This window comes from Homalodisca vitripennis, chromosome 5, assembly GCF_021130785.1.
Source record: "Homalodisca vitripennis isolate AUS2020 chromosome 5, UT_GWSS_2.1, whole genome shotgun sequence".
NCBI classification, from domain to species: domain Eukaryota; kingdom Metazoa; phylum Arthropoda; class Insecta; order Hemiptera; family Cicadellidae; genus Homalodisca; species Homalodisca vitripennis.
Genome location: NC_060211.1, coordinates 21,000,026 through 21,144,204, shown reverse-complemented (window position 1 = coordinate 21,144,204; position 144,179 = coordinate 21,000,026). Strand labels below are relative to the sequence as shown.

Below are 144,179 nucleotides of genomic sequence, written 5' to 3'. Positions count from 1 at the left end.
ATGAAATTCAAATCTTTTATACTCAATCGTGCATAAGAGGAATGATATTTCCAAAAATACTATATTGCAAGAAAATAGCGTCTCTCAATGGCTGGTTATTACGATACATATTGTGAAAACCATTGGCCCAGGTACACCACTGTATCACCACACTCCTCCAGAACAATCTCCGGATACCAAGACTAACTTATCGGTTACCTCGACCATAAGATCAACCCAAGTTATGGCCAAGAGTGTACGCAGAAAATGGGCGCAGAGCACGAATACAAAATTTCAACCACTTCTTAATAGGACTATAACAAAATCGTGATAAAGCAAGAATAAAAACAATCAATCAATGAGAATTCTAACTTCCATCAATGGTGGGGGAAGGAAATGTTACTGAGGTATAAGCGGATTGCTCTCTGAGAACCAAGCAGAATAGTAAAGCTACTACTTGACCTGGCTGGCCATATCTCCTTCTCTCTCGTCTCACTGAAGCCCAATAGTCAATTGACGTTTATTTACATTTGTAAACAGAAAAACTCTTTAAGGGTTTAATTTATTAATGTTATCCATAGACATTTTGGTCACTGTTTCAGTGTATAATACAACACAGGAAAAAGGTGAAATTAGTCTGTCATTTATTTCATGTTATATTTAAAGACTAAGATTAAATTATTAATACTCAAGATTATTTTGTCATAAAATATATCAAATGTTATATTTTCGAGGTAGATAGTAACGAATTCTGTTGAGGCAAACCGTATCTGAAAGAAATATTAATAAGAAGTATTTTAATAAAAATGTTCTGTAGCTTTGGTGAGAATGGTTAATTCAATGCGAAATTCTTTGTTTGAAGGTAATTTTTGACGATGGAAGGATTGTGAAGGAAACAGGGGTTTTCCCGGACATTTGCCATCGTTCAGTGAAACAATAAATCAGTAACACTACGTTTCGAGATCTGCAATCTGATCTCTTCTTCAGGTAAAGAACTAACCTAATACGTAATATTACAAACTAGGTTAAAATAAACAAATCTTACCCAAAGCGTTTGTGGCACGCCTAAGTCAGGAATCACAACTTACATGTTGTTTGTCAACTTCACTAACTCTATAAACATGCACTTAATAAAAAACTATACAAAAACACTAATCATTAAAACTGAAACTACGGAATACAGGTCACAATGCGTCTTCATTCATCTACTAACCACCTACGACTAACTAAAGGGGGATATTTCCGCCATCTTGTTTTAGTCTCCCGTCACGATTACCATTGGCTAGTCCCTGATTTAGTGTTACTGATTTATTGTTTCACTGAACGATGGGCAAATGTCGGGAAATCCTGTTTCCTTCAATGCGAATGTTCTTTTTAGCTCAATTTCACATCTAGCCTAGTGGAGCGTTCTGAAATTTGACAGTATGGAGAATGAATATAGAGTCAACGTCCTATGAAGAGTCCAAAATAAATTGGCAACGAAGAATCTCAAAACGAACTCTGCATTTGCTTCAAACATCATAGAAACCTAGATTACAAATACAAGTGTACTCTACATGAAGGAACAACTTTTATTCTTTAGACGACGTGGACTAGAGATTCAGGAGCCAAGTCCGTGGCAACGTTAGATTTCAGGACGCCGCACCACAAGGATGTGAAATAGAGCTGAACTCAACTTACACATTTAAACCTTGTTATATTATAAATTTATTGTAAAATAAAACACGGTGTACATAATATATACGTTATATCGTTTTGTTTAATAATTACATAATAACTGCCAAACACTGTGTTTTACGTTTCTATAACACTTTTCATCAAACTAATAATGTAGTTAAATAGGTTAAATTCTACTGTAAATAAAAATACAATTAGTTGACATTTTTATGAGCATAACATTAACAAACGAATGTATGTATTTTATTATACACATTTAATCACTAAAATATCTGTTAAAAATGCCAATTAATCTTTTTATTTTAATCTGTATGTTTTTATAAGCTCAGACAAAACCATGGTAACATGGTAATTACGTCTATGCATGGTTTTTGATTCCGCAGTCCAACTGTTGTTTTAATGCTGTAAAAAAATATTTCTAACTTTTCATTGTTGATGTTGATTTAAATTAAGCATTTATTCAATGAAAAGTTTAATAAAACTAACATAAATTTGATGAAACCTCCTAGGAATTATGTGATTTCTAGTCAAATATTTCCTTGTGATTCTATGACTCACAAATTTACTGCAATGATATCAAAATACGAATTGGTCGCAGTAATTTATTAAGATACACTAAACAAAAATTCAAAAAAAAAACATGTCATTTGTTTAAATTTTGTTTACTGACGGTGGAAGGTTTGAAGGGATAACAGGATTTTAGGGCATTTACCACTGTTATAAGTGTTATGCTATACATTTATTTGTTATGTTTTGTTTTTTGTTATTTTGTATTTACAGTGTTAAACTTGTTGTAACATATAACGATGAAAAATTTCCGAAAAATCATGATCGTTACAAACCATGTTTTAGATATGATTTTTTGTTTAGATAGGTATACAATCAACTAATTAGTATTTCTAAACAAAGCCCTTAGCGTGAAACTCAGGCAAAAACAGAACCATTAAAATATAGGAGCTAATTTTTTAATGATAATTATTCATGAATATTTTATATCTTTATTAAATAGTCATCATCTTTCTGTTCGTGAAGTATATCTCAACTTTTAGCATTTTCTGCAATCGTTTTATCTCAGAATCTTTAAGTATTCAAACCTTTTTGTTTATTATGAATAAAATATTAATTATAAAAAAGAAATCAATGGGATATTTATAATCAATTCTATTCTATTCTGCAGGCAGGGGATTTTATATTCAAAAATTTTCCTGCAAAACTCTGCCAAGCATCTTATTCCAAGCTCGTGAAAAGGATAAGGATTTTTATAAATATCTCGGTTATCTTTATTGACCAGATATATATATGTCATTTGGTTCCATATAGCGGCCATTTAAACTTTAAAAAAATTCACAACTCCGTTATTTATGAACCTAGAGAATAGAATTAAAAATCGTTTTTAAAATACTTATATAGCGATTCCAAAACATATCTGTACTGGACATTTGTTTTATTTAATACTGTTTTCAAGATATGGATAACATTTTATATTTCAGTTTTTACCAAAAACATACCTCTTTCTTTCAACTGATCAAGAAACGACTATTTTAATTTATTGTTAGTGATAATTAAAATCTATTGAACTATCATCACCTATTGTTGACTATAACTATAATTGTCATATTTCAAGAAGTATAATTCGATAAATTTTCAAATTGTATTATTAAATTAATTTAGAAACAGATAAAATAAATGATTTAATTATATCCAGTCAAAGCATAAGTCAGTTTGGTTGAAACCGAAAATGGCCCGACACATGGAATAATTTGGAAGTTTTTCTCCCTTTTCATGAGTTGATTGGACGGCGCAACCAATCTCTGGCCTAATGGGGACGTGCTCCCCCAAAGTGCAAACCAATTTAAACACAATCACGCCTGGTCGGTCACAGAGCTTTTCTACTTATCTCCAAATAAATACTGGGTTAGTACAATGGATCTTTGTGTTAGCTCTTTTACTCGTTAAAATATGAAAAACAGTTTTTAAGTAAGGCTAGTGGCTACACCAGAGTACTCACGTGACCTCTTGAATCACTAAGTTCACGCGTTTAAGTGACTTTCGACCTTGAAATTTTAGTATTTTCTATGACACAAAAGTTTTTGTGTTTGAGTTATATGCCATCAAAGTTATATTTTGGCATTTTTTGTAGGAACAAACTTTCAATGCTTATATAAAGAGAAACTTTTTATTAAAATCGCCTTTATACGACAGTTAAAACTATTTGAAAATTTGATATCATTATATACTAGATGTGCATATTATGATAACATTTATGTTTTAAATGAGATAAAAATTGATTTGGATTACAGACAGGATTTGAACCTGCATTATCTCTAACTTAGATCCGAAGTTTTATTTCTTTAAACAATATGGATTACTCTCAACCAAGTGATATTCTTAATACTTTTATTATATGATGATAAGAAGTTCATCAACCAAGCGTGACTTCCAAACAATCTAAAAGCTTAGATACTACCAAACAAGTATACTTGAACGAACATAAAATAGAAGTATCTTCATTGGTTATTATTAAGCGTTTGACTTCCAAACAATTTTCTTATATAAATTCCACCCTTAGATAGGTTAGAAATTTCATTAGTCTCAATGTGACTGTCAATTACTTTGACTGTATTCGCATTTATAAAAATTATTAACTATATATAAATCAATCTCGATTGGTTTATTATTTTAATTTCTTTTTCCTCATAATTAATAAGTATAGTATTGTCAATTTTCTATAATATAAATGGGCTCCACCTACCATGGTTTCGGGTAAAATTTGATGAGTCTTATCAGAGGTATTATGCTGTCATAACTCTTGACTTATTCTGCATTTAATCATCGACGTTTGAAAAAATGTACATTACATTTATTCTTTCACATTCAACCCCATTCTCGATTATCATACTATTCTCCATTTTTTAAATGATTTTAATACACGTATAGTATTGTAGTGTATTTACTAGTTAAGGCCTCCAGTTCTGCCATGGTTTTCGGTTTAAAATTTGATGAGTATTGTCAGCACTATTCCTTATGCCCTATTTTCATCGCCTTAAACTCTCAATACGTTAATTATTTAATCATAGGCTTTGAGAAAAGACATTTACATTGTCTTCGGGTTTACATTCAACCCCGCCCATTCATCGATTATCATACTATTCTCCAAAACCTACTCTGAAGTGAATACACGTTTTTTGATATCGTGTTACCTTCTAGTTTTGTCTGCCATGGTTTTGGTAGGCTTAGTTGAGTATTGTCAGCACTATTCCTTACGCTCATAGGTTCATCGCCTTAACTCTCAAAACGTTAACTCTTTAACCACAGGCTTTGAGAAAGGCATTACATTTTCTTCGAGTTCCAAACCCCGCCCCCAATTATCGATTATCATACTATTCTCCAAACCTAATTCTGAAGTGATACTACGTTTTTTATATCGTGTTACCTGGAATCTGAGCTTCCGATTATCAGCCTTCTATATATTCTTAAAACAAATTGTCTATGTTTTTTAGCTTATTAGGCCGATATCAAAGAGCTCCGTTATTTTAAAAATATTAAAAGCAAATAGGTGTACTTTTTATACCTCCTTAAAAATACAGAGATCCCATTTCTCTTTTTTCAGATAATACTTACATTTTTTCAGTTATCATATAAAATGTATTATTCACTTGTAAGAATTATTAATATGAGTACACGTTTTAACGTATTATTTTAATCTTGCACATAAAAGAATTAAATGGATTCGTGTACCATATAAACACGCCCTCCAAACGTCATCTATATAATAGGGGTATCATGCACAAGGATTATCACATTGCATTGTAATTGGTTGTTAGTTGCCAGTTAGCGCGATACACACTAAGATGTATATTACTAATTATGGAGGTATAATTGAGATTGAGTGAGAGTGATCTCTGATGAGGTTTGTTAAGTCAATTATTTATAGCCATATTCGCGTCAGGTAACGATGGGAGCGAATCGCTTTATTCAGCTTAGCGTAACATTTTACTTTTTACCTTTGCGTCAGTTGGTAGGTCTGAGTGTTTACAATTGGAAAGGAGCTTTTGAAAAACTTCGAGTAATTGTAGGGGGAGCTTCGGTTTGGCTCCATGGAAGCATTCCTTCATGAGCTCCATTGCATTATTTTTAACGTATATTAACTCGAATATTACTTTGTATTACTGTATTGCGACTTCAGGGGCGCACGAAAAGGCTTTTAAAGTTATCGTTTCAGCCTATACAGGTTTTTTCACTACATTCTGCAAGCACACTATGACTGAAATGGAATGATGGTTGTGTTTGGGAACAAGCAAATTCTTTTGTTTATTGTTTGTTTTTTACTATGTAATATGTGGATGAAACATGATTTTCCGGAAGCTTGCCTTCGGTCAGGGATAACAATACAAGTACCACTACGTTTCGATACCTACAATCTGATATCTTCCTCAGATGAATAATGTACCTAGCAGATCAGGTAAACTACCAAAATTAGTTAATAATTCATTTATGTGGCTAATTGTGTTATGTATAACAGAGATCGTTATTGCATCCAGTTACAGATAGGATTTTTCACCTAAGGTCCTTATCTGTTATACCAATCTAGGTCATTTACTTTACTAAACAGAGCAAATTTTATGTATGAATGTGAGTGTTTAGTATGTTATATATATTCTTATCTGAATCACTTATGTGATTAAACCTCATCTGCAATTCAAGCCGACCTATCTTTTTTCTATGAATCCACAGCCATCCACAGACTTGACTATTTGGTACTTTATCATTGAGATTTTTTTTATTTGTAAATAAATATTATTTTTTTTATTTATATTTGAATTTGAATGTGTTAAGTTAGTTTATTCGCCTGGGAAAAAAAAGATCAGGTTGCAAATCTGGAAACGTATTGTTACTGATTTTTTGTATCACTAAACTGCGGCAAATGTCCAGAAGCAATTTTTGTCTATCAAACCCGAGGGTCACGCTTTAAACAAGTCTCCTTTTCTATTTTCCTATAGATGTATTTTATTTTTTTGTCTAAGGTGTATGAACCATTTGTGTGAACGCTCTTTATTAAAGTCATTTAAAAAGTGTGATAGAAAGCATTTCTTCTCCAATGGCAGCGGTCCTTCTAAAACATAAAATATGATTCCGTAAGTCGTGGAAGCCGACGATGTTTAAGTAAAAAACAAACTATAAGGACGATTACCGCTGAGACAACTAACTTCCATACATAGACGGCCTAAACTGTTTGCTTTGAAACACAAGTCAATGCTACATTTTTTTTATTGTTCACATGGCCAACTCCACATAAATATTATGTAACTGTTTTTGTGTATTGACTCATTGTTCCTCTGCTTCAATCTGTACACAGCCTGCGAACCTATATTCTGTAATCTATAAAACTACAAAGAAACATAAGTTGAAGTAGAATGACAAACTTCATATGAGATTTTAATTTTAAAAATACACGATCAAGAAAAGTTTCGAATTTTTTTGTTTTTTATGTTGTTCATGAATTGTTTAATGTATCTTGTACAGGACAAATGGACCATTTATTACAAGCAATAATAAAGTTTGCAGGAAGTGGAGCAGGAATTGTCACGGTCGTAAACGTAGGCTAATTGCAGTTGTTCAGTGCAAGATTCGCGGTATATTGAGTACTCGTACTTCACATGTCACTTAAGTAACAAATATTTCCGATTGGATTCTGTTTATTTTTTAAATTCATTAGAAGTCTATATAAAAAATAATCTCTGAATGACTTGCTAAGCGCTAATCTTGAGAGTAAATTCGATAATTATTTTTTAAATACATTCGTTGAGATCCGAGGTAGGTTTATACTCGTACGTAAGGAAAATTGGGGAAGTTTCTCGAAATATGTTGGAATTCAGAAACAAACATAATATTCCTCAAACATTCCTATTCCTATTTTAACTGACTCTACCATTTTACCACAGTTTTTAACTTTTACCATTTTAGCTACAGTTTTCAAATGAGCTGAAACCTTTAAAATATTAGAATATATTCAGTTTACAGTATTTTATCAATGTTGTAATGCAGATAGCTAAGACAAAGTTACTATCTAATTTTTACGTTAGACTGATCCTGTGACTAATTTAAACCATTGATGTGTTTGAAAATAAGTTTTAAACTTTATTATAAAACCTACTTTAAAGAACAAAGCTGTGAATGTTTGAACATTAAATACTTGACACTGGGCAACTTTCTTTAGATTCTATATGGCACTTCTATGACATAAGAAAACAGAGGAATGCACACTCACATGCCTCAACGAGCCATTCTCCAGATTACAGTCGGAAAAGCAGCAATAATTCCAACACGCAATCCCATTATAAACTCCCCAAACAACAGTGGCGTAGCAAAGGGGGGGCAGCGGGGCGGGCCCCAAAAAAGGTGACAATCACCCGGTCTCTCAACTTTAAGAACAATGTACAAAAAATAAATCGCTACCATAAAAATTTCTTTTTCTGGGATTCCTCCACAAGCACTAGCTCACTTTTATGTATAATTCGGGGATTCCCGCAAAAGAACCTGATGCTGTCGTGGGGCATTCCCCGTCCCATACTCGCGATCTTTGACGTTTTAGTTGCAACATTTCTCATTTGTTTCGTGAAGTGTGTTGTGTCTGGTTGGCGTGAATTTTTAAACATGTATTATATTCTATAAATAATAAAAAGAAAAATATATATTATATCCATGACCTTTATATATAAAATGTATTGCTTTTTACTTTACTTTCGATGGGGTGACAACCACCAACTTCCGCACCGGGTGCCACCCAAGGTAGTTACGCCACTGCAAAACAACATGTTACATGAGCTTAGGAAGAAGTTTACAATCTTTCCTTTGCATTGAAAGTAGATTACAAGCGCCGGAAGTAGACGTTTTTTAACCGATATAGTCTTCTCACTGTATGTATATATTTTCTTTATCAGGAAAACAAAACGAAATCAACTTTAAGACAAAAATATTCAAACCGAAAGCAGATTACCGAAATTTTACGCTTTTTACCGATTTTGTATACCGAGACCTACATATTACGTATATTATACTTTTTTAATCGGGGCAACAAGTAAAATTCAATCGTGACGTTGGTAGTTCATTCGAACCAGAAATGATCCTACACACGGAAAAATTCAAGTAAGAGTGAGCCATAATTTCGCCTAAACTTTCATACTCTTTTAAACCTTTTGTTATCATCATGCAACTGATTGTGTATCTGCACACTGTAACTGCAATCAATATGTGTCTGAGGTTGAAATAAACGATGTAAATGAGCTTCTTCTTCGTCGTCGACTTTCTTAGGATCTCTTCAGACGAACATGGATTCCAGGAATCAAGTCTGAGACAGCGTCAGATACCAGACTGCAATAAAAGCAAGGCGAACTGGAAACTCAAAATTCAATCTTCAGGTTATGATTATCGCATGAATATTCATTTTATATTATTTATCACAAAATTTGTTTTACAGAATTTCCACGCGACAGTATACTAATTCGTTATTAATAGAGTTAGTGTTTTAGTACACACATTTATAATCAGCGGATGTATACAATTAAACTTATAAGATACAAGACACAAATTCAAAACTGTTATATGATTGAGAATTTGAGTTGAAGCTTCTCAGAATGATCAGAAGTGTCGTTTTAAGTCATCCGAAACTTATAATTTCTTCGCTTCACATCGCCGCGCATTTAATAACTGTGAGCCAAAAAAAGACAAGTTCCATTGCTTGTTACGGAATTCACCATTATATACACGGTAATATTTGCATTTATATAGATTAAAATACTTGTAAATATAATCATTTAATCTACAAATTTGGCTGAAAGTCCTTTATATACCAGAATATATCTCTTTAAAATTTATTTTAATTAATCTTTTTATAATTCAAAATTCTAAAAACAATAATTTATTTATTGAAAAAAAATACTTCTTATTGCGAAGCACTGCCAGTGCCATCGCTATCAAAATATAATGGAGAACAAATTCCTCTCGTGGTGGAAGCTGTTTACATATTACACGGGGAAAGGCGTGGAAGCGTCGCGCCCAGTTGAAACGCAAACTTGATTTCGGCTGTAATATTTACCTTACAATGAGAAGCCTTTGTGTACACTGGTTGCGTAAAACCTCTTTATAGCATTTTTTTATTCAATTTATTGCCTTTTTAATACTGTTTAACAATTTGAAGAATCGTTTATTGTTTAATCAAAATGTTTTTCAAGCTAGACGTTGCAAAGTTGTAAAAAACACGAAATATGAAGAAGATTTATTTTTGGTAATTAACTACTTATAGGTTTTTCTGTAAAAAAAAAGCTTGCAAAATCCATGCAGTATGTGGCGGATTACTTTTGTGATCTGAGTAAATTACAAACAACATGTTATGAAGTTCTGGAATCATGCACTGTACGTTTTAAGTTTAGGAAATTAATAGTTAATATGTTTTTGCAAAGGCTTGAAATTTATAACTTTTTAAATAATGGAACGTTAAAGATGACTGTATAATTTGAACAATTAACATATGAATTTAAGCCTTTTTTGAAAAAACCCAACGTGAAAGAATATCTAATCTTCAGACGGATATCTCTGAAAGTTTATAATATTTTCATCAGTAGACATAACATAGCTATGGTAGAAAGAGTTGATTCAATTGAATTTTGAGTTTAACTCCAGTTTACTTTCAACGTCATGTAAATTAAATTCAATTCAATTTCGTCAATAAATGATGATTTTTTGCCTTTGTGATGTTTTGGAAACGAATCCAGGCCTTCAGCTACGAATTCAGTACGAAACGGAAAACGTATGTAACTGTTACAGATTAAAACTATTAAATTTATATTGGAGAGATATAAAATGCCCACTGCATTCGGACCATAAAATTAATACAAATAGTTTGGTTCGTTGTGTCTATCATACGATGTAAAAACTAGTCACTGTTTGTGAATGTTAAGTTTAGCTCCAGTTCTTCCTCCTCTTAGTACAGCGTCCGAATTCTGGCGCTGTCACAGACTTGACTCCTAGATTCTGGAGTCATGTTTGTCTGAAGAGATCCAAAATAATCGGGGTTGGAGAAGCTCGAAAATTTGAGTTCGTAAAAAGCTTCACTCATAAAAATTCAGTGTTTTAAATATTTTAATGCCTGTTAAGATCATTAAAATGAAGCCAATCTTGCTCGTTATTATGACCAATTCAAGTAGATCTATTTAACCCGATCCAGTTTTATGGGAAAGCAGTACAATATTACACTTTCCGTAATGTTTATTCAGAGGTTTTAAAATTTCTATTGAAGTATATAATTATAAAGAATTTAAATTTTGCAAGCAAGCTTTAAATTGTTAAAAATAATTTATAACGCAAGTAAACAAAAGTGTTTCAGATTACGATGTTTTAGACACGATATCTAAGCATAGTGGAGCAATCGAGTTTTTCTACACATAATGTATTTCTTCACCTATATTACACTATATTCTATATTAGTCCAGATGTGCCTAATGTCGAAAAAAAGTAAAAAGTTTATTTTGAGCTTCTTCGTCGCCGACTTTTTAATTCGATCTCTTCAGACGAATATGACTCAAGATTGCAGAAGTCAAGTCTGTGTTAGCGTCAGATTCCAGAAGCTGCATATAATAACTTGGATTGTTGATATTAATATTCCAGAGTATTAATATTTAAATCATCAATAATACATCCAAGACGATATAAAATATTTTTTTTATTAGTAAAGACCCTAGTGAATATTAAGTACAATGTATTACTAAATTTGTTAACTATTAAATATTATCTGGTTTGTCTAAAATAAAAATCACAGTTCTAAATAAAAACAATGGATTTATTTTTAACTGGAAAATTAATAAGTTTCAGAATTTTTATCACTCTATTTTCCACAAAGAATTGACAAACCGTTTAGTAAATTTAAAAATTCCTTTGGCAAGAAATAAAAATATTAATCAAATATATCAAAATAAAAATCAGAGCTCTCTTCTAAAATAAAATAATAAAGTTTTAAAATAAAAATGAAATACCACTTGGAAATAACTAAAATAAAAATGTTCACCTCTAAGTTCACTCAAAATTCAAAATAAAAATTTAAACTTCTCTTTACACTATTTGAACCATAACTTTCAAGTCTCTGCAATTCAGATTACAACTCTCTCTCTAACAATTATTAAAGTTCAATTAAGTTTCTGTTAATAATTCACAATAAAACAGTTTCAGTTAAATATTAATAAATTACTACTTTTCCCAATCTCAATTAAATTTTATTAACAAAGTTCAATTTTAATTCACTTCTCTTGCAAGCATGAACCAAATGTAACTTGTATGATTCTATTATGCTCTATTGTTGTCTTTGAATATAATTTTTTCCTATAAAAAAGACAACAGAATTAATTTAAAAATTAGATCAGGATGACTATTTCAATAAAACGTACAATAAATTTGGTGCTTACCTCAAAATCACTCGCGCGGAAAATTTTAAGAAATACGGCGTACTGCAATTAACTTTACTCACGAAAAAAACCAAAAGAAGGGGCGAAAATTATGAGCGGGCGCTTAAATACTTCCCTTTCAATCAACTTTGCAGGACATCTCTCATTGGTCCAGCTGTATCAAACCAGGAGAACAATACTCGCAACAAGACAAGTTCTAATCAATTCAAGGCAGTCAACCTGCCTTCCTAACAATTTAAAACTACCAGTACTAACTTGCCAAAGGATTACATGTTCGTTTTTAACCCTGACATTTCACAATCTAATCTAAAATTAAGTCCCAATATTATTTCGATCCCAAAATTTTTATTTAATTTAAGTTTTAATAAAAAAAATAAATCAATGTAGCTTTAAAAACGCTACACTGCACCAAGAGAAAGGTGAACTGGAGCTAAATTAAACATTCATATTGAATCAACGCCTCCTACCATACCAACATTATGTGTGGAAATACTCGATTTTGACGCAAAAGTAAGCGGACAGTTTAATTGAAACCACATGAGTAGGTGGGTATATGTATGTGGGCAAGATAACACATACGTATATGTACGGATATAAATAACACGAAAAATAACCAAATCCCATCCAGAAATATTAAACTACTTAAGCCTGGATATAGCTCGATGATACAAATCATTCTTTTTTCAGTTCAGAATTATTTGGACGTTTTCCCTTTTCATGAATTGATTGAATATCAAACCAATCTCGAGCATAGTATAGAGATTCGATAAGCCTTTTAAAATAAACGTTTATGAATCACAACTTTTTGAAGTTTTCATGCCATGTATAACTCATATCAATATGTGAAAAACTACGGTATACTAGCTTATAGCAAAATAATAAATGTTAGCTTTTACATACACTTTACGATTATGTTCAGTAAGGTATGGGTTATTGATTAACTATTATATATGAAACTAAATTCATTTAACAAAATAATTCTAACAAATTCAAGTCAAATTGAGATTCTGTTATTTTTGTGACAAATGTTACTTTCAGATAATTGTCTGATCATCTTATCAGAAATTTAAATAATAAAATGAAGGAAAGCACATGCAAGTAAAGGTCGAATTTACAATTTATGAGCCACTTAACCCAGTTCCAAGTGGTATCACACGGTTATTTTATGATCTTTACTGCTAGTCAACATTTTCACACTGCATACTGTTTTATTTGATGCTAGGGTTCGTCAGAATAAAGATTGGAAACTCCAGAAAACAATTTGAATGCAATCTATTACTTTTGATTCTTGCTGCAAAAACATTAGTATGTTGTTACCAAACCGACACTATTTTACTACCAATAATATGAGTAAGTTACTTGTGAAAACTGATAAACTATGTTATAGAGATTGCACTAAAATACCTTTCAGCAACATTTTATGTAGCAATATGACAATATCAAACATTTTATGGAAATATTAAATTAGAGTGGGGGGAGACATCAATGATTCCCCCAAACCACGGGGAGGAGAGCTTATTGCATTCCAAGGAATCCAGTCTTTGCTCCTGTCAAGGAAAAGTTAGACACACTCAAAACTTTACTTTATCTTACCCATGTTCAAATAGTATTTCCACTGTTTCTTGAAATATACGCGACGACACATCTTTACATTATTTATTGATAACGTTTCACATTATTAATACAATTATTATCTTTCTATACTAATGATTAACAATGCAACTGATTAATCAATCGTAGGCTGATTAGTTTCAATAGTAGGCTATATTTATTACACTTTATTTATCTTTAATACACTTTAATACACTCGTATACTCGCACGAGTTCAAATCAAACGTAAAGAACCTTAAAAATGGATATCTGTTCTCTATAACAACTTAATTATAGATATTAATAAAGTTTTAAAAACATATGCCAATATCAATATATTTACAAATTCCAAAATTAAACTAAAGAATATATTAGGAAATCCCAAGAATAAACTAAATGAAGGAAACAATCTGTAGTTTATCAAATTAGTTGTAACAATTGTTATTTAAAGTACATTGACCAATCAAACAGAAAGTTAAAAAAGAGAGTTAAGGAATATAGAGCATGTTTAAAATGCCAACAAGAAGAAAGTTCGGACATGGAAAAACATGCACTTCAAACTGGATATTCTATTCAAGGAAATCCATACATATATATTATACTAGCTGTTTCCCGCGGATCCGCATCCTTCCGTAAACTTTGCCCGCGTATGAGCACTTCTGGTTCAAGTGAATTATATTTCCAACACCGATGTAGAGTTTACCTTGTTGCCACGATCAAAAATCTGTCAAAAGTGTATGTCTATAGCCATTTTACACGTAAATATACTTTATTATAAAGTGGTCTAACACTCAAGCTTTAAGTTCAACCAGATATTTATTTTCAAGACAAATATACATCAAAAGTTAGCTCCTTCAAATAGTGTTTGGCTATTTAATATACGTAACTGTCTAGTAATTGCAGTTTATAATGGGCAGGCGCTTTGATAACTTTTATATTTTGCAGCGCCACCTGATAGTGAGTTACATCAATGGGCGTAAAAACATTCTACGTGAAAAAATACACATGCACACACATTTTCATAATGATCGGTCAAATAGTTTCTGAGTCTATAAAGGACAAACACAAATGTTTGTCGGTTTATGTGTGTATATATATATATATATATATATATATATATATATATATATATATATATACACTATATATATATATATATATATTACGCGGTTGCAGTAGTTGTGCCGCTATGAACTTTGTCTCGTGTGCGATTGACAAACGGATTCCTTCAAACTTCTGTCACACCCCGACACCAGTGACTGTTCCAGTGACGCGAGAGAGGTGTGTAAGCGGTTCATCTATCCGTGGACCTCGCTTCGACGTCCTGGAGGCTCAGAACCAGCTGGAAGTGCTGTCCCTGGAAGCCAGGCACGAAGCTAGACCAGCGTATGTGAGTGAGCATCACTCCTAAAAACCTTTCTTATTGTTATTATTAACCTTACCCATCAATTTGTGTGTTTAGCTCTGCAACTCTTTTCTTGTTACTCTATAATCTACAAACAATTCAACGGGTAACCTATTTAAACATATATGGTCAAGAAACATAACATTAACTATGCTTAAAATCACACTAACCTAACCTCTATCAATGTAACTGAATTAATTTCACAAAACCTGATCTTTATTTGAGTAGTTAGTTTTAGTAAACATTTTATTTTAAAAATACTAATTTAATAATTAGTTTTTGAAGAACATTGAGATAAATAACAATCGAGCTAACTAACCATTTTTGCATTGTTGTATAAAAGATCTAAATTATTGAAATCCTTAAGTAATTATCTATTTAAAATGTATTTTTTTACTATTTTTACAATGCCTTTATTTTACTAAGCTATTATGTAAAACCTTTGCTGTACACCGACCGAAAAACGTGAACGGTAACGATATGGCCACTTCAATTCCAAAAATACATTATTACCTGTATATTATACATAGTATATTATATATTATACACGCATAGCAACCTACCCATATGTAACCTATCCTAACGTCACTTAACCTAACCTAATCTAATTTAAGATATCCTATCTTAGTTTCCATTATGTGCCATTACTCTATCACTTTGTACTCGTATATGCTATCACTTAAAGAAAAATGGTTACTGTTAAACATATTATTTTAACAAAATGTATTACATAACATATAATGTAATGTAATAAAGTTACATTAAATGTTATTACAAACATATAAATTATAAGCGCAGACCTGACTTGCAACTCAGCACTTCGATAGTGACGCTGAACTTCACGCTGGCGTTAATCAGTGGTTAAAATCTCAGGCGGCAGATTTCTATAAAGCTTTAATCGAAAAGTTTGTGTTACGTTATGATAAACGTCTCAATTTTAACGAGGATTACGTTGAAAAATAGCCTTAGAGTGTAGCTTTTAAATGCATATCGTAAAATGTTCCTATTTCAGTTGGTTAATTTTTTATTTCAAAACGTCAGTTACTTTCTGGATAGCCCTCGTGTATGCTATCACTTAAAGTAAAACGGCTACTGTTAAAAGTATTATTGTAACAAAATTTAGTTTACATTAGCGCATTTATAAAGCATTGAAGATCAAACAATAAGCTAAGTACGTTTTTTTACAGTTTTGTACAAAATATAAATGACTGGTGTTCTTAAGTAAATTTTAAGCGTTATAAAATACTAACTAAACAGTTGTGCTGCGATATGCTGCCATACTTATTACACAATTACTCGTATATAGACGCCATAATAATGTAAGAAATTACCGATTATGCTCTAGAACGATTTTACCTTCGGTTTATCTACACGTTATAAATCTTCTGACTGGATCCAATAACTTCACAGTGAACGGCACCGATTCTATCGCCTTTGTGTACAAGCCGTTATTCTGCAAAATATATTCTGAGTGTGATCGCTTTACCTTATCTACTCTATCTCCCGATTTATTTTGGGGCGTTTTGAGTAACCGTATTGAGTAATTTTGAGTATTCAATAGGTTTTGGTTCTCAAGTGATGGTCGAATTACAATTACAAAATCCCTAATCTACACAAAAATGTGTGTTATAATATATATATATATATATATATATATATATATATATATATATATATATTATCATACGTTTAGGAGGTTTCCGAAAGCAAGTAAACGTTCAGCATGACAATAACCATCCTTAAGTAGATTAAAAGGTTTGGTACTTTTTGGTCACCAAAACTCTTCCTGTGGGACGAATGTGGTGTAGAATGAGTGTGGTAGCCCTGTGTAGTCTAGGAATAATAATAAATTAGACATTCTCATGAATCAATGACCTGCAGTAGCCAGGGAAACCAAAAATAATCTGTTTTGATATTAGGCTCCGGAACTACTAAGGTATAAGTGTGAGTGGATTGACTTATTGTTGACACCTGCCAAATCCGTCACCTTCTTGACATTAGTATGGTTAGTTAAGACGCTTGAGTTGTACAGTTATGATAAGCTCGGAACGGTATAAGCTCAAGAAGGTAATTGAGAAAGCTCGGAACAGATAAATAAGCTCGGTACGGTACGTGCATCCTAGCCAGATAAGAACGCCGTTCTTAGCCTCATCGCCTCTAACATCCCGAATAAGTAGATGGCCTCCCTACAAGTAGCTGGATTATTGTATCGTGCCACAAGTGTCAACCAGAAATTGACAAATATATTTTTGTAAAATCAGACCTCCTAAAGTAGGCCAAAACTGTTTAGGTGACAGTATTGGTGATCATTTTTATCGCGGATTGAAGGAATTGATAATTAAGTTATTCAATGTTGTGGAACAAGCTTATGTTTACAAAGAAAATTCTTTAAGTACTTTATTTTCTCGTATTTACTGCGCCCTGGCGTTTACCCGCGGGCTCCCTCCAATTTCCTGTCGAATAATAGGGACGTCATAAGCATATACTGGTACACAAAAAACTCTAGAGTTAAAGTAATGGCAACTGAAAAATATTACAATCTCCTAATCCATAACCGGATAGTTTGACTTGGACAACATTAATTTGGGGCCTCGAATTGAGAGAACAAAACAAATTTTATATATAGCCTGCCAACCAAATACTAATTAGAATTTTTGTGTATTCCGTGTAAATACACGGAATTAAATATTGAATGGCCACAAGACACCGAAACAAATTTTCCATTAGCCACTGCTTAGAATATTTGTAAGGTTTGACAAAGTATAATAAAAAGCAATAAAGATTGATCTTTAATTTAGATCGATTTGTAGTCTAGATTTTTTAATTAGCTGATTTTGAATTTCAAAATTCTTTCATTTTCAATTATTATACTCATAATTTGGTTAAAAATTATTCCTTGTAGGATTAATAAATTTTCGAAATGAATTTGTTTATGCTAAATCATATGTGCAGATAGTGTTCCCTCCGAATTTTTATGAAAAATTTCCATAACTATGACTCGTACTGTACTGAAATTCTCACTCTTAAAAGAGTGATTTTTGGCAATGTAATTTGCGTGACAAATTAAAACACACACAGGTGTAGAACTGTAAAGCCAAAAAGCGTTTGCTTCCACACTTGTATTCCACTTAGTGGTAGAGTGAAAAATCCCAACTCCGTCTGTGTCTTGCTCCTCAAATACATCAAATTCTTCCAAGATGATATGTAGACAAGAATATTGGAACATATACACTAACGCACAAAGGTGAACCTGATGAAAAAAGTCCTAATTTACTAATAATATTTACTATTTGTTTATTTCCCTAAGTATGGCTACTCTGCAAGTCACCCGGCTTGCTGTTATTGTTTGAATCCTTGGTAATCGTTTTACGAATGTAAGTTTTTCGAATATTTCTAAACCTGATACTCTCGCTTCCCAGTCCTCGTACGTCATATAATCCAATTTCCTTGGTTTTTTCTAGGCATTATATCAATATTTATATATCAAACCAGTATCGTATGCCTCATCAGTGAAAAAATTGAGCATTACCCCTTCTACGATTTTATCATAAAAATTTGAGTATATTGTCTGGTGTATTGCTTTGTGTTTCAAAGCTATAACCACGAGTACACTATCCTCGCTTGTGTCGTAAAATTGTAGTAGTGGAGCGAATGGTTCGTTGAACCACATTCGTGTCCGATCCCTCCGTTTTTTCTCTTCAGCTACTGTATCGGATGTGTTTATATGCCGTTTTACAACGCAAAAGGAACTAAATTTCTTGTACTTTATAATATCAATTGTGTTAATTAAGTAAAACCCAGAATAAACTAATTGCTTTGAATCCGCCTGTTCTGCTATCTATAATAAAATTAAATAATAATATTCTCATTATAATACGCATCACACAATACTGATAGTTATTCATGAAATTAATGAGACTCTGTGACTATATCAACTATCAAAAATATTGTCTATCTTAACAGTAAATACATTTTCTTTCACTTACTATCAAACAAATTTATCTACAAACAATTTATCTATCAACAAGTGTATCTACAAATTTTTGACAAAGTCTGTCCACTATCTTTAACGTGATTGTGTATCGAACATTCAAACATCTCCGCAAACTTTCGCATTTAATAAAATTGTTAGTCGTAGGCAGCCAGGCTTCTCACCTGAGAAAGTCCTCAGACTCTCAGACGGAGAGGTGATTGGTGTGAAATATTCCAGATGCGATATTAGCAAAAATGAAAATCAGAATGGTACATAGAGCTGGAAAACATTTTAACTTTGTGTGAAAGATGAGGAATTATATATCACGTATTGCTCGAAAATCGTTAACCAGAAACTCAAAATCTCACAGTAAAAATCTCATTTGAAATGTTGTAAAGAGTTTGGATACATCCTGGTCAGATCTATGAAGAGTATAGATGCAAAGTGACGTGGACATAAAAACTCAGGAAGTAAATTCTGATTTCTAATATTCATAAGAAATTCCGAAATTCTGGACATGTCTGGAGACGGATCAACCAGGTATAGTTAAAACCGCAGATTGAAAATCGCAACGTCAAGAACTTCAGTATCTGGATTGTGGTACGCTATGAAACATTTATAAAATGTTTATAACCACAAATACATTGTTCCCAATCTGTCTGCAAACTCATTGACTTCACAAATGATGTGATACAATGACTATATAATTGCCGTACACAGTAAAAGCAATTTATTAAGTGTAATAATTAGCGCTTGCAAATGACCGAGATTAATAATTCAATCCCCAAGGAGTTTAAGTACTTCAACAGAATCCATCCATGAATAATTTATCTATAATGCTTCTGTTAACCACTGAAAGCCTTCAATATGCAGATGACACTGCTTTTGTATATTCAAACTATAGTAAGAATGAATTAGACAGTAACAAGGGTGTATTGCAAGTCTATTAATTCTATAATAGCCATAATATATACTTCACTTTCAATATTTGAGATCGTTGATGGAAAATAGTTACTGTATAGGACTCACAACGCAACTGTAAATAGGAAACTAAGGGTGAGATAAACCACATTAACTCAATCCTATAATTAATTGTCGTAACTCGACGACAAAGGAGCAACTGATGGAGTAAGCAGAGACAATCGGCTTTCCTTGGCGTCGAACCAATTTAAACTCAATCAACGCCGTTGTCTCTTTAAAGGCTTTGTGCAATGTTTATCAAAGTAAGCTCTAGATGAACTAATAAATAAATGTTTTGCTCCTTGTTTTTGCCTTTGACAAAACTCGGTGGCTGTGAAATTAACCGTCCGTCGAGGATCTCTGGTTTTTGTCCCGTTCGTCATTTCATGTTTTATAAAATGAGGTGTACGTTATAAAGGGACTATCGTTGATGGCACAAAATATATAGTGTTTAACCTTCTGTTTTTCCGTCGAGTCATTATTTTCCTATTTATATTAGCCTGTACAGACAGGCAGGTTGATTAAGTGGTTCAAGTTAAACATAAATATTTAAAAATAAGTAGGTACTAACCAGTTATAGATAAACTGCTCGCAAAGAAACCTGCGCAGAAGCATATATCTGAGCGGCAAGTGGTGGTGAGTGGGACAATACTCTCCTTATGTATATATTTTATCAGTTGTGTGGATCATCTCGCTCGCGCCATTTTGTTTACACTACAACTACTTACCTATTCTATAAGTATATAGTATTTTGTGTGTAGGCATATGCAAGCGTAAAATATTTATTGAACAGACTATTGTAGCCATTGACGTATCCATGGAGCTTGCACTTTGGTGTGAGGTTAGCCGCGCAGTGGCAATGGTCAGGTCAGGGGATAGAGCAAGCGGGCGAGTACCGAGCAGTGGTGGGGATACTGGGAGAGGGTGGCATCACAGCGGCGAAGGGGTATATTACCCCCACTCTGCATGGACTAAAATCGCCCAGTGTCTTATTGTCAAAAGATTAAATCTATCTAACTCCTTTTACTAGGCTGCATGTGTTACTAAGCCACATGTTAAGATTTCATATCATTGTACTCAGTTCGCTTTACAAATCTATTTATTTCACCATCATGGTTATGCTTAAGAGCAATGTAAAAATGCTCGCTAATGCTCAGGCAAATTCTATGGAGTAACATGAACTGTCTTTGAATAGAAATAAAGTTGCAAGTAAAATTTCAAGTTCATAGATTTTTTTTCTCGAAATACCGTCCGGACAGACAGACAGAAATCAAATATTTCAAGTTCCATGCGTGATAGGCTTCGCTGACACTCAGGGAATAACTCATTTTTGTATAACCTATCACGGCTACAAATTCTAATGATCACAATTTTAAAAGGGGGTTTAAGGTGTCCCCTCCTCAAAGGTATACTGATTAAATTTTTAAAATCTGTTAAAATCCAATATGATTTTAAACTTTTAGCATCATTCACACAATACACTTTTGTTAAACACAAACACTTCATATAAAATTCAAACAAAATGAATTATCGTTACTATTCCTGATACAATTTTGTACAATTTTATTTCTTATTATATTATATTGATACTAGCACATATCCGCAGCTTCGTCCGCAATTTATATTCAACATTCCATGTTTTTGTTTGAATTATTTAAACAATTTTAGATCAATGTAGAGAAACTCAAAAGTTGAAGTAGTTTTCTTAATGGAAGCACTTATAATGTAATATGATACGGCCCTATGATGTTTTTAAAGTGGAATTAATTATATATTGGGCACCAGGTGCCCATTTTACAGTGTTCCTAACTAAGAGGGCCAGACCCCCCCCCCACACTTATAAAACCCCCCCCCCAAACTTTTATTAAAAGTTTGAGTAATTCTTATTTCAAGTTTTGCACTTCTAGCTAAAATTAATTTTACTTCCAACCCAAGATTGGAGTTTGCTATTTTGCCCTGAGAAACAATATAAATAGACTTATATATAATTTTTTAATGAGGTTGGATTCAAAACAGTATAGTTTTCTAAATTGTATTGATTAGATATTGTTATTAAAAACTAAAATCGACATCAATAATACTAACACATTTCAATACTTACATTATGACAGTTACCATCCATATTTAAAGATAATACACGATACAGTAAAGTTCTTGCTCCCCAATCTATTTTCGCTATATCCTGTGCTATTTCCTCGGTCCAGTCTAGGAATTAGATCAGTATTTATATACCTAATCAGTATCGTATACCTTATCAGTGAGAAATGGTTGCAATGTCACCTCGAGATTTTCTGTTATAAAAATTGCATTTAGGGTCTCGTGTACTGCTTTGTGACTCAGAATAAATAAATTGTTTTGCCTAAGATGTTGAAATAAGAAGTTCTGTTACTTTTGTTATGTTTTCGCTCTATAAATGTAAATAAATTAAAAATATTGGTTAAACTAATCAAACATACGGTTGTGTTGTCATAATACAATATTGACACATAAAAGTTGAATAAATTTATCTGGCTCTTTGAATTCTCATTAAAATTTAGAGGCCAAGATAGGACTTTTTGCTGCTTCAAAGACCAGTGGGGCGTGGCCCGGAAGGGTTTACGAAATAATAATAGGTTCATCCTAGAAGTCCGAAGAATGTCCATGTAAAATTTCAGTACAATCGGTTGAATAGTTTATACGTGAAAGCAAAACAAACACACACACTTTCACGTATAAATGTGAAATTGTGAGTGTGTGTGTGTGTGTGTGTGTGTGTGTGTGTGTGTGTGTGTGTGTGTGTGTGTGTGTGTGTGTGTGTGTGTTCTTATAATATTATAAAATATTATAAGAATGTAGGGGGATGTTTGGTTTGTTAATTTACACTCTAGCTAAGCATATTATGTTCATTAAATTTATCTTATTTCAATTTTTTTTGTTATTTTACTCACAATTTTTTTTAAGAGAGACGTTACATATTTTTATTAGATTTCTACGGTTTTTTTTTAAGTTGAATTAGATTATGAAACATGAGCATAGAGTTTAAGGCAAGAGGAAGAATGGAATGTACATTATATCTGAAGTACTCGTATCTCGAGTACGTGACGATGAATGAAAATCAGTCTTGTGCAGTGCTGTGTAAAGCCTCTGCTGTGTAAGGTGGGCTACAATACAGAACCTACACGAGCTCAATAACAGTTATCACAGTTGGATTATCACGCTCTAATAAACCCTACAATTACGCTAAGTGTCAGCAATCAAATTTCAACTAATTAACTTGTGGCGTGTCGAAAACACTCTCCAGTCCGCCAATTTTATCAAATTGGTGAATGTAAAATTAGATTCCACTGGTAATATATCAGTTTCACTGCACAATAGTATTTGGTGAACTCTCGTGTCTAAGTGAAAAAATGTAAAATCTTTCAAATTGTAGGAATGACTTTTATTTCAGTCACTAAATTAGTAAGGGGTCACATAATTATCTCTCAATTTTCTCAATTCTAAACACCAATATTTTTAAAATGTTGAAGAAGGAGCTTGTATTGACTAATTAAACTTAAATTACATTTAAAACACACTCAACACTTAAAACTTTTATTTTATGAGGCCTTTCGATAATTAAATAATAAGGGTATCTTCGTCATTTTATTAAAAAGTAAATACAAAGTAATTTTCATTTCATTTGTATTTACTGTTTGTGATGAGTCTGACGAAGATAGCCTTGCTGTCGAAAGGCCTCACAAAAGTAAAAAGATTGTAAGTATATTGGTTTGTGTGTTTTTTAAATGTAATTAAACCAATACTCTTGACTTTTCTTCATTTACTCAAAGACTGTTTTCACAGATATATACACGTACATTTACTCAATTACATGTACTGATAAGTGTTTTACAAACTCATCACTACAACTCATGAAACAAGGATTAACTAGTGATAAAACAAAATTTTAAAATTTAATTGATACTTTTTATTTCTTTTGGGGTATTTAATAAGTATAGTAGTTTTGTTTTAATTTTTGTCGTAATTTTTACTCACATATATTTCATTTTTATTAAGCCCTTTTCAATGTATTAAACAAGTTTTAAAAAAATCTCTGTAATTCAAGCATATCCTTAAAACAGATTTTTACTCCACAAATAATGTTTTTCAAATTAATTTAAAAAGTCTTGAAGTAAATGTAAAAATCAAATTGGTACTAATAAAGAGAATTTTAATTTTAATTTTGTATATTAATAAAATATAACTTACTACATACAAGAATTATCTTAGTCTAAAACTTTTGTTTCCGTTTCACTTAATCCAAGTTTTAAGAAATGTCTAACCTGGTTTGTCTCTGAAAATAAATCAAATGTTTATTGCGAGATCTACGAGTGTATAAATGTGTTAAACACCAAACCACACCATTGGTTTTTATCAAACTCTCGTAAAGTCACGTGTGGACCATCTAATTCATATTGCTTACGTCAGCACTGTAAACCTTCAGGACATCGCTCGATCCTTCCTCGCCAATCTTTATAAACTTAACTAATTTCCATCACACACCCGATGCTGCTATCACCTTACTGCTCTGCTGAATCTCACCCAATCTACAGGCTAGGCCCATAACACTTATCACACTTCTGAAGAAAGGTTAATTAGGTATACCTGTTTATAGCCTTTTGGGACATAAGTCGCAATAATTGTGACTTCAAAGATTTAAATACTTTTATTACACTATTTTAATATAAATATGCTATTTTTCATTACGATGATTTGTTTACTAAGATATATTTTAAATATACACAGTATATGTATAGTTTTTTAAAATGTTCTACTCAATGTGAATTTTGAGATTAGCTCCAGTTCACCTTCCTCCTCTTAGTGCAAAGTCTGAATTCTGACGCTGTCATAGACCTGGAATATGGAGTATGAAGAAATCCGAAGAAAATTGCGTCGAAGAAGCTCCAAAATCTGGTTTCATAAAAAGCTCCATTCATAAATATCCAGTGCTTGAAATTTGCTATTGACCGCTAAGTTTGTCAAAATTGCGCCAATCTTGCTCGTTATCAAATAGGTTATTGAGCTCCCGATCCCAGTGTTATGGGGAAAGCAGTACAGAATTTCACTGCACTTTCCATAATTTTTCCTCACAAGATTTCAAATTTGAATTGAAAGATATAGTTATAAAAATTTAAAAACTGTATACAATCCCTTAAATGCCTTACTAGTTCTATTTCGATTTTAGCAAGGCCTTCAATACAATAATTCATAACATTCTATTTAAAAAGCTTAAAAATTTAGGTTTCTCTGAAAGTGCTCTAGCATGGATAAAATCATATCTGAGGGACAGAAAGCAGTGTGTGTGTGCAATGACAACTCAATATCTGATTTCAGAACTGTGACCTGCGGAGTTCCGCAAGGATCAATTCTTGACCCAATACTTTTTATTTTGTACATAAATGACATTAACACTGTATTGCGACATTGCAAATTTCACTGTTATGCTGACGACTTACAAATCTACTCACACTTTAACATTATCGACATTAAACTAGACTGTGAAGTGGATGAATGAAGACATACACACAACTTTTTCAATGGGCTTTAAAAAATGTACTTAAACTTAACACCGGATAAAACCCAACCCATGATTGTCTGTCATCAATGACTTGCCAACTCCATTTACTTACAAAATACACCGACAATAACTGATGAAAAAACTTTTACCATACGTTGAAAGGGCAAAAAGTCTAGGACTAATTATAAGCAACACACTTGGATGGACCGATGCAGTGGTGTTCACCTGTAACAGGGTGTTCGCTGCTGTGCACACACTGAAACGAATGAAAGGACTTCTACCATTTCACATTAAACTTCTGTTGATCAAATCACTTGTGTTTCCCTACTTTAACTACTGCAACTCTGTAATCAATGACATGACTGTAGCCCTTAGCACTAAACTGCAAAGAGCACAAAATTACTGCATTCGGTTTTTGTTTAATTTACGTCGAAGGGATCATGTTACGCCATATTTTATTCAATCATCAATTCTAAAATTAGCTGATTCAAGGTCTATTCGAATTTTGTCATTGTTGTACTCTATTATTAATACGGATTCACCAAAATATTTATCTGAAAACTTTCAGTTTGTGGCGGGGAGTGGCGCAAGAGAAACTCGGTATGGTGCACTAAGTTTCAGAATTCCAATACACAGAACCAAAACCTATAACCGATCCTTCACCGTTACCGCTTGTATATTATGGAACTCCTTGCCAGATCCTTTCAAACAAATTGAGAGTCGGGAACGGTTTGTGGCGGAGCTGAGACGAAGATACCTGGACCGGATGATCGTGGCGGGCGGCGGGGCTACTCTTTGAATCGTGACTGTGTGAATGGAAGAGTGAATGGAATACCGTAAGTGTAAGTTTTAGTTAATAACCCTTAATTTACATTATTAAGATTAATTTGTTTTATGAGGTTAAATGTAAGAAAGGACCATATGGCCCTAATTTCGCCTTAATAAAGAAGTGTTTCTTTCTTTCTTTCAAATTTATAATATAATTTTTAATGTAAGCGAATAAAAATACCACTAAATTTTTTAAGTGTGGGTTTTCAAAACACACAATAGTCATTAGATCCTCTAAACAAGTGATCATGTAAGAGGGTCACATATTTCAGAGCATTAAAAAAGAGATACGAGAATCGAAGGTTAAGAGATTTGCAGTGAAAATATGGATTCCAAACACCAACTAACTAAATGTATTTTAAAGAAGTATTATTAGTACCAAAACCGTTTTTAACCAAATCCAACTAGATTATAGTCGTATATAAGGAAGCAGCTCAGGGGGTTCAAACCAACCCCTCCCCACAATTTTGAAAAACATAAATTAAAATTGCACCCAGAAGACTGTTTTAAGCTAGAACATGAATTCTTAAAGCTCAAAACAATTCCAGATCCACTATTTTTGGAAGGTATTTTATACTTCCTAAATTAGGCTACCCAGTGAGTCAGCATCCCCCTCTCCTCAAAATAATTGAAATATGTGCCATTGAGTTATATTGCTGTATTTATGCATTTAGAATTAGCGCTAAATTTGATAAAAGGTAATTATGTCTACTGTAATAATAATAGTATTAAAAATAATCTAATCGTGATCAAACAATTCAACCCCAAATTAATGTAGTAGAAAGTAACAAGAGCACTGCTGGTACTTAGTAAATTAACTGCAAGCGTAATAATGCATGAAAGTGTCTAGTTTATTGAGCTTGTTGTGTTACAGCTGTTTTACATATTCAACTACTTAGAGTTGGTGTAAATTAATTGTATCCTAAGTCGTGAGAAGTGAGATTTAATCTCGAAGTTTGGCTTAGAGTTTAAACCGGTGTTAATCTTACCCTGATTGTTATTATGGTTCGGGAGCCAAGTGCTAATTTGCATTGCATAATCACACAACATGGCTTTTCCCCTAAGAAAGATACAGATCGACAGATTTTAAAAATTCTTAAAAATATGGAACGATAAAATTCCTTAGGTCATATTTTTCTTAAATTTACGAATTTAAAATCTACCTTCAGGCACATAAATATCACAATGAGACAACTAGATGCAAATATTGAAATCACCACTTTAAAGTATGTATGGTTAATGGCACTGATGTAACTTATTTCTGGATCTGAAGGTTGGTTTTAAGAGAGACAAATTAAGAAAAGTATGTCCGGAGAAAAGAATTATCATTTTATATTTCCTATTTAAAACAAACGGTCAGACACTTAAATAAATGGTAAATACAGACCTATTATCTATGTGAAAGTGGCTTTCAATATTTTATCTAGTTGTTTTTCAGTGATATAGTTATTTTATTAATTTTTGTTGCTACTATTTACAAAATGATGACAACATTCCATTTTATCGTTCTTTGCAAGGCTTATTTCGTATATGAAGTGCTCAAACTAAATACGCAATTTTTCTTTTGCCTTGCGAAAAACAGTCATACTGGGAACATTGTTTAGAAAATTGTCAGATATGTTTACTTATATTTATTAATAAATAACAGACATGACTAGTTATTGCAGACTGAAGGAGTTAAATTATTGAACGCTGCTATCAGTTTTATGTCTATCAGACTCTCTGTGGCGATACTGAGGCAAAGAGTACCGTTGGTGGTGGTCGACCTGATGAGTTGGATATTGTTGGCGTATATTGTTGTCATATTTGCGATAGGGGTACTTTTGGTAATCTTGCTGGTCTAGTGTGGTACTCTTCAGCTCTTGCTGTGCCTCTTCTTGCATCTGCTGATGTTGTGAGTACTGGTGGTGACTCTGTGGTTCAACCGAGGTGCTCTGGAGTTCTTGATGTGAAGGGTACATCTCCTGGTGCATCTGTTGATAATTTTGCTGTTCGATTGAGTTGAACTGATGTTCTTGATATGAAGGGTATACCTCCTGGTGCATTTGTTCATTTTGTATGTATTGTTGTTGACTCTGCTGGGTTTCTATGTTGCCCTCATGACCTTGATTTTCAGAGAACACCTCCTGTGCCGGATAATGTGGATGATCTTGACCGGCCTGATGATCTGAAAGTAATGTATTCTTATATTGTGCATCATCTTGAATAGGTAACTCGTCGTGTTGCATCTCTTCGTGATACACATCGTTTGGATACACAGGTTCTTGATGTGCGGACTCTTGTTGGACTGGTCTTTCGTGCACCGTGTGCTCACGATGAACCACAGCCACGAATCCACTATTCTTTCCCGAAGTGTAGTGCACTACACGTCTAGCACCGCCTGGCTCTATTAACTCGTAACTTCCGTGGACAGTGTCACCGTCTCGTTCCTCATGATGGCTTTTGAAGTCTCCAGTATGGCTGTCATGGACGGCGTACTCGTATTTGTATTTGGGATGGGGGTCATGATAGTCCAGGGTACGGGTGTGGACGTGGGTGGGCTGTGCCTGGACGTGGTTCTGTACTATTTGGCTCTCTTGAGTCTGCGGCTGGACGTGTGTCTGGCCGAAGGTCCTGAAGAGTGTCAGGCGATGGTCGATTGGCTGATTATTCCCACTGTGTTTGTGTTGACCGGCGTTTCCACCACTGGAATGGTTCTCCTCGCTCTGTTTTGATCTAGGGACAATCGCTACTCTCTGGCCATAGCGAGTCTCTGGGCTCTGGGATGGCTTGGGGACGTTCTGGTACATCGTGTATCCATGGGTGAAGGCAACGATGGCCAGCAGCACAGAAGCCGTCAACTGGAAGCAACATTATGTTTTAGGTGAAGAAAGGCATTATCATAAACGGGAACGGAATGAAAAATACACTTAAAGGAAAAAATATTAAAGCTGGCACTCATAATTACTTTAATATTCACCCTACTTCCAAAATTGGGACCATTTGACGAATTATCACACTCTAAACAATTTTCGCAACAGTGATGGTCATTTTACATCATATATTGAAGTTTAAATTGATGTCTCAGAGATTCGTAGCCTTGTCCACTTCAGAGTTAGCGAAGCCTGAACAAAGGCTTGAGTCCACAAAGGGCTGAACAAATTTCATTTCTATCTGTCTGTCCACGTAATGTCTGGAACACGAAATTATCTATAGATAAGAAAACAGGATTTTTTCCGGACATTTGCCATCGTACAGTGGTACAAAAAATCTTTAACCAATAAGTCAACCATCAGTCGACATTAGGCGGCTTTGGTTGAAATTTTTTTAAATGAACTAAAAAACCAAAAGTACGTATTTATCAGATTAGATATTTGTATCATGTGGAGTCACAGTATGGTTTTAAGAAGTTCGTCTAGCATGAACCAATAATAAAAAAGGCCCACTCCTGTTCACCCCTTTTTTGCCACCATCTTGTTTCTTCCGTGATGATTACCATTTACTATTGACCTCTGGTCAGTCGTAGGTGGTTGGTCGGCAAATGCAGACCTATTATTACATGTATTCTGTAGTTTAGTTTTAATTATTAGTGTTGTGTTTTGTTTTTTGCATGTTTTAGAGTTAGTGAAGTTGACACACATTGTGGTGGCTGTGATTCCTGACTTATGCGTGTCACAACGCTCTGGTATGTTTTTTTTTCTTTTTTACCTAGTTTGTAATTATATATTAGGTTACTTATTTACCTCAAGAAGATATTAGATTGCAGATCTCGAAACGTAGTTTTATTAACTTTTTTGTATCACTAAACGATGGCAAATGTCCGGAAAAATCCTATTTCTTTCACAATCCTTCCATCGTCAAAAACAAACTTCAAATAAAGAATTGACCGATAAACTTGTAACTTTGCGTAAAGCTCATTTCTATGCGAGGAACATCGAATTCCATATGGTACATGTCACTGTATGGAATTTGGCTGAACATTAATAGATATTTTTACATTAATATCAAGATTGCAAGAAAAATGGCAGAATAAATCAATCTGTAAACAGACTTGAATACACTCGTGTGACATTGTGATATTTGGTGGATTGGTTGGTGAGACATTCGTTATATTCCATAGGGTATTTCGATACTCCTTAGGATCAGTGTATTTTCATATACAAGATAGAGTTCTATGAATCTGAATATCCCTCGATGTGATTTGGCTGAGCATTAGCAAAGCCAATCAGGGTAATATCTCAAAACAAAATTTAGTTACAAACTTTAATTTTGTACATTTTGTCAGCTACCACTAGTCTATCTAATGTGTGTATGTTTTCTACTGGATATCTCAAAAACGAATTGAGCTATGAATTTGAATTTTTGCACGTAACCTGAGCAACACGTGTTGTGGTGTACTCCTACCTTATTATCATAAGTATCTGGGATGTAAAACCGAATCTCTACTGTTTATGATTTCATGTTTATCAGAATTGTTATAAGATTGTTTAGTGCTATCAGTGCCCCGCAATCACATCTACTGAAGGAAATTTTTGTGGTTACACCATCGAGTATCTGTCTAGCAGCTCTTCTCATATAACTTTTGATGTCATGGTTATTTCCAGTGCATGTGTACTTTTTGTGAGGCAAAACACACAAGCAGAAACAGATATCATGAAGCGATAAGAGCCTCTCAGAGATTAGTTATAGCGCCGTTTGTTAGATTTGTCTTAATTTTCCAACACTTTTTTCTTAACATTTCAAAATGTAAAGAACGCATTTCACGTATACTTATAATTCATTCTTGGATGAAATGTAATAGTGACAGTGATATGGAACACAACCTGAAGTCAATTTATTGCGGAGGACTAATTTCCTATTCGCCTTACAAGTGCCTCTAAGTGTTTTGATTGTGTACCAGCCTTTTTCAAGTTTCCGTTAGATAACGTTTACTTATATTTGATCGCAAGCTGTATTACATTATAAATCAACAAACCTTTTTTAAAAACTAATAAAACGATTGTTTATAGCTCTTAAAATATCTATTTTAAAACTCACACAATATAATAAAAACAAAACAGCTTCTTTGTTATATGCTCAGCAACACTAAAGAATAAAGTTTAAAGAATAAGTTTTTTAATGACACCTAAACGCCATTCTCGTGAAAAAGCACGAACATTTAAGGAACTATGAACCTGTTAAGAATTGGATTACTATGAACATATAGGATTTCTAACAACTCACAGCTATAAGCAAAATCAAAAATCATAGTTCACGAAACGATTTAAATCGAAGAAATTATAATTGGCATGTTAGTTCATACTAAATTATAAACAACCATATGGACTTACTATTTACTAAACTATTGAATTACTCCTAAGATACTCATCTAGGAAACTTACCAAAACATAAAATTATATTATATTTTTTTTATTATACCTTTAAAAATTAGTGAAGGATGTCAAGGACTTATAAATTATTTCATCAAAATAGCTCAAAACTGATTAACTTCCGCCGTTTTAAAACGGATAAAAGGATGTTATTAATAATTTATTTACACAATGTCTACCAAACCGTAATACAATTCTGAAGTTTTATTAGTCTATCTTATCTGGTTCAAAAGATATAATTTTTTTATAAAAACACATACAGACAGATAGGCGGAAAACTAACGGTTTTAAGACATACCTTCATATGCACTTTATTGCTCATTTTTATGTATTGAACAAAATCCCCAAGTATTGGAACACTTTTACTGAACACCCTGTATATATAAACATTGGAACGAGGGTGTTTAGGGTCTAGGCGTCGATGAAGTTAAATATAAATATTGAGGGCTTTAGAAAGTTTTACCACGAGGACGGTTGCAATAGGCCGATTTTGTAATGAAATCTATCTACAAGAATCACAACTCAAGCTAGTTCTACATTGTTGTCTACTCGACGGGAGAAGGAGAGGCACCACTTCTTCCTCCGATGACATCTTCTCAAATGCAAGTAAACAGTGAAATAGACTTCTCCTCTTGTAATCCATATGAAAACATGATGTCGCACATTGATACGACTGTAGTCATGTCTATATCACATACCTATGTCACACTATACGACAGTGAGTCGGACTAGTCGCTTTGTGTGTCTACGGGTAATAAGAACGCACTGAGAATTCTTACGGGTACTGTCTTCTTACGGGTGCTTTCTTAAATAGAATGGTTTATATTCAGAACATCGGCTTTATCCAAGTTTTGAACTGCTATTAAAAGTAAGCGAAATTAAATAATTCTATCTAATGGAATCTATTAATCGTAACATTATTAATAATAATTGTAATAATATTATTATAAATAAAAGAAAAACTCACTTTTTAAGGACAAACAAAGCATATTTTTTAGATATTACCAGAATATTTTTAAATATAATATTTTGCTACACCAGACGACACTGGACTGAGAATTTTAAACCATTGCAAACAAAATTGAATAACTAAATACAATCTTTGTGTTTTTATTTCTGAGAAATGTATCTAACAATAACCCTTAATGAGCTTTTAAAAGTCTTTACGATCTTATTACTCTTATCGATAAATAGTAATTATTCGTCCTAAATGTTACACGGAAACAAAAACATTCAAAAATCTATTACAGCTTAACAACACCATAACGTTCTATAACAATTCAAAACAGCAAAATACGTATAGCTATGGTAGGAAGGGTTGATTCAATATGAATGTTGATTTTAGCTCCAGTTCACCTTCTTTTTATCGCAGTGTCTGGTATCTGACGCTGTCTCAGACTTGACTCCTAGAATCTGGAGTCATGTTAGTCTGAAGGGATCCAAAGAAATTTGGCGACGAAGAAGCCCTATTTATAGGCGTCTCTGATATTGAAACGATGTAAAGGTTCGTCGCCGACTTTTTTGGATCTCTTCAGACAAACTTGACTCCAGATTCCAGGAGTCAAGTTGAGACAGCGTTAGATACCAGACGTTGCAATAAAAGGAAGGTGAACTGAGGCTAAATTCAACATGCAAACACAATAAAGATTTTATCACAAATCAATTTATGCCTTTAATATTCCAAAAAAACTGCCAATCCACAGTTTAAAACATTTTAAACTGTTTAATTAAAATGCAAATTTCTTTATAGCTTGATATATTAATAATATATTATATAAATATTTACACTACAATGTCATAGTAAAAAAAAATGTATTTATTTAAATAATAATCCAATTTCAATAAGTCTAGGATTCTACGCACTCTTAGATTACAAATAACGATAACATTTTAATGTTATAACAAAGTGATTACAGCAATATTCTAAAATGTGTCGTTATAATTAAATAATACTGTCAACAGTTAGAATTATCATGACTTTTAATACTATGCTACTGACCTGAGTGTACATGATTGTAATCCCAAGGAACATGTAGTTGTGTTGCTCTCCAAGGTATATATACCCACTCGCACTCCTTCAGCTTTCCCCGCGGTCGCTCCTTTACTCATCCATGTCTCTGTGCATCCTTCCATCATCCTTCCTAATTGGAATTAATTACACTTGCAAACCAATTAAAATTGTTGAAAATCAGTGTCGAGCATGTTTGATTCCATTTCCATACAGGTTTATTATCAAAACTAAGTTTGATGTTGCTCTAAAGTCATTCACCAACAAGTCTGTGTGATTTTCTTATTTGATTTGTTCACTAATTTCGATCTCATATATCGCAATCGATCTTTTTTATAAAATAAATATAAATATGTCATATTGAAATTGTAGAACTGGTTGATACTTTTGTTTTATTAGCTCAAAGACCGTATTAATCTATTATGAAACAAAAGATATTTAAATAAACCAATGCAACATAGAATCGAAGGAACCGATAGAACTTGATGAAAAGCAAGGTAGCGCAGTGATATATAGACGGACAGACTATTCTTTTACTTTTGACCTTAAAATCAATAGAGCTCTTCTTAGAAACACGAGGAACCTATATACCAAGTCTCTAGGTCTGTTCTATCAAGAGTTATCGCCCATAAGGACGGAGTTTCCTTTGAATTGTTTATAACACAGTCGATAGGGTTCTTCCATGAACGAAAACAAACCTATGTCTCAAGTTCCAAGTCTCTAGGACCTTTATATCTAGTGGTTATCGTACGATGCGTTGAGCAGATGGATAGACACAGAAAGACAAACACCCTTGACCTTACGACCTTAAATCAATAAAGTTTTTCCTTGAACCAAGGGGGATCCGTTTTGTATAAAGTTCAAAACTATGACCTTTCTATCAAAAGGTTATCGTACGATGCGTTGAGCAGACGGATGGACACAGAAAAACAAACACCCCTTGACCTTACGACCCTAAATCAATAAAGTTTTTCCTTGAACCAAGGGGGATCCATGTATAAAGTTAAAAACTATGACCTTTCTATCAAAAGGTTATCGTACGATGCGTTGAGCAGATGGATAGACACAGAAAAACAAACACCCCTTGACCTTAAGACCTTAAATCAATAAAGTTTTTCCTTGGACCAAGGGCGATCCATGTATAAAGTTTCAAAAACTATGACCTTTCTATCAAAAGGTTATCGTACGATGCGTTGAGCAGATGGATAGACACAGAAAACAAACACCCCTTGACCTTACGACCTTAAATCAATAAAGTTTTTCCTTGAACCTAGGGGGATCCATGTATAAAGTTTCAAAACTATGACCTTTCTATCAAAAGGTTATCGTACGATGCGTTGAGCAGATGGATAGACACAGAAAAACAAACACCCCTTGACCTTAAGACCTTAAATCAATAAAGTTTTTCCTTGGACCAAGGGCGATCCATGTATAAAGTTTCAAAACTATGACCTTTCTATCAAAAGGTTATCGTACGATGCGTTGAGCAGATGGATAGACACAGAAAAAACAAACACCCCTTGACCTTAAGACCTTAAATCAATAAAGTTTTTCCTTGGACCAAGGGCGATCCATGTATAAAGTTTCAAAACTATGACCTTTCTATCAAAAGGTTATCGTACGATGCGTTGAGCAGATGGATAGACACAGAAAACAAACACCCCTTGACCTTACGACCTTAAATCAATAAAGTTTTTCCTTGAACCTAGGGGGATCCATGTATAAAGTTTCAAAACTATGACCTTTCTATCAAAAGGTTATCGTACGATGCGTTGAGCAGATGGATAGACATAGAAAAACAAACACCCCTTGACCTTAAGACCTTAAATCAATAAAGTTTTTCCTTGGACCAAGGGCGATCCATGTATAAAGTTTCAAAACTATGACCTTTCTATCAAAAGGTTATCGTACGATGCGTTGAGCAGATGGATAGACACAGAAAAACAAACACCCCTTGACCTTACGACCTTAAATCAATAAAGTTTTTCCTTGAACCTAGGGGGATCCGTGTAGTTTCAAGACTACGACCTTTCTATACAGAGTTATCGCACAAATGGATGAACTAGATCTTAAAAATACGTATGACTAATTTATGAATGTTTTTAAATTTTAATAATACTTCCACTTCATATTCGAAGTTCATCACTGTGAAATTGATTATCTTATTAAATGTATTATTTAAAACTTTAAACCAAATGGAAAAATAAAAGATTTAATATATTGGCATTACAATCGTGTACATTGTAATCTAGTGACACTCACAGACGCGAGTTTTAAGGAACGCCAACACGCGCATTATCGGTACACGCGCAGATCTCCAAGTGTCACGTAAAAAATGAGATTCGTTTCATGGATACGAATACTATAACTGATATGATGAGGTGAGTATTCACCTCATGAAATGACGTTCTGAGTTGAAAAAGTAATAACAATTATTACGATCAGCATATAACTGGATTTTTATGTAGATCAGAAAATATATATCAGACCTTCAACATACAATACATCTGAGAACACCTTAAGAAGCTATAAACAGGATTTCCTTCACCAAACCATAATTAAATCTATCTAATTATAAGATTTGAATTATGTAATACTTTAAAAAACTTAAATCAAGTAGCTACTCTAAAAGAGGTGGATTATCTAATTCCTATGCAAAACTGAGGATCTGGTCTCTTCACCCAACTGCATTACCGCCACTGCGAGAAACATCTCTTCAATGGCGTGGAGAGATTTTCGCCAGACCTAAATAAATAAAAATGTACACTTACAGTTTCCCAGAATTAAAATGACTAGTTAGTGTTATTTCCCAGTCCAGATGAGCAAACAAGAAATTGTTTTTATTTGACAGACTAAGCAGTAGGCCTACCAGTCCAAACAAGAGGAACATTGCTTTTAGAGAAAGGCTCAGTTCAACCAGATATTTAAACAATCTCGGAAGCATTCACACGCTTCTTCTTTATCAAAAGATAAACAAAAAGGTGTAAATGAAATAATTTCCTAACTTCGGATACAGCGAGTGACGTAATGATAACCTAATATTATGTCACTAGGAAAGTTACAGGAAAGTGTCGTCTATGAAACTGTCTCTAATGCTACATTTACGAGAACAGTCTAAAAATATATTTGTATTAGCTTAGGGAATTATGATAATAGGGGAAAGTTTGTATGGATTAATATCTTTGCTTTCTATTCAATTTTTAAAGATCTCAATTCAATACGAATACTAGTTAAAATTCTATTCTTATTTATATTATTGTCTTTTTAATATTTTCAAATTAAAAAAGAAACCACGAAACCTAAATTGTAAGGTGAAGAGTCACTAATATTTGGAACGTAAGTTTAAATCAATTTGTTGAGATCTGCTCATTACTCTATACATGCGATGAAATTAATCACCCACTCTTGATATAGATAGATACATTTCTAGGGTTGTATCGAAGTTGGCTTGAACTTTGCTTCTCTTCGCTTACAATATTTACTATTAAGTTAAAAAAAATTCCAAGCAATACTCTGCTTCCTGAGTTTGATCAAATTATATTCCACTGAAACATATACTCTAAAACAAACCCATGAAATTGGGTTTGTTTGGATTGTTCAGTACTACCAGGTAGTTTTAAACAACAGTTATTCTGTACAGGCAATCTATTTTAATTTTTGGCTGGTGTACCAAAAGGCCTTTATGATGTTGATCTTAAAGTATTAGAAAGTCCAAATAAAAGTACCAGAAATATTTTCGTTAAAAATTCTAATGACAGTAATGTTTCGCTAAACGGGTGAGACAGAATGTTATTAAATTAGTTGTAGAACAGCTTTATAAACTTTACATCGTGTAATTAAATGTCATGAAATATGTATAATAATTTACATGGGTTTGATATTTATTATACTGAATTACAATGGCGAGTACAGTAATATATTTAGCCTTTTAGGGCTAATGATATTAACAGTCTGATATATGATACTGAAACATTACCTGAAATTAATAGCTGGCTCACATAGAACAAAGTACGGTATAGATAAACAAACCCCAACCTTGAACACTTCCTTTCTGACATCTATTTTGTATGTATCTTAATTCTTATACTTTTTATATTTTACTACCTTCACACGCTTTTCTTAAGTTTTGTCCGTATATGAGCACTTCTGGTTCAGTGAATTATATTTCCAATGCCGATGTAGAGTTTGTATTGTTGCCAAGATCAAGGAAATCTGTCAAAAGTGAATGTTTATAGCCACTGTATACGTACATGTACTTTATTATAAAGTGGTATTACACTAGAGCTTTAAGTTCAACCAGAAATTGATTTTAAAGACAAATATACTTCAAAACATGCCGCCTTCAAATAGTGTTTGGCTATTTAATATACGTAACTGTCTCATAATTGCAGTTTATAATGGGCAGGCGCTTTGATAACTTTTATATTTTGCAGCGCAGCCTGGTGGTGAGTTACATCAATAGACATAGCATATAACCTTCTACGTGGAAAAATACATATACTGTACATACAAATTTTTATACTTATCGGTCAAATAGTTTCTGAGTCTACAAAAGACATACATACAAACAAAAATCTATTTACATAATATAAAATTATAAATAAATTTATATGTATTTATAAATAAATATATAAGTAGATGTTTGTTTGTCTGTATGTCCTATATAGACTAAGAAACTATTTGACCGATCAGTATAAAAATTTCTATGTATTATATGTTTATATTTCTAGTATACAAATATACATGAACGTATATACTAGAAATACAACTGACAGACTACGGCGAGTTCAATCATTTTATTTTTAAACCCCCAAAAGAAGATATTTCATATAATGAAACAAAATTATCTAGTAAACTTACTGTCTAGCACAAAACTTTGGAGAAACCCCGGTTTGAAAACAATATGACTTAAATGAAAAATTACCGTAACGAAAAGGAATGTTTGAACTCGGACAGTTGAGGAGTAAGTTGGAGTGTTCTCAAGACGTGCTTCCTTGACAACATCCTTCCGGCCGCAGACGCCGCCGTCAACAAACTTGACAAATGAAATGGTTTGCAAGTGACCTCATACGCTTCGTACAAATAGCTCTTTCTATATTCTTCACTTTGGCTCACTCAGGCTCAATTGATTATATCTTAAAACTATTCAAAAATAGGAAGCTCTTATTGTCATTGATGATTTATGCAATGGTATTTTTGATTATGATTACAATATTTTTCTTAACCATTTAAGACATGATTGTAGAGCCACTTCCCACACTCTTCCACATTATTTCCAGCACTCAGAAGATTTCTACAACATTCAATTTTTCATTAATTCAATATGCAGTGAAGAATCGGAATGAGAACGCTATATCTAATTATTGTCTGTATAAAGTGGAATAATAAATCGCATACATCGTTAAATACAAAGTTCTTTATAAAAACTAGATCTTTATTTAACAAAAAATTAAATATGTAATTTTATGTTATAGGAGAGTGCTCCAAAAAGACAACTTATACTCATATGCTTTGCTGTGGAGGGTGTAGTACGAGTGTCTCTGGTGTCGAAATGATGTAGAGTTCGTTTTAAGCTTTTTCGTCGTCGTCATTTTTGGATCTCTTCAGACGTATATGACTCCAGATTCCGGGAGCCAAGTGTGTGACAAGTCAGATTTCAAACCCTGCACTAAGTAACGTATCCGCTCGTCAATCTCAATTTTTACGCACCTAGAAATGTGAGCGATGTCGCTCGTATCGTAGTTGCTCGTCAATCTCCATGGTATCTTACGCACCTAGAAACGTGAGCGATGTCGCTCGAATCGTAGCCGCTTGTCAATCTCCATGGTATCTTACGCACCTAGAAACTAAGCGATGTCGCTGGTAACGTATCCGCTCGTCAATCTCCATGGTATCTTACGCACCTAGAAACGTAAGCGATGTCGCTGGTATCGTATCTGCTCGTCAATCTCCATGGTATCTTACGCACCTAGAAACGTGAGCGATGTCGCTCGTATCGTAGCTGCTCGTCAATCTCCATGGTATCTTACGCACTAGAAACGTGAGCGATGTCGCTCGTGTCGTACCTGCTCGTCAATCTCCAAGGTATCTTACGCACTAGAAACGTGAGCGATGTCGCTCGTATCGTAGCTGCTCGTCAATCTCCATGGTATCTTACGCACTAGAAACGTGAGCGATGTCGCTCGTATCGTAGCTGCTCGTCAATCTCCATGGTATCTTACGCACCTAGAAACGTGAGCGATGTCGCTCGTATCGTAGCTGCTCGTCAATCTCCATGGTATCTTACGCACTAGAAACGTGAGCGATGTCGCTCGTATCGTAGTTGCTCGTCAATCTCCATGGTATCTTACGCACTAGAAACGTGAGCGATGTCGCTCGTATCGTAGTTGCTCGTCAATCTCCATGGTATCTTACGCACCTAGAAACTAAGCGATGTCGCTGGTAACGTATCCGCTCGTCAATCTCCATGGTATCTTACGCACTAGAAACGTGAGCGATGTCGCTCGTATCGTAGTTGCTCGTCAATCTCCATGGTATCTTACGCACTAGAAACGTGAGCGATGTCGCTCGTATCGTAGTTGCTCGTCAATCTCCATGGTATCTTACGCACCTAGACACGTAAGCGATGTCGCTCGTAACGTAGCTGCTCGTCAATCTCCATGGTATCTTACGCACCTAGAAACGTGAGCGACATCGCTCGTATCGTAACCGATGTCAAATTCTGCAAGGAATCTTACGCACTAGAAATGTGAGCATATCTTGTAAACAGCAAATTATCTTGTAAGCAACAAAATCAAAGAGAGGCTACACATGAAGGTGCATCTTTTGTTAATTTAGCAGGCAGTGATGTATCCGCAAGGTAAAAATATTTCAATAACACGATGAATAATAGCATTCGTTATAAAATAATTTCCACTCCCATTACGGAGCAATATTCTGGTATGTGTGATAGCATGGTCGATTACGATATGTAAATTAAGCAATTAACATGTGTTCAACAATGGTGATGAATATGGAGCACCAATAAAAACATCCAAATATTCACGTACATGAATCACGTCTCTCCTAGGTTTAAGTTTCACCCAGAGAATATTTCCTGGTTATTTTGTTAGCTAAATTAAATTGTATCCTTTACATACATCAGGTCAAACCTTTACAGTGTTAAAAATAATTTCCATCCGATAGCCCTTGGCATTTGCTAAGTTTCTGGAGAAAATAGTTTAGGAACAACTTTCTTCAGATAAACAATATACTTTCTCAGTGTTAGTATTGATTTAGAGACCATAAGAGTATGTCGGGTGCATTATTTTACTTAAATAAAGAATTAAATAATGCAATTTTAGATAACAAAAATAATCTATGCAAATATTTTTAGACATCAAAAAGCTTTTCATATTGTCAATAGAATTAAATTAATTAATAAATTAGAATAGTTAAGGGTAAGGTAATGCCCTAACACGGCCCTTGCTTTGTTTCAAAGTTATTTTTATTTTTTAGAAAGATGTTTCAATATGCAAGTAGTGATTGATGCATGCAACTAATGAAGTCTAGGTGTAGTTCAAGGGAGTACCATTGGGTCAACTCTGTTCTTAATATATGTTAACAATATTTCCAAACAAATATTGTATGGAATAAACATTAGTTGCAGACGACACCCTATTTTTCTCAAAGGAAATACGTGGGTAGATGTGAGACGAGTAGCAAGTGATTTAATGTTATTGAACAATTGTTTGATAAAAATGTATTTTCTTTAAACACAACGAAACTCAAATTTATACCAATCTCTTTAAACATCAGTCAGATTTATGTTTTCACAATCTGATCTCACGCACTTGTGGAAACCACTGCAACAGTGCGATCTCCACACCAAGCTATTCCTGTGCTAGACTGGTTCGCTATTGCTAAATTACACTTAAATTTATTATTATTTTCCAACACTAAAATTTCCATGTTTCTCCTTTCTAATAACTGCCTGATCGCCATAATAAAATATGACAGAAATTGTAGTTCACCAAATAACTCCTCAGAATTACCAAGCAAATTTCATAAATGTACTTTTACCAGTCAGATTACAACTAATCTCCTCCTTATATAAGTTTATTTTAATGACGCCCAAACATTTCCTACAGTTGCACTTTGAGGTTATAATTTATCTTCTTTTCAACAATTACTTGTAACTGTTACAGCTCTGGCCTCGTAAAAAGTACAAAAAAAGACTCCTAACCAATGAACATGATGAATCCAAATTTAGAAAATGAACATAGTATGAACAAAATGTATGTGGACAATTTTACAAAATGTGTTTAGGTATTAGTTTAATCCAACCTTTAGATGGGCATTTTGGTTTTATTTTTCCTGACTGAACACTATTTTGTAATCTTCATTGTTTTCACTTTGTAATGGTTTCTATTAACTTTTAAATTATTGGTAGAGAATAGTCATTGAAAAAGGGTTTAGTGTTTGTGTTGTACAGTTATCAAATTCAACAATTATTTGTGTATTTCATCTAAAATGGCATAGCTAGTTTGGTTTTCAATAAACAAAGATATTTTTTTTTTTTTTTTACAAAATAATTGACATAATTTTGCAATGTGTACTTCAATTATATCCACTGCTGTTAAAGCCAATGTACTGGGATCCTAATTCCAAAATGTAGGCTACATTGAAGAAGTTTGTGTTAATGTTATTTTCATTTTTACTTCAAAATTTGTTTCCTACAATGCAAACCTCAGTTTTCAACTAAAATTGGAACATTTCAATTTAATTAATGTGTTTAACTAACTTTGTAGTAATTTTTACAGTATAGTTTTGCTTCACAAAAATTGTATATAATTGGATAGTTTAAAATATTGTTAAATGTTTTATATGATATACTGTTATTATTTAACTGATTGATGAGTTCTATATAAGTTCATATTTATTAGAATCAATCTCCATAACTGGTATTCAACTAAAGGCAGTAGCAAAGTGAGCAAAAGACCAAACTTAACCTGTGTCCTCTCTTCTTCTCTGTTCTCCGTGTCTCATATAAATATGCTGAATTTTCTACACTCTTTATTTTGTAATCTTGTATAATTTTGACGCCAATGTGAATTCACAAATCAAATATTATCCAGCATTTCAAGTTTTTACAACCAACATATTTCACTATGATATTAAAAACGCAGTCTCACCTATAAAACTAGCTCTGGCTGAGACTAGCAAACGTCTAATAAATTGTCAGCTGTGGAAAGAAATAAAAAATGCTCATTTTACAAAGAAAAAACATTGTCTTTATTAATTTGGTAGGAAACATTCTATAAAGTATACAACTCAATAACTAATAAATATAACAATAAAAAGTTCAAAGTATTCAATAAAGGCACAATTTTTAAAATTACATTATAACATGTCATAATGGAGTTTTACATGAACATCAATGTTAAAGAACATTTTAATACATAAAGCCCCGGAGTATCACAATTTTTATATTTTATAAACAAATTTATTTTTCATAGGAAGCAATCAGATTAGGAAAATGAACACATTCAGTTTTACATCTAACTGTCGGAATAACAACATTGGCCGGAGTAACAACATTGGCCGGAATAACAACATTGGCTGGAATAACAACATTGGCCGGAATAACACAATGCTTGTTTTCTTGATATGAACGAATACTCAGGGACTCTCCCTTAGTTTATAAGGTCAATGCAATCAGTGTTAAAAGACACTAATTTATGTTACAACTCCAGACTAGTTTGGTGAATTGTATAAAAAACCATTTTTTAAATTAAAAATTTACTTTGTAGAACTAATGTATAAACATCAACGTAAAATATTCTCTAACTACATAATAAAAACTGTCTATACAGCTATTGTAGTACAAATAAATAACAGTATCAAACAAACATAAACAAAAACATTTATAACAGAATAAACTATTTAAATTAAACGATCAAAACATCTGTGGAATAAGACTTAAATAATAGCTTAAAAAAAACTTAAAACTTAAACCATGGCAACAGCATAATAATAACAAAATATATTCGAACAAACAAATAATAAGAGTATTACAACATGTAATATAACTTAAACTACGATAATAAGATCAAGGAATAACCATTGCCTTTTACTGTATTTACTTTAATTAGTAGTTGCACATAACATCTGTTTATTTATTTATTATAAATTATAAGTATGAGTTATATGCCCACAATGTACTTGTGAAAGTCTCAAAGTCTCATATATAAACCAGATTATTTCTGCAGTTGGGTTTATTGAAAAAACTGGCTTCTAGCACAAATGAGGATGTAACTGAGTAGATGAACAATTTCGTCTTTCTATGGCACTATTTTGCTCACCAGCACAATCCAAGCGTTTAAATTAATTTTTTTTTCAGCAGTTATTTTCCAGTTTTAACAAACATGTCAGGTTTAACAGTTGTTATTTTTAATAGGGATGGAGAAGTGAGACAGTGATAAAGATAAGAAGGGACTGTTTTCATATGTACAAAAAATGTATGGAACCTTGTCAAAAATAATAAGAAACCGTTTGTTCCATACCATCCACTAAATGTTTTTTGAGAAGTACCATCAAGGTATATAAAATCCAGACTACAGATTATTATTTCTCATCCCTTACTTCCTGGTGCATTCTTATATGTTTTTAGTTGCTGAAAAAGTAACATGACTGCATTACAAATCTCCTCAATTTGGGTCTTCTTTCTGTAAATGTCTGTATAACTCTTATTCCAGAAGGAACCCAGATTTCTGAGCCTCATATTACTCCATATATGTATAGCCTGTCCCCAATATATCACGGCTGCTTTCAAAAAGACATTCGACAAACAATAATTTTTGTTGCTGATGTTCTCTGAACCTAGTTTTAAATTACCAACAAGCGAATTTGTATTACGGTCATCATTCAATACAATTACAATTATTATCTGATAGTATCCTACTATAATAGACCTTATTCTATTACAAATTACCTATGATCTCCAATTGACGTAATAAAATATAACACAATGTCTTTTGGGATTTAGCAATTTCTGTGGAACTCGTCTTTCTTAAACTTCAGAAACCACAATTTTGAATTGTACAAAGCTTACCAAGATTGAGAAAATCCTCGATGAGACTTCCCAGTCTAAGAGATTTTATTATATTTTATTAAGAGATTTTATTTTATCTTTTACTTTGTTAAAACTTGACATTAACAAACTGTATGATTCCAAATGATGGAACCTCTGTCTTGGATATGCTGAGGTGGAGAGCAAAATTATGTTACAGAAACAAATCTATAACTTTCTCTTTCTCAAATGTTACGAATCCTCAACAAAACTACTGTGTTCTAAAGCTGCACAAATAAAACTTCTAGTTATCAAACTTCATAATTTGTCAAAACTTCCTGACCCTAATTACGCTAATTTGGATGATCATTCCCTGTATAATAGTCATGATCATGCTTACTCTCTATCAATTGTGGTCTTGCCATAATTGGCTATACATAACACCATTTCTTTAACAATACCCATTGCCTGCTTAGTCGGAGGAAAGAATTTTCTGCCTTCATTTGTGACCACTATCTTAAAATTTCAAATTATGAATATATATTAATATTTTAGAAGGCCGATTCATAAACAGTTGTTGGTGTCAGAGTATTACAACATTTAAACATTTTTCATGAAAATTTGATATATACTATTTTTAAATTGAACTAAAGCTTTTCAAATCTAAGTGTACATTCATTTTGTATGCACAGTTCAAATTAGTGGTGTATTACAAAATTAATATATGTTTAATTATTTGTTTAATAAGTTTTGGTACTTTCCATGGAGCAATTTTTCTAAATTAAGATTTCTTAAACATAACTATTAATTTTTATAACAAGTCTTCCGTACCATTAGTTGTTTTCACAAAACATGAAATATAGGCAAATACTGTTATAAAATAAACAAAATATTATGAGTTTCTTTGCATATTATGATGGACAGTACAATTTTCTCAACATTTATAATAAACTGCTAATACAATAGTATCAAGATAATTTCAGATCTGTTTGAAAGTAAACTCATAACACCTCAACAAGTACCGATACTATGCACAATTATTTAACATTTCAACAGTGGGTTATTATAACTTACATAATAAATATATAGTCTATATATTGAATGGTATTTTGACAGCATATTTAAATAAAATAATAAATCAAAGCTACAGCTCAGGGTGCTGGTATAACACTAAAACAAAAAACATACACGTACTGTGTTATTTACCAGTTGAAGAGTAAAATCCAATGCTCTAAACCAACAAAGAGCTAACTTACTTTACAATCAAAGACAAAAGCAAAGTATAGACCACATTTTTTTAAATGTGGATGAATTGTAAAATGCTAACTATTGGTTAATCAATTTTTTAATGTATATTTGGAATAATAAGGTTAAATACATTATAACAAACTTTGGTAAAGGCATTAAACTTAATTTGATACTTCTCATGAAAACTGGTAAATTAAGTAAGCAAATTCAGCGTCGTCTTTTACTTTTTACTTTTTGCTCAACAAAGCAAGATGTGCCCGGTTTGCTAGTGTGCACGTCCAAGTACGACTGACGTGAGAAGACCCTGCAGCAAGCGGAACACTGATAGCGGCTGATGTGGACCTTGTTGTTGTGTCGCAGCAAGGACGTCTGGAACTTGAATGTCTTCCCACACACCTTACAAACCTGCATCTTGTGTGCTTCGCCCTGCAGCCTTCCTGGCGACTCATAAGGCACACCGTCCTCTCTCTGGAGTAGATCCGGCCTGAGCTCGGGTTCACTTACCTTACAACTATCAAGAGTGATGATATCTTTTGTGTCTTGTTCGAACCCGTACATGTGGTTGGCATTGTTCAATATGGTATAATTTACACTAATATCAGGTGGGTAACTCATGGGTTCTGAATTGTACAGGGGGAAATGCTCTGGAGCATACTGCATAGTGTAGAGCGAGGACATAGAAGGCAGAGGCTGATGAGGCACAGGCAGACCATCCACTACACCCTCATCCTCCACGACTGTAGAACATGTCACACTCAGACCAACAGCTGGAATCAAGGAATATCTTCAGACTATGTGTTCTAACTTTTCTTATGGATAACATACTAAAATTTTCTTTGCAACTAAAACTATTTCTCTCTCTCTGAGAAAATGATTTAAAACACACTGTAGTGAATTGCTCTCTGTCTAGTCTTAAGCCAGGTGTGGCCAGGCTGATTAAAAGCCTAAAAGAATGGGTGGAGCAACAACAAGGAGAGGTAAATTTCTTCCTCACCCAGTTTCTCTCGGGTCATGATAATTTTATAAGGCATACTTGTTTAAGATAGGTAAGTCTGAAAGCTCGGAATGTCCCTATGGGAATCCAGAGCACAACAACGCCAACCATATGTTCTTCTTCTACAGACAATAGGAAAACGAAAGAAGGAGACTCGCGATTGCCATAGGCCAACTCTCACCAAACACCATTATTCGGAAAATGGTCTCTGACAGCCAGACTTAGAATAGTATCTCTGCTTATGTAGAGAGGGTGCTAAAAACCAAGAAATTCAAAAAAAGGTAATACAGCTCCGGTGTTTCGCAACCGATGGCCTGATACTGTAAGAGCCCTTTGTTGGCTGAAGTTGGCACCCTCTTGAAATAATGCAGAAAGCAGTCCTGAGAGGGTGTGATGTCTGGGTTGGTGGTGTTTTAGTGGTTGCAAGTCTCACTCACCAGTGAATTTCACTGATAGTGATGACATTAACATTTCTCTATTAATAAAAAAAATCTTAACCCAAAAATGTTTCTGAGATCAACTTCAATTACTATAGTGATTCTACTATAATTTAAAAAACCTGTTACAAAATATGTAGACACTTTTACGCTAGTAACTATTGTGTTAAATTAATTACAAAACTAATATTTTGTAACTACAGTAATGGAGTAAACATAGACGGGGATATTGTACATCTTATAACGCTACAAATTAAGACTGAGCAGAAAGAGCATAGTGAATGGGATTTGTAACAAAAGGGATGTTGTGAAGCATTGCCTCTTTGTTCCGCTAACAATATTAATTAATGATTTGCTGTCAAGTAGCCCACTTAGTTCTATCTACCTCTGAAAACACTCAACAAGGCATAATTAAATTATCTTGACAATTAAAAATCATGTCCATACTTAAGATAATCAGACACGCACATTATATATATTATTTGTGTTATATATTGTTATTATTAAAAATAGTATAAGAAACAGATTCATAATAATAATAATGAGCTAAAATTGTAAAATAACTGTAAAATTATTTAGAGCATTGTCCATTTTAACACATTCAAGGGAGCACTGAATGTTCAACAAGAAGAATTCAACAAGCAGACTATAGATTTATGTTATAAAAGTTAGTTGATTCCAATTGCAGTCAATTTTTGTAAAGGTGCTCCTTTAGAAAAACTGCACGAGTAAGAATTAGAACCTGTAAATAAGGAACAGTTATTTTGTCATTTTTAAAATCTTCAACAAAATCTAGAAAATATTACATTGAATAAAATGAAACTTTCTTAAGATTAATTCAATTAGGCAAAGAATAGGCACACAATGATTAAGTAGTATATATATCCAGTTTTAAATACTACTTACTATCTGTTAAAAAAAGATACTTTTTAGCTGATAAGCCTGTGATCACATTCTATCAAAATGCCTTTGAATTGGCTCATCTTAAATTCTTAAGTGCACAAAGAATAAAGATATGAGACATATGAATGACTAAAAAGTTTAAATCGTACTTACACAAATCTGCTTCATCTTGGCTATACTTTAAATCCATGTTGTCCTTGTCATCATGAATGTAGTTTATGTTCAAAGTACTTCAAATTATCCATTAATTGTCTCCTATTACTGAAATCAAAGTAAAAAGGAAATAAGACACTGTTTAAACTCAGTATGTACCTATATACATGATATACAGGGTAACTTTCTACTATTTTCATCTTGGAAATAATAAATCTGAACACAATCTTTAAATGAGAAACATTTCCTTGTTTTTACTAACACTTATAACTACGTATTTAAAACTTTCATAAGCTGCAGCCATTTTCCAATATGGCAGTCAACTACAGTATGTTTATTCTTAAGCACTATTACGCACTATTTGAATCTCATCTCAGGTACGGAATTGTGACCTGGGGCGGAACATCTGCCACCAACCTGCAAAGAATCCTAAAACTTCAAAAAAGGGCAATAAGATGTCTAGCAGGCCTAAACTACCTCGAAAGCTGTCGTGATGCCTTCAAGGAACTCAAGATCCTGACGGTCCCAGTGCTCTACATGCAAGAGGCAATCATGCATGCTGTTCTCACCAATCAAACCCGACAAAGAGACATACACAACCAAAATACACGCCATGCTTCAGATTTTGCTCTGCCGCCTCACCATCTAACACTCTTTACAAGCAAGCCTTCCTATAAGGGAGCCTTGCTCTACAATCAACTACCAGTCCACCTCAGAGAAAAAACAGAACGCCACCTCAAGAAACATCTCACAGTCTGGCTCCAGGAGCGACCTTTCTACTCTATTCAAGAATTTTTAAATCCTGTAACTCTCAACTATTAACATTCTTTAACTATCTCATGTATTGACGCATTGTACTGTTCTCTATGAATATGTGAAATAAAGAAATTGTCTATTGTCTATCGTCTAAGAAACACCCTGTTATTTCTGATAGAACAAGTAATTTTAATATTTTTTCTGTGCAAACTATGTCGCACTCAAGGTCACTTGCAGTCTTAAGAACAGACAACTCTTAACATGCAGTCTTAAGAGCAGATGACTCTTAACAAGCTGCTTATTGTGTAATGTACGCATGTTTTAAGATATTATTAAAGATTAGTTTTGTAAATCTTGTTTTAAATTAATGAAAGTCTCTGAAACATTGCCAAAATAGGGTGAAATTCATCTACAAAATGAGAGACGCAAAAAGACTAACCAAGCAGCATCCATAACAAGAATTAAACATTTTTTAAGCAATGATATTAAATATGTAGAAGTACATTTTGCAGCAAAAGAAGCAACTTTTGTCTACAATGTTGCAATGCATGTGTGCTTGGCTTTAGAATTTCTGATTGTACTGCCAAACTTATTAAAAATCTTTTTTGAGTCAAAATTTACAGGAGATTGGACTAAAACCGAAAGTCATTGTAAATGTAATTCCTCCATACATATTTTACAAATTACTAACAGACTTAAAAACTGTAACTTTGTTACTTTAATGATTGACAATTTGAACAGAAAGTCAAACTGATTCCTGTTGTAATTTTCTATTTAAAAAATAAGATATTAAAAATACATCTTTAAAAATAAATTTTTCAAAAATTACTTTAGTAATGGAAAAATAGTTTGCCTTTGTGCTGACAACATAATTTGTAATTTTTGTGATGTCATAAGTTAAAGACGGAGGGATTTTTTTGCAAACGGCTTTGTAAAGACCAATCCTTGAACACTGGATGTTCAGCTCTCATTTTGCACAACACTCTTCAGAATGTGCTCGATGTCTTGTCCATTCATGTTGAGGTGATCATTGTAAAAGTACACACAGAGTACAAAAGAGTCCTTTTACAAAGGAATAAAATGTTTTAGCCAACTTCCTGCAGTGTAAGAAGAGCTATTTCAGGCCTAAAAGACTTAGTTTTGACAACTGAAAACAATCCTGCGTTACTACTTTCATTTTTTAAAGACTCAGAGAATGAAGTTTATTTGAAATCTGTAAATGAAAGTTTTCAAATGTTCAAAATGTTGATTCTAAAATTTGAGCCTGAACACATAACTGCTACAGGAGCTAGTTTAGGTAACTAAATGTAGTTTATGAAGTTTGTTGTCAAACTGAAAGATAGATATGATATCAACTTTGTTTCAGTTGCAGCAAAGCAGTTGCTCAGCAAGTTTAAAAATGACAAAGTAGACTTTTTATCAAGCCAGAACAAGCTACGTTGCTTACTACAACTGATTCGGGTACATAATAGCTTCGACAAAACGATTTACTCGGTTAGTACAAATGATTAAACCTTACGCATCCTACCTTGGATGAGATGGAAGAGAGCGCTACAACCATACAAAGCATGGCACCAGATACTATAAAGGATCAACTATTTAACAAGTGATCCTTCAAATCCTACAAAACCTTCAACCCAAATGGTTTTTCTTTCCAAAAGTAGAGCTTCCAACAATTCAAAGAAAATGGATAGAACGTCTTCTTTTCTAACATTTTTTTATATAGTGGAATTTTCTATATGCCTGTTAGGTACATCAGCTTATGCAGTGAACATCTTTATGGTGCTATACTCATTTTCAAATAAATACAAAATCTGATTTCATAATTTATACTTTTTTGAAAAGTTTATAATTCCGAATTATAAACACTAGATATGAAATTAATATCATTAACAAGTTTTAAAAGGTTAAGGTTAAATATAGAATATGTAGGGTTCATTGATTTTTTTAAGTGTTTTTTATATTGTCTTTCTTGTGTATGTATATATTTTGACAATTATCCCACCCTTGAATTACAATTATATCATCAGATCGGAAGCTGTTATATTCCATTGTTGTAATAACTCCTTGGACATTCTTTTAGCCAATAGAGCAAAATCACCTCTACCGCTTTGTTGTTTTTGTAACACTGGCCTCCAAGCGTGTCCTTTGAGAGATTCAAAAAAATAAAAGTGACAAGGTTACAAGCATGAGCTAGCCTATAGGGTGGGTATTCCAGTCCAGTGTCCCCCACCCTAATGCAACCAATTTTGGCCTCATAGCATGCATTGTCATGCACAAGAATGAGACTTCTGGCCAACTGCAGCTTCCTTTTCCTTTGAAATGATAATTTTGAAGCTCTCAATACTTCTCAATCATTTAGCATTTATTTTGTGTTAATCATGGAGATAATCAATCTAAAAACACCTTGCCAATCAAAAAAGACTTTTGCCATTACCTACCCAGCAGACAACCGGATCTTTTCCTTAACAGGTGCCCTGTCGCTGTTTTTTTCTCCAGTGCATAGGCCTACTTACATTTTTTTACTTATAAGAGTGTGAAATGATACACCCAAATATCATCACAGGCAACAATGTGATTCCATCACAGGCAACAATGTGATTCAAAAAGGCCTCACCTTATTGCTGTAATCGAATTGAAGAGCTACTGCGAAACCTCTAATTGATGTCGCTTGCGATCTTCTGATAACAGATGTGGAACCCACCTAATGGACGCTTTGTGATATCCACAGTCATCTATCATGTACATTGGACACTCCTGTACTGTAGCTGATAGGCCCTATTGAGTTTCTCAACGATTTAAATGAGAGTTATGCAGATTTCCTCACTCAGATTTTGGACTACCTCATTGTACCTATACTGGAACTGTACTGTAATTTGAAATATCTATAAAGTAATTTGGTTCTATATTTTGATTTCAGTAGTTCGATCATGAATATCGATGGTAGATTGGGGTAGGGTATGATAAGCGGACTCGGGGTACTTTGGGATTATACCGACCACACCCAAACATGAATCGTTATTTGACATTTTGCTGCTACTGATTACTAGATTAGTGTAGAACAATATTTCGTCAATATAAAACAGGAATTGTCTTATCGCAAACCCCTCCCCATCCTCAGACAGGGGTCAAAGTCTAGCGGTCTAGTAGATAACGTAATTGCAGTCTCGCCGCCCGTTTAGCTGGTGCGTCGCTTTGTTGTACTTCCGTGTTTTACCCCCACATTTCTCCAAACACAAAAATTCAACAAAAACAAACATTACCAAACAAAAACTAAACTCTTTATTGAAAAAAACACACAAAAGTTTGTTTTTATTCTTGATCACATTCTGCAACCCAAAATGCAAGTGCCTCCGGCCATGAGCGCGGGCTTCGGCAGGTCGGTGCTGCCCCGCGCTGATGTCAACGAAAGAAAAACATCCCTCGAGATAGTACCTATCAGTAAAATATCAAATTCTAGAGGGGCTGATCAGAAATATAAATTGAATTGTAACTTAATTGGTAAGGCAATTATGTACCGTGCAAAAAACTTAAATAATCATGTGATGCCACGCGCGCAGCCTGCCGTAATCGGGATTCTCGAGAAAGATAAGATAACAGCGACAACAATACCAATCACAATACCTGGAAATGCTTGTTGATTGATGGAATGTTAGTTCTGTTACTCAACTACATCGTTTTATAACGTTATAAGTTCATTGAAAAAAGTTTAAGCGTTGGGGGCATATAACGGAATCTGACCCCATTAACAATTGATAATCGTTGTAAGTTTGTAATTTTGTAATTAAAGAGTTGTTTTTTTCGGTATTTATTTACAATACCGTGACCATGAAAAATGGACTTTTTTTCATGGGTTGGGCATTTATAGCCAAGTATTATTATCACAGGTGCATATAAACTGGGGGGAAAGTATATTATTGTATTATATTGATGCCTTTCGAAAATTATTGCGTTAAAAATGGAAAATAACCGACAAAATTTTGTCGAACAACACTTGGAGGGTTAAGGATCAGGGGCATCACGTGATCTGGGATTCGACTTTTGCAAGCTCGAGTTAATTTTTTTTTCTAAAAGAGCAAGCAGTGCGCAGCACTGCGCAGCGGGCAGGCATCGTTGACAGAATTAACGTACTTGTCAGCATCATTTCAGTAAAATTGCCAGAGATACTGTCAAAAACAGAGTTTTCAAAAAATCGTAACTCCTTTGATTTTCGTTGTCGACGAATTTTTTCTTCACTATTGTTTTCAGGAAAAATTTTAGTTTTCAGGGGAAAAAAATGAACATACCTTTCCATGGTCACGTTATTGTAAATTGATACCGTTTTTTCTTTCTATTATGTTTGTTTCTATAAATTTATATTTTTGTATTCTTCATACTGGTGTGGTCGGTATAATCCCAAAGTACCGGACTCGGTTTTTTATATTGAAATTGGCAAACGATATTACTTAATCATAACCATCGATGTAACCAATAATAATAATAATAATAATAATATTTATTTGCCATAAGAATCACAAAAGATCATTGACAATGTCATTTAGCTGCTAAGTAAGCTTAGTCATGAGTCCATCACATATTCAAACATGGTCAATCAGTATTTTATAATCAATCAAACACAATATTAAAAAGGATTACAAATATTATATGTTAACTACAACCTAAAAATATTTACATAACTAATACAATGTAAGATTACACCTTGTGAAAATCCAAATCATAAAATTCCCTGCATAAATCAACATAATGATTTTAACATAATAACCCTCCATTTAACTGATACTATCCAATATAAATACCAAACAGTACCCATCAAATACTCCGTCAACAACAGCCTCTCTCCGCATCAGCTAAGTATACATCCTTCAAGCAAAGACCAGCAAAACATGATTAACAAAAATGGTGATTTGTAACAGGCCTCGTGCAAAGTTCTAAAAGTCTATTGGATCAATGACAAAAAAGTCATCTAGTTTATAAAGGGGATGTTCTAATAGCCAGTTATAAAACTTGTTTTTAAATTGCAGGATTGGATATTTATCCATAAGTACCTTTAATTTATTGTAAATTTTCATAGATATAATGGTATGGCTACTTTGGCATTTACTCAGTCTAGAAAACGCTATGAGGGCTCTATCCTTATTCCTTGTATTATAGTTATGAATATCATAATTATATTTATAACTACTTTTATTTTTAATTGCATATAGGGTTAAGTCATAAATATAGAGATTAATTACTGTTTGTATTTTCATTTTAATAAATAAGGGTTGACAATGTTCATATTCTTGTGAATTTGTTAAAGCCCTTAAGGCTCTTTTTTGGAGTATTAATATTTCTCCTATTCTGCTACAATTTCCCCAGAGTATGAGCCCATAAACGCATTATTGACTGAAAATATGCAAAATATGCTGTTCTGTTATACGATTCCGGGATTTTATTAGTGAGACTCCTCAAGAGATAAATGATTCTATTTAGTCTTGGATTAATCGAGTCAATGTGTTGGCTCCATGTTAAATGGTTATCAATAAACACTCCCAAAAACTTGACTGCATTAAGGTAATCAGGATTCTCAGGGATATTATTTTTTAAACTAAATATAATTTTTTGGGTTTTATCTTGATTTAGAAGAAATCCATTGGCATTGAACCATGTGGTGGCATCCTGAAGAGCGTTTTCAGTTAATTCTTCCAAAGCATTAATGTCTGCAGTGGAATTCACCAGAGTTGTGTCGTCAGCATATAATATAGTTCTGGCTTTTATAAAATCAGGGAGGTCATTTATTGATATTAAAAAGAGGAGAGGTCCTAGGACTGATCCCTGAGGTACACCGAAGTTGACTTTTAGTTCTTGGGACCAAATACCATCAATTAGAACTTTTTGACTTCTATTTTGTAAGTATGATTCAAAAAACTTAAAGGGGGAGTTTTCAACACCATAAAACTTAAGTTTATTTAAGAGGTAGTCATGATTGACACAATCAAAGGCCTTGCTCAGGTCACAGAGTGTGGCCTGAGCATAGGCCTTGTTTTCAAATGCCTGAAAGGCTTCTTGTACTAATTTATCTATTGCATCTACAGTTGACATCCCCCTTCTAAAACCGAATTGTGTTACATTAAGGTAGTTATTTACTTCAAGATGCATACTAAGCTGGTCATATACTATTATTTCAACAATTTTGGATATTATTGGTAGTATTGATACAGGGCGGTAACTTTGTGGTGTACTTACTGGCCCTTTTTTGTATATTGGACATATCCGAGATATTTTGAACTGGTAAGGAAATACACCTTCTTCCAATAATTTGTTTATGCAGAATGCTAGAGGAACGGAAACTGTCTGAATTATCTTTTTTAAAACGCTGTTAGATCGATACTGATTAATTATTTTAAACTATTAACTTAAACAGATTAATCATTTTGAACTATAAACTTACATAATCTATATCAACAGCTGTAAACACTTTAAAAATAATACACATAGGGTAATATTTCAGTTTTACATTTAAGTAATTTTGATTATTAAAAATGGCAGTCAATTTTAGAAAACTACACGACATTGCTTTGAAAGATGATAGGACATGTTCTTCGTGGCTTCATGTTGGACTCATTCCGAAAAACCCATTATGTGAAATTTGAGGGAAAGAAACAACTGTAACTATGAGAGGAGCAAATATGGTCGTCTTCAGTTTTCCTAATTTTGGTTATAATAATTTGTTTGATCACTGTAAATATTAAATTCATATTTTAATTTAAAACATATGATTGTTATTGAGGACTATAGGTACTTTTATATCGATTGATAGTCTAGGATTTGAGATGCGAATATTAGGTATCGATGACTACATTCTTCGATATAAAAAACCGGGTCCGCTTATCGTATCCTACCCGTAGATTGTAGTGGTGGTGGTTGCTTATGATAATGCAGCCAATCAGAATAAATTGAGAAATTGAATTGAAAATTTAGAATTGAGAATAGTAATCTCCTGATAATTTATTTAATAAAAAAACAATAAAGACAAGATGGAATGGCATTCCTATTAAAATTAATTTAATCTAAATGTTAGAGCTCCTAAAATTGATAACATAATAAAATCTACTTTGTTTCTATCTCTACTTTTGAGTTGAATATTAATCCAAATAAGTATAATAGTCTACTTTTAGAAATTGTAAATTGTTACTCACCTGGACAATAAATATAATAAAGTTTACATTTAACTAACCTATAACGCATTAATAAGGAACTTTGAATATTATTAGCGAAGCTATTTGCTGTCATTTTTACGCAATGTAAATAACAAGGGCGATTTACACCTAACAAATTGAATGTATCGTTTTACAATATTAAATTTTGTATAGGTACAAAGTTAAAATAACAAACAACAATTCAATTTCAAAGAACTTAACAGCATGTAAGTTAATTCAAAAATAAAAAATTCTTAAATTTTTCCACAACAGACACCTAACCTAATGTTTAGTTTGTCTCGACAATAGAGCGTTCTACAATCTGCATCTGTTGTTCAATTTTTTCACATAGAGTAAAAAACATTAAACAAAGTTTCATCTAAAAAACTGATAAAGTAGAGTACAGAATGACATAGAGTGGAAAGTCCGTGTCGGTTCTACCGTAATTGTACTAGTGTTAATAGCTAGTAAAATGAATGTTATAATACAGTCCATAGTTAGATTAGGTAGTAAGTTGGAGATTAACTAACATCACAACACTACTAACCTTTGAAAACTAATCCTAACCTGTCACTAAGCAAACTGTGTCGTGAAATAGTACAAACATTCACTAATCTCCTAAATCTATTTCTATCTAGGTAAAACCTATTATTATTTCTTACCACTTATAATATTTCTAACTCAACTATAAATTGAATATTACAAAAAATAAAAACTAAATTCTTAAAAGGCGCACAACTACTTTTGATCAAACATAACTTGAAATAAAATAGTTGGGATTTTTATTTCAGGTGATTGCATTTTTAAGTCTCTGCAGCAGATGTTGAAACATCATTTTCATCGCTAAAACGAATCAACATTTACATGCAAAACTGCACTGTCTAATAAATGGTTTGATAGTATTGACATTCTTTTAATTCGAACCCAGACCAATTACAAATGTGAAATGGACAATAGTGGTTCCAAACTTTTTCTAGCCATTGTAGATTCCTGGAACATTTGGATAGAATTTTAAACTAATACGGTACTGGATGCATATACTGAGTACATCCACAAGGGGAAACGGTCAAAACACTGAAGGTGAATGTTTTCACCTCGCCAGGAGTCAAACATGTGATATCTCTGTTAAAGATATATAATCCTATTACTACATATAATTGTTGGATCTTACATCAAATTTTGTTTCTTCGCATATCTATAATATTTACATTTACATCATTACAATAAAAACAAAGATCGTTCTGATATAAAATAAAACAATTTAAAAGTTAAATTATAACTACTCTTAATCTATATTGCTTCCAAATATCACGTTAGGGAATGCGCATGCTCACCACACGCCTTCAACTGGTTGCAATTAATTACCTAAGTGTTTTCTTGAGTTTTGTAGGAGAAACAGTGCAAATCTATCACTTTCAAGTATAATAATTTTGTTTCATAAACAGCAAATCACATTAAATTCAATTTAAAGTACTGAAGATATTTAAAACACTGTATATGTTCAAATCCTGGCGGATCGAGTTATTTTTGGTTCATCAATCCTTGTTTAAATTAAATTATTGCTGCTTATACAAATGTAATATATACATCATCGGGAAAGCCGATGGCCGAACTGTCTAAGATGTCAGACTTGGATCCGAGTTAGAGATAGCGCGGTTCAAATCATGTTGTAACCGTAGCACTTATTCATTACCATACAGTGGCGGATTAAGAAGGGAAGGACCGTCCCTCCTCCCTTAATCCCGTAACATCGCGACAGGACGGTCACCCGATCGGGAATTTAACGCACCGGGGAACACTGGGAATAAGCCGGAAATCACATTGTAGTACCGGGAAAAATCAGGACATTTTTATATCTCAAAGAGTTTATATCAAGAAATAATTTAAACAGCTTCTTGACTCGGAGTTGATTAACCCCATACATGAAAATAGACGATGTGTGGGTGATTACCGAATTGTTTACAGTATGGCGACAGTGTATGGTTGCTGCATTGGTGGTACGATTGGCGATGTGTTCGCAAACCCCCCATGAGGGCTGAGACCGGTTAATTTAAAGTTGTTCCATTATTGTAGGTGAGTTTATCTGAGTTAGACCTACACCTATGTCCCATGACATTTCAGAGTACATGAATATAATCCAGTGAACAAGCTGTGACCTGAGCCAAATTATTCTTGAATATTTAAGTACTTAGGAGAAAGAGGTATTGTTAATATAGAAATAAACATCTAGTTGTGTTGTGATGACATGATTTTATTCTTGTGGTATAAGATATATCTGAAGGAAAACAAAATGTAACATTCAAGAGACAATAATTCATTCAATTAATAACTTTGCACGTACTAGTTGTTACTGGGGCCTCCTTATTTCATATATTACTAATTAACTGCACTCCACAGACCAGCCGCACATGGATCAAAATATTTTGACTCACAGTTTGTCGTTGATAACGAGTAATAATGAAAACGTGCAAGGTGTCTCAAAGTAGTAAAAACACGACTTGAGCCACTTCGCAGAATTTCAAACAAGGTTCATGACAACAGGCTTTCTACCGTCCTAAGTGGGTCACTTTTGGTGTGATGGTCTTTCTGTATTATGTACTCCCTTTTCTAATCCATTCACCTATTACTTCAAGGTGATATAAATTGATTCTGCTCATTTTGCTGTACTTAAAAAAGTTCAATCATTCGTGAGTTCCGGGATAAAATCAAAAATATTTCTCTACAAAATTTGAGAATAAATTAAGTCACAAAAAAAGTTTCTTCCTGTTATATTTTCTTTCTTTGTATCAACTTAGTACAGTGCACAAAACTATGTTTCTATGTACTATGCTGTAATAACTAATCTTATAGTCCACCAGTCGAGAGCCAATATGCATTGCACAATCTGGTTTTTCTTCAAATCGATAGATACATTTTTCCTAAGAATGAAAAAGGTCATTAGACACAGTAGTTTGGGTGGAAATGGTATGGAGTCAAAATGGTTAGAAATATGAAATGATAATTTTTCTCAGACTATACTTTATTAACATACAGGGTGTATATTATGTCTGGAAACACCCAAATATATCCTTTAATAATTTAAATATAAATTTGAAACCTCTTACAATCGTGATAGAGATTGGGCATTCTACTTTTTGGAAACAATGTTTTGTTATGTCACACCAACGGGGGACGTCCTGCCGAGGGTATCGTGAATATTCTTAATGGAAGCCTATACCTTGTGATACATAATTTTAAAGGTAATAGCTTACTTAATTGAATGCCACAAACCGCATCTCAAAGGAATTATTCTATCAGAAAATAGAGCATTTTTAGTATTGAAAATTTACTGATGTTCAACAATGTAATTTTTAACATGGTTCTTGCCACAAAATGTGTTTTACACTAATTTTTTAGAATTTTTTTTAAATGTTCAATTAAATAAAACAAAAATTTCATTTTAAGCTGGTTCTATTAGCACAAATTTGCCAGTTTTTTATTACAGTACAATTATGGAAATACTTATGTTATTGATTTCTTATTACAAATAAAAAAATAATGTATGCTGTTAGAAAAGTCTTACAACAAACGTTTTACCTGCATTTGGTGTCAAAGCAATTGTGCTCGAACTGTGTTCCTTCTACGGTTTTGACAATGAGCCAATCTTGTGTAAAATGATTCGACAGAGTTGCCAAAACATTTCTTCAGTTATCAAAGCAATCTCCTCTATAATCCTGTTTCTTAGGTCTTCCAAATTATGAGGCTTTCTTCTATAAACATTGGATTTTAAATGACCCCATAGGAAATAATCGATTGGTGACAAATCCGGAGATCTTGGAGGCCATTCGATTTCTCCTCTTCGGCCCAATCCATTTATGAGGAAACTGTAAATCCAAATACTCTCTTACCTGTCTCCCATAATGGGGTGGAGCACCATCCTGCTGAAACCATACATTATCAAAGTATTCTCCTGATGCAATTTGAATAGCTGGGATTATTTCATTTTGGAGCATATTGTAGTAAAGTTCGGCATTTAAATTTCCATTGATGAAAAAGGGTCCAACAATTTTGTTACCTAAAATTCCACACCATACGTTCCGTTTTTGTGGTTTGCTGTGAATGGGACTCAGTAATCCAATGTGGGTTTTCACTAGCCCAGTAACGGCAATTGTGCCTGTTAACATTGCCATTTAGGAAAAAAGTTGCCTCATCAGAAAATAGTATGTTGGTCAGAAAATCTCTATTGTCATCACATTTGCGCATCACAAGTTCACAAAACTCAACTCTTCTGTCGTAATCATCCTCACTTAACTGTTGGACTAAATGAACTTTAAATGGTTTTGTATTTATTAATTTTCAAAATCTTACTCACAGACATAGGGTGCATATCATGTGCTGTGCAGCTTTTCTGAGAGATGTATGTGGGTCTTCAATAAATGTTTGCAAAACATCTAGTGCATGTTCTTCAATCTGTTGCAGATTGTATCCTACCCGACTTATTGGCCGATTACGTACACTCCCTGTCATTTCAAAACGCTCAATAGTTTTTTGATATTGTTGAAACACTTATGGGATTCCTTTCTGGGAAAGTGTCATTAAACAAATTACAAACTTCCCGATAAGATCTTTGACGATCGCCATATCCTCGCATCATCAACAGAGTAATTCGTTCTCTTTCAGACAATTCCATTAAAATGCCAAATAAAAACTGAACTACTGTAATTAGATAACTTGTTGACAGCAAATGCTTCAGAGACACTGATTAACTCGACAGGAATGATATGACCTTTGTCCATTTGTAATTCCCAAAGCTTAGACCTGTCTAGTGAAAGCTCCATGCTCAACAAACTGAAACCTGTAGACCAGATGATTAATAACACAATAATGTTTTCTCATAGGCTAGTGACCTTTGTCTCTTTAAACCTTCCTGCTGACTGGAAAACACCAAGTACAGATTCATAAGTAATCAGAGAAAGTGACTCATAAGTTTTATTCATTGTAATAAAAACTGGTAAATTTGTACTAATGAAACCAGCTTAAAAATAAATTGTTTATTTTATTTTAATTGAACATTTAAAAAATGCTAAAAAATTAGTGTAACACATTTTGTGGCAAGAACCATGTTAAAATTACATTGTTGAACATCAGTAAATTTTCAATACTAAAAATGCTCTATTTTCTGATAGAATAATTCCTTTGAGATGCGGTTTTGTGGCATTCAATTCAGTAAGCTATTACCTTTAAAATTATGTATCACAAGGTATAAGGCTTTCCATTAAGAATATTCACGATACCCTCGGCAGGACGTCCCCCGTTGGTGTGACATAACAAAACATTGTTCCAAAAAGTAGATGCCCAATCTCTGTCACGATTGTAAGAGGTTTCAAATTTATATTTAAATTATTAAAGGATATATTTGGGTGTTTCCAGACATAATATACACCCTGTAATATTAGAGAATATTATTATTTTTCTAAGACGTTTTGGGGAACCCTCTCGAATATGCCACTGATTTAATTATAATTAAATTACAACTAAAAGATGTATAAATAAATACCTAAGGTTAAAACTTTAAAATATAGCCAAATAAGAAAAAGTAGGTATGAAATAAAACACAGTATGTACTTATTTATACTACATTTTAATCTTTCCAAATAGTGAATTGTACAATTCAGTTTCTGCTTCTTCACTCCAAGTATTGTATGGGTTTGGTGCCATGAAGTTGACCAATTTAGGTATAACAACATATCTAATCTTTCTTCCTTTTGTAGATTTTGTATCAATATCTTTCTTCATTTTACTCCTAAGCTTGTGCAATTCAATCAACTGCCTAAAAAAGAAGAAACAAATTATTAACATTCAGTTTTTTTAAATACAATTAAGAATACAATAAAGTTAGCACTGCTTTAAATGCTTGGATGGCAAAATATATCTAGATATTTCTAAGCAATCTCTACACCACTTACAATCTATAGTTGGCTTTACTCACAACAGTTATAAAACTTATTAAAATTATCACATTCACTAGACTCATGGAGTATTTAAGAGAGAACCAGTTACTTACAGAAAAGCAACATGGTTCCATCTCTAGGAAATCTACAATCCCTCCAGCATTGGACTTTATTGAATTTAACTGATGGCATAGAAATTGGCAATACCATTACCAGTTTATAACTTGACCTCAAAAAAGCCTTTGAATCCCTTGGACACAAACGCATATTGACTAAACTTCATGGACAAACAGCACTCAGGTGGTTCAGTAGTTACCACAAAGGACGAAGTCAAATAGTGTAACTAAAGGAAATAACACACAAACACACAAGTCAGTCAAGTCTCTACTATTAGAAGGGTTTAGCCCTTGGACCAGTTTTGTTCAACTATAAGAATAATGTGAAATGTTTATGTATTTAAATACAATTAACAAAAATTTAACATTTTTTTAATTAAAAAGAATTAAAAATTAACACATATTGCTTTAGATGTTGCTCAAGAATATACAGTAAAAACAACCTTGTTCTCAATGATAAAAAACAAAATGTCACTGGGTATTAACCCTACCCACGCGGCAAACGGATATATCCGTTAGGCCGAATTTTGACCGAAACGCGGTAAACGGATATATTCTTCAAAGTCTATTTTGTGCTATTTAATAAATTTTAGTTACCGTGGAATCCACTAGAGTTCAAGGGAGTGTTTAATACTTGTTCCGAAAAGCAGATGTTACAGTTTGAACCTTCGCAGTGGTGGTGGGAGGGCGTGGCTTTGTCCCTCGTGGCGTGATTTAGCCTCAGTCAGCGGTGAACCATTATGCGGTAAACGGATATATCCCGGCACGGCATATTTTAGTATTTAACACTGTTTTGCCATATTTCCTTATTTACTGTTCATGTTCCTGTTGTATTTAGCATTATATTATCTTTTTATTTTGTTAATACTTTATTTGTTGTGTCATTAGTAAGACCTATTTACATTCGGAAACCATCCTTAGGTTTTTTCTAAACAAAGGCAGTAAGATACCAATAAGCCAGATGAAGCAGAAAATTATTCACTACCAGTGCATAGAAGTATTATTTTAAAAAATGTTTGGTGTGATGAAAATTTTAAACAAACTGCCAGAACAACTAAAGGTGAGCTTCATGAAGAAGATACTACAGTGTTAGCAGCAAAACCATGCTTTATACACACCGGACAAGTCCTTTTCATAGAATGATGAATTGATTTTTTTTTTCAATTATTCTAACAACTGTATGACACAACATATGTTAAAGTTTTTTTGCTTATATACATTATGATTATGCAACCAAGAACAAATTTCTGGAGCCTCTTATTCATCAAAATGAAAATATCTTCCTTATTCACTACATATTGATTAATTACGTGACTAAGCATGTTGTCTTAACTAGATCTTTGTTTTAATAAAAAAGAAATAACAAAAATAAGAAGCACTTTCACTTTACAGGAACAAGAACTGCTGTCCTTCACTCAGCACTTCAAACAAGGAGAATAATAAAGGAAGAGCACTTCCACGAGAAGTGTTCTAGTAATGAGAAAATTAATGCAATTTTAAATCAAAGTAAGAAACTTCTAATTATTTTTATTTTAATTTTTTTGAAGTATTTTTGGTTGGAGCATGTGACAGGTCTAAAACAGACTCACAAAAATAAAATTCATTACAATTAATCAGTTTAAAAAAATGTAAAGAATATTATTAACAAAAATTTAAGAAGTATTCCAGCTTTTCATCAAGCATACCTTGACTGTAACTTCTTATAATACCTTTATTTATTAGTGCTAAAAGTTCTTACCTGTCCGTGTGGGAGGAATTAGCAACATCCATAGACTTTCTTTCAATATAGTCTCTCAAAAGCTTGTGATAAAAATCTGTATCATCAAATATTTCTGGATCTAGAGTTGTGTCCTAAAAACAAAAAGATAACTTTTATATTGCTACATAAAAACGGACTTTCTTATAAGTAGAATTTTATTTAAACCCACCTCATTATATATTTATACAATAGAGATGTGCCATCAATTGTGATCTGTCAAACGAATTTGACATTCAAGTACAATACTAATTTTGTTAGGTAGCCTCATAGACAGGATCGAGCAAAAACATTACAGGTAAGCGTTACCAAGACATTAAACTGCAGCTATCTGTAAAATGAATATGTCATACTTTTTTCTAGAATATACAACTTTTGTCTTGAGTTCAATCAATTCTGTAAAGCTGGCAGTGATTGATTTTGTTGTTTTTTGTTTAAAATCTTTTCAACGAATTTGAAACAGTTGTTTGCTTTATAATTTCAAGATAGCCACAGTCTGAAAAAAAACTAGGGTGTTGGGAATTCAAGAAGATTTTAATTTTCAATTAGTTTGGAAATATTACGTAAAGAGGAAATGTTTCCGATTACCTGCAACTCCTGGAGTGATTCCTTTTGATTCTTCGTATTGCCACCCTGATTATCACTTCTCCTTACTCTAGTTCTATTCACTAGTCTAATTTTGTCTGACATAATTTGCTCAATTTGTTTTAGTGTAGATTGATCAAAAGCAGAAAAATTTGAATTTGCCATTTTCCCAGTAGAAACTTTAGTCTTGTCATTCCACCTTTGAATGCAAGCATTTCGAAAAGGGATGAAATTGGAATGATCATTTTGTATTGAAGATGAGTAATCACTTAATTTTCTCTTTTTTCTTGGAGGCTGATCGTCTTCCTCCTTTTCTTGATCATCATCATCTTCAATTTCAGATTCATCTGATGGTATTTCTTCATTTAACTCTCTGAAATCAATACAGTACATGAGGTTCTATTATATAGTAAAACATATTTGTGTAATTAAACATCATCTAAAAATGCAAATATGGGTTATTTTCTAAAAAGTTATTGAATATCAAACTACTATTGATTTTTACTTGCCATTTACTTAAACAATGTGATACAATAGACATATTTTAACAAATGAGACTCTAGTATTATTTAATAATATTGCGTTAGCAAGTCTTCAAAAGAAAGATCCAAATAATTTGTAAAAATTCTCTTGAATTTTGCAGTTGTAAATTTAAATTTAAATTATATCTGAAACCGTTATTCGTAGCCAAGTCAACAAATGTAAAATGTTTAAAGTATTTCCCAGCGAGCTGAATATTTCCCAGTTGATAGTTTGTTCTAAGATTTACGATTTTCCAAAAGTTCCCGACTTTCATCCTCCTTGTGCTTCCTTCCCCCATCTCCTTTGCTCCTCTGACCATCAATTTCCACGCTTTCAAAAAATTATCTGCAACTCTGACAGTTAAAGGGCAAACTCTACAGTTTTAAATTTTGTTTTGCTACAAAAGTGTATGATGTCTTTCTGACATTTGGTCAATTTCAATATTTATTAACTGGACTACCCAGTTTACTTCAGCCACTAGACTAATTCTTTAAAATTTGGTTTGTTCCATGAAGTAGTCTAAAAAATGTATATGAAGGACTAAACTTTTAGCTTTTCAACCAAAATGAATATGAATTTAATTTTTATACTGAAAACCTAACCTTTGGCCTATGTTTATTTCTTTCTTTTGGTAGTATATGTAGTTAATGGTGTTGCCACAGAAAGGAAATAAATAAACACATTTGTGCAAAAATCTTGTGATAACAGATAGTAGTTATGCAAACTTCTCACACAACTCCTCTTTTTTAAACATAAATAATTCTTATGCAGACAAACTCTAAGCCTACTACAACATGTACATGCTATAAATAATAAATGGTGGGAAATCAACCAAAATCATTATTCTGAAAAAGACATTTTTTGTAACCCTTTTGTTTTTGTGTAAATGTTTTTATGCTTTAAGCTTTTTGCTAAAAAAACATAAAATAACAGATAAATAGAATCATAATCATAAATTACATATAACAATTAGCCTGTGTTGTTAAATTTCACCAAAACCAGACAATCCAAATGAACTGTATACTATTTAATTCCACTTTATCCCAAAAATATAATTCAATCCTTAAATCATCTGAACAAGTATTTTTGGTGAGATTTCCCATTTTGTTGAGTGGTATATATATAAATAATTAAAATTTAATAGTACATTTTATAGAGATTCCTTTGTGTAATGCTTGTTTTTAACCTAAAACTCAGGTAAAACATTAAAATAATTTATTTTTCAAAAATAAACCCATTACATCCACATTCCAAATTTGGTTCAATTCAATCCATTAACCTGATCATGCCCAATGCTTACACACATAGGAACATACATTTCACAAAACCAAATTTTGTACTTATCAAACAAAGTAAAACGAACATCTAGATAATTAAAAATTTTATTTTAACTTATGACATGTCCACTTCAAAATGGTTTATAAATTACCATTATTTTCTCTGATACAATATAGTTAAAATAGAGAATATCCCATCTTAAGCCAAATTACCTAACTATAAAAGTTTTTAGTACCAATAAAAAACTACTTACTGTTTTTTGCTACTCCCAAATTCAGGACATTGCTTCATTAGTTCTTTCTAAAAAGTAACAAAAAATAAACATTAAAAAGCTGCAGAAAATGTAATTATAACACATATAATAATAATAACTAAGAAATACTTTGAATACTTTCTAAAGCACAAAAGAATCCATTAATAACACAAAATTAGTATAAATTTTAAACATATCTTTAAATACTATAAAATAAGAACTAACTAACTTTGTTGATTTAAAAGTATAAAACGTTATGTTTTAAGCGTATCATACAATCTTTGTTGCTTATATAATATGTATGAACTACCCACAGATATATCCACAATCTTGTAGGCTTTACAAGGGTGTGATCACTTCTGGTTTGAGTGAGTTATATTTCTGTCTCCAATATTTTATTCATAGTTGATTTTGCCTTGTTTTCCGTTGAAGAAATGTATTATTTACAATAGTTGTGTTGTGTTGAAAATATAGAAAATAATATTGGGTATTTCTATTTCTTATTAGGAATTTAATATTTTAGAGGATGTGATGTAAATAATGCTATTAAAAGTTTTATTAATAAAACTTAAAATACTAATTAAAAGTACTATCTCAACATATGTTATTTTATTTTAATTGTTTTTAACATCGTTTTCCAGTTATAAACCAACAGTATCTTACCAACCGTAATTGTGTTAACAATTTTATTAAAATATTCATCACAGCATTTTTCTTTTTTTTTCATTAATTTTGAAATAGCCCCTAACTCTGACCCCCTCTCAGGTTATGTCCCTAAACCTGTAACAGGACATTATTGTTCAAGCTTTCTTCAATTAGGGGTTCTCTGAATAATTCATGTTTCACTCACCTGTAAATCCACTAGTTTACCAAGCAAGTTCAATAAATTCTTTTTACATTTATTAATCTTTGACTGATTTTCTGCGTCTAATTGGAATTTTGTTTTCGTTAGATTTTCTCCTTGTGGTAAGTTATTACAGGCCACGAGAGCTTGTTGTAATTTTATTTTCCCTTCCAGCAGATTTTCCCAGATACCTGAAAAAGTTTCATGGTTTCTATTAGTAATACAACAACAAGCAGACATATGATATTTTCAAAAACAAAAATTGTAATAAAACCATATTATTAAAAATAAAAACTATTTCATTATTTTCCAGTACTTATTGAGTTCTATACTCTGCTACATAGTACTTTAGAAAATGGACCTATCTGTACACAGAAAATATATAATCAAGACAACACTATTAACAACGCAATCTGATAGGCAAACCTAAGAACTACGATTGGCAGGACATTGGAAAACATTAACAAATTGTGTTGACTGGTCTAGTTATTCAGCTCATTGAGTCACCTCGGTTTAGTTGTCTTTGTATCTGTGGTTTATTCATTCCTATGATAAATTAGTTATAATTTATAATTATTACACATTACAGGGAATGAATTAGATTATCTTTAAAGTTTTATGTTACACACCGTGTCAAAACATTACTAACACAATCACATATTTCGGCCATAAGAACAATGTCAGCCATAATACAAGGTGTCTTGTTTAAAAAATATAATTAGTATGCATTCAAACGCTTTTTAGTTTTAGTGTATACTTTTTAAATATTCAAACAAAGTATAAAAATGTTAAGATTTTTTCCAGAATAACCAATAAAAATACTACAAAAATAAAAAGCATTTGGATGTAGTATATTAATCATGTCTTTAAAATGAGACAACTCACATAATTCTACAACTAAACATTAAGTCATCAAATTATTTGAAGTTTAACATTTTTCTTATGATGCTAAAATCAAGATACCAGTTACAACCTCATGGGATTCAATTATTAGCTTTTTGTTCTTTAAAACCTTAAATGTACAGTAAATGATTAAAAAGTGTAAAAAATATAGTTACTATACCAATTTTCTTTGTTAACTTTTTAACAGTTTCCTTTTTGTATCCTTAACTATTTTGTTTCACTGATTCTTTTTTTCCGTTCTTTCCAGAGACAGATTTGTAGAGTTGAGGTATATACATTTTTTATACAATAATTGTAGTGTTTTTTATATTTTTTATATATTGTCCACTAAGTTAGTTTCACTATCAGTGTCTGTGTCATCCTTACGTAAACAAAGCCAATCATCTATTTGTGTGTCATATATTTCCATGGTACAATAAACAATAGAAATAAAACCATAACATACTCCAGGACATGTGACATGCGACAACAAGCAGTAGCTCCGTGTACTGTGCAAGTACAGCTAACTCATCAAGGTGCAAACACTCATGACAGAGGACCAAGTAAGTGCTGACATCTAGTAGAAAACACCAGAACTACTTGTGCAACATGAGGTTGTCATAGAAATGCTTCTTGTGCAATATTACAGCAGACAACAGAATAAAACAGGAAAAATATAGCAACGCATAATGTTACATCAGTAGCATCCTTTTACGAAATGGCTATGAACGTAATATTACATCAAAAACCGTTACAGGGTTAATATTTAAGTTTAATAATTGAGTATTTTATTGCTGAAAATCTCTTGTAGCTACATCATATGTACGTACATGAGAAACTGTCTCGCCATTAACTAAGGCTAACTGATCAAGGTGATCATAAATAGCAGTGTACATCACAGATATTGACACATTTGGAATATAGTAGTAATAGTAATGGTATACTACAATTAAACAGAATATCTTGTAACTCAATTCATTGTTATTAGTTTTAAAATATTTTATTGCTAAATTCCTGTGAAATGTTATTTTTTAATGTTTTTGTATAATAACATTAGAAATTAAATTGTTAAGCAGTTATTGCCAACTTGTTAAATCATAACTCCTTGTGTCATTGATTATAAATTAAAGCTTGATATTCTCTTCATCATGAGAATAAATTCGAAAATTAATTCCTCTTAATATATTTAGAAAATTATGACCATTACACTTACTCATTATTTATTTTCAACCTACTACGGCTTAAACTGAAAATTTAATTATAATATTAGCATAAAATTGTAACATTTAGTATATATACAATAGTTGTATAATAGTGAAGCTTGGCTATACAAAATCTATTTTTGGCAATACATTGATTGATTACCTTTATCTTCTCATTACAAATTCTAAGTTGCTTAGAAACCTTCAAACCTTCACTTCTTGAAAACGGTATAACATTTTTTTAAATTTTAATTGAAAATAATGTAACAACCATTAATAGAAGTATGATATTAATTCTATAACAGCAATGTACAACAATCATACTTACAAAGTTGATTTTTTATTGCAAATCCCTTTTTAATATCATTAGAAACATTTTTTATTTTAGTAGAATAAATATTATAGTTCTGAAAGTTATCTTCTTTGTTTTTAGGCCTCTTAGTTTTACTGAAATCTTCACCCTCTTCCGATTCATTTTCTCCATCTTCTTCCAATTCATTTTCTCCATCTTCTCCCGATTCATTTTCTTCTTCTTCATCCAACTCATTTTCTCCATCTTCTTCCGATTCATTTTCTCCATCCGAACTATAACCATGGAAAAATAAGTATAACTACATCATTAATCTTAAAGAATTTAAAACTGTTTCTTTTAATATAAGTAAAAACATTTTTTGTGTAATTTGAAAAGAATTTTTAGGCTGACCGAGCGGTACAGCTGAGTGGAGCGGCTGGTAAAAGTGAGTTGTGCCATAATATATTGTAACATAAAAATAGTACAGTATCCTACACGATTACATGTTAAATGGCAGTAGGACTCTACCGGCACTCCTCAGAACCTTAGTATGATAGAAAGCCTTAGAAAGCTGTTCATTTTCAAACAAATTGTCCTTGATTGACAGGTATAGATTATGTATCTGTTAATGTAAAGAAAGAACAGAAACTCGAGAAAGCAGAAAGAGATAATTCTATATTAAATTGCTGCTTAAGGAACAATCAATTATGATAGATGCCTCCGATCTGGTGACCTACATTCTAAGACAAAGTCGAGTTTTGAGCCTCAATTAGAGACTGCGCACATTCAATTTCTGCCTAGACAAAAATTTAATTTAATTTTTTATACTTCACAAACTCTCTTTTTTTTACTATTTTTAATACATTTTTTTCACAGTTGTATAGTATTTGGGGTATGAACAAATTAAGGCTACAGAACAGTGAAAAATGTCCTGTGGAAATTAGTATTTTTTTTTTTTTTTTTTTATAAATATTCTGCTCTAATTTCACCACATTAAGTGATTAATTAAGACGCTTGAAATAATACAGAAAGCGATCCCAAAAGGGAGCAAAAGGGAATTCCTAAAGCAATGAGTTTTTAATGTGTAAGGGTCTCACTTTTCAGCACTGATGGCATTACTTTGAGCGCTAATAAAATACAGGGAGCTTCCAGAAAACCTGTTATAGTTATTACTTTTGTGAACTTGGAGAAAGATTTGTCTAGTCACGCATTATTGAAATTATTGCAAGAACAGAAGCCCTCCAGATAAAAAAAAATTCTTTAGGGAGTATTCCAAACATCCTAGGTCTAACAAATCTTAAGTTACTAACCTGGAACCAAGCCCTTACAGTGAGTTTTATAAATTAAATAATCTGCATAATTTTTTAATATAAACAGTCAGTCTTTGAATCTGTGTCCATTTATTTCAGATTTTATATAACGTGTGATTTATTTCTTCATGTTTAATTTTTGTTGTTAAGTTATGTTGACATTTTATGTGTTTTTCATGATTAAAAGAATTTCAGTTACTTTCCATTTACTATTCTCACTGCTCAGTTTACATGCGTAACTTTGTCTGACTTTGATACACATGTAAGGTAAAATGTAAACCAATAGCCAGCCATGTTACCACGAACAAAATACATTGTGATCATATATTTCAAAGTATATTAAAAAAAATAACTGTTATACCTTAACAATGGCACTCTTTCTGATCCAAGAGGCTTATGTGTTTTTCATGATTAAAAGAATTTCAGTTACTTTCCATTTACTATTCTCACTGCTCAGTTTACATGCGTAACTTTGTCTGACTTTGATACACATGTAAGGTAAAATGTAAACCAATAGCCAGCCATGTTACCACGAACAAAATACATTGTGATCATATATTTCAAAGTATATTAAAAAAAATAACTGTTATACCTTAACAATGGCACTCTTTCTGATCCAAGAGGCTTATGTGTTTTTCATGATTAAAAGAATTTCAGTTACTTTCCATTTACTATTCTCACTGCTCAGTTTACATGCGTAACTTTGTCTGACTTTGATACACATGTAAGGTAAAATGTAAACCAATAGCCAGCCATGTTACCACGAACAAAATACATTGTGATCATATATTTCAAAGTATATTAAAAAAAATAACTGTTATACCTTAACAATGGCACTCTTTCTGATCCCAGAGGCTTTCCGCTTTAACTTCATGTCTCATAAAAGAATATTGTGTACTGATATTATTCAACAAATGCAAATCAATAAATTGGAATGAATAAACTAGCAATAGTTGCACAGAAAGAGGATTCTGTAAGAAAATATAGAAAATCGGTTAAATATAGAATATGGAAAATATGGAAATGTTTGGTTAGAAATTGATGCTATACTATCTAGTTTTCCAAGATGTATTGTATATGTTGACCATTTTAGGATGTTATTGGTTAAGACATTATACTATATAAAATTAGCTTACACAGAATCATTATCAAAAATATCTGAAATAGTAGAATATCAACACAAGTGTTCACCAGTTATCTAAACTAAGAAAGAAAGGTTGCTTGATGGCAATTTTTCTAGAGCAAGTATCTCTTTTCTTCATGTAAAAAACGTTCAAACACAGTCATCAAGCAGTATCGTAGTAAAGATACTAGTAATGACTGAAGATGAGTAAAGGGTGCGAAGAATGACTCTAGAGGTTCAATGCTTTAAACATGTGAGACTTCTGGATGCAAGATTTCCTGTGTAGGCAATTTTCTCATGCTTATTATTTTATTACTTTTAATTCTCCTTCAACAGAAAATAAATTTATTTTCCTGTTATCAAAGAAATTATGTGATTAGTTGTAATAACAAATGTTTCTCAAAATACAAACTAATTTCTATATAATACTATAATTATAAAAAACTTAATACAAGTACTGTATAATCTTACATTTGTGGCAGATCGAATGTTAAGAAATTATTGCATGAAAATTTTTAAGCAACAAATTTTTTTATAGTTAAAAAGAAAAAGCATCTTAAGTCTTAATAAAAACACGAAAAATGGAACTTGAATTTAACAACTTGAACATGCAATATGATTGTATCACAGTTTAAAATTTTATTCTCAAAGAATGTTGCCTAACTGGAAGCAGAGAACAAATTTAATTATTTTTAAAATAAAGTGAACATAGGACATCAAAATTACGAGAAGAAATATGTGATAAAAGATAAAACGAGCTCCAAAACTGCTAATATTGTTAATCACAAAAATATAGAATACTAAAAATTTGGGAAAATGTTTTGGGTGCATTTACTCTCATATTAAACACAAATTCAAAAATAAATAAATAATAAATCTGTATGTAAAATCCTACAAGTAGTATTTACCAACAGAGTTTCCTTGCTGGGGAAAAAATATGTATCCTCTCTTTGTCTCTACCCTTACAAACATTCATAGAATAAAAAAAGAAGAATGTTTTAAAGCTTATAGCTTTAATAACATATTAGAATTTTTTAACAAATATTTCAACATTTAATTTGGTGCTTGCTTTTTTTATCTACCCATTTAAAATAAAATAATTAAGTTACAGATGTTGTATCTTATAAAATTTACCCTGTTCAAATACCTCACCTTTTATCATGAACGTCAATGTCAATCAATTCCTCATCTGAAGAATCAGGTAAAGAGTACGTCTTCTTCCTTGTCGTTTTCTTTCCTCCATAGACATTGTCAGGAAGCTTTAATGTGTCTGTAGATTTTCTAAGTTTACTCGGTCTGATATCATCAAAATCTTGTTCTTCTCCGGATAAATTATTAGTGTCATCATTATTGGAACCTAAAAAACAATTAAAATCTTGAACTAGCATTCAGTACCACTACCATACATGGTAATACCAACATTATATTTTGCATCAAAATAAATACAGTTTAAATGATTATGGTAAATGTTGTATTAATTATTGAAAAAGGATTAATAAATAATATACCTCAATATAGAGTTGGTTGGTGTTCTTGGATGCCCTGATAAGATTCAATATTAGCATATTTATAATGTTATTTACATTAAGTTATTTTTTTAATTTCTAAGTACTGTCTCGAATTATAAAGTTTACTAGAGCTAAAATAACTTGCTTCAGTGTAGGAAAAATTTATTTTATGTTCCTTAACCCTCTAAGTGGCGGTAATATGTTGCTGGAATGGCGGGCTATTTTTCAGTCAAGCAGGACTATCTTATAATTTTAAAATAAAATACAAATTCTAATATGAGCAATAACCATAGCGTAGCATAGGGGTAAGGCTCCAGTTCTCTAACAGGGGGGTCACGGTTTCAATTAAGTACCCTGAAAGGTCAATGAATATTTGTGGTACTTTGGTATTATCCAGAGGTCACTCTGTCCCCATTAACTACTTATTATCATGCGATATAAGTAGGTTTAGAATAGGTTATCACAAATATGTGGCTAGTACCAATGTTAAAGTTGACCCTTACTAGCATTCATGTGATCTGAGCTTGAATTTTGGTATAGCCCACACTGATGGGCAGGGACATTTACGATCGGTACTTTCCCGCCCTCAGATCACAGTCAGATCCTTCAACATGATCTGACATTGGAAAAGTTGGAAATCTGGGGGAAGCACCAATCGGACATGCCCCTGGCCATCAGTGTGGGCTTCAAAGCCCCACACTACTTGTGAAAAGAAAAAAAGATCCCTAGTGATGGTTCCTAAATTCAAGCTTAGTTTATGTGAGCGCTCATAAATGTTAACTTTTTCTATTTATAATAAGTGCCCATATATATATTTACGTAATAAGAATAGTAGGCTAGATGAGAGAGTGGCCTCCGGATATTACTACATTCTTATTATTACATATTTAGAAGTGGGTTTGGGCCGTTCTCCTGTAAAAACTTTGGTACCTATGCTCAATAGAATGGTTTAGAAAAAACCCCCTTCAAAATGAAAAAAAGAAATGTTTGTGATCTAGTGAATTCTGTGTTTTTTAAGACACACAGAAGTGGTGAATAATACCTAAGTTCAATCTACTCTTTCATATTCAGCAAGTGGTTAATTCATTTGAATGGTTTCTAATTAAATATTATGGCAAGTTATAAGTAATAATTTTAAGTTAAGACAAGTAGAACTAACCTGTTAACAACACGTTGTCTTCATCTGACTCGTAGTTTATTTCAGAAAGTCGAGATGTTAATTCTGCTAAAGTTTTTTTAACATCCATATTAAACCACCATTAAATTTAACTTACTTATTAATAGTCTTATTAGTCCTACACTACGGAAACAAATGTAAACAAATAACAACCCATAACCTTATACATCACTGTTGCTAGTGTTGCTGTTTGCTACGCTAAGGATAGTCGTAACGTAACGAGAAATTACTCGACACAACAGCCAACACAACAACGCAAACACAACAAATAGCTCACTCCACGCTCCACGTTACGTCTGCTAACTTCATTCCAAGAGGACCGGTCGATCAAAAACAATATGTGATTTTCCTCGCTTAATTTGTTGAAATTCGGAACACGTATAGCAGAACGAACGGCAGATCAGTCCAGTCGAGTAACCGCCTTGTTTGTATACTTTATTCGTATAATGAAGGGTAGAAGCTTTGCTTTAGTAATAATGACACTAAAAAAGCTAGCCCTTGCTAGGAGCTGGGATATGAATAACCACGCTTTTCGGAAACCAGGTGCTTAAAATACTGATTGAATAAAGAGACAAGTCTTAGTTCAAAGGCTAGAAACTATGTCAATTCCTGGGAATGCCAACTTTTAGTAATGGTATGTTTTACACTAGCCATGATAGAGTTTATGCAAGTTCATCAAAACCAAAAAAAGTAAGGTGCTCAACGATAGATAGGGAAGTAACATATGAAAATGTTATACCCATAGTAACTGGTCAATATAAAATGTCATTTAATTCATTACATGGTATTTTTTTTTCAAACACGTATTAGTTATTAGACTGGGAAACACTATATCAATGTAAAAGGAAATTCTTCAAGAATAACAGACAGTTAAGAACAAAAATGCATTTTTTTAATTTTTCGACTTAGACTCCACTTACACTGTTCATTGAAACCAATTAAAAAAGGATATTTTTAAAAACGGAGTGAAAGTAGGTAAATTCGGTATGAACCGTAACAGGTTATACTTAAAAAATTATATAAAATATCCAGTGTCATTGAAAATTCTTAGGTGAAAATGTGCCTTAGAGATAGATAGAAAACATAGAAAACACCCGAAAGTGATTTTTGTACATATAATCTTTAATCTCTTATAGCTCTGTTATATCATATCTAGTTATTAAGGAAATAAAATTGTTTTATATATTTATTTATATTTTATGTATACACACACACACACACACACACACACACACACACACACACACACACACACACACACACACACACACACACACAATATAATAATAGTAAACTTAATGTTATTTCATTAATAACTAGATATGGTATAATAGAGGTATAAGAGATTAAGATTAAAGATTATTATAGAATTATTTTCTCCAAATAACGTTGTTTTGAGAAAATGTTTGAATTTCCACCTACGATTTCTTGTTTTTGACATTGGATTTTTGCTCACTATTCCAGCAATTTAAAAAGAAAAAGTTGGCAACTACGATTGGCTATACTGCAATAACCAATTCATACAGATTCTGAAAAAATCTAATTGAAATTTTGATTTGCTCTGTTCTGTATGAGTGTTTGATTTATTATTATAAATGAGGTATTGCTCTGGATTTTAAAAGGTTTGTTATTTATTTTGTTCTTATTGCACGTTTACATTATAATGGAAAATTTAGTTTTGGTAAGAAAAGTTGTATGATTTTCCACTTCATATGCATACACAAAATAGGAATGAGGTGCAGATATAATTTGTCTTAAGTTAGGTTATGATTCTCATCAAGGAAAATTCCAGACGTTAATTCCCATTGTTAAAACATTGTGGTTTAACATATCTTATAAGGTGTATAATTTAATTTCTTTTGTCACTGTACCTTTCAGTTTAACCCAAAAGATTTTTATTTGAGCTAATAGTGTATAGCCTAACATGAAAAGTCAAACAATAAAAGTGTATGTCAGAAGTTTACTTCCCTCTAATTTTATGTTCTTTAACTATTTCAGTGCCTAGGATGGCTGGTTCTCCTATGTTGTACTATTAAAAAAATAAACTTTATAACGAGCTTCTACTACTAGTATCAGATGTGGTAATAGAAGTGTTGGTATCAGTGAAATTAATGGTCTTAGGTTACAGTATCAAATATAATTTTAATATTATGAAACATATTATGCTTGTTCTTCTGGTAAGTGTGAAATTAACAGCCGGAGTGGCAACAGACGAGTTTTGTGTTTAATCTGTTGCTATCGTTCCAAACAAAACAATATAAGGTTTCAAGGTATGGAAATTACTAGTAAAACATTAAAAATGGAACTACTTTTCTCACACAGAATAATGTTTGGTATCAATTTACAAAATCGTGACCATGGAAAGGTATGTTAATTTTTTTTTCCTGAAAACTACAATTTTTCCTGAAAACAATAGTGAAGAAAAAATTCGTCGGCAACGAAAATCAAAGGAGTTACAATTTTTTGAAATCCTCTGAAAACTCTGTTTTTGACAGTACCTCTGGCAATTTTACTGAAATGATGACGTTAATCCTGTCAACGATGCCTGCCCGCTGCGCAGTGCTTCGCACTGCTTGCTCTTTTAGAAAAAAAATTAACTCGAGCTTGCAAAAGTCGAATCCCAGATCACGTGATGCCCCTGATCCTTAACCCTCCAAGTGTTGTTCGACAAAATTTTGTCGGTTATTTACCATCCTTAATGCAATAATGGCCGAAAGGCATCAATATAATACAATGATATACTTTCCCCCCAGTTTATATGCACCTGTGATAATAATACTTGGCTATAAATGCCCAACCCATGAAAAAAAAGTCCATTTTTCATGGTCACGGTATTGTAAATAAATACCTAATGTTTCCTTATTCGACATCTGTGCTGGGCATCACATGGTCTTGTTCAACCATTAGTCAACCTCATATTGGTCATTCACTCACCGATATCAGCTGTTGCGCTATCTTTGGATTTGTAAATTAAAAATAATTTTGAAATCAAGGAAATTTGATCTAAATAAAAATGTTTTTGTTAATTTAGACCTGAGAATAAAATTTAATATCAGTCTGATACAAGTGCCTCCGACAATCACCGTTGGATACAGCTACACTGATGGCGACATACAATAAACATCCCTCTAGGTGGTATCAATAAAAATCCGTACCAGTAAGATTAAACGCCGGGGCGGCAAATCACGAATTTGACGTTACCAACGTATTCTGCTCACCCTCCTGAACAAAAAATATATATAGTACTATGGGGTGCAAATGACAAATAACATGATTTTAGGGGGTAGGGGCCTATATTGATAAGTGGTTAAGTTCCTAATGTTTTAATGTTCAGTTTGTGTGCTGTGTCTGGATAATCTGTTTACTTGAATATTATCTGCGGCCGGGACTGATAGCAGCCTGATAACGTACCTGTTATCTGAGTTCTCCGGGGCATGGGTCAGTTCTACACAAGATATCGTGTTCAGTAGGTCGGATTGAGTGAGTGCGTTTACAATGATGAATCAACCATCCACTAGTTCAACCAACCCTAGTGAATTGTGTGTGTCGGAGTGTTTCGTAGGGCACGTAAAGAGTTTACGTTTTAACCGAAACGAAATTATCTCTTTTTTAATTGAACATGGAATTTTTTAAAAATGAGTGTATGTGTTCGTCGTGCGGTCGAGTGGCGTTTTTAAACCGGGAGACTTTGTCGTTTCGTTGTGATAGACGACTTTTTTGTTGCTGCTGCTCAGCTGTATCCGCCAACACACTAATGGTATGTGTTCTCTGATCCATCTATATATTTGAGTTTTTCATGATTTATTTATTTAGTTTTTTAACTTTACATAATTGCCTTTGCATTACATTTCAATTTATATTTTTGATCAGCCCTCTAGTATTTTATATTTTACTGATAGGTACTATCTCGAGGGATGTTTTTCTTTTATTGACATCAGCGCGGGGCAGCACCGAAGGTTCTGCCCCGCGCTGATGGCCGGAGGCACTCGTAATTAATTTTTTTTCTCGAAATTAAGAAAAACATTATTTATTTTGATCAAAATTCTGCTCATTTCTGTATTATTTTTCATTTACGTTTGCAAAGATGGCGGCGCAACCGATGACGTCATCACGAGGTTCAATCATTGGCCACAAAAGGTCACGTGACGCTAGACGTAGATGTAGGACATGGAGATATTACTGAAAAGTTATTTAATTTTTCATTTTCTAGAACTTCGTTATTTCTCATTTCCACCCCATCAAACCTTAAACTTTTTTGTTCTATATGACGATTCCAATAAGGTTTTAACGCAAAACTCGTATTTTTCCGCCCCGGCCGTTAATATGATAATTACCTAAAAATCAAATTCTATAGGATCTGATTACGAATGCCTCCAGCCATTACTGCAAGCTAGGAAACACAACATGACAAAGCAAATATTGTAAATTCACTTAACCATAACTCCTACTAACCTATCTTGCTAGAAAATAACTTTTAATGTTCTAAAATTCATTATTATGTCATTTTTATCTCCAAAAACAATGTATTGTTTTGTTCAATAGGTTAATAAAGCAAATCGTGTTGCCAGTGTGGATAAAAATAAATTTTTAAATCATGGAAACAAATTTAATCCTACAATAATGGTTATTTCATCCTGTAGTGTCGGGACTTTTAGAGCTTTGTGCAAGGTTTAAAAAACTATTAAAAATATAAATTAGTAGCAGGTATTTAGTACAGAGGTTAATGATGGTTACACTAATGATAGTAGAATACTGAAACAAATGTATGACAATAAAAATATTTAAAAAACAGTTGTTAAGTTAGTTGAATTTTCATTATACTAAATTAGTAGCAATATAAATAAATATATGTATTTTTTTGTTCAGAATTATAAACAAATAATAATTTGCATTTAAAGTAGGTCATACAAATTTTGTAAACATCAATTTTTGTGCCGAATTTGTAAATAAATCTTTAGGGTTAACAGTTGGATCGGACAGTTTTCTTATTAGTTGCTCAAATTTGATATAAGCCTTCTTTGGTGTCTTGATCATATGCAATGAATGAGTTATCTTTAATTCCTTGCAATTAAAAAAAATGACTGATAAAACTGTCTTCATCAAGAAGCTGCACAATAACAAAATGCTCTATCTGTAGATTTACATCTCCTCGTTTGACAGGGAACTTTGATTAGGACATACATTCCAGAATAAATGTTATTATTGTTAGGGATGGTGGAGTGTGTTTGTGTTTCATTTTCTTCTTCAGAATCTGTTTCTGAGTAAACATCGCTGAAATGGAGATGCCGGTCTCCTAAGACACCTAACTTTTTTGTGTTTAATAATTTCATCTTCTTTTATTACGATGTCAGTGATGCATTGTTTTTGGCAATCAAGACATGAGATGAACCATACACTTTAAATGTGTGGCTAGAGTGTATGTTTGGAATAGGAAAAATCTTTGATGATCTATTCTTGCTTTCCTCTTTTCTCTTCTGATTTTGTCTCTTTCTTTTTCTTTTCCAATATGTAACTTGTATTTATTTTCATTAATCTTTAACTTTTCTATTGACCACTTCATTTTGTTATTTGTTGGAGCAATACCTAGAAGAAAATAAATCATCAAATACTAATTAATAAGCATCGGCGTTGGTGAAGTAGCTATAAATCAAGAAATAAGTAAAATTTAAATAACTTAAATTGAACAAACATTTATCAAGCAACTAAGTTGCTGAACATTTTTATAAGTTTTTATTTTCCTGAATTTTAATATATAGATCTAGACTAGTAGTTCTATAGAAAAGCCATCCATCACAAGACTTTGTAACAAAAAATCATCCTAGTAATAATTTTCGTAAAACTAAATTTCAGAACATCATACAATATTGGGGGAGACTATTAAAATGCTGAATTTGTAAATAAATTTTTAGGGTTAACAGTTGGATCAGTTGCTTAAATTTGGTATCTATAGGGTCATGATATCGATGTCTTGATCATCTGCAATGAATGAATTATCTTTAATTCCTTGCAATTTAAAAAAAACATGGCTGATAAAACTGTCTTCATCAAGAAGCTGCACAATAACAAAATCTGTAGATTTACTCTCCTTGTTTGACAGGGAACTGTGACTAGGACATACATCCTAGAATAAATTTTATTGTTAGGCCTACACTCATTATTCGGTTGTTTTTATTGGACAATTCGATATACGAGTATTATCCTACTTCGATATGTACAAATCGTATACAATAAGTTTTAATAAAATACAGAAACAAGAAGAATCTTGTACATTATAATTTTAAAAACTCAAATTTAACACTACAAAACATTACAAAACCAACTATACCTTGAATAAGATTAGATCCATACCATACTAATCATCTAACGTGATCTGACATCGGAAAAGTTGGACGATCTGAGTTTGGGTAAGTACTGATCAGAAATTCCTCTGGTCATCAGTGCAGGCTTCGGTGCTACCCCGCACTTCTGGTGAAAAGAGGAAAACATCCCTCGAGATAGTACCTAAATTCAAGCTCAGTTCATGCCAGCCTCGTAAATGTTTACTTTAGCTTTTTCTATTTATTATGAAAGTACCAATACTTTTACTAGATAAATACAGTGAAACTCGTATTTTGGCATTCTGGTCATTAATTTTATGTTTGCCTCAATAGGCTTACATAATATTCCTTTTGTTTGCCAGGGGTATGGTGTAAAAAAGATTCTTTTTTGTATTGTTGTATGTCTGTCTGGGTAATTCTAAGCAATATATGGGTCAACCTCGATTTTTCTCATATTACAATATAATGTTTCCAATAGTCAATTAGAAAAGGAAATGACTAGAATTTCTTGCCGGAAAGCAGTTATAGGGAGCAGGCAACCGCCAGACGGTCATATATTGCTTAGAATTACCTATTAGTGATCAGGGGCACTGACGTGATCTGGGCTTCAAATTTGGAACTACTCAAGTTAATTTTTTTTCTAAAAGAGCAAGCAGCGCAAAGCGCTGCACAGCGGGCAGGCATCGTGAGTGATCTGGGTATATACTGAATTAATTTCAGTCCGTGCGGCGTTATCAGTCACTGGCGGCCGGTCCTAATCAGTTGCTATCGTGATGTGCAGCCATTCGGATGTTAATCCTTTTTTGTGTAATTCGTGCGAGTTTACGTTAGCGTCATTTATAGTTTGTTCTGAGGATATTTTAACTTTAAGAAATTTTTTGTACAACCCCGGAGTTTTACCACGTAATAAAACATGTCCGAGTTGTTGGAACAGGATAAAAAAGACTGATCGTAACCAGAAGAAAGTGAAAGTCCAGTGCAAAAAGTATGTGTCTTAGTATAAATTAACTTTTTTCGAAAACCATAATCTCACAACGCAAACAGTGTGCCGATTTGTGGCTTATTGGGTGTTATTAAAACCACCACGACATGACCTGCTAAGACATGAACTCGACCTGTCTCATGTTGCTGTAGTAGATTGGAGTAGCTATCTCAGAGAAGTTTGTGTGATTATTCTAGTTAAAAAATCAGAACCTATTGGAGGGGTGGGCAAAACAGTAGAGATTGACGAGGCAAAAATCGGTAAACGTAAATATAATCGCGGCCGTATTATTGAAGGGAATTGGGTTTTCGCTAGTATTGAGCGTGAAACAAAACGTTGTTTTTTTCTTTCCTGTACCAACACGCGGCCAAGAAACGTTGTTACCTATAATACAAAAGTACGTGTTGTCGGTAACAACAGTAATCAGTGATTGTTGGAAAAGCTATAATTGTTTACAATATAACAATTACCAACATCTTACTGTTAACCACAGTTACAATTTCATTGATCCCGATACCGGCGCACACACCCAAACCATAGCACGTTTGTGGCGGGAAGTTAGAGGCAATATCCCAAGGTACGGCAACAGAAAACATCATCTTGTTGGACATTTAGCTGAGTTTATGTTTAAAAGAAAATATTCAGATTATAAAACTAGAGTACACAACGTCTTTCGGGCAATTTCACATGTCTACAACGGTGTCACAGCGTAAGGTGACCGTTGTGAACAACAACCCATTGAGCCAGACTCCAACTCCGACGTTGACGACTATTAAGGTTAGTTGTTGGTTTTTGGTTGGTTTTACTTTGCTTTCCGGCATGTAATTATGTGTTTAAAATTGTTTTACATACATTACCTACATTATATTGTAATATGTAATAACAATTTATCAGTAATTTTTAATAAAAAAAAAGGATAACGCACGATGCCTGCCCGCTTTCGGCAAGAAATTCTAGTCATTTCCTTTTCTAATTGACTATTAGAACATTATATTGTAATATGAGAAAAATCGAGGTTGACCCATATATTGCTTAGAATTACCTCTGTCTGTTTGTCTTCAGGACATCTCAAGAATGAAATGAGTTGTAGAATTAAAACTTTGCACACGAGCTCAGCGAATCCTGTTACACAACATGTGGTGTGGCATACTTCTACCTTATATATAACATAAATATACTTTAAAACTATACAAAATGTTACTAACAATTACTAATAGATTGATTTCACATTTCAGTTAACATGGTTGTTTCTGTACAATGACCTCAGAATCAAACAACATGATTGTAGAACCCATAAGGGAAAACGGTTTGATTCAGCTGTCCAGTGAAGCAACTACTGCTTCTCCAGAAGCCTCTAGTACAGCCAGTGATTCCCCCACTCCTACCAACAGTGTCCACGAGAAGAACTGGCCATCCCATTGGCAAGGACTCGGTAAGATTAAATAAAATAATACGAGGGCTATTCAGAAAGTGAGTACGTTTTTAAATAAACAAAAAAACAAATTACAAGAAAATATGTGTATTATATTCATTTGAAAGTGACACTAAAATACTATTTTCAATATAGTCATCATACAAATTTAGGCGGTGAACTAGTTTTGAAATTCCAGCGTTATACAATTCTGCCACTTTAGATTTCAACCAGGTAGTTACATTACACCCTCCTGTAGTTCTACATCATCATCAAAGTTCCCTCTCCATAGACTTTAATTTGGTTTCGTAATCACGTGTTTTAACCAAGTCTTGTCTCCTGTAATAACTCTCTTGTTCAATCAAGAAGTGAGTCGCCATCTTTTTCGTAAGTGTCCAAAAATGTCTATGAAGCAGCCATACGCTGATTTTTATGAGTTTCTGTCCAGATTTTCGGTACCCATCTTGCACAGAATTTATTGTAACCTAGCTTAAAAATTTGGTGTACCGAATTCCTTGAAATTTGAGGAAAACTTAGGGAGAGTTCTGTTTTTGTGAATAAATGGTATTCTTTAATCTTCTCATTGACTTTAGAGACAATTTCTTTGGTCAGAATGCTTGGCATTCCACTACATTCGTCATCATGCACATTAGTTTGGCCATTTTTAAACCTAAGGTGACACACTCCACCTTCAGTAGTCACATCGTTCCCATAAACTGTACAGGGCGATAAATCTCATTTGGATTATTGAGCTTAGCCAACAAAAACTGTATTACCGACTATCACAATTTGTGGGATTTTCAATTGCACCAAATTTTAAAATAACAAGGAGCAATAGTAATCTAATTGCACGGCTGGATAGCCACTGAATGGAGAAATGCCCTGACATCAAAATGTATGTTCCACCCATAGTGGCTACAGAGCAAAACGTAATCTACTTTCTGGATAGACTTCGTAGTTCACACCACAGCTAATCTCATTTATTATTTTATGTTTTCTTTACTCCTTAATACATATATTGGAGTAAGTATTAAGTAATAAATTATGTGTGAAAAAAGTATGGATGCAATCAACTGTTTCTTACACATTATTAATTAATTGTCCAATTACAAAAAAAACTAAGTGACACAGTATGTTTCCCACACATAACGTAGCTATGGTGGGAAGGGTTGATTCAATGTGAGTATTGAATTTAGCTCAAGTTCACCTTCTTCTTAGTGCAGTCTTTGGAATCTGACGCTGTCAGAAACTACTCCTGAAATTTTGGGGCCATGTTTGATAAGAAGTCTGTGATGAAGAAGCTCAAAATGAACTCTACATTGTTTCAACATCACAGACATCTACACTACAAGATATAGAGTAATCTAGGCGAAGAGGTATTTTCATTGTCTCATCAGGTGCACTATGATGTTTTAGACACAATCTTTAAGCACTGTGGAGCAACCAAAGTTTGATTAAATGTGAATGTTGTAGCTACAGTTCAATCTCCTAGGCAGCATCTAAATTCTCCTCCGGGCAGCAGGGTTACAACACTAATATATCAGTTTAATTTTACTGTGTAATTTTGGTTAATTATAAAAGAGATCAAAGTTTTAGTAAAAGGAGTAATTAATTTATAAAAACCTTGGAGGCAAATTAATAATTTTTTTACACAATTATAATTCACTGTCTAAAATTATATTTACAAGAATGCTGTTTATAAGAAGTACTAAAAACTATACAATATTTGACGTCATCATATGAACGTTTGACTACTTGGATTGTATAAAAATGTATTTAGAAATCACTTTAAGGATTGTTTTGGTTTTAATGATTTATTGTAAAATAGTTTCACGGGCAAAAAATAATAACTATTTTATAAACTGCATTATTATTGATTGGAAAATAACAGTCTGTCAAAGAATTTTGATACAAGTTATTTCATTATACAGAACCCAATAACATAATATAATATAAATTGAAGGCATTGAGTGTTAACTTGCATTATTCTCTGGTTTTAAGAAAGTAAATAATTTTGATAATGTGCTTTTTAAATTAAAAAAATTCTTTGCATTTCATGAAGGTCTTCTTAAGTTATGTAAAAAATATATGTGAACATATTATACTGTAATTACACTTCAGACCTGAGATCAATAGATCTGAGCAAAATCAGAATCACAAAGTGAGCTTGTTTTATATTTTGTCTGGCTCCAGAAATGAGAGCTCTCTCTAGTTACGTTGACTACCAATAACAACTAATAATATTTTGAATTTTAAAAGAATTTATCAGGGAAAGTCTGTACATTTCTATTATTTGGACATTTACAATAAGAAGTTTACCTCTTTTGGAGTAAAATACATTCTTTTTTAACCGTTCTTGTAATAAGTCAAATTGAAGGATCTATGTACTGTAATACTAGATCTGATTTTTTTAAATAGATAGGAAGTGACAAGAAGCAAACATTACTTGATCATTTACACACAGATCATTCAAAATATAAGCATTATTCCAACCATTTAAAGTAACAAAAATATATTTTCTATAAGCTAGTAATTTATCTAAAACGATTAATGATATGGAGTGGTACGATTCCATGATTATACATTAGTGACCAGAAATAAGAGACAGTAATACAGTTGTACTTGTATTTATCTTTGTTACATTTAATTTATAATTAATTCATGATATTCTTATTAGGGATTCAAGACATGAATGAAAATAAAATAATTTAATCTATTACTAAACATAAATGAGGGCATGTGGTTTTTTTATTATCAAAACATTGTCTTGTTATCATTTTGATAATAAGAATATAATTAACTGATAAAAACTGCAACTACACCATAATTGGGTGTTTTCCAGAAAATTAAAATTGAGCAGTATATTTAGATATATCTACCATGATTTTTATGGAATCAAGAAGCTTAGTACTCCATTATTTAAAAAAATAAAAAAGTAAGAACATGTAAGGATCATCTGACAAACCAGTAATTGCTTAATGCTGATGACCACTTGATTATTTCAAAATTGTCACTGGTGATCTGCTATACATATTATTTTATGATGTTTTAAATCAAGAGAAGTGTCATAATGTCAATTTAATGTTAATTTTTTGCACAATTCTCACACAATAGTTGTATGATTGGATTCTATGAGACAAAATATGTTAATGTGTGCTTTGTATAATATGTATAAACTTGTTAATTAACAAAAAATTATCAATAGAGCTAATAAAAACCGAGCAAACCATAATATCTTATTAAAAAATTTATTTGATTTGTTTCCATAAAATTAATATTATAATCTTACACAGTGATATATTTTTTGGACATAGAATTTGGTTGCAATGCATTGAATGGTTCATCTCATTTTCAGTCATACATCGGTTGTTATAATTTGTTGCATCCTTCACTTTCAAATTCTTAATAATCTTTCTGGCTTATCATACGGTTTTCTTCTTTTGTAGTTTCAGAAGAACAGAGACAATTATTGGGGACTGAAGAAGAGTCATCAGACCGACACAGTAGTGATGGAGAGGAAGAAGTGCCAAAAGAAGTGTGGACGATCAATGAAGAACAGCTGGAGTACTATCGTGCACAGTTTTGTACACTTCAGCCCGACCCCAACAGTTTACTTCCTGGGCCAGCAGCAAGACAGTTCTTTGAGAAGTCAAAACTGCCTGTTCAGGAACTTCGTAAAATATGGTAAATTTCATGAATGCTTATGAATTTGACTTTAGTTGTGATTAAGTGGTTTAAATCAGCCTCGTTGAAGCTGATTTGGTCAATAGAGGTATGTGGTGAAGATGGCTACAATATAAGGATTATCTTTAAATTAGGGTTTTACACTGGACTAGACTTGTAGTGTTTGTTTTCTTTCAGTAGGCTATTCATTGGTTGGGTAGCCAATGTTGACGAGTTGTAAGTCCGAGTGACCAGGTGTTTCTGTTAGCGTCCTTTGAGTTCTAGTTAAGCGTCTCAGTGGCTGGATCGTTCTGTTAGTGTTGTAGTTTAATTTTGTAATATAAATTCAATATGCAATTTGAGTGTCAGTTTTTAAAACATTAATTTTTCCATTTTGTGTATATTGAACACTTCTTACTTATTTTTTGTTTTATCATTTTACAATTTAATGTAAAATTTGTGTGTACATTTTAAATCATTAATTTTGCGTTTTTTGTATAATAAACAATTTTTATTAATGTAATGAAAATAACTAAAACCCTTTAAAATTAAAACTTTTTATTACATACGTACGTGTTTCGGTTTTTAACCATCTTCAGTGTACATTAACCTCTAAATAAATAAATAAATAATAAACAATTAGATATACACATGTGGACCTTTTTAAACATATGTTAAATTTAAATGACACAGTTGTAATTTTCTTATTAGTAATCTGTATTTAATATTTTAATTTTTTCAAAAATTGGATTTGTCTTATTTTTCAGATTACTATTTAAAATGTTATGAGGGATCTTTATTATAATTTAGATAAATGTGTAATTCTTCTTTTGTGTTTAATTTCTCTCCTTTCCTTTCGATATCTAAAATTTCCATGTTCTTTTCAATATTTGTGTAGTTATGGTCAGTCTCCAATAGGTGTTCAGCAAAATTTGATTTTATTGTAGACATGTTATTTGTTTTTAAAGCTTGTATGTGTTCTTTAAACCTTTTATTAAAATTTCTTCCAGTTTGTCCAATATAATAGCTTTCACAGTCATTACAGTTAATTTTGTATACTCCAGATTGTTTGTATAATTTCCTGTTTGTCATCATTTGGTTTGACTTTGTTTTCAATAAGTTTAAATGTATTATTTCTTGTTTGGTGACTGATGGAGAATTTTGAATTTTGAAAGGTTTTTCGAACAGCTTTGTTTAATTTAGTATTGAATGGTACACATATATATTTTTGAATTTCTGTAGTATTATGATTAGGGTAGTATTTTGTTGGTTTTATAAATTTTTCTTGTTTTCCTCTTAATCATTTTTGTCTACAATTTGGGGTTGATATCCATTTTTTGACAGCTAGGTATTTTATTATTTTTTATTTTCTTTATTTTTATTTTTCATCACTCATTGGTATATTTAACATTCTGTTTACCATTGAGTGAAATGCTGCTAATTTGTATTTCCAAGGATGGTTAGAGGATGAGGTATTAGAAGATCTGTTTGGGTTGTTTTTTCTATAAAATTTCAAAATGAGTGCTTTCCATTAAGATTAGAAATATTTATATCAAGAAAGTTAATTTTGACTTTTTGGATTTCTTTAGAAAACTTAATTGTTGGTGATATAGAATTGAGAAATTTTTAAATAGTGTTCTGCCTGGTTCTCATCTCCATTGAAAAGACATAATATATCATCCACATATCTAAACCAATAAATTATTTTGTCTTTAAATGGATTAGTGTCACTCATTATTTTGTTCTTTTCTAAATGTTGCATATATATATTTGCAAAGAAGGCCTGAAAGAGGAGATCCCATTGCCAACCCATCTTCTTGTTTGTAAAAGTCTTATATTGTATTGAAAATAATTTTGATTAACAGTTTGCTTTTAATAAATTCTCCATCAGTCACCAAACAAGAAATAATACATTTAAACTTATTGAAAACAAAGTCAACCAAAATGATGACAAACAGGAATTATACAAACAATCTGGAGTATACAAAATTAACTGTAATGACTGTGAAAGCTATTATATTGGACAAACTGGAAGAAATTTTAATAAAAGGTTTAAAGAACACATACAAGCTTTAAAAAACAAATAACATGTCTACAATAAAATCAAATTTTGCTGAACCACCTATTGGGAGACTGACCATAACTACACAAATATTGAAAAGAACATGGAAATTTTAGATATCGAAAGGAAAAGAGAGAGAAATTAAACACAAAAGAAGAATTACACATTTATCTAAATTATAATAAAAGATCCTCATAACATTTTAAATAGTAATCTGAAAAAATAAGACAAATCCAATTTTTGAAAAAATTAAAATATTAAATACAGATTACTAATAAGAAAATTACAACTGTGTCATTTAAATTTAACATATGTTTAAAAAGGTCCACATGTGTATATCTAATTGTTTATTATTTATTTATTTATTTAGAGGTTAATGTACACTGAAGATGGTTAAAAACCGAAACACGTGTATGTAATAAAAAGTTTTAATTTAAAGGGTTTTTTAGTTATTTTCATTACATTAATATAAATAGATAACCCTATAAGTGGAGTAAATAACATAACAAATATGACTAACAACCAATCCATTGTCCACAAATACAAATACCTCTCACTTAAGTTGGCAAAGGTAAGAGAAGATATATACAGTTTAATAAGTTATGCCTGAGTGAAAATATTATTCCAAAATTACGTTCAATTAAAAACTAAATCTACATCAAGAGCTGCGCTAAAAGCATTAAAAAGAGGGAAAATAATATGGATAAAAGAAGAAATTAACAGTTTATATGCAAAAATGAATATAATAGTCAGATCAAATTGAAGATATTAGAACAGAAATCAAATTAACATTTCACCAAGAGACCATTGAAGAAATTGATATTAATACACAGCAATGGGATCAAACCTATTATTTTAAAGAAAAAACAGGTTTCATATTAATAAGATTAATAAATTGATTAACTCACAGGAAGACAATAATTCAAAAAACTCACACATTTGATGATAATGAAGATTTCTACCCTAGAATAAAAAACTTATCATCTATCCAATTTAATGCTGAGGAGTTGGCCCTATTGGACAAATCACTCAAATATAATATAAATCTGGACCATAAAATTCAAACAATCAAAGATGATCTAATCAATTTAGAAAAACAGCCATAAAGAAAACAGACACAGAACTCCAAGAAGAACCTTTCCGATACAATCTTATCCATGAACTAAACAAAAGTAATTTAAAAGTACAAAATCCTAAAATCAATAAAAACGTCAAACACAATGATATGAAGTTAGTAACATCCATATCAAGAAAACTAAAAAGAAAATAATTGTATAATATCAAAGGCTGACAAAGGGAATACTGTAGTAGTTATCTACAGTCAAACATGTCAAGAAAAAGTTGAAACATTTATTGACAGCAACAAAATTAAAAAAATTTAAAAAAGGATCCAACTCAAGAATACACAAAACTTATAAATGCCACAATAAGTAAATGCAAAAGTTTATCAAAAGCAGAACAATACCAACTCAAAAATGACAAATCCAAAAGCTCCTACTCTAAAAGGTCAACCAAAGACACATAAACCAGATATTCCAATTAGACCAGTAGTAAACTTTCGTAACTCTCCTACTTACAAGGTATGTAAATTTTTAAATAACAAAATAAAAACCCACATACATTTTGAAAATAATTACAGTATATCAAATTCAAGTAATCTGGCAAATCAAATTCGAGATATTCAAATTCCATTAAACTCTTTCTTCATTTCTTTTGATATTAACAACATGTACTCAAACATTTCCAAAACAAGAAACAATTCAAATCCTAAAAGATAATCTAATAAAAATACAGTAAACTAGATATGCATAAAATTGACGATATCTTATCATTGACAAAAGCAACTGTTAATCAAAATTATTTTCAATACAATAAGGACTTTTACAAACAAGAAGAATGGGTTGGCAATGGGATCTCCTCTTTCAGGCCTTCTTGCAAATATATATATGCAACATTTAGAAAAGAACAAAATAATGAGTGACACTAATCCATTTAAAGACAAAATAATTTATTGGTTTAGATATGTGGATGATATATTATGTCTTTTCAATGGAGATGAGAACCAGGCAGAACACTTTTTAACATTTCTCAATTCTATATCACCAACAATTTAAGTTTTCTAAAGAAATCCAAAAAGTCAAAATTAAATTTCTTGATATAAATATTTCTAATCTTAATGGAAAGCACTCATTTGAAATTTATAGAAAAACAACCCAAACAGATCTTCTAATACCATCATCCTCTAACCATCCTTGGAAATACAAATTAGCAGCATTTCACTCAATGGTAAACAGAATGTTAAATATACCAATGAGTGATGAAAATAAAAATAAAGAAATAAAAATAATAAAATACCTAGCTGTCAAAAAATGGATATCAACCCCAAATTGTAGACAAAATGATTAAGAGGAAAACAAGAAAAATTTATAAAACCAACAAAATACTACCTAATCATAATACTACAGAAATTCAAAAAATATATATGTGTACCATTCAATACTAAATTAAACAAAGCTGTTCGAAAAACCTTTCAAAAATTCAAAATTCTCCATCAGTCACCAAACAAGAAATAATACATTTAAACTTATTGAAAAACAAAGTCAACCAAAATGAAGACAAACAGGAATTATACAAACAATCTGGAGTATACAAAAATTAACTGTAATGACTGTGTGAAAGCTAATTATATTGGACAAACTGGAAGAAATTTTAATAAAAAGGTTTAAAGAACACATACAAGCTTTAAAAAACAAATAACATGTCTACAATAAAATCAAATTTTGCTGAACACCTATTGGAGACTGACCATAACTACACAAATATTGAAAAAGAACATGGAAATTTTAGATATCGAAAGGAAAGGAGAGAAATTAAACACAAAAGAAGAAGAATTACACATTTATCTAAATTATAATAAAGATCCTCATAACATTTTAAATAGTAATCTGAAAAATAAGACAAATCCAATTTTTGAAAAAATTAAAATATTAAATACAGATTACTAATAAGAAAATTACAACTGTGTCATTTAAAATTTAACATATGTTTAAAAGGTCCACATGTGTATATCTAATTGTTTATTATTTATTTATTTATTTAGAGGTTAATGTAACACTGAAGATGGTTAAAAAACCGAAACACGTGTATGTAATAAAAAGTTTTAATTTAAAGGGTTTTTTAGTTATTTTCATTACATTAATATAAATAGATAACCCTATAAGTGGAGTAAATAACATAAACAATTTTTAATTTTTTGTTTTTTTTTTTAATTATTTTCACACATGATCACTACAATTGATATCATAATATTTTGTATTTAAGTAAAACAGTAAGGGTCTCAAGGGCACCCCCCTTAACAGAAACACTTGGTGTTTCTGTTAAGCTTCCAATAAAGTCCAGGTTTTAGAGACCAGATATTTCTTTTAGTGCCTGAAAAATATAAGGTCTCACACAATGATTTAAAAAAAAATGAAATTGAAAGCTATGTTTCGGATAAAGTATTTAAACATTTTTTGAATAAGGTACAATACGTTTTGTAGGCAACATACAATTTTTTTTACATATATATTTTATTGCTATTGGGTCATTCCATGTCAAATCGCCCAGTAAATAATTAATTTGACACCCACCCTCTTTAGATTTTGATGAAACTTGGCACAATTTTTTGCATTTGCTAACCTATTGATAAATGCCAAATTTTATTTCTCTATCTCTTATAGTTTTTTTTCTACAAATTTTTTAATTTTCTTAATTTAACACGATTTTAGGCCTCGGATTTCGCGTCTTGCAATGTAACGTGGTAGCTTAAAAAATTAATATCTTGAAAACTATTTGAGATATCACCATGAAACTTTGCATAATAATTAATTAATATATTTAAAATAAAGAAAAAATACATTCACTAACCTATCTCAACTCCAAAAAATAATAAAAATATTATAATCAGAATTATTTTTTAATTTGAAAAACCGTTGTTGGGATTTACTAAAATTGCAATATCTCAGGTCTCAGACCTGGTAGAGTCTTCATATTTTTTTTACATACTCCTAGATACATAGGCTAACAAATAAACATAAAAGATGTATGGCTTTTTCACATGTTTAGTTAATATTCCAAAAAGTAGAATATTGTTAAGAAATTTATAAATTTTGCGGTTTACTTACATTAATAAATGTGAAATAAAATAAAAACTGAATCTAAGATAATCAATATGTTTTATAGCAATTATTAGTTCTGCTTGTTATATTTTTTCCACTTCATCCAACACTCTTCTGTTTTTTCTGATACACTTTTTTTGAAGCAGTACATTCTGCCAGTGCTATTTGATTGCGGTGCATCAACTGTACTGATAATGTGCTCCAAAGGTATTATGCACAAGTCTTCTCTTTGAGGCCAGTAAAAGCTGGCAGCAGGTCCTGGAGGGTGAAGAAAAAGAATTTCAACATCTTCTTCTTCATGAAACACAGTTTTAACGAGTCCAAAGTACCACTTTCCATCGTAGTTTGCAGCCACGTAATCGTTTAAAGATGGTTGAATGCAGACCCAATCCGTAGCAGAATCAAAAGAAAACATTAGAGTAGGATTAGGACTATCAGTAGTCCTCCTTTATTTCAATTTCATTTGTATTTAATGGTTTGAAAATAATGGAAACTTCTAGTGCCGGGAATAGTCCTTGGTGGGTTAAAAATCGTGACACTAACTCCAATCTGAAAGCTTCAGCATTTTTTGTGTCAATAAAGTGAAAGTTTATTTTTTTCAATGTTGACTTTAACAGAAGTCATAAACTGCAGTTGCTGTCTTGATTTGATTTTTCATCTGAAAGTTGAAGGCTGGCTTTTCTCAAAATTCTCTTAATAGTTCCTCCAAGCCATCACATATTGATTTCCCATGGCTTGTTGCAAAGAATGAATGTTCGGCTTTCATTCCAAAGTCTTCATGATGGTTTGTTAGGTTTTTGAAAAACTATTTCTATTTTTTGTATTGACCAGCACAGCCGTCAGTGAAATAATGAACTTGGTTTATTTCGGGATGATTTTCTTTCAGCCATTTCGAAATTTCTTTTTGTACGTAATTCACAAAACAAGTGTCATGTTGTAAATCATCACTTATGAAACAATGGTTGGAAATTAAAACTTTATCATCCTTTTTCAAGTAGAGACCAACTGGATGAATTGTGCATCCACCTCTGTTCCAGTGATAACTTTGGATTTCATTTTGAATGGTGTAAGAATAATTTTCACTGAAATCCATTACTACAATTGCAGTATTGAAAGGCGGATCTTCTTTCAGTTTTTTGAAAGTTTTAGACTGTGATTTTGTAATATATGAATGTGGGATTAGGTTTTCTACAGATTTGGCTCAGTAAAGAAATAAAGTCTTCAACGCTGATTGATTGCTTAACCATTTCTGTCCTGTCAGTATTAACCCATTGGCTTATAATTATTTCTTCTTCTAAATCATAATCTTCGCTCAATTTTGTCGTTAATATTCAATCAGGGCATCATCAGACGGACAGTTGTCACAATGGGGCGTAGCATACACTCACTGTTTTCAAACATTACAAACCAACATCTTGATAAAATCTTCGTAACTTTCTTCAATTTTTACAGCATCTAGTAACAATTTCACATTCTGGTGTATGCTGCATACACATACTGTATGGGTACCTGCTGACCCAGCAAGAACACACCACTTTGGTCTTAAACTGCAAAATTTTCGAGAATCTTATTTTCAAGTCGGGGCATTCCCATTTAAAACAAGAGTAAAGCTCTCTCAAATTACTGAGAATAAGTCTTTTTTGCATATAAATATTTTTTTTAATGCTCACTTTATCTTTTGCTCCGGGCAAAACTCTTAAAAGTCTGTCACAAGTTTAACTGTGTTTTCGGAGAGTGTGTTACCTTTTTTAGGGTCAGGGATAGCTAGGATACCTTTCTCTCGTTTAAGTTTTCTTGCTTGTTTTACCATATATTCGGTCACCTGAAATTCTGTAGCAACTTTTTTCTGGCTCCAAGATTCTGGCACCAAAGTCAGACTCTGGACTTTTTGGGATCTCCCAACAGACATAAGTTATTCTTTTAAAAGGCCCACGAGCTTATCAAAATCTTCTGCTTTTTTGATAACATTTCTTTCATCTTCTTTATCGTCTTCTGACATTTTCAATGTCATAATCTATAGCTTTGGAGATTTTTTTCTTTACTTCTTTTGTTACTTTTTTTCAACTTTTCTTTTGTAATACGATCCCTTACTATGTGATGACAAATTATGAAGTTTAATTGGAGTTAAACCCAAATCATCTAAGGCTGCATTTGTTTTGTGAAAGGAAGACATTTCTAGATTCAAATGAATCCAATTCAATCATTAGTTCGTCTTCAGTATCATTTTTCAGTGATTTTAGTTTTTTCTTCACAGAAGTTTCGACATGAAGGGCATATCTTTTGTCCAGGTTTAATAAAAATATTTTTTTTCGCCACGATTGTTTTGAAAAACTTAAAGATACACTTCTTAGTGACTTTTTTATTGGCTTTTTTGTGTTTTTTTAATGGATCTATGCATACTGTTTTGATATTTTTCAAACACATTGAGAAAGTAGTAGCTGTGATGGGAACAAACATTTTTAAATTCAATTAAATTGATTCCAGATCTAAGTTGAATTAATTCTTTTTCTTCCTCAGTTAATTCTGATACAGATTGTAATTTTTTGGAAAGTGTATAAGTTGTCTGAAAACAGTCTGATTGTTTAAATAGTCCTCAATGCTACAAGCTTGAGGATTTGTCATTTTGATTTCCGCTTACCCCATTTTAAAGTCCAAGAAGAAAAATAGGTACAACCTGTAACTAGCCTATTCGCTTATTTTTACACAATCACTGAGTCAGAGAAAATTGACTCTTGTTGATTTCCAAAATTAAAAGGTGCATCTTTACTTCAAAACTATATAGTTTGATTAAAAAACATTTAATGGAAATCACATAGTTATATTACTGTAACTGTTATGTTTCACTTTTCACTTAACCCTCCTTCGGTCGCACCTGAAACGTTACATGACAGGTCGCACTGTATCAAATTGATACATTTGTATTTAAACTAATTTCACTGGTATTTACTCCAGTATAATCATATAATATTTTATATATATAGGTTCTAAAAATATGTCTTATGCTTTTCAAATATCATAGTTGTTTTTTAATTAAATGTAGTTTTAAGAAATATTAAAAAATATTTTACAAAAAAGTGTGCACTCAAAAACCAAATTGTTATTGAAACGGGAATGGTCGCACTGTATCTATTTGATACACATTTGGTAAAGTACATGGATTTGAAGAAATAACACGCAATAACGATCAGGAATAATGGAATATATTTATATTGAAAACTAGTTACATATATTTTGCCATTGTTTAGCCAAACAATTGCAGTACAAAAAGTAGTTGTTTCTGTCGCTAAAAATATAAGATATTTTTTAAAAGGAAAATACAGTACTACCACTTGCTGTATATATCTAATGAACTCAAGAACTTATGTACGAAGGAACACTGTTTTACATGTTCGGATAGCAGCGTACGCACACAACCTCTGTATGTTCATTGCAGATGGTTTTCTTACACTTTCTGCAAAGTGTTTTTGTAAGTCGGGTTTTCTTATCGAGCTTGCAGAACTCACACCTTGTCCGCTTCTCTAACTGTGGCCTCTCTCTATTTACATCATTTCCATCCCAGTCAGCGCTGCATATTTTCTTCAGTCCATGTTGAATGTGCAAGGGAAATCCCTCCAACTGGTATGGTCTCAACACCTTCGTTGAATGTGTTCAGCTACAAGGGAGTTACTGAGTTCTCGTAGAAACAATCTTCTAATTTTGGTGACAACGTCATTTCCAAAAGAAACTACTTGAGCATTGATGCCTGCTACATTCAACAAGGCATAAAAAATTACCATCGGCCCATCGGCGGGTACCTCTGGCAAACGTTGTACGAAGCACATAACTTGTCAACACAGTCTACACCAGACTTTGTGTTTATTGTAGTGCAAGACAATTTCAGGCTTATTTGTGTGAGCATCAATTTCGTCACTGAAATGTAAGCTTGATATCAACAAAACATTTTTGTTTTTTTTGGTACATATGATACCCATTGTTGAATTTTCACCATACTCGAAATAGCTTGACTGCAAAAGGTCTTCCTTTTGTACGTGTCAGCTCAGAAGGAATACCAGTCCGGTTTTTTTTTATCGTACCAACAAATGATAATTTTTTTCTTTCAAATGGTCAACAAGGCTTACCGAACTGAACCAATTATCGGCAGTAATGTTCCTGCCGCTGTTATGTATTGGTTCAACCAATCACTTAACAAACATCGTCCGACTTATTGCTGACCCAGAAAGGGCCATCTGGCTGTTTAGCGCAGTACACTTCAAGATTGCTAGTGTAAAATGTTTTAGTGTCACAAAGAGCAAAGGATTTTTGATGCCATATTTTGCTGGTTTTGAGGGAATATACTGTTTAAAGTGGCAACCACCACGAAAGGCTTCCAGTTTTTCATCGATAGTTACATTTTCTCCGTGAGAGCAACATTTTTTTTTACAGTTACCTACGAAGTACTGTAAATATCTCTCTGATAGCGGCTAAGTTATCGATCTCTTTACGCTCGTCTCGAGTACTTCTATCCATCAAATCTTAAGCATCTTAGGAGAAATTTAAACCGTCTGAGACTAAACGTCATTCTGCATTTTTCTATGCCGAAACCATCGGTAGAAAATATCTCATCCAGACTTTGCCTGTTTGACTTAAAAACTCCTAAAAGGTAAAAGTATGCCTATGAACGCCTTTATTTCGATCAAGTCAGTGGTTTTTTGGCATCACGAAGTCTAGTGTACTTTAGCTGTACAAGGGTAATATACTGATTTGTATGCAAAACAATTTTTTCTAACATGGAATCTGTGAAAAAGTTGGACCAACAATCTAATTCGGATTTGCTTTTGACGTGCAGACCCAATCACGGCCAGGCAGACGTCGCAAAATGTTTTGTGGCTGTGTTCTTTTGATTGTACTGCCGAGGTCTTAAGAACCACTTAATTGTATCATTCTTACCCCATTTAGCTGTCAAAAACAAGTTGTCTTGTGCATCTTCTTTCGTGAACCTGACGTTGTAGAGGTGGTGGCTGGTTGATCACCTGCGGCTGTGGCTTGTCGATTAACTGCGACTTTGGCTGGTCGATCACCTGCGGCTGTGGCTGGTCGATCACCTGCGGCTGTGGCTGGTCGATCAGGCTGCGGCTGTGGCTGGTCGATCACCTGCGGCTGTGGCTGGTCCGATCAGCTGCGGCTGTGGCTGGTCGATCACCTGCGGCTGTGGCTGGACGATCACCTGCGGCTGTGGCTGGTCGATCACCTGCGTCTGTGTTCATCCAACGTCATTAGTTCGTCATCAGCACTCTGTTCTGTATCGGAGTTTTCTTCTCTTTCTTCAACCACATCTTCACCGTCTATATCGCTATTATCACCATCAATGTATTCTAACATTTCATTCTCTTCTTCACTTGTATCAGAAAATAAGAGGCGATGGACAGTTTCCTGACCGTCATCGGTTTCTAAGTTCAAACTGCGTTTAGACATTTTTTTTACCTAAAAAGCGCAACAGAAACGATCGCACTGCATCACAATGATACTGTAAATATGATACGTGAACGGTCGCACTGCATCAAATTGATACCGTAAATCTGAAACGGGAATGGTCGCACTGTATCTAATTGATACAGCTCCGTAAACACGCTCCGTTCAAGGTCAGGCGTAGTACTGCCAGTTTTAGTGATGAGGGAGAGGGAAGCCCATTAGGGAGGGGATGGCAGTATGCGCGCGCATCGTGAAATAGCACGGAGGAGAACGTGCATGCGTATCAAATTGATACAGTGCGAACCGATGGAGGGTTAATAAAATTAAAAATCACAATCACTGCACAAGAAGTCTTCACTCACTCAAAGCAAGATCTAAACTGAGGCAGTGTTCAGTGGTTAGCTGTAGAGCTAGGAAGCATGAACCAACATGAAAGGATCCTGTTGAGACAAGATAGATGAGTCATACAGGCTGTGTAAATATTAGTGCTTATAATGTCTCTTTTATAAATCTTTGGTCATGTCTTAGTTCTGACCCCTTGCTCTATCAATAATTAATTGATTTTAGAAATAATTATAAAAAATAAGTGGATATATAAAATTTTAAACACTTCATAGTTGATACAAACATGATCAGTAGTAAATAATTTACAATTTATCTTCATAAAGGTTTTGTAAATACTTTTAAATTGAAAGTGACTGTGAGTACTAAGTTTAATTGAGTATTTTTATTTCTGATAACAACTTAATACAAGAAAAGTTAAAATTAAACTTTAATTTACTTTCAAACCAAATGTTTCAAATTGCGTATTCTTTTAGTTGGTCTGTAATTTTGTTACTCATAAATAATGTTGAATATCAGTCAAACATGTGAAAAAGCCATACATCTTTTTTTGTTTATCTGTTAGCCTATGTATCTAGGACTATGTAAAAAAAAATATGAACACTCTACCAGGTCTGAGACCTGAGATATTGCAATTTTAGTAAATACCGACAACGGTTTTCAAATAAAAAAAAATTCTGATTATAATATTTTTTATTATTTTTTTGGAGTTGAGATAGGTTAGTGAATGTATTTTTTCTTTATTTAAATATATTAATTAAATATTATGCAAAGTTTCATGGTGATATCTCAAATAGTTTTTTCAAGATATTAATTTTTTTAAGCTACAAGTTACATTGCAAGACGCGAAATCCGAGGCCTAAAATCGTGGTTAAATTAAGAAAATTAAAAAAATGTGTAGAAAAAAACTATAAGAGATAGAGAAATAAAATTTGGTATTTATCAATAGGATAGCAAATGCAACAATTGTGCCAAGTTTCATCAAAATCTAAAGAGGTGGGTGTCATGACCTGGTTGACTTGACATGGAATGACCCTATCTTGATTTCAACTAAAATCGTTTTGGTAGATTAAAAAAATTTAAAATTTGTGGTTTTACAACAGAGGTTTATAATTTTTATTTAATCATTGATTTTTCTATGTGTGAGACAATTTTTTCTTTTATAACATAACTAAAGAGTTCATTTCATGCTGTCAAATATATATAACAAGCATACTTTTGAGTATAAGTAACAAGCCTCAACGCAGTTGAATGAAAACATTTCAGCTAAAAAAAATAAGTCTGCCAGCATAGGAAAAATAGAAGGCCAGTTTTAGCAATCACTCTTCCATTAAATATAAAATGAAAATTTGTTGTTTGTGAACTAAGGCCATGGAACCACATGGATTACAAACTTAACCTTATATAAACTATAGTGGTATAGTAAATATAATATAACAGTTTAAGACCATTTTTACAGATTAGAAATATGTTTTTTCTTTCTTAAACAAAGTTTGTTCTTTGCAGGCAGTTAGCGGATGTTACAAAAGATGGTGCGTTATCATTGGCAGAGTTCAATGTCGCAATGCACCTAGTGGTGCTCAAGAGAAACAACATCCCCTTACCTGATGTTCTGCCCCCAACGCTCATGCCTGTTGTGGTATCAAGCCCCCACGCTTCTAGTCCCACACTGAGCACTGCCGAGTCTGCCAGCTCTCCTCACAGGGGAAAGGAGGTCAGTGCCTTCTTTTTATAGAGATATTTAGTAACCATTAAAACTAATTTAACTCTATTTTAGCTTTGGACAAGTCATGCTTATTTAGCTATTCATAATAATGACTCCTTTATGTGGGATTGTGTTTTGGAAATTTGCATACACCATATAACTGACACAGAATAGTTATTGCATCATGAGTGCAATGTAAATTTGGTTTGTGTAACATATTGTACAAAACTTTGAGGAAACCTCTACATCAGTAAACTGTTATGCCAATCAGATAAAGAGAATCCTCAGAGAAGAAATGTGATTACAGCTGTAACGTGGCTGACAACAGAGTTTTACCAGTGCTATACCAAACTCTTGTGCGAGATACCCAATTTATAAATGTCAGAAATGCTTATTAAAATATCAATTTTGTTTAGTATATTAACACGAGTTGACAAAAAAAATATTTGAGGAAGTCTTGACATTTTATGTAATATATTTTTATATTGCAAAAATATTTTATTTTGTATATACATACAGTTACAATAAAAACCTCTTATGACATCTCCTGTATATAAAATTTTCCCACTTATATCTATTTTAGGTTTCCCCAAAATATTTTTTTTAGTTTATAACTTTTTTGTCACAAAAAATCGCTATTTTTGACTATTTTTTAGCGCACACTGGATGCGAGAGTTAAGGTTTGGACAGTGCAGTGTTAGCGATACAAGCATTGCACTACCATCACCACCAGTGTTCTTGAAAATTCACACCTCACTGCAGGACCTTGACAACTACACAATTTAGGAGGCAAACAAAGGTTTTCAACTGTCTGTTTTTTACTACCAAGCAGCAGATGCACAGCAATGTTGGTTTTTCATCCATAAAGAATTGTCGATATGCTGAATATTGGAATTGTCCATATTTAAGAGTGTTATTTTGAAACTTGTATTGTTAAAGATTTTGCTGAAATATTCTAAAACATCAGTGTATTATATTTTACTTACAACAAATAAACATTATTATTCGTAATATTTTATAGATTTGGAAACATCTTATGAAGGATTACTTCACATTTTGTAGCAATTTTAACTTATTTAGTATTAATAAAACGTTTCAGTAAGAGACTAAGCTGATTATAATTTTCAGTGGACAAAATTTGTGGACTCCCCTACAAGCTCTGTCTCATCTCCAGGTCCTAAACCAGTCAACTTTGACTTTCACAAATCAGCTGTTGAACAGGTATGAATATAGACTTTTTAAATAGTTTTCATTTCATCACGGCAACACACATAAAACCTAAATGCGTTCTTGTAGATACAAAAAGTCCGATATCTGCTACCCCAGAGAGTATAAAAAACGATGCACTTATAATCAATATGTAATATTTTTGTTAGTAATTTCATGGTTTGATGTGTGATATGTTGTAATTAGTAAGTCTAGGTCAATCTAGGCTATTCTGCAGTACAGTGAAAATATTTTGGAGTTACAATATTAATGATATATCATAGGTGTGGTTTATTATGTTGATTTATAGTTGTTATAAGCTCTTATTTTAATAATGTTCCAAAATTTTTCTGATTATCGACATTAAAGAACTTGTTGACCTCTCAGACTCAGACAACCTAAACCTTAAAAATGACACCTAGGTTTCCTTTATGCTTTGTGGAACACTAAACTAAACCAATATTTCTGAAAAGTTCCAAATTAGTATTTATTTATTGTAAAATTAATATAATCAGTAAAAAAAATTCCATATTAACGCATTTTAATTTTTTTTAAATTATTGTATCCATAGTAACAAACTTAGGTATGTTTACCACTTTTCAAAAATAAAAATATTATAAATTGTGTATTAATTTATTAATTGTTTTGTAATGCATATAATCCTCTACATTTTGCTATACTTTGGAAAAATTAAGTGTAAGAATAATATTTTTTTGAAAATAATTGTATTTGTAGTAACAAATTTAGCCTTTCGTGTACTATTTAATTAATTTTACAATATATTTAATTTTTCTTCAAGAGAACCTGGATACCATTATATTTATTTTCTGAAACTAGATAAAATGAATAATAAATTGGGTGTATCAAATTATCAAATTTATTATATTACCCGCTTAACGTTGCAGTCTCATCACTTTTCAAATAAAATTTAGTGCAGTTATATTTTTTTAACGTTTGATATGTTTTTATACCATTAATATCTCCACATTAACCTGAAAAATGTATTATAATATATATATATATAGGTTTATAGTAGATTCTAATTTTTTACAAGTGTGGTTACAAAACATTGAAAAATGGCCTGCTATATGAGAACAAAATGACTGCCAATTTTAGGGGTTAACAAACTATAACAGGGGTTAAGGTAAACAGCAACTCATTTAAATGGAACTGTGGTCAAATCACAATGACACTGTTATGTTACCAGTAGTAATGGCTTCTCAGAGTAGGTACGCAAGAGAAAAATGTTAACACAAAGTAGTTTAACATGCTGCCCAATCATTGCAGTCAACACAATTATATGGTACCAACTGTTGCACCAAATATTAAAGTAGGCATATTGGGCTTTCCTCTTTATGATGTTAGCACTATGGATTAGTGACCACATCAGCTGTTGGTGAAGTTGTGGTCAAATTATCTTGTAATTAACTGTCCTATAATATAAATAATGAATGTATGAATCATATGTATTAATGCTGTAATATTTTTTTTTTATTTTTACAATTGTGCTATTGCAATATGTATACACAAATAGGAGGAAATTTCTTTAAAATTCTTGTAAGTGAGCTGATAATTTTTGGTTAGTAGCTATCTGTGATACAATTTTTCAAAGTTCAGAAAGATTCTGAGATGTCATAGTGTTTCCTGGTATAAAGTTTATTCCTCATCAGAAATTACTCTGATAGAAAACCCGTATCCGCCCAGCCCTAGTATGTATGTTTGTGTTTTGTCAAGTTTTATCATTCCATCTGTTTTCTCTTATAAATCAATTCATCTGTAAACAGGCCTGGTTCAAGAGCAAAACTGCAAATTTTACAAACACAGTTGACTCACATTTGTCATGCAAAGCGCATTCTCTCCGGGTGGTACGTATTCAGACTTCATGAGGAGTAGAACCCTCTCTAGATGTTCTGTGTCAGTTGCGCTTGGTTGTGGGTCGGGCCGTCCGTGCAGTTTCTGCTTATTGTCTAGCAGTGGCTGCTTTGTGGTTTCGTACTGTCTTGGTAATCACTTGCACAATACACGCTTGGTAAGATTAAATCAACAGATTTGTGTTGTGTAAATCAATGGATATTCTTTACGTCTAATGGAAATCTCTAAAACGTGCTTAGCAATACCATGAATAAACCGATACAATGAAATATTGAAGGACCTGACAATATGTAACGAAAGAAGGTAGTGCAGACTTCATTTTATACTGTTTAACTCTAAAATTAATGGATCAAGAGGAACCTATGTACCAAGTTTGATGTGTCTTAAATCGTTTATCAAGAGTGATTACACTGATAGACAGATGGATAATGACACTATTTCAAGAAGGCTTTATTGGATTACACAGATAGACAAGACAGATAATTACACTATTTCAAGAAGGCCCTATTGGATTACACAGATAGACAGTCGGATAATTACACTATTTCAAGAAGGCCCTATTGGATTACACAGATAGACAGACGGATAATTACACTATTTCAAGAAGGCCCTATTGGATTACACAGATAGACAGTCGGATAATTACACTATTTCAAGAAGGCCCTATTGGATTACACAGATAGACAGACGGATAATTACACTATTTCAAGAAGGCCCTATTGGATTACACAGATAGACAGTCGGATAATTACACTATTTCAAGAAGGCCCTATTGGATTACACAGATAGACAAGACAGATAATTACACTATTTCAAGAAGGCCCTATTGGATTACACAGATAGACAGTCGGATAATTACACTATTTCAAGAAGGCCCTATTGGATTACACAGATAGACAGACGGATAATTACACTATTTCAAGAAGGCCCTATTGGATTACACAGATAGACAGTCGGATAATTACACTATTTCAAGAAGGCCCTATTGGATTACACAGATAGACAGTCGGATAATTACACTATTTCAAGAAGGCCCTATTGGATTACACAGATAGACAGACGGATAATTACACTATTACAAGAAGGCTCTATTGGATTACAAAGATAGACAGACGGATAATGACACTATTTCAAAAAAGACCTGTCAGATTACACAGATAGACAGACGGATAATGACACTATTTTGTTGGATTAAACAGATATACTGATGGGTAATGATACTATTTCAAGAAGGCCCTGTTGAATTATACAGATAGACAGATGGATAATGACATAATTTTAAATAGGACCTGTCATATTACACAGATAGGCAGACTGATAATTACTCTATTTCAAAAAGGACCTGTCGAATTACACAGATAGACAGATGGATAATGACACTATTTTATAAAGGTCGGTTGGATTAAACAGATAGACAGATGGATAATGACACTATTTTATAAAGGTCCGGTTGGATTAAACAGATAGACAGATGGATAATGACACAATTTTAAATAGGACCTGTCAGATTACACAGATAGATAGATGGATAATGACACTATTGCAAGAAGGCCCTGTTGGGTCCTCATCAATGGGATACAAGTAACAAAATGGAATTAATTTTTATTTGACAGAAGTATATTTACTGGAAGGAAAAAGGAAAACTAAGCATAATTATTTGCTTTTTGACTCTGACAAATTAGTCGACAGATGGCATGAGGCATTAATTTTTTGTATTGAAGTACGCCAATAACTTAAAGATTGATTTAATTGTATTTTTAGAGAGAGGGTGTTCTTGAAAGTAGAATTTAGTGAAGACTGGGAGTTGTTATTATCAAGTTTATAACGCAACAGAATTGTTTAACCACATCCTGTTCTTGGTTTAACCAAAACAGATATTTAACAAGTTTTATCAAATTTATTATGAAGCAGTTGTAATAAATCATTTGTAAGATATTCTGTAAGGTGGCTGAATATAGAGAGGAATGTTTAGCAAGCCATAACACCATTTCCAGTTAGAATTTTATGGCTCATTTGAAAATGAAATATGGATGATCTTATTCCATGTGTATTCCTGATGGTTAAAATGTGTTTCCAATGACAAAAAATTATTCTGAATCTAAGATCACTTTTTTACAAAATGAGAGCATGTTGTACTCTGGTAACAGATAATGAAACTAAATTTACTTCAAACTCAAGAATTTTGTTTAATCCAACAGTACTAAACATACACGTTTGATCTTCTCTTTATTACAGCAATAGTAGTGGTGTGGTTCGAGGGCTTATATAGACTTTTAAAGTCCAGTGCATAATAGCAGAACACAATTTTTCAAATTAACCCCAAATAATCAGTTCTCATATAAAAATACACTTATCGAAAATGCTGAGCTGTACATTTTATATTTAAATGCAGAGCTTTTCTAGATTAGGAGGATGCCTTCAAATTTGGACTTATTAAAACCAAACCTATTGTCAAGATGAAATTTCCTCCGTTCAAGCAAGTGGTATCATGATCTTCACCCACACAAAAATATATAAGGTAGATGCAATCTGGGTAGGAAATGATTAAGTTGCTGTCATACTCGGTTGACATTGATGAAGCTAACCACTGCCAATATGCAGATCGCTGAGGGATAGAAATTGTAAAGTTGAAATAATAATTAATTTATTACAGAGGAACGTGTGGATATAATAGATTTTTTTAACCAATCAAGAGTTGGAACAATAGTGTACAAGAAAAAATTCCCTCATAATTAAATGAACTCTGAACTGGGTGATAGAATATTACGAAGAAACTTGGCAGGAACTGAAGTATCATCATGCGGAGCAGTTTATACATCCGGGCTAGCTAAGTTAAGCAGAGAAATTTTATTCTAGTTAACCATGTGAACTATTTTTAATCAGTAACGTATTTTTATCTTTCTGGATAATATTACTTTTTATAAACTCCCCAACTGTGTGGTTAGTTATAATAGCACTTTTCACTTGTTCCAGTTGTATATTTTATTTGACTTCACAATCATAATGAATTTAGATAGCTTGTATGATTTGTAATGATACCAACTGATCTAGCTGAGTTTTGTTATGATACCGACTGATGTAGCTACAATTAGCTAAATTAATAATTGGAGTTATTATACAGTGCCTTGTCAATTAAGAGACCAGAGTGTTGAAGAGGACATAGCAGGAAGTCGTTCTAAAACTCTCCGATTTTGTATTTAATTTTAACAAATCTGCAATAAATGTGCCACAACTAAAAAAAAAGAACCTTAAAATAAATATTTTAATAAAAAATTTGTAGATCCTCTTTTTTTTCAAGAAAAATTTAATTAATTTTGTAGTTTAGCCCAATTTATAATTATTTAGTTGTTTATAAAATGTTATTTTATGTGTCTGTAAAAGCTTTTTGTCAAGCAAGCTTCTAAGTGTTTCACTAAATTGATCCTTAATTGTAAACCGCTACGATTATTCTCATAGTGAACTTAACCCATTGTGGGTCACTGATGAAATTAGCTGGGCCTAGTAGTAGTGACAAGCTCAGGTCACAAAAGTGGTTAATAGTTCAACAAATTGATCCACAAGGGGTTATCATAAGAGCAAAAACAATCACTGGATGATAAAACCGTAAGAGTAGGTGTTCACTGAAAATATCTTACTCATGCAGTTAAAATAAAGATTAGAGGACTGAACATTTCTTACTTGTTTATAGAACTTATTCAGAACAAGTTTATATCATCTAAGATGCATTTCCAACTTAAATTACAATTACACATTCTAGATATGCTAATGACAAACAAAACACGCAATAAAACAAATCTGCTGAAATGATATTAGAAAATTAAAGTGAATAATAATAAAGAACTAATGTAAAAAGACGTATGACAAACAACCTCGAGCAAAATTATGTATAGATATTGAAATCTTGTTTTCCGTGAGTCACTCGCTATTACTGTCAGACATTATCTATTATATATAGATAATAAATATACACTCACATAGATGATATTTTCTTCCAGGAAAGTCATTGTCCTAACTTTCATAAACCGAAAAGCTCATGTATACAATTATTATTGAAGTTATACATGTTATTACAAGTTATTTTGCAGTTATAATAGTTATAAATTGGTCACTTATATGATTGTGTTAACCCTTTTACTGCCGACGTGCGCGATTGCGCACGCTGCCGTTTGTGCGAAAATCGCCAACGTGCGCTATAAAAGCCGTCTCGTATTTGTTTTATACTGGTTTTCAATGTTGTCCAAATGCATCAAAATTCAGCTGTGTTATTCATTACTATATGGACAACACACAGAAAACAGGTTTTATAATCTATGGAAGCCATTTTTGTTACTGAACTTCTTTGGTTATAACTCGAGTTTGGTTTGATGAGGTTATGGTCGATCTCATTAGTTGTGAGTTCCACTTGTGTTGTTTCGTGTTTTACACTTTATTTGACATTTATATTTGTAAATCTACATATTTTTACGATTAATAAAATGAGTACTGGAGGGAAGAGGAAGAGAACCAGGACTGTCTGCAAAAACTGCAAAAAAGGTGTTCATCCCACAAGTTTTGGGGAACACAAGTGCTAATCAGCAGGCCTATGAACCTAAAAATGTATATATATTTTTGTAAATATTGATCAAAGTGCCTTTTAACTTTAATTTTCTATTATGTATTATATTTTCATATCAATGGACAGTGATTTATGTATTATAAAGTGATTTATGTATTATAAAGCGATATAGTGTAAAGTTATGTATCAATAAACGTGTTATCTTGAAATTCGAGGAAATTGCACCAATTTCAAAAATTCATCACAGCTTCAGTATTTTTCTAGGTATGTTCCTAAAACTTTTTGGGAATGTTTATATATAATTACTATACAATAAAAAATTATATAATTATGGTGGTGGTTTAATATTTAAATATAGTTGTTAAAGTCCAAACTCAAAAAATAATTTTTATTTATTTAAAATTTTTGTTTCATGACATAATATATATATTTTTTAAGGACAGAAAATGTTTAAATTATTTTTTGTAGCAAATTACAACTTATAAGGAAAAAAAACAAGATAAAGTTTATCAATTTATGATCAAAAATAATGAATCCATGATTTTTTAAAAAAATCATTACATTTTAGTCAATTTCAGCCCGGCATTTTTCAACAAACTAAAAAAAAAGGTGTCCGGCAGTAAAAGGGTTAATATATTATGTTGACAATTCACATGTCTGTATATTATTTTAATCATGTACAGCAGATGTTATAATTACCACAAGGAGTGTGTAATTCTGTCATAATTTGAGTTTTGACTCTCCCTGCCAAATTACCATGATGCGCTAACCAGGCTGATTTGATTAGGCTGCTCCGTCGCGGGAGAACACGCTCATGTTTTTATTCCTCTAACAACTTTATTCAAACAAAACTCTCAAGTATTATACATCATTGTAAGCGTTATTACATTCTCAATAATATGGTGGTATTTGAAAAATCATTAAGCCTATAACTTTACCTATAAGGTAAACTAAATAGAAATAAATACTAATTTGTACAAGAATGTTTGTTTGTATTGTATATTAAAATAAAACTTCACATCATGTACAAAAAACTGAAGAGCAATGTAACAATATTCTACAAAATAGAAGTTTAAAGGAATTTTGATAAATAAAATGGTAAATCACTGTCAATAAAAAGATAAGTAAAACGTTTCATATATTCATCCTAGATAGCACTACTGGGCATAAAAACATGCAATGAATGAAGGCAACGGTACTGTCTATAGACATTTCCATTTATAGTTCCAAAAGTTGCCATATGATAATAGTACAAAGCAGAGAGCAATGGTAAAGCAGTTGATGGTGATCTACGGCGATTGGACATTAGCAGCGGCTCCCTACCATGGCGATTGTCCTGGAGAGGGTTAAATTTCATCTGGTGAACAAAACTCATGTTGTTGAACTACTCAGTGAAATCTGCAATCTGCATTGTACAGGACCCTAAGATATTGCATCCAGTCCCACTGCGAGTGACTCCTGGCCCGGATGTCCTAGATGATGAGCCCAAGAAGCTGACAGAGCAGCTGAGTGGAGGTGATGCCAGCCCTATCCGGCCTATTCAGAGACCCCAGCCTAAGAAACCTGCAGGTTTGTAAAGCATAATTAATATTGGCACTAAAGTCCTCTATTCATTTATGTGGAGCCGTCTTCCCAATCTCTCTTTATCTAAAAAAACCCGACCTGTAGATTTCTTTAAAAGTCCATTCATAAAGTAGCCCTTATGTTTTAAGTAGAAAGCATTATGATACAAAAGATGCAGCAAGTCATCATATTGTCTTTACATATTTTGAGATCTCATTTATGAAGTAATCTTTAAAGGAATCCTGCCAATGACAATGGTTTGTGATCAATTACCTTACCAATTAGCAATTAAACCAATTACCTGATTTGATCTCAGCTATGAAAAGACAAATGGTGTATCTAAAGTTAAAGCTGAACTCATAACTCGAACTCTGAGTTGGTTTCTCCAGCAACCCTTCTACACTATTCAAGAGTTTATAAACTGGAAATTAATTGCATCATGAACTGATATTTTAAATTTTCTGTTCTGTATGTCTTTTATTGTATTGACAAAAATTCTAAACTCAATGTTTATGAATAAAGAATATTGTCTATTGTCTTATTGTCTGGACATCCTGTTCTTTGACTTCAAAATTATTAATGAGCAACACTATAGGAAAACATTAAGTCATCAGATATAGTAGTTGAAAAGCAAACACCTAAAGTACTCAACATGCATGTACTCCACTCCAACAAACTTCAGAATTTTTTTAGCCAGAAGAGAAATTCAGCAATGTAGATTGTTTAGTCTCGATCTTGGTACTGAAATTTAGGGTGAATTTAAATTTATATACTTAGAAAAGATTTTTAAGAAGAGAATGTTTGTAATCCACATGACAAATATATATTTCTTTTTTAAAGTTTACAAACGTAATTGGTCAGATTTACAAGAAAATCCGTTTAACCGGAATAATTCAAATATATATATATATATATATTTTTTAGAAAGTGTATTATATTTATGAAATTTAAACAGAGATGTCTACCATAGTAAATCTTATTCTAGCTTTCAGATGAATAAAAAAGCTAGATAAGTAGACAAGTAAATCAGTATCAATTTAACCACTTGTAAAATAATTATTTTTAATCAGTCATAAGAAAGATCATATGTAAATCATGTTCACAGCCAAAATCGCACTTGAATAGCTAATAATAACCTGATAAACAAAACTCATGAGAATAGAAATAATAAAATTTAAAAATAAACAAATTTGTGAAATTCATATATATATACATGTACATTTGGTCTATTCTCATGAGTTTTGTTTATAAGGTTATTTATTATTAATCTGTTGAGATGATATTTTGATTGAGGACATAATTGCATACGTTTTAGTGAAATATATATAAAATATTTGTTGAATATTTTTGTTGAAAGTAGAAAAATGTTTTTGAAGGAGAAATATCCTAAATATTTTCTTTAAAATAAAACTCACAATTGTCCAATAATTTTAATTATTTTACACAAGGCCTTTCAACATCTAAGATGCCATCCATCGTCAGGAGTGAATCAATGAAATATCCTAAATATGTTAGTAAATATTTACTGCTTTCCTAAGGAATTGTACCCATGCTTTATTTAAGAGCCACAAGGTTAAACCTAGACTTTGAGGAGCTCAAAATATGAAGGTTAATATTATAATTTTATCCAGAGATGTGGCAATTGTCTAAAACAATTTTTTACATAGATTATAGCAATTTTCTTGCACTTTCACTTTTGTTTTTAACTTAATCGTGTTTTTAATATTGTATATATCAATATCCAGAACGCTCTGACAGTGTAGAAATGGCACATGATAATATCTTATACTTAAGACAAAAACATTTGTGCTACATTTTGATACTATTAACCTAACGGTTTAGTGGATAACACGTTTATGCAAAATTGTCTCTGTCAATCTATAATACTACATTCTTTGTTTCTAGAGTATTATTAAAATAATTTATATCATTAAATGGATTTGTGTTTCAGCTCCTGGACCCGGAGCAATACCACCGCCACCTCAAGCGGTTCTCGACGATATTGTTGGGTAACTTTTGTTGTTCTGTATTCTGTAGTGATGTAGTAACTGATTGACGTGAAGTATGGGAAATTTACAATTAAAATTTATATGTTAATTTTTTATAGTTACAACCAAATTAACATGTCCAAAAATAACTCTTTTAGTGTTGAATATAACTGTGATTGATGGTCCATAATAGTGTGAAGAGTGTAGAGTCGCTAACATCATCAATGCAATTTTGTTGTTAAATTCATGATGTTACAAAATTTTGTTGTATTATGTCTTTACTCTATTTTTCAGTGTACTGGCTAGTACATTTAGAATTCAAAATGTTTAATTTTAGTATTTTTGACACTTGCCCTGTCTCTAGGTGGTACAGCTGGGTTTGGCCATTATTATTGTAATGTTTTATCTTTCATAAATTTCCCCTGATTGTTTTTTTTTTTTACTACAGTTGGAGAATTGTACAAATACGGGGAAATGTTTCTTTTTTATTACAATATGCGCAATGAGTGGTTACAAAATTCATTCAAGCATATGATAAAATAAATCGAAAGCTACATTTTCTTATCTTTTATCACTTGAAGTGAAGCCTAGAATATTGTTTTTCATCAACGATTTTTATCTACAGATATAAAAAATGAAATAAAACTTGTAATACTTCAAAAAAATAATCTGTCAGTATTTTAAAAAATTACTGTTATGCTCTTCTAGTGCTTTGACAAGAATTAATGCTTAGGTATTAAACTGAAACGTTTGTGTTGAAAAAAGTAAGAATAAAATGAAGGACCTGTTATTATTTTAAACTTTACTCATCTTTTAAATTTAAAAAAGTCTTTTTAATTACTTGGTGTCCACATAGACTTGGTCCTAAAAATTTGGTATTAATTTACAATTTATTTGAAAGTTGTCATTCCCTACATTCCTAAAAAACCTATTGAACTAGTTAAACTTACGATACTATTCACATTTGAATTATTTACAAAGGAAACACAATGTTCTGGATCGTTCTCCACACAAACAGTGTGTTCATCATTCAACAGCCATATCAAAGAAGCCATTCTCGAAGAACAAGAATGGCCATCACGCAACAGCCCATAGCGGAACAAATCAATGTTTTCAGTCCTTTCGACTTGAAGCCTAGATCGAGCTGGTAGAATGCATCGTTGGTAGTCATTGTTGGTAGGCTTACCATAGTACTTCTGGTTTTGTTACAAGGCTGTACACTGATGATTCATTAGGTACCTTCTGGTAAGCTAGATTTTTGTAAATGAGATCTGATATGTGAGGCCGGCTAAACTTTTGCTTGAATACAACTGTTACGCCGGCAGACATATGTTTTTTAGTCTCATGGAAATCATACGATATAGTGTGTGCAAAACCAACTGATGGGTCATCTTTATATTGCTCTATAATCTGACCCATCTTTGCTTCCAGCACTGTGATTTGATCATTTGTTGCAATATTTGTTTCTTTTACTGGAAAGGAATTATTTTGTAACAATTTTAATAACATTTCAGCAGTCTTCACCTTTCCTTTTTTGTTTGTATGTAGCCCATGGCTAGTGAAAACATGTAGAGGAAGAAGTTTTAGTTCTAAATGAATTTGGCTATGTTTTCAATCTCTACATTAACTGTAGATACTTTTAGATCTAGGTTTGGAGTGTCAAATCTCATGGAAACTGTAGCCAGTACAAGATTGTTGTGCTTGGAGTTTTTTTATCAGCGTCTGTTCATCTTTCAATAGTTGTTCAATGCTGGTGCTTTCAATGTTGTTTTGCCCGCTGTTACTAATAAATGATCACCATTAGACAACTCCTTAGTAAGCTCTTTGACATCCTCAGTGACTTGACCAAACTTTGGCCCAGGTCTAATAACATTAGCCGAGCTCCGTTGTTCAATCATATTTTTTTTTTTTTCTTTCCCTTGGGGCGGCCTACTGCCATGCACTTAAGACTCAAGGGCTTTTTGCGCACCCCGGAAACACACTATGAGGCCCACCAGTCTACAACTTCAGCAGTTCAATAAACCGCCGAAAACAACCTATCAAGTCCTCCTGGGAAAATTCACCACCCCTGTCCAAAATACCAAAGATGGCATACCGCTCTCTTGCTATTGCAGGGCAATCAAAGAGCAGGTGCTCAGCAGTCTCCTCCTGCTCATTACACCTTCCACAGAGCGGATCCTCCTGAAGGATGCCAACTCTGTGAAGATGCTTCCTCAGGTGACTATGCCCCGTAATGAGACCAATGACCTTAGAAGACATTGATCTGTTTAATGAGAGAAGGTCCGAAGCCACCTTGGAGGAAGGTGACTGTAATACCATTCTACTCACTCTCATACCCGGATGCAACCTCCACCTTCTTTCATGCTCCGCGCGAATCCATTTCGAGACAACCCTAGAGGATTCACACCTGTGGTGGCCAGGGCATCAGCTCTTTCGTTCCCAAGAATCCCCTCATGACCAGGAACCCAACAAACGGTTACATTGTTGATTCTGGCAAAGGAGGAAACGGCCTATAGCAATCCCAAACCTGTTTGGGTTTGATCACGCAAGAATCCAGCGCCATCAGCGCTGCCTGACTGTCCGTGAAAATATTAATCGTCTTGCTCCTATATCGCAGACGAAGATTCTCACGAGCACATTCCATAATAGCTGCGACCTCCGCTTGAAAGACTCAGATACAGACCCATAGGGACCACCAGCTCCCTACATGGTCTCACTCCCAGAATTCCAGCGCCTGTGCCGCTTTTTGTTTTAGAGCCGTCTGTGAACCATTCGAGCTCCGCTGGTTTTCTTTCCCTCTGACCAATCATCCCTTGAGGGTAAAATAATCCTAAAGGGTTTGTCAAAGGAAAATTTTTGTGGCATCTGATCAGAGATCATGTGCAAAACATCCTCCTGTATCAGAGTGCTAATTCTGCAGTGCCCACCGCTGCAGCCCGACCAGAGTCCCATCTCTTCGACCAGAGTCTGAAGACAGTAGGCACTCCTCCTGACCATAGCCCGAATGACAAAGTCCAGGGGGGCGAGGTTAAGACAACAATCCAGAGCCGCGCCTGGCGCACTAGGAAAAGCCCCAGTGATAGCAAGGCAGGCCATCCTTTGGATACCCGCCAGACGAGCTACCACCGTCTTGGCCTCCGTTTTTGGCCACCATACGACAGCTCCGTACATTAGTGCATGTCTGACCACGGAAACATAAAGCCAGTATAAGAGCCTCGGCTTCAGTCCCCAGGGCCCACCTATCACACGTCTGCATTGCATTAGAGACCACTTTCCCCCTGGCAATGACCCTTTCTAGATGAGGTCCCCAGTTTAGAACCCTATCTAGGATCACGCCCAAGTACTTGACCTCAGACTTCAGCTCAACGGGTGAGCCTTTGAATAGAAAGGGACCAATGCCCTCCATCTGTCGCCTCCTGGTAAAGGCAACCACAGCAGCCTTGGTGGGGTTGACAGTGAGGCCAACCTCATCACACCAATTTTCCACCATTACCAAAACTCTTTTCGTGACTGTCAGCAAGTATCAGTATTTTTTGTTTACTCTTATTTATTTCCATTTAACAAGAAACATTAGTTTTGACATTTTTAGTTATTGTTTTCTTATTATTTTGTTCACTTGATTTTCTTATCTTTATTTCTTCTTCTGATATTGATATTTTAATGCAGTTGAAATTTTCATGCAATAACACAGCATACGCATTTTCACATTCAATTTTACTTACATTTAGATTGTGCAAACTAGTTGATCTTCTTTTGACCGTGTGTCATCAGTTATTTAGAGGTGGATAACATTGGAGACATTTAGAGGAATTTCTTTGCTGATTTACTTCCTCAAATAGATTTTTATTGTCATTTTGTAAAATATCAATAACTGATTTCAAGTTTTCATTTTCCATTTGGTTTTTATTTAGTTCCTGCTGAAGAATTTTTGTGAAGAAATCATTACTTGGGTGTGTTTTCATTGCAGAATTCAGATATTTTCTTCAATTAATGCCTTTTCTAGCTCAATACATCTGTCTGTTAAAGCACCCACCTGGAAACTCAAATCCAGGTACTCAGGGGTGTTAACAGCCACATCTTTGGTTAAACATGATGTAGGTAAGCCCTCGCTCATATTAGGTGTGAGTTTATCTCTCTGTTGAGAAATAGGTGTTGAACTCTTAGGGACTTCAGACTGATGTAGCTGAGAAATTGGTGATTCTATAATGTTAATTACTGATGGACTGGTTGTTTTACCAGGAGTTTTCATAAGCTCGCTAGCTTTGCCAACTTCAAACAGGGCTTTTTTATATTTTTCCTTGTGTTTCGAAGCGACCAGTTCTAACGTGTACTTTAATCTGTTATCATAATAATAACATATGTCCGCTTTGTTGAGTTTGGAAGTCTCGTGTGTAGCAAAAAACTCTATCTCGTATTTTTATAAGTTACACTGTCCACACTCCTTTTGCAGGCCAGTAGGGGTAACCCTTAACTTTCGCAAAAACTAAATCATTTATTTGGAAATAAACCTTAGTTTATTTCCAGTGTGTGAAGAATTAATTTTATTAATGTTACTCAATCACTGTACTTGATGAATAGTTTAGCATTAATATAATAAGAAATTAAAAAAGCCTCCCAAAATAATATTTTACAATTAAGTGAGCTATTACTTTATTTTAATTTAATACAGGCATTACTTATTTCACATTAATATTGATAACAAAGTTCTGTCCAAATAATCACTCATAGTCAGAAATCAGGTTTTCAGTTAAACAAGTCAAGTCCCTTAATCTTGACAAGGATGCACCAGGTATCATAAAGTAAACAAACCTAGCTGATTACAAATGGGCATTGAGTTCAAGACAAGCTGTGACCTGTAGTAAGGACTGCCAGTACTGTTCAAACTGACTACAGAAAACCAGTCCAAACAGTCAAATCAGAGGCTTACTGTCAGTAAAAAGTGGTCATTTGTAATTAAATAAAACTTCACTACAAAATTTTAATTTTTAATTGAGAAATTCTTCTTACATGAAAATAAAATAATATGTGTTTATTACAATTTCTAGGGATTAATTAAAATGTTATTGTGCAAAGCTCTTATTACTGTACACCATGTGCAAAGTAACTGGCAACAGCAAGTCACAAGCAAACTTGTGAGTATGAAACATATCAAATTATTTACTGAGAGTGAAAAATATTTTCAACTTCTATTATTTTAGTCTAAACATATGTACATCACCAAAACAACAGTCCACATGGAGTGCCTGTAATTATGAATAACAGCCACCAAAGTATAATTTATTCATTACTGTAAAAGTTCACTAGGTAACATTTAAATTAGCAAAAAAAAATTCCGGTTTCCGGACGAAATTCAGCAGACTCGACGTTGAGTTTCAAGGCTATCACGCTTTATAGACTGGCACCGCAAACAAAGAAGAGAAGCAGAAAATCAAATCTGCGTTAGTTGCTCGATTAAGTGCAGCCACTGTTTACCATTGAGTCAGGGTTGCCAACTATAAAATTACAACTTCAATCTTCATCTCCCCTATTACAGAGGTTGCTTTTCCATGGATAATTCAGCATCAAATAATAAAACATCAGGTTTAAAATGAGTACCGTACTTATAAAGGGTGAATGGTGAAAGTGTACAATATCTTAGCAATTAGCTGAAATCCTTAACCCATTCGTGACTGAATAAATTACTAAAATTTTTGGACTACAGGACTGGATATTTTCCATGCTTCCGTGTAAGAACAGGTGCACTTTGCATAACACTTACTGTATAACATGCTATGAATATTATAAATGTACCTTAGTTATTCATTGTTATTGTATGAACACAAAATATTAGTTTTTTTAAATATACATAAAATATTTACACTATTTACAAATGTTTATTATACTTCTTTAGAAGCTGGTTTGGGTCTGAAATACTTCAAAACATGTTTCCAGATGAAGTGGAACATGAAAATTTCTACATTGGTACACTGTTTCACTTCTTTTCCCCTGTAAGGCACAAACTTTACATTTTCTTGAGGGCCTGGATTTAGTGGTTGGAGGTATCTTTTCAATAAAATGCCCCCAAAACTTTTTGAAGGAGTGGTGTTTCTCCACAAGCGGGAGGCCTACCAAAGGGTTACCTGAACCCTAAAGGTTTCGTCACAGAAGTGATTGAACACATGTGATTCAGTGCAGTTTTCTTCTAACTGCCTCAAAATTATAGGATTTATTCCATGATTGCTGGTAAAACGCATTGTATTAAAATTATTTCGTCCAACAATCCACGTAAAATCACAAAGAATACCGGTGGGTTATCGTCACTTTCATTATCACTGCATGTCATCGTTTGTACCATCAGACATTTCATTATTTTCATGTATCATGTCATCTTGTTCACTGTCACTTTCCTCATCACCACTTTCATCTAAAACATTAGCAACGTAAGCCGCAAAATCATCCGAATTTACGAACACATCCTTCCGGTCGCGAGACGCCATCTTGACTGTTTACAAACGAAAGAAAGCTGTTTTGCCAAGATGATTTGAGGCAATATCAGATGTTTTTCAGCAACGAAGAAGAAGAAAAACATAGACTAGAATATTGAGAACAAAATATGCAGCAAATGTGAATGCCTCAGCGATCTATCGGCAATATATTCAACTACGTCGATGTCGTGTCTATCGGACGGGCGCTGCCCGTCTTTAGTCGTTGTGCCGCGCGAAGTGAAGGACGGAAACTGCCCGTCCAATGTCTTGAATGGGTTAAATTGTTAATGATTTATACAGATTCATACTACAAATAGAGTTATTATTGTTATTATTAATGCTGCCGACGTCTTGTAAGAAAACAGCAAACTACTTGGTGGTGGTGAGATTCAAGGTGTTTTTCAGTGCATTGTTAGTGTTAGTGAAACAGAATATCTTGGTTTTGTTTGTATAGATAGTAGTTTACGTGGTGATCTATTACACAGTTATAAATTAAAAGTAGACAGTTTTTGCAATAAAAATAAAATTATATGTGTAAATTTGAGGGCTAACCAGAAACTAGTAGATTATGTTTCGCTTTGAAGCCACTAGGGGCAGGACTACCACAGCCGTATTGATGTCAGGGCATTTCTCCGTTCAGTGGCTATCCAGCCGTGGTAGTTAGAGCTTACTGTTGCTCATATATATTATGCAGATGCATTTATTTCTATGCAGGTAAAAAAAACCAATATTTCCATAATTATTTAGGAGCACCTTCTTAAAATCCATTTGTCTGTCCTTCCGTCTGTATGATGTCTAGAGATTTGAAACTTGATACATAAGTTCCACTTGGTCCAAGGAAGAACTCTATGGATTTTGGGGTCAAAAGGCCAAAGGACTGTCCATCCGTTTTTGTGATAAATCTTTCGCTACATCCTGCTAGGTTCCTTGAAACTGTGTGTATTATACTAATTTTTAAATGAACTAATCACGTTGTAAGATTTGTAAGCTCAATCAACATAGCATAATTATATAGTTCAACTGGAGGCTGTACACGCAGACTGCTTGCCCATGTTGGTTCATGTTCATAACTGCAAATACTCTGTTGATATCAGCATATAATTGGTCTCAAAAGTAATCTCAGTCGAAGCATTTATGCACTGAAATGCCTATGTCGTTAATTGGATCAGGACAGCATCCGCATGGCCTATTTTGGTATCTTCCAAGCACATATTTGCTATGGTCTTGTATGGTGTGGAGCTTCCCATGCTGAAGAAGTATTTATAATGCAGAAGAAGGATATCCTTGTTATTGCCGGAGCAAGAAGGCTTGTCCATTGTAGGGATATCTTTAGATGTCTTAAGATTCTCACTTTGCCTTGTCTCTGTGTAATGCAGTGATTGCTATACCTTAGAAATAATGTAAACAGAACTGTACTCAGAAATGAAATCCACTTTTACAATACAAGAAGTAACCATTTTATAAATATATCTCAACATAGACTAAGCAAAAGTGAAGAAAATCCTTTTTATATTGCATCTAGGTTAATGAATAAGTTGTCAATTAAAATGAAAACATTAAGTAACTGTTCTTTTAAATCAAAACTATACATTTTCTTGCTAAGTAATCCTTTTTTTTTCAGTAAACGAGTTATTATTGAGCCAATAGACTGAAAATTACTTTTTAGCTAGTAGGTAATAAATAAATTTTAACATGAATTGTACTAAGCTGCTTATGTTTTTCCTTGAAATATTTGTGGACGATAAACTATTTCATTCTATTCTATCTACTGTGGGTAATGTGGAACTAAAATTATAGCATAGTGTTTTAGATTATTATTTTATTATTGTTTCTGTGTTTTTATTATGATGTTATAATATATTTCAAGTGTCTGCTTCAACTCTTGCACACATAAAGTCACATAGATTAATACAGTTACCACACTTTCAAATCATTAAAAAAATTGGTTATTTACTTTTACATGATAAATTAGTGCATGTTTTATCAGTATTAAATGTATGCTTACACCTGTTGATTGTTATCCAATATTGTGTAGGAGCTCTGGACCAGTCAGTCTGCCAGCCGCTACTCTACAGAAGAAGGAGCCACCCCCTCCTCCCCCTCCACGACCATATCGGACCCACACCCGTAGCTCATCTCTTGATTTGAACAGGCTGGGTGCGTACGCTTAATAATAGTCAAGAATTAGGGAAGATATCATTATTGCTTTTTGTGCTTAGAATAATTTAACCACCTTCAGTCAAAAACATTTCTTTGGTAGTTTTGGGTCTTGGTAACATGTTATATTTTTACAATATTCAGGATCTATTTGAAAATAAAGAAAGATGTCATATGAAAATGAGTAAAAAACACTTTGGTAGTGAACATTGGCAACACAGCAGTATTATAGAAGAAAAGTAATTGTTTTTTGTGTGATGTTTGACCTGAAAAATCAAATAAAACAATGTCTATCATTAACTGATAGTTAATTGTTTTTTGTGTTACTTGGAATTAATTGAAAGAAAAAGATTATTTTCTGAGTCTAGAAATTTTTCCTATAGTATGGGTTTAATCTTGAATTCTCATAGACCAAAAGTCAGTGGAGTTTGTGAGGTTATTTTTGGGATTAATGTTTTTATTTTGCTTGTGTCTGCAGCCATGCAGGGTTCAATTTTCAGGGTCCGAAGTATAGCTATGTATTTTCATTTTACCATGGCCCTTGCTGTACACTGATAGAAAACACGAGATGCTTTATAGTAAGTATCAACTAAAAGCGAAAAGAAAACTCAAGACTGTTGTACGTAAGTAAATTGAATTGCTCGTTCCTCAGTAAATTGAATTGCTCTCTTGATTTCATCACCGTTTTCTGTTTTACATTTTTTTACGTTTCTACATAAATCATTTTAAATAAGTAGACATTCTTAACGTGTTCCTTAAAAACTTAATTGTTTATCCATCAACAATATTAGTTAATACTAGTATCCTCAATAGAAATATGGCAATATTTGATTGAGATGGATAAGAGCTAATTTCAAGAGTAGAAATATATGTAACTAATAAATGAGTGATGTATGTTACAGGTAAGACTGGAAGTATAACTAACATACCACCAGTCGTCCCTCCTAGAACATCCCCAGGTTCGGTAAGTAACAAATGTTACCGGTACTTGTTAATTTAGGCTGTTTAAAATAGTATGACGTGATTTTAAATACTCAAGCTTAAATTTCTGAATTTTGTAAGTATTTTAATGAATACTTTATTCGATACCGATATTACTTTTTTTAAAGGTGAATGTCTGTTTAACATTGAATTTTGTTTTTGATTATTTAACAATATTGGTAGTGAAAAATAAAATGTCACAATAACGTGTGCAAAAATTATTTGTCTAATAAACTAAAATTTTAAAAACCTTTTGAAAATATATGTCGTTAATTTTAACAGCCAAAACTTGCCAAAATTTAAAATTATAACATCATAAGTAAGTCATGACAAATATTGAATCCCTTATCCAAAAAGTTTTTGGATGCAAAAGAAGAACACTAGTCTCTAAGATGGTTTCAGTCATAGGAATATCTTTTATGAGCAGTCAGGTTGATTCTTGTAGTAAGATTGCATTTATTCAATACAGACCTCACCAAAAAAATACATCGGCCAACAATTAGAGGGTGAAGTGGAGCAAACGCCAACATTTGCAGACTTCACACAGTTTCCGCCGGAGATCACGAGCGAGCAAGTCCGGTCTCACGGAGCTTTCCAGGTCTACAGGAAACCAGGTGACCTTCAGTTCAGACACCATTATACAGAACATCTTAGAAATTAGAAACTAGTGTAACCCTTATTCTATACATACTGCATTGAGGTCGAATATCTGTTTTAAAATCAGGATATAAAACTAGAGGTTATAAATATCAATTCACATTGATTGTACTATCATTAATATAGCAAATTGTCTCTCTCAATAAGTATATTAAATTTGGTAGAATACAAAAAAAACTGTCCAAGATTTAAAAAGAGAACTCTTGTGATAGCTAAAACTTTAATTTAACGTTTATAGATGTTTTAGGTTATGATATATTCCTCATATACTCGTGGGAAATACAATCACTGTTCACTTAATTTTAATCAGTTTTAATACTCGTAAGTTATGTTATTTTAACTAATGTGTAACGTGGTGGGAGAACATGTGCACGCTCGTTCCGGCAATCACATGAACTAGGAGTCTATAGAGAGAAAATTCCCTTGTATTTAAAGGTAAAGAAATTATTTTTTATTATAAAATACTGCACATTAATACTAATAATTGGTTTTATTTTGTTAAAAAGTTCCAGAAAGGAGTTCGCCCCCTTTCAGAGAGTTGCCAGCCGCGCCATCAGAACCTAGGTAAGAGCAATGTGGATTGTCTCTAACACATGTTTTTTTAAATAACATCTAAGGTTTTTAGTTCACACCATATAAAACCGATTACAGTTTTTTGCCACTATTATTGAAAAATGTGATGGCAAATAAAAAAAAGTTCGGAAAAACACTGACGTCGTGAATGTGTTAAAAGCCAGCACAAAATATTTAGGAGCCAGTAGTTGATAACATTAATTGTGCTCATATTATGGGTGCAACTGTAGAAGGTACTCTTCTGTATTGGTGTCTAGGTACTTATTCTAATGACCGTGAACTAAACCGCTAACGAAATAATTTCTGTAGCAGATAACTTTCTGGTGCATTCTTCTTGTATTGGCCATCAGTGGAATATATTCAAATCCACGATACTTTCGTAGGACTGTAAGCAGGGCTATCACCAACCATGAAAATCTGGAAAAGCGTGTAATATGCATGAATTTCGGATTCTGAGAAACATGCGTGGATATGTGTGAATTTTTATTATGTCCGTGGAAATTTTGCTAGGGATGGATTATTTCTGATACTCAATACCGCGGTTCTTTTCACTTGATTCCGATACTAACAGAACTGCTTAAATACACTTGGAAAATCACGATTTCTCAATATTACAACTACTAATAAGGGGAGGCTGAATCTCGAATAAAAAGAATAAATCTATTCACAACTAATCGGTAGTTAGTAAATTACCGATTACTAAAACTTTTTTGTACTTTCCGTATGAAAAAATGTAAATAGATAACCAAAGTAACAAACTACTGTAGTTTAACAAATTATATTTTAGCTATAATCAGTATTTTTATTTTGCGTATTGTGGATAGTCTGCTCTGTCTATTAGTGGACAAAAATGAACGGCAGTACGCAGATTATCGTTTGGTGAAACGCGTTTTGTAGTTCTTTGTCTATAAAAACTATTTAGAAACATTGTAACAAAATATCGTGATTTATTAATAATATTTAAATTGATATGCATATTTCTATGTGTATATTTGTCAACGCCATTGTCGTTGGTGCCTTGCGTGGACGTTAGTTGCTCAGCGGAAAAACAGGCGATCATTAATTTTTATTTTATCTATACGTCATACTTTGTATTGTTTATACAAAATAGATTCTCTATAAATGTAAAATATGTCCATGCATTTTTATGTATATATGGAATATATTCTGGAAGCTCATTTTATAATATACCATTTCTATTATTTAAATGGAGAAGATTGAGGTTATGACTTAAATTTAAGTAATTATTCTCTCATTCTGTGCAAATTACTTTGAAGTAGCGAATAGCGTGGTATTCATAGGCTTGCCTCCCTCTCCCAGAAGGATAAATTAATTAAGTAGAGTTTAGATGAAAGTATTTGATTAAGTATCAGATGGGCCAACCTTGTGTACCAGTGAAATTATTGTCTCATACCGAAAGTTCATACACTGTAGACCTTTGACCCACAATGCTGGACTGCAATCTGCTCCACGGTAGCGCTGTGTTGGTATTTATTTATTATCTTTGTTTTTCCGTATTGGATACATGTATTTTCCAAACATCACAGAAAGGAACGTTATTAGGTATACACTATGTTATGTCGACAAATCGAAAGACAGAGATAAAAACTGAGGAGCTTAAAATAGGAGTTAGTGATAAATCGTCCCTGAATTTCTCGCGTACCGCTAGCAACGAAATTTGCTAAAGCACCACAGCTCTGTGGCATTTCCTGAAAATACAGCTGGTGACGACAAACTGTCACTGTTGCATTGGGCATAAGGGTTAAATACAGTATTACAGTTGTGTATTTGGTTTGGAAATGGACTAGAGAATAAAAAATTTTCAACCTTGAAAACCGGGACTTTGAAAAGTGGTTATGAATGGCCACCCTGTTAAGAAAATTTACAACTTGACATTATTTTCTATACACTCAAAACTTAAAAGAATGTTGTTGTCCTGTAAATAAAACAGTAAGAAGAATTGCAATAATAAAGATTGGTCTTGATCCACAAAGCTATTTGAATTAGTCGGGTTCTCTCTAGGATATTATTATAAATTAGTTGAAGTACTCTCTCCAGGATATTATCATAGTTTTCGAGTAAAATTAGATGGCCTGTTGAAATCTATCAGCATTTTTGTTCTCTTGTTCATAGTAGTAACCATTTCACACTAACTTAATCTTCACACACTATCTTCTTCCTACGCTCTCATTCACTTTTTACATTTCTGTAAGTAGAGGAATTCTATTTGAAAAGAACAAGACAGAACTCTTTTACAATGTTATTATTCAAAAATTATTCCTCCGCAATCATACAACTGATGATCTCATTTCAATTTACAATAGCAAAATATCAGTAAGAAATCAATTAATCATAAACAATATCTATTGGGTAATGCTAATATCATGAGAGTTTTTAGAGATCAGCTATTGCTCACTGTATACTGTAATGTTGATTAAAATGTATTGTGCAGCCTGGACACACGAAGAGAACATAACGAGGTCCTGAGACAATTGTGTGCTACACTACACAGTGATCTGGTCCTGGTACGGGAGGAGAGAGTAGCCCTTCAGTCAGTGTTGGAACAATTCAACTCGTAATATCGCTCTATTCCTACAGTGTTGTTGTTGTTACTGTCAGTGTACATTTGTTTTGTTGACATTATTGTAAAGATTTATTTTTACTATTATTTAAATAGTGATATACACTATTGTACTAAAAAAATTTATTTTATTAGGCACAAACACCTGTCGGATTTGTGCAAGATATGTGCAAGGCACGTCTGGCGAGTGGTGGTCAGAATTTTGTCCATGAAGACACTAAGGAAGAATTTAGTATTATAAAACTATGTTTAAAGTGAATTTGAATTATTTTAAACAAGGCTGTTTTGATTTATTTAAAATAACAGAACTGCAACAGAAAAGTACATTCTCTCGTCAAACAATATTGGAGCCAAATGCTAAAAAATCTAATGTTGACAGTAATAATTCGATTTTGGTCATTGAAATTTTAAGTTAAGCTGTGTTTAAAACACGTTTTAGTTTGTTTAAGTCAAATATACCTTTTAAACCCGTCATTTAACAAGCCCAGCTGTATGAAGTCATAAATATTATATGAAAATAAAAAATTATATTTAAAAAAAGTTTAATGTAATAGTTCACCATTCATATTTTTTTCTTATTTTCAGACCAGCTAAATTAAATTTTAAATATAATAGTCAAACTCTAGACTGAAACGAAAATTTGAGCTATTGTTGTGAACATCCTCTAGCAACACACTTATTCCTGGGACAATGGGAATGTCCAGCTTCTCACGGTCCCAGGAGTGGGTAATAATATGGTGATCATCACATCTACCATTTTTGGATCTGTTGCGGCATGAATCTCTAACCGGTGAACTTCAAGTCATCTATAACACGGCGGTCTCCACATTGTGTATCTGCTGATACGAGGGCCTGTTGGTTAATATTTTGGGAATGAAATTATGGAAATTATGAGTTCCCACAAACATCTTTAAGACTTTGGTTACACAGAGGTGAGTGTCAGGTGAAAATCTCATTGACATCGTTGTGTTTGCGAGGCAAAGACAAAGTTAGGCATCGTACGAGTAAGGACGGGCATCGCAGTTACTCTTGCAGTTGAACCCTTTGGTCACCCGCATCCACACTATTGATCAGGCATTCTCCGGCAGTTTCATCTAGAAGGTCTGGAGAAGGCTTGATATCCCTTTTTTCTCCTGGCATATCTCTGGAACCCTATAAGTTTAAGCCTGTCCTCACCATGGCCACCAACAGGTCCCATTCTGTCGTTATCTGCCAGGTTTCTCTTAAATCCCAGATACCCCTGTCCCAAGTAAGAAATCATCATGGCAATCTGTCTCTTCTGCTTTTCGTATAAAGCCTTTCTAGCAGCATCTTCGTCATAAAGTTCACTAGTTTTCTCAGAAGAGTCTCATTTTAGACCACATCTTCTGTATCTTTCATCTGCATGTATTGAAACATTCTTCATACATGCAAGGTCTGAATACAATACGGATTAGTAGTTAAATAAAAAATAGTGAATTTAGTCAACAAAGACACCATTTATATTCTTACACACTCAATTATAATACTAATTCAGAGATTTTAAAATTTTAATTTTACTCAAGAATAAAATTACTGGGCTTATTAAACAATATAGGAGAATAGAGAATCCTTTATGCTCTGTAAAGTAATGCATGCAGTGTAAAAAATAATGTGGAATTATTATTGAAAGATTTTCACAAACATTTTTTTTAATGTTTATTTGTAGCGATAGATATTTAATTATTTTAAAACGATTTTTTTACCTTTCTAGTCTACACAAAAATATTAATCAACCAATTGGTGCCAACTTCAGTCTTTATGATATTCAATTATATGTTTGTTTTAAATAGTAAGATATAGAAGAAGAAACTATGAGAAATTTTCTTTTATTCTTTAATTACTTATCTGGCTTTGTTCCACATGATTGTCAGACATATTTAAAACAGAGTCTTTGGGAACATTTACTATGTGTCTGAATTTGCTTTTTACCATATTGAATATTTGTGTTCCACATGATAAAATGACTGTAAAAAAAGTCCAGACTACTATAAAATTATTCATTTTGACGACAGTACAAATACTTTGCCTTTTAAAATCCTGATGTATTTTTTTAAATATAACGATGGAAATTAGCTCCTATATCTATGCCAGTGTACATTTTCCTTAGTTCCCAACTAAAATTTCGCCTTAAAGCAGTTTTGGTACCAATCAGTCTTTCCAGTCAAAATTCTGACCACCACGTGTTGCTGACATACAACCTTTTATTATATAGCAATCATCTGCAAGTATGTTAGTAAGTATTAAATTATTTTACACATAGTGTTGTTGAACAGTAAAGTATATTGTATCAAAATTGCTATTCCATTATTGTGGTAGTTATATATAATTTGAAGAGCACGTAATATTGTAAAAATATTTTGATATTGAAGAATCTAGTCTAAATATAACTGGAGTCTTTTCTTTCAGTTTTATATCATTATCATGTGTCCATTAGCAATATTTATGACTTTGTTTTGATACTTGTTACAAGATATGAATATTAGATATTTTACTTTATATTTGCTCCTGCATCTGTTAACAAAGTCAGGATATTTTATATATTATGGTATATTTGCCTTATAACATGATCCTAACAAATTCACTTAATTATTTTAACTATTATTTCAACCTTGTAATAGCAATAGTTTTGTTTTATTCTTGAGAAAATAAGTTGCGTTACTAATTCAGTACTTAACCCAATTACGTTTTTATGTTCTTCAAGGGGTATGAGTTAGAAAAGTATTCTCTCAGTAAACCAATACTTACATAATAAAGAATAAAATAGGTATTACGATAATGTCATAATTTTATACTTGAAGGGTTTTACTGTGTGATTTGTACATTATATCAATAATATAATATATAAACTAGAAAATTAAATACAAATTTTGTCTCTAATGCCTAATTTGATATAATACTAATAGTTCTTGGCCTGTACATGCTTTTTAGAAGTAAAAGTAATAAAAGCACAAAGCTGGTATGTCTTTATTCACTGCTGTATAAAAATTCAAGTTCAAAGACTTTCCAGTAATGTTTCAATTTTATTTCAGCAGTGTTTTTTCTAACAATAACCATACTCTGTTATTGTTAAATCATATATTATTTGTTTTTTTTTCTGTTATATATTGATTCTTAATTTGTTAACTTCTTAATGAGATAATTTTTTATTCGTAATTTAGATGAATGTGGAGATATTTACTGCTGATTTATTTTTATAGAATACATTTTGGATTTCGACTCTGTAAATGAGATAATTCTGTGTACAGTGTACCTTTGAGAGGTTTCCGGCAATCAGTCCAATCGCGTAGGAGTGATGAATGTTTTTCATTCATTATTAAAATTACTTCATACAGGAGTTTTTTATCAGGTTCTTCCTTGGGTCACTCATTAAATAATTAGAAGGGAAACTCAATGGATTTGAAAACTGATTCTCATGTTAATTATATCATAATATATAAGAAAATTAATCTGAATAACATTAAAATACTACTTGTAATTTTCTATTCCGTCTCATTAGATAATTACCTTTTTCTTGAAGTGCAAGTGATACACTAATAATATTTTGCCATATAGCAAGGACGTACAAGTCTTAAAATATGATTTAAATACAAATAGATTTATATATTTTTAATTATACTTTATATATTTATATTATATTATTATATTTATATATTTTTAATTTACTATTCAGCACTTTTGGACTATTGAGAATAAAACCGAATTACCACATTATTAGACAAAAGAATACTGAATGTAAATTTCTGTAAAACAATGGAAATTTTGTCAACCAGTTTGTATATCATCAATAATAAAAAAATAAATCCCTTGCTCTGGTTATTTATAGATAAGTCACAAGTAGAAGTCTAGAATATATTTTTCGTCTGGCTGCATTATTTTGTGGCCTCTCAGATCTTTACATTGTTCTCTAGTCATCTTCTAGAAAATTCATTAAAATTGTTTAGGTTGATTAAAACAACACATTGCAATAAACAACCACACTAGATACAAAAAATGATGTTAAATTAATGCTATATTTAATTCTTTTGTTGTACATGTATTACAGATTCGTCAATTTATTTTTGTACTAAAATATTTTAAATTTCTGTAGCAGTTATTCTGTACGTTAAAATTAACTAATGTAATGGGGAAATTCATAATTTATAACAACATTTGATTGTTCTTACTGTTTTAATATTACGCAGAATGGTTTGTAAACATTTAAAATGTAGTGTTTTATGAAAATTTGTGTTTAATTTTTTATTAATTTTTAGCACCTGCAGCCGTTGCTGCAATTTTTAAAATTCTGTATTATTATTATTAACAATATCAGCAGTTTGGGAACTTCTTATCTCTTATATCTTCTTATATCTTATCTTATATCTTCTTATCTCTTCTCATATATGTATTCACAAGATCTTGACATCTGTTTATCTTGTGCTCACTTTGTTTTCAAAATTACTAAAATTTTGTTGTCCCCTGCAATCAATTCGACAATATTCCCTGATAAAAAATGTTTAATTTATAAACACAATCACTCACTTATTATAAATTTAAGTTTCATTTTGCATATTTTTCTTTTGTTAAACACATTTTCTTTTGAAGGACATGCAAATTTGTTATTTACATGCTTATAAAACTACGTGTGGCAATTCGCTCATGAATGCACGACCTTCCACAAGGTCAAAATTGTATGGCAAATTGTACTGTACTTGTAATACGTCTGTATTGACACAGTTTAATTTGCAGATAGTTAAAGTACTTTATTTATTATGAGGGACAGTTAATAAAAAAATAAGCATGAGCAAATTGCCTTCACGCAACCTCTCATATCCAGGAAGGAGGTGCAACCGCTCACGTGTTAATTAAAATTTTAGTACCTTTAATTGTTTTCCTGGTAACCAATAAAAAGAGTATATCAAAGCCTGAAGAAACCCTAAAGGACAAAGTTGATTGCTAAAACTTAAAAATAATATTAGAAATTTAGATAAACATCTAACTAAATTATTTATTTTTATATAAATATTAAAGTAAGTAGTTGTCCGTTCACCTCTGCACTTTAATTATTCAACGTCCAGTAAATGTCTTAATAAGCCTAGAACTGTAACAGGTTATTCACACAATGATTATGATAAATAGTGTTAGTGGCATAAATGTTTGTTGAGAAATTATAGCTTTTAATATCTCTCCATATATGAGAAATAACTTATTAGTTAGTACTCCAAACACAAATATTTTCTAAATAACTCATATCTTATAAATGGACTACATAAAAAATGTGTAATCAGTTTATTATTATTTTTATTCTTAAATATATAATTTTTTCTTTATTATTTACATTAAAATAAATTATGTATGTAAATACGTACAATATATCAAAATAAATGTGTAAAATGTTGTTGATAAGGATTTTGCTTCCAAAATAATTAGTACATACATTTTTATGATTTCGAGCTAAAATAAATTTGTACTAAATCAAAAATAAATTTCATTTTGCAATAAAAACATTAAAGTCTTGTATGTCAGTTTAAATTAGAAAACAATATTTATTTTAATAAGATTATTGTTGTTGTCAAGAAAGGGTGGAAAAATTCTTATACTGAGTCTATTCTTGATAAAGCAATTTAAATATTGCATCATTTGATACAACTATAACTAAACAACCTTTTCATCAGAGATAGGTGATTACGAGTATTGAATGTGCCAACTTTATGGTTTGAATTTAGACTTACGAAGATGTTAAATCTTCAATAAGCTATTCGTGTAATCTTATAAACTCATAAACAATCTTGAAAATACACTCTTGTAATCTACTCAAAAGTGGTGTTAATATATCCGTGACTGGAATGCTATTCCCATTTATTTTACTATTGTATTTTGCAACGACCCCGTACGTTATTTTATCGTTATTTTATGGGAAAAGTACATTAAACAAACATTTTTATTACTCCTTTTATATTTGAAATGTATACCAGATTATAACATACGTAATTTGTGTACTGAAGTAACACTTATGTATCTGACTGTTTTGTTATATTTGAATGGGTTTTTGTTGTTTTAAACACCAAAATAATTTCTTTCTACATAAGTAAATGATTAGTATTAAATTGTAAGCAAAATAATTTGTAAAATGTGAGGAATTTTTCATACCTTAAAGTTGTGTATGTGATGGGATACATGGTATTCCATGGCATTTTTGTAAGATCTGATTTTTTTCACTACCAGAAATGCAACAATATTATAAAAAAAATCAGAAAATTATATCAACATGTACTCCATCAACTTTAACTATTTACTAAAGGGAAGTCTACATGGAGTCAAGGGTACTTTCGAAAAGGTAATTTTAAAATGTGCTTGTGTACTCAACGAGTACTGTCATGAACTTGTTAATTTCATACATTACTGGGTATTTTAATTTGATTAACAACTCAATACTTTACTTTAAAACAGTTATGGTGCATTATCAGTTAAATTCTCTAACAAATAAATGAAAATTTATTATTATTGCTTTTGTACAGTTATGTTAAATCCTTGTTAGTTTTAAGTTACATTTGCCATAAATAGTTAATTTCTTGTTATGAATTCCAGATTTCCAATTTTTATTCTGTTTAGGAAGTCAAAAACATTATTTAAGATTGGATATTTGTTACGGTTACACACCATAAAATTATTACTTTATTCCATTAATGGGAATCTCCATAAAATACCACTCTGGAATACCATTTCTTGCTTGTTAAAGAAGCCTTGGATGCTGTGCTAGTTGTTTTTTTTATCAGCATAGTGGTTTAATAGTTTGTTATATTAAAATATATATTACCACTTATTTTTATATAACATATCGATAATAATATATTACATAATGTCAAAAATGTTGCTTGAAATTTATACTTGTTTAGATATACATTTACTTAAATTTATTGTAAATGTTTGGTGTTAATAAACTGTGTCTGTTAATTGTTGACAGAAATTTGAGTATTTTTTCTTCCTTTATATATTTCTCTTACAATGGTAGTTATAGTGAGAAATATTATCAGTCTGGTAAGCAGGGTTCAGTAGATCATAGGCAGTAGATATGGATTTAGGTGTCTTCTTTGATATAAAGGGGACCATCAACAATTGTACCCTTGATTATATATGAATTGTATTAGTATAATGTAGGATAATACTAATGCCGATACTACAAGAGGTAGATGAGCTATCTAGTTTAATTTCATTGAATTTTTTGGATGAGAGAAACAATGGCTAGGACTACATCGGATTGTTTTCAGAGAGTTCTTGGTCTTCTGGAACCTGATAGTGGGTAACATTATAAGGAATCTGAATGAAAGCATCACATTTTCTTAAGAAAATGTACCCTTAAGGGTAATCTGACTATTTTAGTTCTGGGAAAGTACAAAATAAATATAAATATTGGTAAGGATAAGAATTGAAATGCACGTAAAGTTGAAGTAGCTTAGTATCATCATGAACCAAAGGCTTTGTTATGGATTTTATTGTGCTAAACATACCCTGATCTTACCGGGATTTATATCATGGTTCATGGGGTGATACGTAGAGGAGCTGAACACACAGCTACCAAAGACAGCAGTCTCACATTAACTGAATGATCAATCAAAGCTATTGATCACTCATGAGATACAAGCTGTGTTTGGATCTTAACCCTTTGTGATCGGAAGGCCACAAATGTGGCCTTAACTTATCTCTTGCTCAGCTCAGATAGTCTTGCATGGACTGTCCTTTCAGCTCACCAGGCCACACATAGTGGCCGACTGTGTTCTGCACATTACGCAGTTCTTGTGTTACAATGTACATCATTACTTGTATTCAAATGGTAGTATTTGACCTTCGGTTCCGTAGTCATAAATCACTGACTTGAAACAGAGAACATCCCATGGCCACATTTGAGGACTTGGTGTTATGAAAGGATAATCATATGAATTTGATGCAGATTTGCAAAGAGTTGGTGTGCTGCCCCATAGAGTATTGTAGTCTAAGAGCTAGTGGTCGGCTACCTGTATGTATTTGATGAGACCTGGGTTTTTTTGTACAGTGAGGCCCCTATACCCACTGTACATGAGATGGGGAGTCACTAAGCTCCAGGTGGCCGACTTGGCGGGCGCTCAGGTAAGACAGGTATCAATTTTTGGCTAATTTCATAAGTATTTGATGACGTTTGCCGTTTTGTAATTTGAAAATATATTATTATTATTATCGGAAAATAACAATGGCAGACCATTATCGCGCGGATTTCATTGCGGCAGACGATTTTGAACGTGCTCAAAAAAAATAAAATTTTGAAAGTAATCGACGAGATCTGCCATTGATATATTTTATTTATTAGGGGTCTTAAAAACTTATACTGATGATGGCAGACGTCTATATAGCGAGCATACTTTTAGTAGAAAAGAAAATCTTAGCTACAATCCGGTCAGATGTATGTATAGACTGCTTAAAGCTATCTTCCATTTTTTCCCCTATGGAATACTATTGTACTCATTCTAGCCCATAATATTGTCTTGTATTGTTACTAGCATTCGAAATAACTCAGGTTTCAATTCAATCGTAAACACTCTTATGCACGATTATATGAACCTCTTCTTGGCTTTCAGTTTGAATGTTACTAATTTTTTTTTGAGTTTTTAGCGCACTGTGGTAACTCGAAAATCGATTGTCTCAAAAAGATCGTCGTCTATATATCTTTCATTATCTTCTTTTCCCTCTTCTACATTGTCGTCTTTGGGGTTAATATTTTGGTACATTATTCCAACAGTATCAGGAAGAGTGTCTTTCCCACTCTTGGTATCAACAAATCGGTCATAATTGTCGAATGCCATACCTGCCACAAGATTTTCTTCTTTATTAATTACCTCTGGACATATTTTCGGTACGTGAAAATGTTGCCTCTGTTTCTAACTCCTCGACAGCGGTGTAACTTATACAATGACCGTAACGATTTTTATATCGATAATCTTAAAGTAAAAAAAAGTAAAGAATGTCTTATTTTACCAGGCGAAGTTAGGGCTAAGAAGCCCTCTCTAACACTTAACCTTTTTGTTAAATCTTACGACTGCTTGTAAGAATTTTTAACGCCATGCCTAAGCGAATGTGTTTAGAGGTCTTCATTTACCATTGTGAGTCATATATATAACGTCCTGTGACAGGGACTGTACGTGACATTGAAAAACTGTCGCAGTTCCGCCGTTTACGTCTTGAACATCCAAGAATGGGATGAAAAAAATTCGGAAATCATAGGTGGTGTTGAACACTCACCTTTTATTAAGCGTTGACTGGTTAAAATTATTGGGTAATTCTTTTTATGCCCTTAATTTCTTTCTCGTAAAATATCTTGGTCTTTCAAGTGCGCAAATAATGAATCATCAATTTTTGAAAATACCCCATTGGGGCAACAACTTTTTTTCTTCGGATGTCAAAATTTGAATTTTATCGCCAAATTTCTTGCGAAGCTTTTCTTCCAAATAAGATGCGTTAAATATTGATGCTGCGTCTGAGCTTTTCACTTAATTCTTTAAATATTTTCAAGATACTCTTTCTGCAAATAACTCCAGAAAATAACAACATCCTCGATTTATCACATTTTCTTCAACTAAATGACATATTTCTTTATAAACAGTTTCATGCACTTCTCGGAAGATGTGCCATGCAGTACGGGACAGGACTCTTCTCGAGAGATTTTTTTTTTGCCGACAAATATTCATGGTAATATACTTCAGATGAGAGAACACTTTCTATTTTTGTTAAACTTTCTTGATAAATTGTAGTATCTGGCTTAAAGTTTAAAAGGATACTCTTTTTAAACTGATCCTTCTCTGAAGTCCGTAATGGGTCAATTTAATATTGAAATTGTTTCTTTTTTTGTTACAAAAAAACACAAATTTGAGTTTGCAGAAGCTACAGTATCGGGAGCTGCAGTATTAGAAAATTGAACATTCAATGATTTTACTGAATCTGAAGATGACCCCTCCTCCAACGAAGGTTCAGCTTCAGCGTCGATTTCTTTATCTGCTTCTTTTGTCTCAAGAATGTTTGCATTGTTTTCAAGGGAATCACTTTTTGGACTGTGATAGAACCTTTTTTTCAACATCTGTCGTCAAATATTGCCTTTTTAATGCTGTAAATGTCTTATAACAACTACTATGATATGCTGAATCATAAATTTCGTCCGGTAAAATAATGTCTTTATATTTTAATTCGTGGAATTTTCTTAACCACAAAATCCTTTTACATTTTGATATAGTATCTTCTGAAAACAGCAATAATTTGTCAGTTTTTACTGAGTCCAAAAAACACACTTCTGTTCTGGTTTTTCACTCGACATTCTCACAGATATATTAAATAAATAATAACTAAATCAACAAAACAAAAGAAAGCAACACTACGTATTGTATTGTTTTCAATATATTTACGAAAAACGAGGTAACTTTTTTTCTTTTTTTTTTATACAACTGCGACAATCGAGCATGCAGACAACTGTATGGAAGGTTCGGAAATATACTGAAAAACATCCGTTAGAGTGGGGATACAATTTGGCCCTCTCAGGTATAAAACCTGAATTATTCGAATGCTAGTAACAATACAAGACAATATTATAGGCTAGAATGAGTACAATAGTAATCCATAGGGTAAAAAGGAAGATTAGCTTTAAGCGGTCTATGCATACAATTGACCGATAGTAGCTAAGATTTTCTTTTCTACTAATGTATATCCGCTATATAGACGTCTGCCATGTTCAAATATAAGTTTTTAAGACCCTAATAAATAAAATATATCAATGGCAGATCTCGTCGATTACTTTCAAAATTTTATTTTTTTGGGCACTTTCAAAATCGTCTGCCGCAATGAAATCCGCGCGCGATAATGGTCTGCCATTGTTATTTTCCGATAATAATAATAATATATTTTCAAATTACATAACGGCAGACGTCATCAAATACTCATGAAATTGGCCAAAAATTGATACCTGTCTTACCTGAGCGCCCGCCAAGTCGGCCCACCTGGAGCTTAGTGACTCCCCATCTCATGTACAGATGGGTATAGGGGCCTCACTGTACAAAAACCCAGGTCTCATCAAATACATACAGGTAGCCGACCACTAGCTCTTAGACTATTGGAAATGCCCTATGACCAAATGGCAACCATATGCTCCTTCAATAGAGTGTTTGAACATATGGTAACATCAAGTAACTACTTACAATTTGTTAGACAAGAGCAACTATTACATCCCTACCAACTTCAGTAAGTCCAAACTCAATTGCCACATGACTATGCTCCTTGCATAGTTATTTGTGAATGGTTTTTGGAGAAATGTATTGATCCAAACTTTTAATCTAGAATTTTTTGGTACTGACGAGGCTCAGTTTTCAACGACAGATATAGTAAACGTCCATAGCTAACAAGTTTGAACAGACTAGAATACGCATGCCATCAGAAAGGTCCACAACATCGATTTTTAGTAAATATTTGGCCTAGAATTTTAGGCGACAATATATTTATGTTCATTCTTCCTCCTAGGCACGGTGTGTTGGTGTATTTAGCTTTTTAACTGACGCGATACTAGACTTATCCTGGATACTCGGCGACACCCGAGCTTCGGGTTTAGTTACATACTAAAACCCCCCAGGGGCCGATTATTTTCCCCATTTTTAGGAGTTTTTGACATAAGACGTTATTTAAAGTTCAATAAATAGAGTAAAAAAAAATTAATACAACTATTTACGAATACATAAAACATCTCGTAAAATATCAACGTAACCATTCCAGAACACTCGTGTACGATGCAAAGCACATGGCGTCCAAGTAGTGTGAGTAATGTCCACAAGATTGCACCACCAACTGGACAGATAGACATTTTTATCATAATAGAACATCAAGTAACACAAACTAACAGCTGATACAACAAAAATAAAACAGCTGATAATGTGAAAACAGGTGTGCTGGGGTGTGGCGTTTGTTTACAAAATTAGAGTTGCACGATGTATTTCGGGCGTGGTGGTTAAAAAGTTAGGATTTTTGAGAAAAGAACTCCCTTCTTTGCTACATGATGTAAGTTATGGTGGTTTATGCACCATGGGGCGCCTGCACACCATTGTTGTCGTCTGTGAACACTTACATCGCAGTTTTTCAAATCAACGGATAGGTCAAGGAGGGTCAATTAAATGCCCAAGAAGGTCACCAGACCTAATTCCTTTGGACTTTTACATATAAGTTAAGGGTCTTTTGAAAATCTTAGTTTATTTATGTTCAGGAGAGAGCGTTGAAGAATTATGATTTAGAATATGTAATAGGATGGAATTGTTCATAAAGAGGCAAGAAATTCTTTTTTAAAGAATCCGCCAGTAAATGCGAAGGCACCTGGATGTGTGTATTTTGAACAATGGAGTTCTTTTGAACATGATCTGAGATATTTAAATGTTATGTGAAGAAAAATTATGTAATAAGATTAAATTTCCTATATCCGATAATTTATTCATTCATTTTTTTTTTTGTAAAAGTTGAAGTAAAAATTTCATTTCTATAAATATCACCAATAGCCCTTCAGGCCATAAATCCAATTCTTCGTTATTTGTGAACCAATCATAACAATTGATATGTCAAATGTTTTATCACTTAACATGCTATTTTTATCTTCCTTATAATTTTGTCGTATTTACTGTGGTACCCATGATATTTAGCATAACACTTTTTAAAACGGCCGCCATTTTGAATCCAGTAAAGATGTTTTATTCGCCTGTTGCCAAGTTGTAGGCCTACGTTTAAAATTCATTAATATTCATGCAAAATTACAAATCCTGGAAACATCTGAGTTATGAGTTTATACGTAAAAAACAAACATACATACTGACCGAAAGAGAATCATTTTAGGTCCTGTGTTTATAGGAAACATTTTTTTTGTTTTAGTACGATTAATAGTTTCGTAAAGTTTTTAACTAAATTTTGAAAGGTCCTGTATAGATCACGCCTTACCCATTACATACAAATTGTATACTGAAGCTTTTAAATTAGATAAATATTTGTCTCGAAGAAAAAGCATATGGCCTGAACCCTCTTCTTCCTTTCAGAAATTCTAGACGCACATTAACTTCCCTCTGATATGATCTTGTTGGTTGCATCCCTACATTTGTATATCAGATAACAGTATAAATGTAAAGCCATAAAGGTCTTCTATTTCAGAACAATACTTAAATATCAAGTATCGGTTCTTAGATAAAAGACAAAGCGCAGATTCTCGAATATTGGAGATAGATCGAAAGAGGCGTGTTTTAGAAATCTTGCCCATTACCGCATAATTTATTACACGATTATAATCGCGAACAGTTGATTATTTACCGAACACAATGGCTATTGTTTATTGTTTCCAAGAGCTGGAAAGGAAAGAGTAAATCAATAATGAACACATTTGCCTGCACCCATTAATTCCTTTCCTCGCCTCGACGAGTATAAACTAATCCCGACAAGGCTATAAAAATGCACGTAAATTAGGCTGGCCAATTACGGGGCCTGTTGATCGCTGATTTATCGCACAGTACAAACTACCAATTAACGGGTGTATTATTCATACGGCGAGTCGGTTTCGGTTGTTTTGTTAAGCGGTTGTTTATTTTTTTGGACCGAGCGCGAGTCGTTAATCTAGTATACAACGGCGTTTTAAACGCTTGTCATTATTAAACTAACTCGACAAGCCCGGCCGGCCGCTGGTGTGGTGGGCGGTGCAGCCCGTGGCTTGCAGCTAGAGCCTCTCTGCCTGCACTCAGTCGGTGTCGGGGCTCGGAGAGATGTGGACCTCGACGTCCCTCCTGCTGCTCGCCACCGCCGCCACGCTCGTAGACCGCGCCGCTGCCGCCTGTCAACACATAGCAGTAGATCTATGCCGCGGCACGGGCTACAACTACACCAGCATGCCGAACCTGGTGGGCCACGACACTCAAGCGGACGCCGACTTCACCCTGCAGACCTTCTCGCCCTTGGTGCAGTACGGGTGCTCCGCCCAGCTGGGATTCTTCTTGTGTTCTGTGTACGTACCCATGTGTAACGAGAAGGTGACTTCGCCCATCGGTCCTTGCAGAGGGTTGTGTGAGGCGGTGCGGGCCCGTTGCTACCCCGTCCTGCAAGGGTTTGGATTCCCCTGGCCCGCGGCGTTGGACTGTTCCCGATTCCCAGCGCAGAACGATCACCGCCACATGTGTATGGAGGGCCCCGGCGAGGTTGGGCTCGGGGTGGCCCCCGCGCGCCCCTCTGGGTCCCGAGTACTTTCAACCGACCCGGACGTCACTCCTTGTTCCCACTACGCCCGCCCCGACTTGTACGTCCGCGCCAACCGCACCGGCCGCTGCCTCCAACGCTGCGACGCCGACATCCTCTTCACCAAGGTGGACAAGGACGTCGCCGAAGTTTGGATCTCGGTGTTGTCCGCGATATGTTTCGTCACTTCGCTGTTCGCGGTGGTGACGTTCCTGGCGGACTCCGGGTCCATGTTCCCGTACCCTGAGCGGCCCCTGCCGTTCCTCGCCCTGTGCCACAACATGGTCAGTGTGGGCTGGGGGCTGCGCGCCGCCCTGGGTCGCGATGCTGTGGCCTGTTACCCCGACTACTCCAGGACTCTGCTCCTGGCCCAGGAGGGCCTCGGGAACGCCCACTGCGCTCTTGTGTTCTTCCTCACCTACTTCTTTGGAAATGCTATTGCCATATGGTAAGTTAAAAAGTTTTCAATAGCTGATAGTCCCGTAATATGTCTTTTCCAGAGTTCAGATTAACATGCACAACGTAAGAACTCGATTAAAGACAAGAAAGTCAACATTTTTCACAAAAAGTAAGCAATTTTAAAGGGCCGTACTTTTGGGGTTATATTTTTAAATACAAGATTGTTGAAGAAAATTAATTTTAATTCTAGACCTAGAATGTAATAGTATTATTAACTACCAATAATATTTGCAGTTCTTGTGTTATTTGGTTATACTAAATACAGATAATTTACCTATGATAGAATAGAAAATGAATATGGTAGTACATACCGTTAGTCTCCCCGAAATGAAAGTTTGGGTACGGCCCTGAATTTGACAAAAAAATTGTTTATGATTGAATTAAATACAATACATAATACTAATTCGTTTATACATCCTTTTAGGAACGGTTCGTGAGAGTTTAATGTAAAATGCAAATTAAAATAAGAGGTAGCCTAATTTTTCCGGACATTTGCCATCGTTCAGTGAAACAAGAAATCAGTAACACTACGTTTCGAGATCTGCAATCTGATCTCATGTTCAGGTAAAGAACTAACCTAATACATAATCACAAACTAGGTTAAAATAAACAAATCTTACCAAAGCGTTGTGGCACGCCTAAGTCAGGAATCACAACCACCGTGTTGTTTGTCAACTTCACTAACTCTAAAAACATGCACCTAATCAAAAACTATACACAACACTAATCATTAAAACTGAACTACGGAATTCAGGTCACAATACGTCTGCGTTCGTCTACTAACCACCTACGACTGAAGGACTACGAGAAGGAAACAGGATTTTTCCGGACATTTGCCAACGTTCAGTGAAACAAACGACTAGTTTGTGATTATGTATTAGGTTAGTTCTTTACCTGAAGAAGAGATCAGATTGCAGATCTCGAAACGTAGTGTTACTGATTTCTTGTTTCACTGAACGATGGCAAATTCCGGGAAAACCCTGTTTCCTTTACAATCCTTCCATCGTCAAAAATAACCCTCAAACAAAAAAAAATTACCTACAAACAAAGAAGGGATAATTGATTTTGAATATAATTTCCAAGATCACGAAGAGGCGAAAAAAAACCATAGGGCACGTGGTTCATAAAAAAGTAGACTAAATATATCCATTTAGAATGTACGGGACTAAACTAATATGTGTATTTTGTTCACTTTACGAAACATTCAACAGTTTTCATTTAGAGTTTTCTCCTTCAAGTTCTTTCATCTGCGTTATACTATTAATCCCACTACAACGATGGCTATTCAAAAAGGAAATCAATAAACATTTTTACAAAGTTAAAATGGTACAAATTTACTTAAGTACGTTATTATTGGGATAACATCCCAAACTTTGTGAATGTTCTAAAATAAATATATAAACAATAGAGCGTGTGTTGACAGTTTAGTCTACTGCATTCTTTTGCAATGCTGTTGATGTGTTTAGAAGTTGGATTGAATAAATGTCGTCACCAATTGATATCTTGGCTTGTTGAAGTATTTGGTCTAGGAACGAAAATAAACTCGTTTTTATTTGAAATGAATGAATGCATTGTTTGGCGTATAACAAGAAATAACTATAAACCTTAATTTTGTTGTTGTTTCATCATGGTAGTCAGGAAATGGTAGTTGGGAATCTGTTATATGGCAGGCACATCTTGTTTGGTAATTGTCCACATTATGATTTTAATTTCTGTAGAATAATAATCATTCAGATAAAGTATATAATATTGTATATTTTCTTAGTACAACTAACGTTTGTATATCAATAATTATCCAAATAAACTTTAATCAGTATTTTTATTCCATTGAAAATTAAAATAAATAAAAGTCAGAAGTGAAAATTACTATTTAGAAAATGCGGATAGCAGCCGAGCAGAAGTGATAAACAATTTCTATAGCAACTTTAAATATTTTAAGCTCGTGTACTGCGTTATATAATTCAATAAATTGTACACAAAATTAAACTGACAACTTATTATGTCAAGAATAGTACTAATACCATTTTAAAACGACTATTACTAATTTTATGCCACCTCAAGGGTTTTCTAGTTAAAAATGATGCAGAATTGATCAGAAGTGAGATAACAGCACATAAGTAAATAACATCAGAGGAATAATAACGTTAAAGAGTGTTATTAGTTTACTTTAAAGTTTGGTTAGGAAATAGACACATACTATGTAAAACTGGTAATATAATAAAACATGTTTGTATGGTCATAAAAGAACGAAAAAAATAGTATAATTATTCGTTTATATTGATTGAAAAGTAAATTTTTAAAAAAATTACTAAAGCTATATGAGTAAACATAAATTCTTGTTTATTCAGCCAGAACTTGTTGCATATTATCAATAAGCACAAGACTTAGATATGCATACACGCCTTCGTTAGAACACCTCTTCATTAATAGTTCAATTAATTACGGTAAAATAAGTGTATACTGTATATTTATCCCATACAGCACCGATTTTCTGAAAAATTTGGATTTAGCTTCTGCTTGTCCTCTATTTGTAGTATACTCTGTGCTGGGGGTTGCTTTATCGCTGGGGGTAGCCTTTCCTTCTCGAGTGGTGAGCAATTTTTATTTGAAAATAAGTGCGGAAATCGATAAATTGACTAATTTTAAGCAACTTTTGTATAAATATGAATTTTGTTACGTAACCACTGCAATTAATATGTCGTTTACGTATTTTTATATTCCACCGTCTATCACTTCAAAATTTTAAAAGATTCGTTTTCGCCAACGTAATTGGTTTACAACAACTTTAAAAATAATGAACAACACTACATATTTTTAGATTTTTTCAATCTAGAATCGAGCTCCAAACTTATATTTGGCACAATATGTACTTAAATGTGACAATACAATACATTAAATGTTTTCAAGGATTGATTTTGCGGGGAAACTGTTTAGTTGACTATTCTACGATAATCCGTTCTCTCTCTGTTAATTTAAGACACCTTGCATCAAATATCTTTTTTAAGTTAATAAATAATACCTATATGAGTAAACTCGATAGATCATTTTTATAATTGTAACAGATTTCAAATATTTAAATACTTTTAGAACTACTTCCATTATTTTATATATATATATATATCAATGAGGCGGCCGTTTACGCATGTGAAAAGCTTCATTTTGACCGACCTATATGGACCAACAGCGTAGAACAAAATAAAATTGTTTTAAAAATGTTTAGCATGCAAAACAATTTTGTTGTAAAACATTCTTTCGATATCCCATACGGTTAATAAATAGAGTTTTCGTATATAAAGCTGAGAAGAATAAAATATAATTCGTCTCCTATTTGGTTGCAGTAAGTGAATTTACAAACTCGTATGTACAGTACATTCTAGCTGTTATCCGCAGCACTTTTAAAATATCATCCCAAGGATTCCTCAGACAAGTGAAGGTAATTGAAAGATACCCTCATATCCTGAACTCCTGAATTATTGAATGACCGGTGACATTAGTAAAAAAAAGCTTTAAAGTCAAAATACAGCTGTTTTT

General features: G+C 32.7%; 5 protein-coding genes across 6 annotated transcripts; 2 read left to right on the top strand and 3 right to left on the bottom strand.

The window, feature by feature from the left end:
- Positions 1 to 28,081: 28,081 nt before the first annotated feature.
- On the bottom strand, positions 28,082 to 33,883 carry LOC124363373 (myb-like protein Q). The gene is made up of 2 exons (XM_046818623.1): positions 33,815 to 33,883; positions 28,082 to 29,239 (listed from the first exon to the last, which is right to left on the bottom strand). The coding sequence occupies exons 1-2, from the start codon at positions 33,881 to 33,883 to the stop codon at positions 28,082 to 28,084; spliced, it is 1,227 nt and encodes a 408-aa protein (XP_046674579.1).
- A 10,127-nt stretch (positions 33,884 to 44,010) lies between these two features.
- LOC124361831 lies at positions 44,011 to 56,795 on the bottom strand. Of its 2 annotated transcripts, none has more exons than XM_046815827.1 (3): positions 56,475 to 56,795; positions 48,541 to 48,648; positions 44,011 to 46,820 (listed from the first exon to the last, which is right to left on the bottom strand). In XM_046815827.1, exons 2-3 carry the CDS (start codon positions 48,575 to 48,577, stop codon positions 46,261 to 46,263), a joined length of 597 nt encoding a protein of 198 aa, XP_046671783.1. In that variant the 5' UTR covers positions 48,578 to 48,648; positions 56,475 to 56,795; the 3' UTR covers positions 44,011 to 46,260. The 2 variants fall into 2 exon arrangements, with proteins under 2 accessions (XP_046671783.1, XP_046671784.1); XM_046815828.1 differs by lacking the exon at positions 56,475 to 56,795 and adding an exon at positions 51,914 to 52,277.
- Positions 56,796 to 62,075: 5,280 nt separating this feature from the next.
- Positions 62,076 to 75,476, bottom strand: LOC124361830 (protein AATF-like). The gene is made up of 8 exons (XM_046815826.1): positions 75,235 to 75,476; positions 73,720 to 73,924; positions 70,171 to 70,427; positions 67,765 to 67,949; positions 66,915 to 66,961; positions 64,865 to 65,234; positions 64,259 to 64,371; positions 62,076 to 62,283 (listed from the first exon to the last, which is right to left on the bottom strand). The coding sequence occupies exons 1-8, from the start codon at positions 75,320 to 75,322 to the stop codon at positions 62,088 to 62,090; spliced, it is 1,461 nt and encodes a 486-aa protein (XP_046671782.1). The 5' UTR covers positions 75,323 to 75,476; the 3' UTR covers positions 62,076 to 62,087.
- Positions 75,477 to 76,771: 1,295 nt separating this feature from the next.
- On the top strand, positions 76,772 to 128,924 carry LOC124361829 (ralBP1-associated Eps domain-containing protein 1). Its single transcript, XM_046815825.1, has 12 exons — positions 76,772 to 76,874; positions 83,787 to 83,983; positions 87,409 to 87,646; positions 101,141 to 101,348; positions 102,468 to 102,560; positions 110,391 to 110,541; positions 112,487 to 112,544; positions 121,023 to 121,144; positions 122,047 to 122,108; positions 122,595 to 122,739; positions 123,289 to 123,346; positions 125,808 to 128,924. Exons 2-12 carry the CDS (start codon positions 83,809 to 83,811, stop codon positions 125,932 to 125,934), a joined length of 1,437 nt encoding a protein of 478 aa, XP_046671781.1. The 5' UTR covers positions 76,772 to 76,874; positions 83,787 to 83,808; the 3' UTR covers positions 125,935 to 128,924.
- A 10,701-nt stretch (positions 128,925 to 139,625) lies between these two features.
- On the top strand, positions 139,626 to 140,657 carry LOC124363796 (frizzled-4). The gene has a single exon (XM_046819058.1). The coding sequence runs from the start codon at positions 139,724 to 139,726 to the stop codon at positions 140,639 to 140,641; it is 918 nt and encodes a 305-aa protein (XP_046675014.1). The 5' UTR covers positions 139,626 to 139,723; the 3' UTR covers positions 140,642 to 140,657.
- The last annotated feature ends 3,522 nt before the right edge of the window (positions 140,658 to 144,179 follow it).

What these genes read in the sequence shown, in the direction of transcription:
- LOC124363373 (XM_046818623.1), bottom strand. Translation starts at nt 33,883, where the DNA reads ATGATGGAAGGATGCACAGAGACATGGATGAGTAAAGGAGCGACCGCG. An exon ending in GGAAAGCTGAAGGAGTGCGA is followed by an intron (nt 29,240 to 33,814) that starts GTGGGTATATAT and finishes TGTTGCTTCCAG; the next exon opens with TTGACGGCTTCTGTGCTGCT.
- LOC124361831 (XM_046815827.1), bottom strand. Translation starts at nt 48,577, where the DNA reads ATGGATTTAAAGTATAGCCAAGATGAAGCAGATTTGT. An exon ending in CCAAGATGAAGCAGATTTGT is followed by an intron (nt 46,821 to 48,540) that starts GTAAGTACGATT and finishes CCTTGATTCCAG; the next exon opens with CTGTTGGTCTGAGTGTGACA.
- LOC124361830 (XM_046815826.1), bottom strand. Translation starts at nt 75,322, where the DNA reads ATGGATGTTAAAAAAACTTTAGCAGAATTAACATCTCGACTTTCTGAA. An exon ending in TGCAATAAAAAATCAACTTT is followed by an intron (nt 67,950 to 70,170) that starts GTAAGTATGATT and finishes AAACTTTTTCAG; the next exon opens with GTATCTGGGAAAATCTGCTG. An exon ending in GTAAACTAGTGGATTTACAG is followed by an intron (nt 66,962 to 67,764) that starts GTGAGTGAAACA and finishes GTTACTTTTTAG; the next exon opens with AAAGAACTAATGAAGCAATG.
- LOC124361829 (XM_046815825.1), top strand. Translation starts at nt 83,809, where the DNA reads ATGACCTCAGAATCAAACAACATGATTGTAGAACCCATAAGGGAAAAC. An exon ending in CAGGAACTTCGTAAAATATG is followed by an intron (nt 87,647 to 101,140) that starts GTAAATTTCATG and finishes TGTTCTTTGCAG; the next exon opens with GCAGTTAGCGGATGTTACAA. An exon ending in CCAGGTCTACAGGAAACCAG is followed by an intron (nt 122,740 to 123,288) that starts GTGACCTTCAGT and finishes TTTGTTAAAAAG; the next exon opens with TTCCAGAAAGGAGTTCGCCC.
- LOC124363796 (XM_046819058.1), top strand. Translation starts at nt 139,724, where the DNA reads ATGTGGACCTCGACGTCCCTCCTGCTGCTCGCCACCGCCGCCACGCTC.